At 45.4% G+C, this 121,896-nt stretch overlaps 2 protein-coding genes across 6 annotated transcripts; one reads left to right on the top strand and one right to left on the bottom strand.

The window, feature by feature from the left end:
• Positions 1-889: 889 nt before the first annotated feature.
• On the bottom strand, positions 890-15,722 carry ATAD1 (ATPase family AAA domain containing 1). Of its 4 annotated transcripts, none has more exons than XM_080347356.1 (11): positions 15,601-15,722; positions 13,631-13,806; positions 12,877-12,975; positions 12,503-12,623; positions 11,176-11,376; positions 9,921-10,027; positions 7,287-7,376; positions 4,797-4,847; positions 2,477-2,515; positions 2,247-2,383; positions 890-1,812 (listed from the first exon to the last, which is right to left on the bottom strand). In XM_080347356.1, the coding sequence occupies exons 2-11, from the start codon at positions 13,790-13,792 to the stop codon at positions 1,692-1,694; spliced, it is 1,128 nt and encodes a 375-aa protein (XP_080203482.1). In that variant the 5' UTR covers positions 13,793-13,806; positions 15,601-15,722; the 3' UTR covers positions 890-1,691. The 4 variants fall into 4 exon arrangements, with proteins under 4 accessions (XP_080203482.1, XP_080203483.1, XP_080203484.1 ...); XM_080347357.1 differs by lacking the exon at positions 15,601-15,722 and adding an exon at positions 14,567-14,877; XM_080347358.1 differs by lacking the exon at positions 2,477-2,515.
• Positions 15,723-19,858: 4,136 nt separating this feature from the next.
• PTEN (phosphatase and tensin homolog) lies at positions 19,859-67,929 on the top strand. 2 transcript variants are annotated; one of them, XM_080348289.1, is made up of 9 exons: positions 19,859-20,374; positions 36,575-36,659; positions 39,507-39,551; positions 43,720-43,763; positions 46,616-46,854; positions 52,345-52,486; positions 55,467-55,633; positions 63,297-63,521; positions 64,377-67,929. In XM_080348289.1, the coding sequence occupies exons 1-9, from the start codon at positions 20,296-20,298 to the stop codon at positions 64,560-64,562; spliced, it is 1,212 nt and encodes a 403-aa protein (XP_080204415.1). In that variant the 5' UTR covers positions 19,859-20,295; the 3' UTR covers positions 64,563-67,929. The 2 variants fall into 2 exon arrangements, with proteins under 2 accessions (XP_080204415.1, XP_080204416.1); XM_080348290.1 differs by lacking the exons at positions 63,297-63,521; positions 64,377-67,929 and adding an exon at positions 58,060-58,446 and having other exon boundaries at positions 20,163-20,374.
• Positions 67,930-121,896: the final 53,967 nt, after the last annotated feature.

Here is a 121,896-nt window from a genome sequence, read left to right as displayed (position 1 = left end):
CTCCAGGGATGGTGACTCCAGCACTGCCCTGGGCAGCCTGTTCCAATGCCCCACAGCCCTTTGGGGAAGAAATTGTTCCTAAATCCAACCTCAACCTCCCCTGGCGCAACTTGAGGCCGTTTCCTCTGCTCCTGGCGCTTGTTCCTGGGGAGCAGAGCCCGACCCCCCTGGCTCCAAGCTCCTTTCAGGCAGTTCAGAGATCAGAAGGTCTCCCCTCAGCTCCTGTTCTCCAGCTGAACCCCCCAGGTCCCTCAGCCGCTCCATCACTTTGTGCTCCAGCCCCTCACCAGCTCCGTTCCCTTCTCTGGACTTTGCAGAATTCCACAGCCCGACATTTCCTACGTCTTTGTGGTAGAACAAGACACATTTACCACATACCTTCCCCCCCACACATAAAAAAGCCAATTAATTATGAAATCATTAAAAAACCGCCACGTTTGGTACCCAAGGACATTACACCGTGATCTCACTCTCAATCTCCTGCCCTTGAGAGCGAGCGGAGCTGTGACCCAGCACGCCAGCCCCTGCTTGGAGCAGCACCCATTACAGATTTAGGTTGGATTAGTGCACAGTTCATATTAGAAGAAAAAAAATCATGCTATTGAAAACCTACCGACAAGAACTTCACCAAAACACTTTTGCCGCTTGCATTTTTAACCCCTCGCCTTTATCCCTGCCTAATGTGACGTGAGTTTACAAGACCCATGACCAGCAGAACGTCGCTAAATCACGTTCAGAAACGTAAAGCTCGTTCCCTTCTCTTGGGTTTTGCAGATCCCAGCATCACAAAACATCCCCTCTATGTGCACCTCGGAGCTTCGCCTGCAACAAGGAGACCGAACAGCAGCAAACCCTTGTTACGGCACAGAACACATCAGAAAGCCACAAATTCAGAGTTTATCAGTGGGACTTTATGAAAAGAACAGTTCAAGATTCTACTCTAACGACTCACAGCAAGGGAAAAATAAAAATAAAAGCAGCATTCATTTTAAAAGCCTCAAGAAGCAAAATTCATACAAAATAAAAATTATTCCAACGTTTTTTTACAGTAGTTCACTATCTTTACTAAATGGCACTGGATTTCAAGTGGTCACGTGAAAGAAAAATCAGTAACATTTCAAATGTTGCCTGAAAGACATCCCAGAAGCAGGAGTTTCTGCCTTCAGATTTGCTGCTCAAAGAAGGAAATGTGAACCGAGTATCGGCGAATCTTCAATCTATACATCTCCCGATTTGGTTTGGTTCAGTAAGTAGAAAAGATTTTTCCATACTCGAGTTATCTACAGATTATGTCTCTATATAAAAAAAAAAAAGAAGTGTGGATATATACATTTAATACATAGACACAGGCTGGTACGTATATACACAGACTGGTGCCGGATCGTCTCCCCTCCACCCTGCACCACCTCAGCTCCTGTTTTAAGGCGACACGCAGCAGCGATTGCGGGACACGACACAGGCGATTGCTCTTGGTCTGGGCGATAATTGTTCCACTTCACGACCTACCATTACACTTCTCGTTGCGCGAGACGAAATTTCAATAACTTAGGATTCGTCGTATAAAAACAATTCCAGAAACAGAATTCCCTTATTCAAGGAACGTCCCACCCCGTGATGTTGGGTTTTTTTTTTGCTAACTAACACAAGTCAAACTAAATCAGATCAGAAACTGCAAACACACTCTTGTTGCCTTAATCTAAGCTAACGTGCATCAAGACATTCTGCAGCGTGGCGTCCTTGGATTTCCGCATCTTCTCGATCGCCCTCTGGAGATCTTGCTGCTGCACGGGCCGAATTTCATCTTCGTCATGGCTAGAAAGGAATGAGAAATAGCGAGATGATGATTCAGGTGCTGTGTAACAGCCACACAAACAAGACATCACCCAAAACCACAGCTCTTGACACTGGAAACAAGCCCCTGTGCAGGCAGGTGCCACCCGCGAGTAGGGGAGGTCACATCACAGTAAGCAGAGTGACATGCGTGCAGGTAACACAGCGCAGTCACATCACAATTTGTCCCACCTTGGAACGAAGACTCTTATTTTCATCCCCAAAACGAGTAAAGGTGACTTACTCATTGGGTTTTTTGTATAGCGGCAATTTATCAAGCAAAACAGAACCTTGTGCTTCCTGTAAATCACAGCAAGGTTTTCCAAACCTCTACAGATTTGCAAAGCGAGTCGGGAAATACGAACAAAGAACCGCGTGGCACGGGGAGCGTCGGCAGAGAGAACAAAGACACGTACGCCTCTTCTTCGCAGGCGGAATTGACGTATTCCCTGACGCAGAGGAGCGCCGCGTCCCGGCACATTTCCTTCAGGTCGCTGCCGGAGAAGCCGTCGGTCTCTTTAGCCACTTGGAGGAGATCTACGTGTCTGTCCACCTGCCCCAGAACAAGAGGCAAGAGCCTGAAAACTCTGAAGACGTTTACTTTGTTCTACACAAACAAGAAAGAGTCACCTCTAAGTATTTTTACCTGTCTGAGATCTTTTCCAGTCTTCACCTTTTTTGAGAGCTAAAAGCAAATTGTTTTATTAACTTACAATTTGAACCCTCCGAGTAGTTAAATTCATTACATGAAACTGATGCTTCATCTCATAAAACTCTGTAGCTGATAAAAAAAAAGAACAAACAGGCAACTGAAAGCAAACTGTCATATTGGTCTGTCCTGTTACTGATAAAGCTCCTGCGCCGTTTTGGAAGCAAAAACCGGACCGCAGAAATATTGACCCATTTTCCCAGATGCCCACAGCGGTTTCCTGGAACAGTGCAGCTCTTGTTGGTCCAGGGCTCCATCGGACCCTGTTCACCATCTCAGTCGCCTGCTGACTTACCAAACAACTGTTCCTGCTCTGTTCAACCACAAAACCAGGAGCTTGGAGACAAAACAATGCGTCTAACTCAGACCGAACTCTTTCCAGCCAAGACCCTACATTTATTCAGCCCGTTTGCAGGATCTCTGGTAACAGCACATGTCCCAATGCATCACTATTTCCTTTTTGAGTAGCTAAAAGCCAAACTAGGCTAATAAAAGGCTGAAATTACGGGCTGACTTCTTCTAAGAGGGAAACTATTCCATGGTGATGAAGGCAAAGCCCCAGGCAGAACCTTTGCTGCTCCCGGATGGTGTAGCGCAGCTGGCTAAGAACACACAGAAAGACGACGTAACAGAATCCCAGAATGTCAGGGGTTGGAGGGACCTGGAAAGCTCATCCAGTGCAATCCCCCCATGGAGCAGGAACACCCAGGTGAGGTTACACAGGAAGGTGTCCAGGCGGGTTGGAATGTCTGCACAGAAGGACACTCCACAACCCCCCTGGGCAGCCTGGGCCAGGCTCTGCCACCCTCACCATGAACAAGTTTCTTCTCAAATTTAAGTGGAACCTCCTGTGTTCCAGTTTGAACCCATTACCCCTTGTCCTGTCACTGGTTGTCACCGAGAAGAGCCTGGCTCCATCCTCCTGACACTCACCCTTTATATATTTGTAAACGTGTTTTCTAACAGGCGTGAACAAGGATTCCTCTTTGAGCGAGAAAGAAGAAACACGGGGAAAACGGAGGGCATGGCTGCGCCTGTCAGTAACGGATGGCCAGAAGTTTGTCATGCTGCCCGAAAATACACTCAGCTTGAGAGATCCAACTCCTCCTCCTTCTATGGGACAACCAGCTGATTTCCCCCCCGCCCCAAAGAGTGTTATTTGTGTGGCTGTGATTTACTGCCAGACGCCCGGGACACGCCACGTTCTTTCAGGTCCATATTGAGGAGTGGATTTAGGTTCCTGCTGGAAGGCGCTGGCAAACCCCAGGCCCGGCCGCAGAGTGCAGGTGCGTGCGAGGGCTGGGTGGCGGCACATCCTCCGGGAACCGCGACAAACCTTTGGTATTTGGCAAAGCTCCCGACCAACTCTTGGAACGAAATCTGAGTCTGAAATCACCGCTTGCAAAAGACGATTTAGTTGCAGATAGATCAGCTCTTCCCCCACAATGCTTTGGCTGTTTCGTATCGGTTCCGTTTTCACATCTATGTCTGGTATCTTGCGAGAAAGCTACTCCTATGTGAACAATCCAAAATGCAAAGGAACCTCCCCAATATTCTCAGCCATTCGCATGGATGAGTTGTGAGTTTCAGGTCTCCTGAAAAATCTAAGTTGGTTTTACTAGTGAATGGTATTTATTAGGATAGACCTCGACCAAGAGACACTGAAACATTATCCCCAGAACAGTTAGTGCTGCAGAGTAAATTGGGCAGGAACCTCAGATAACACGGGTCCCATATGCCAGATGTGCTCAGGTGGTGACACAAACACCACACAACATTAGTAACAATATCTGTAGTTGTTTTCCTCTACATGAAACACGAACTATGGATCCAAGTGCAAAAAGCAGCACTGTCAAAAAACACCATTAGTATCTCTTCTCCCTGCTTCATGATGCCCTCCAAATGATTTTCAAACACGTTCAACCTTGGCATTTTTAAAGAGATAAATATATGATCTTGTTATCGAGTAAGCAAATGGAGACAGAAGTATTAAGTAATTGTCCTCAGAGATGGTGATTCACCCCAAAGCCCCAGACGGCTGCTCTGACTGAGGCTCACGCTTGGACCAGTAGGGAACTGAGCTGCTTTAATTTAGTGCCGCACCTAAAACCGCAGGAGATTCCCAAGGCGTAATGAGAAATACCCCGTCAAATAATCTGCAAGATGGTCAAGTATAAAACATGTTTTCTACACTCCAGAGTTTGTCCTCATGATAATAGTAACATGGAAAATGAACCATTAAAAGAAGTCTACTTACATTTTCATTCTTCAAAATTAGCTTCAAGATGGCTTCTCTTTGTTTCAGAGCCTTAAACAAAAGAGATTAAAGTTATCAGAGCACAAAAATAAACCCATGCAGCGTTTATCTCAACTGTGTATTGTGTGGGGTTTTGTAGTTCAGCGACACGAGCTGATCCCTCAAACAGGAGATACACACCAAGGAAACCTCTCTGACGGCAAATCACCCAGCAAAATGAGATGGAGGGCACTGTGAATCCAGGAGCAGAGCACATGGAAAATACTCAAAAAATACTTCTTCCATTTCTACTTTGGAGATCATTTTTTTACAAGTAATTTTGGCCATTTTCATCTCCAACTTAGTTATAAAATCCGCAAGGCTTTTGCTAGTCTATGGTGACGCTGAGCACACCCCCAGCACACAGCACGGCCTCAATAGAAGAGTTGTAACCAGGCTCGGCGGTGTTGCACGGAACCACAGACAAGGAGAAGAGATGAGGAGTAAGTTCACCACACAGCTGTGTAACGAAAATTAGGTGCCTGTGCCCTAAATGACGCCTCCTGTTGTAATTCTGCTCCTAAGAGATGGAGCCAGCCCCCGCGATATCCTGAGGCACCGCTACCCGCACGTAATTCATCCTTTAACGACGGTTCTCGATGAGGGATAGATGTATTCTATACCCGATATCAGCTCAGCTGGGATCTGAATTATCCTCTGAACATGTCAAAGTTACTTATTTGATAGGAACGAGCAGGCTTCCCGATCATTAGATAAGCTTACTAGTTCAGGTAGGTCAGCTAACTGGTGTTAAGGAGGAGGAACTCGCAACCCTGATTGATCTCTTACTTCCTACACTTATTCCATCTCAGTTGCTTCTTGAAATTTTCTTAACATCCCTTTTTCTTCTCCATGATACTCTGTGCTAGCTCTGTGCTTTTATTTTTCCATTCATGGTAGTTTAACCTAATGGATCATTTTTTTGTCTGCTCTAACAAACCTCATATTCTTGTGTTTGCAGCATCAAAGGCAAAAAAAGCATCACAGTCTTCTGGGAAAATAACCATTAAAGTGAAAGAGAAGGGCTACTCCAAACTTGAAATACCATATCAAGCAGAAGTGTTGAATGGGTAAGCTTACAGTAGTTGGCCATAATTCAAAACCTAAATGCTGTAAATTAGCTGATATAGCAGGGAATTCAGCCTTTTTAAGTGGAGAGGGATTATAAAGAGCTGATTAGTAAGTTTTCTGAAGCTGGAGGTTGTTGAGAACTACAATTACTTGGTTGAATTTTACCTCATCTACTAGTGTAAAAACAGAAGTCTTAGTAATGCACAAGCTGGTTTCAAGGCTTGGGTTCAAAGTGACCCTCGTGAGTAATTTTTCAGAGCAGTTGAAGGCTGCAGATGAGACATTTTAAAAATGTGGTATTGGAAATGTTTCCATTTTTGCATTTGCTGTTCTATCTCTGTATAAAGTGAGGATCGAGAAAATATTTTTGGTTTTAAGCAAAATTTGGGAAGAACTCTCAGTTCTTCCAAAGACACGATAAAGTACCAAAACACACATCGTTGCCCCTCACTAATTCAAGGAACACCTCAAGATGAGTAACGTGCAGGAAACTCTACAGAAAAGCAGCTATTAGGTTCTAAACGCTTTGTTTCGAGAAGTATCCACCCCCAAGGAGAGAACGCCGGTTCAAACACGATGGATCTGGGGACACAACTGCCCTCTTGCACAATCAATGAGTTTTACTGCTCCAGGTTTTTCTGTAAGTTTCTGCAAAAAATGAATAACCAAGGGTATTTCTGTAGCCAGAAGGAAGCACAGACAACCACAGCCGGACTCTTTATCGTATTGATACAAAAAGGTCTTGTGATGCATTCCAAGGCAACTAAAATACTTTGAAGAGGACAGCAATAGCAAAATGCTCTTGCGATGGCTGGCGTCATTGATGAAGAACTTACTGCCTGCTTGGCAGAAATTGTAAGTGGAATAAGAACAGATTTCCAGATGCTGTGCCCCATGGTGGAAAGGCCTGAGCAGAACACACACCTTGGGACGCGCATTTAATTCCCTCTTCTCTCCTTGAAAACTCAATGCTGTGTATCCAGAAGGTAGAAATGGGCGTCGAGATGTCCCTGCTTCTTGCCACTGTGTGACCTGGGTGCCGCTCTCCCCCGTAAGCACGTGTGCGCAGTCACTTTTGTGCTTTTTCTGGTTGTTTGCATGTTAAAAATAAGCCTAAGCCACTCCATTCTAATACACAATGAGTAGGGAGCTCTCAGAACACGTGGCGTTGTTTCAAATAAAAGACCCAAAGAATCGAGATTTCTGCGAGAAACTTCACCTTGCAAAGCAAATTATACGCATGCTTCTAATATACTAAGCCCAGATTAAAGTCATACAGTGTTTCCTTGAAAAAAAAACCCTAAAACCAAAGAGAGATGTGTGTTTCCTGGCTGATAAGGCCCCTGCCTGTAGCATTCAAGCAAACCTGGCACGACTTACAGGTTGGTTGATGTGAAAGCGGGTGGGCATTCTTCTCATGATGGCCGAGTCCAGATCCTGAGGTCGGTTGGTGGCTCCCATCACGATCACCTGCAGGCACCGAAAGAAAAAGCTCGTCATCCTGGACTCGGTTTTTGGAAACACCATCATATTGAAGTTTCAAACCCAAACACGCGACTCTTCATCAACAACATCGACATTTGAAGAAGTTACATGAGGTTTCTTGGTGCTGATTTCAGCACCTGGATTGAAACAAGTGTCTTAAGAGGGCGTTGGGACCACAAAGTATCGCCTGGGTGGAGATTTTTACACCAGACTGAAGCCTTCTGAGCCCAACTTGAAAGTTCGATCTCTAAGCGGTTACCCAAAACTTCCGCTTCTAAGTGCTGGTGACGTCTCTTTAGTTTCTGGTGGCCTGGGAGGAACTCAAAAGGAGGCGTTTTTATAAGGTATTATTAAAAAAAATTGGCATTTTTGTGTTATGTTGAAAAAAAGAAACACAATCGGTTCAGTGGGATGAGCAAATTGGCAGCTTTTGCATACACTAAGATGGTTTTTTGTTTTGTTTTTTTAGCATTAAAAGAAGCTGTATGCACTGGCACAGTGTAACAGCAGCCCATCAGATGTGTACGAGCCAAGCTCAATGCCAGGTGAGTATTTGACCTCGTTGCACTTTTTAGTTTAAGAACAAATTTACTTCCCATTCACATCAGCCTTTTACTTCTCATTTGTTATCGTAAGTTATGTACATTGCCAAACACCCAGTCGCGCAAAGTGAAAAATGTCAGGGAAATTAATCTCCTATCAATAGGCTTTCCTGACGTGCTTCTGGTCCTTTGTCTGGAGTCACTGTTCCGCAGCCGCTTCTGGCCCGGCTGCTTGGTGGCCCTGAGCAGAGTCACCCTGCCACCTACAGGCACAGCTACACGGTGGCACATCGCTTTGCAGAGAAAAAGCCAAAAGGTGCGTTTTTCACTAAGGCTCCGACGCTCTTCACCTTCTAAAGAGCGTTACGCACCCTTCCCTGCGCGCCAGACGCAAGCCAACAGCGAGCGGCATCGCTGCACCCGCGCTCTGCTTCAAGGCCCAACGTTGGACCCGAAGTCTTGTCCCCTCTGTGCTAGCGGAGGGACCTTCCCCAAACCAGGTTCTGTGAATGTGGGACCCCCCCATGGCACACATGTGGCTTCCAGATTGGAGCCATCATCCCTTCAAGCTCTGTTTTCCGGGCACTGCGCCCCAAGTTCCTGCTGCGCTCAAGACGACATCCTTGGTGGGTTTCACCCAAGACTGAACAAGCTTTCACGTACAATCAAATAACATTCATCACGACGCTTATTATTATTTACAATTCCCTCCTAGCATTTGGAATTTTTGTTACCGTAGCAAAAGCCAAACTCAAACCCTTAATTCAAAGGAAATTTGTTTGGCAAGAAGCAATCTGAAGCTCCCAAGTAATTAACAGCAGAGCCCAGCGTTAAAACCTGAGACAAAACAAATGTCAAAGCTCTCGCTTAAAAAACGCTTCCTGAATTGCAACGGCATCTTGGGCAGGAGCCTGAAATGTGCTATTGAAACCAAAATCTCCCCAGAAAGCCGGAGCAAGCCCCGCTGAGCGCTCCTGACACGGGGAACAGACAGCAGGGACTCATTCAGGCTCCACACACCGAGCTCCGGAGGTGGGTAAGACCATTTATTGTCTTACTGCAGGGAAGGAACAACTTGACTTGCTCCAAGAAGTTGTCACTACATCAAGAAAACAATAATACATGCGAACACTGGAAGAAACGTGTCCTCGTAAGACTGGATTAGCTTCTAGTTAAGTGTTCATCGCACTGGCCTCCTGTTGATGGCAAGCAAACACTCTGCTTTAAAGCCTCTCAGTATATATATTCACTGTCTTCTAATCAGTTTGAAAAGGCTAAAAATTGTGAAATTGGAGAAAAGGCATTAACGGCATGGAAAGGATTGCTCCAGGTGACAGTTCAGAATAATACCAAGCCGGCTTCCGCCTACGCTACATTCAAGTCATTCATTTCATAAATGGGTTTTGTTTATTCATTTTCACAGCACCAGCAGCTTTCATATTCTTTTTTTTCCTCTCCACAATACAATAAATGTGTTGAGATTGTGGGAGGGGTATGGAAGCGAATAGGAACAACAGGATGGAAGCGCAGCTCCATTTAATAGAATAACATCAACTTCTCTACCTTTACAGATTAACTACAGAGTCCAGTGCTTGTCTAATGCTTTTCTGAAAACAACTGGGATGAACACTCAGATCTTTCAACACCTTTCCTAAAATTAAAGATTCGCTTCAGCTCAAGAAAATATTGTTGACAAAATGTTTTTCAAAACACTTCAAGAATTCCCAATTTTGGCTACTCAAACTAGATTGTTGAGGTGCTTCTGAAAAGAAGATCTCTGAATTCAAACCAAAATGCCTACCAAAAATGGCTTCTCCAGAAGAAAAATGATCTATTAATAAAGCTCATTGCAGTCCCATAATATAATGGTAACCACCAAGAGGTAAAGAAGCTGTTTTGGCCGCTACTACACACAACCTGCTGTTCTCCCAAAGCACAATAACCGAGGGGGAAGAACCTGGTTACCTTTGGCATCTTTGGTACTTACCTGGCAGTTATAATCGGTGTCCAGCCCGTCCCACAGGCTCATGAACTGAGCTTTCATCATGGCAGTAGCTTCGTGGTCAGAACTCGACCGGCTTCGTAAGAAGGAATCTGCATTAAAAGTTTCGGTAAGGCAGTTTACTCTTCTCACGTGTAGACTGGTGATATTCCCTCTCTTACAAATACTGTTTTAATAAACACTGTCGATAAACGCAAAATATTTCTCATGGTGAAGAGCAGAAAGGTGGAATCTCACCACATTTTTAAGCGTATCTTTTAAATTACATGACATATGTGCCTACAACATACGACTGTCCCAAACCTTTGCTTTCCTGAATTCATGGAAAGTGTACCTTGCACCTTCATTTCTCATGTAGAGATGGGAGCATTCAGGAGGCTGGCAAGCCAGAAGAGAGCAAAGCACCGGAGATCAGGATGTATGCTGCACTCTTTGCTATGCAGAGTTCTAACTCTGATCGTGGTTGCCTAAAGAATTGCGAACAGCTAGAAAAACACCACATTACAACACCAATACCAGCGGTTAAAAAACATCTTCATGATGCTCCCTCATCAGCCCAAACCAGGGGTGTCAAACTCATTTTCCCTGGGGGCCGCATCAGCCTCACGGTTGGCTTCAAAGGGCCAAATGTTATTTTAGGGCTGTGTAAATGTGGGAGTAATGACATTTATCCAAGGTGCCCTAAACTATGGCAAGTCCACCAGGTCTCTGTGCCAGCGCTACAAGACAATGAGCAAATTTACTGGAACTGCTCAAGTCCACGATGGCTTAAACACTCGCATGACAAGTCCAAATGCACCAAGCAACTGGCAGCTTTGGTGCCTTCCTAGAACTTCCCCTCCTACTTCTTCAGCCTCATTCAACTGTTATTCCTGAGCTCTCCTAAACGGGTGTTTAATTTTCCACTATGCGCCCTCGTGACAGAAGCGTTGAGGTGTATTTGGTGGTGGGTTTCCTCAAGAAGTAGTTCCCTTGGCAGAAGAAAAGGTTTCCTCGTGAACCACCTCGACCCAACCAAAACTGAGCAGCGCTTGTTCTACTTGTAATTTCCACCACTAACACAAGGAAGAAATACAGTTTTTCCCAATTTGCCACCATTACTTTACAATACTATTTATATTACTGAACCTCGTTCCATTATTCCTCTTCTTAAGGAAAAGATGAGTATACCCATCAACTTGAACGTACAGTTGAATGTCACTCCGATACAGTTACTTAAAAAAAAGAGATAGATTTTTACCTATTTCGTCAATAAAAATGATGGATGGTTGGAGCTTTATAGCAAGGGAGAAGACAGCAGCCGCCAGCTTTTGTGACTCTCCATACCATTTGTCCGTCAGCGTTGAAGGCTGGAGATTAATGAATCGACAACCCGCTTCCTTGGCTGTAGCTTTGGCGATCAGCGTTTTACCACAGCCGGGAGGGCCGTAGAGCAGCACTCCTGAAACGTAACGGTGCACACAAAACAGGCTTTGGTCTGAAAGGTGACGGCTTTACTACCGTGACTATAAAGCTTACATAAAACTAAAACCTTATTAATATCCCATAAGCATTTGACAGGACTTGTTTATAGCCAGTTACAGCCCTGCTAATAAAACTTCGCACAGAGCAAGGAAAGGACAAAAAGAGCCCACAAACATTTTAAACAAATTACCCTCAATTAAATATGACATCTCATATTAGTTTTTAAATTGTCACAGTGAAAGAATCCGCAGCAGTGTTTTTCTAATATAGTTGTAAAGGAAATAATCTAAAGAGCAAAAATGAAGTCAAACAAGACTGAAACACAGAGAATTACTGGTGTTTCTTTTCCATTTATGTGACTGGGGACACAAACGTAATTACTCTGAAGCAACAGCTTCCTATTAACACACGGTGTAAGGCACTAATAAAACTGGGGAGCTCGCCCTATACGGAAAGTCTGCTTTAAAAAGATAAATAAAAAAATCATCTTTTCCTTCAGCTTATTAGATCATGACATTAGAGTAATTTTCCAGGCAGTTTCAATGTGTGACTTAAACAGAAAGCAGCCTGGAAAAACTAAACCAGTTACAAAAGGTCTTCATTTTCCATCACTCAGTATACAAACTGAGATGGGCACCGATACAGGCAGTAATTAATAGTTTTCAGAGAACTTGCAGCAGACAATATTCCAGGGATTGGAGCACTACAGATAAACTTTGGCATTTTGTCTGACATTTTTGGTTCAAATGCTGCTTGTTTGTGGTAACATGCAGCAAATAGAGCTGTCAGCATTCCAGCCAAGTCCAACTTCTGTTTTACTGCTGTAACCCAACAGTTTCCTTACTGCCTCAATCTGTGCAGCACAACTCCAGAGACAATCGAGGGATCTCCAGGATAAAAATGGGATCTCTGTCTCCGAATGCCTGGAGTTTCTAGGACTAGAACAGAGAGATGTCTGCAGGAGCAGCTTGCATTGAGAAGGGCAAAAACCCGAGGGTTTTCCCTAGTATCTGTCCTAATGGTTGCACTTTAGACTCGCAATCCACTTCCTTCTGGTTTTGTTTTCAATATCAACATATAAATCCGCAACATTCCCTTCGTACCTTTCGGTGGCTGTAAGAGCCTGGAATTCTCAAACAGGTATTTCTTCTTGATGGGCAAAATGACAGTGTCTTTCAAATCTGTAATAACATCGTCTAGGCCTGCAATATCACTCCAGGTTACCTAACACAGAAAAGATGTATGAGAAATGATCACCGTACTCCCCGCAAACAAAAAATAGGCACAAGCTTTAAAGTAGGGCAAGGCCTCAAAAATGGACAAGCGAGTAAACAAACTCTCCTATCAACGATGCGGTTTTAGCCTTAAATATTTTCTCTGTATGTCCATAGATACACACATACAACAATGTAATCCAAAGTCAAAATCAAGAACTTCCACGGCTTTCATCAGAGTAACACGGAGAACAGTTTCTTACGTGCATGCTAAGTGGGTCTACGAGATGCGCAGCGATACTCATTTCGTATTCACTAAGCTTGACATTTTTCACTCCAATTTGCTTCATTAGTTTTTCAGCCTGGGGGAAATAAAACACCCAGAAAATCAGGGAAAGAAATTAAATGCTTAATTCAAAAATTAGTTCTCAAATACTAGTTCAAAATACTAAATGAGGCTTTTCGCTTCTTTTTCTCCCCTTTCCAGGGCATTTTGAGTGCTACTGGATGTGGGGGGAGAATAAGAGGGACAAAGTGTAAGCTGTTCTTAAAAAGGCGTTTGGACAGCAGCGTTCCTCTTTGTCCTGAGCCCCTGCCTCTGCCATTAGGCTGCCAAAAAGCAGCAGAGAATTAAGTTACGTCTGCTCAAGGTTTTAAAAAGCAACCAAGAGACTGATGAGAGCATTATTGAACGTGACTGCTGCTTAGCAAAGTTGTCAGAAGCAGAAACGGCCCTGGGAGCGCACACTTGCAGATAATTAGAGACGATGCTGCACTACAGTTCATTGGTTTTGCCACCACTTCAAGCAAGAAAATGTAACTTCTTATAAAATGCAAACAGCCAAGATCGTGAGAGCGACTCAAAAATATTTCTAGGAGTTCTTTTATTATTCCACATGCTTCGGTCAATTGCTTCGTGGGTTATTACAAGTCCAGTTTTCAGCTGGCAGATTTCTCTGTATGAACAGTAATGAACAAGATGGCATTTCACAGAAATATTTAGGAATAAAATCCTACCTGTTTCTGAGCTTCTACCTTCTGCTTTCTGGTCGGGTCAATGGCATCGACCATCCATTTAATGGTAAAGTATGTTACAGCACCAAATATGGTTAGACGAAAAATTAACCCGACCACTTCATTCCGGCTCAGGGGACGTGAAAACGCTTCAGCATTGACCATTTTGCCTCTCAGCGCTAAACGTAAAAAAGCACAGGGAGGGACAGAAAGATTATTAAAGCTGATAAAACATCTGTCTCATATTTAAACACCATCTTACAAAAACTACTTCCCAGGCTCAAAGTGGGCGTAAAGCTTACCATGAGGTTATAATGAAACATCGCAACGATAGCGCAACCCTGACGCATAAAACTACGTCAGATTAAAACAAGCGGCGCTGAGCATAACAACAGTTTCATTTCCACTTTGAGTAAGCAGAGAAGAAATGGGAGCGGCAATCTGAGGCCTTAATTCTGCCTGCAAAAAGGTCCTGATTTCACTCGTCCCCCAAGAAATCTGCGTTGCTTCCAGCTACACAATACCCTAATAAAGTAATAAAGATCAATTTATTTCAGCGCCAAGTTTACATTCCCATTAAAATTGGCATTTTGTGACTGTTATTGACCCAAGAATGCTAAGTCATGGAGGCAAAGATAACTACAGTATTTAAACAGGGAGTTCTCTTCCCGAAGAGGAAGTTTAAAGGAAAGGCACCACGCTCAGAAATGATCGACGACTTGTACTTGAATAAAATGAGGTTAAGAGCTGGAGCAGAATATATTTTGAGTTATTAATATCCTTAAAACCTGAAAATACTAGATGTGGCACAAAGCTCTCAAGGGAAAAGGTTGGCTGCTGTACGAGCCAAACTCAGCAAGCACAGCATCTTCCAGCTAACGGATTGTGCTGCAGAGTGAAAAGCTCTTCCTAATACATTGGAAAATTACTTATAAATACCAAGGTACTCCTTCCCCAGTCTTTCTCCTTCAGAACCCGCAGCGCTGTCCTCATTCGCGGCCCCGTTTTCCCACCGCAAGGGCAAAAGCGATGCCTTTGGCGGCCTCCGAGGCTCCCTGGCCGCTCTCCAAGCCGGGGAAAAGCCAAGGTACCCTTGAACTCCCGTCGCTGGGCTGGCGGCCGCATTCGGCCGACCCCGCGTTCAGCTCAGGGCAACGCCAGCGTCTGGAATCGGGGGAAACACCTCCACACGTTTACCAGATGCACACGGGCTCGCTTCTGTGTGGGTCACTGCGGCGCTTTTTGTTCCTTTTAACTCTTCATTCTCTGCCTAGAACTTTAAAAACCAAGGGCTGTTGCTGGGCATACCTGCTTGGAAATCTAAATTTGCTTACTGAGGTAATCCAAGTATCGCAGAGATTCTGCATGTTCTCTTAAGCCTGATTTATTAAAGGGATGTATATTTAGTGAACGAGAAAAAAAGGCTTCCAAAAAGCAAGGAAAAAAGCCACTTCTTACGCGACCTTTGCGCTGAAGAGCAACTGTAAGAAAAAGCTTTCAGAGCATAGAATTTTAAGCGTCGCCTTTCTAACTGAAGTTCTGCCTGAATTTTAGCGTTTATTTTCTGGACAGGTTGCTGCAATAACGAGAAGCGAGCAGTAAACTCCGTGTCCCCAGGGCGGCCACCACGCTCCGCGCTGGCTCTGCCCGCCGGCGCGTCAGGCGCGGGACGGAAAGCACCGGGGCAGGCGGAGCGGCCGCGTCCCCGTCACGATGGCGGCCAGGCCGCGCAGAGCCCCCGCCTCAGGAGGGAAGGGGGAGGGAGGGAGGAGCAGCCCCGGGAGAGCCCCCGGCCCCGCCGGGGAGGCCGCCCGGGGCGCGGCCATGGCGGCGCGGGGAGGCCAAGGCGGCACCGGAGAGGGCCGGGCCGGGCCGGACCCGCGGCCCGTGACCTTCGCGCCGCCCGGCAGGTACCGGCACAGCGGCGGGACGCGGCGCCGGGCGGCCGCTCGCCCTCCCGCCGGGTCACTCACCCCTCGGGCCGGTCTCTCGGACGAGCCCCCGGCGGGTCGGGTCGCGGCGCGGCGGCGGCCGCACGGGCGGAGGGAGGAGGCGGCGGCGGCGGCAGCGTGAGGCCGACCGGCGGCGGCGCGTCCCGCGCTTCCCGCTCCGGCCGGCTCCGCCGCCCCGCACGAAGGTTCCGCCCGGCCGGGCCGGAGCGCCCGGCGCTGCCCGCAGCCCCCGCAGCCCCCGCTGCCCGCGCCCATCCCGCCGTCACAAGGGGCCGGGGCTGCTGCCCGGGCAGCCGCGTCCTGGTAACCGCGCTCCGTCCCCTCCGAAAAGAGCCGGCGTGTGGAAAACCCGGGCGGTTTGGTACGTTTGGATCTGCCAGAACGCGAGTTATCAACAATTCATGTGTTTCACTAAGAAGTACTGGGCGAATAGCTTTGCTTTTGAATGTTGGCGTCTTTGCCATTTTGGTGAAGCTCGTTGTCCAGCCAGCACAGGCCGATCAGGGCTCTTCCAGTGACCTGAAATGGAGCGAGAGGAGAAAGGGGTGCTATGTTATTAATAAAATCAGAAGGCCCTGGTGGTTTGAGGTAGGAAAAGGGCTTGCAAGGCAGCAGCAACAAGAAAACACCAAGACAGGGAATAATGAAATAAATAGAAGGGAAAGCGTATGGAAAGCACAACATGAGAGCTGGGGAAGAACAAGCTACGCGAAGGGGGCTGCCCGAGAACAGCTTCATAATTGGGCTAAAGCAAGTAGAGGATTTTCCCCAGAAACCTCTTCTGAGCTTCACCAACTTGCAGCTCAACAACTCATTGAGTCAGAGGATGCGTTGTATTTTATAGCTGTTTTCTTTGTCTTGAATTTGTCTACTCTCTCATTAAAAACCTTGGGCATCTGCAGCACTTTGTAGCCAAGTCCCACAATTTAACCTCCTGCTACGACATTACCTCTCATATTTTGAACCTTGGCCCGACTTGGAATCGGGAATCTAGCAAAATTAACCCATTTCCACTTCCTAGCGATGTATATGGAGTCAGATGTTAGACAGACAGGGACAGTTTCAGTATGCGGAGAACTTCCAGAAATGTTTTGAAAGATGGTCTGTACTTATCTATGGATAACGTCCGAGTCCAGGACCTGAAAGTAGCTTTCAGGGTTTTAGTTCATACATTTCAAGTCTGGGAAAGGAACAGCATGATCTCAACACATATACATGAATCGAACCCAAAGTAACTATGAGCTGCCAATGTGATCATGAAAAGGCCCTGAGAGCAACATTCCTAGCAGAATTTGGAAGGGATCGATGCCATTGTCCTTGGTGCTGGCAAGATACCCTCAGGAACACCACATGCCATTCTGGTCATCTGTATCAAAGAGAAACACATAATAACGCAACTGGTGGAGAAATATGTTGCTGAGATGAGGGAGAGTGGAAAGTTTGGGGAGCTCAGCATAGTCAGATGGTGGCCAAGAGGGACGTTTCTGCCAGTAAGAAAGGGTGAAAAGGGGAAATGTTGTGGAGCAGGAGCTATTTAAGGGCAATTCTGGCCCAAGAATAAATGCCTAGAAACCAGTCACAAATATATTTAGCATGAAAATCGGAAGAAGGTTCTGGCAACCGCTTCCCGGTGGGAATAATAGTGGCCAAAGATCTTAAGATGAAACTTGAGACATTGATGAAAGGAATTATATAATATAGCGTTTGCAAAGGCTGGATGGTGCAGCAACCCAGGAAATCCCTCCACCTTATTACGCTCCAATTTATTTTGAACCCTTAAAGGCAAAGCGTAGCATTTCACCCTCCCCTGCCTCCTGCTCCAGCCAGACTTCAGCACCCCTCTGAAAAGCTGTTTGAAGACGGAACGAGACGCTGAATTTATCTTGCAATTTTGAATTCCTTTTTGCTGTTCCTCAGAGAGGAGAAGTTTTGTAAAGTATTGCCTAATTTATGTATGCAAAAATTGCTATTTAATATCTCTTCTCAGGCACATGGAGTACTACGCTTTATCCAGTTTTTCCTACTTACCAGACTTGCTTATTAACCACTTCCCCATAGCGTCCAGCTAATATGCAAGCCCTATTTTTCTCCATGCTGCCCCACTCAAACATATTTGTTGGCCATTCCCTGGGCAATGCGATTACTAAGGAAACCATGGAGAGATTTCCCAGTCTTCGCTGGGGTCTGGCAGCTCTAAGTTTCTTTGGCAAGGTGTCTTTCCCTACCAGCCTCCGAAACATTGCAGGTGGGTGTATGAATTAAACCCAGGATCTGTTCTTTAGGGAGATACCTGCCTGGTTTTTCATGGAGAGAAGAAAAAAGGGGTGCATGAGTTCCCCTCTTCCCATCGGGCTGGTCATTTCCACGGTGTCTCTTTTCTAGTTGTATAGGAAGTGGTTTCGTTTTCCTTTCATTTCTGTTCCCTCTGGCATTTTGGAATTGTCCTTTATAAAACAAACTACTGCCTTCTTGATCCCTTCGAAGGTGCGTTATCTTTGACCTCCATGGGATGTCCTCACGTTACTCACTGTCCAACAAGAGAACGAAGACAGTATTTTTGAGGAGGGCAAATTATGAATTTGTCTAGTATCCCTGTTTCTTCAAATGTACGACCTAGCAAGCTGATCCCTTCGCAGACAGGGGAGATGGTAATTTCCAGCAGATTCCATTCGTGATGCTTTACAGAAGTCAGACATTCCAAGCCACTTTAAAATGTTGCTTTGTATTACCCCAGTAGGCTAAAATTCTACCTGTCTGCGCACAGAAGGGAAGAAACATCACACACTAAAACCCCCAAAACACGCCCTACCGAACTCTAAAAAAGAAACTGATAATAACTGAGACTACAGCCAGCGTCCGTATTCAGCAACTCAGGCTGTGACAGGCTACCTGAACCATAATTTTCCTGCGAATCGTTAGCAGCAGCAATTCTCAAAGGCTGGAGAGTTGTAAGCACTGAGGTTTTCCAGAAGGCTCATGCGGAGATGCAGAGAGAGCGCTTTTCCCTGCCAGGATAACTGTGATCCACGGGGGAAGGAGTGGGACGCAAAGCCCCACAAAATAAACTGTTTCAGAACAAATATGAGGCTTTGGTACTTATTTTAATTTTAAAAACGTTCTTTAGGCTGCAATGGTTGTTTGCTGCTACCCTTATCTACAGGCACGCCGAGTAAAGCTGCAGCTCAATGCAAAGTTGAATGTATCCACGAGGTGTTAGGTCTACATCTCCAGCCCCCGCCCGGCTCCGGGCGCCCCGGGGCCGCAGGTGCCGCCCCGCTGGCTGCCCCGCGCCGGGCCAGGCGGCTGCAGGGGGCGGTAGGTGCTCATGGACGGCGGCGGGAGGGCGGGCAGCGGCTCCCAGCCGGCCCAGGCCGCTCGGATTCACCGGGAACCCAGCGCGGCGGCGGAGAGGGGGGACGGACGAGTCGCCCCCCGGCCACGGGGTGACACCCCGCACGGGGGTCGGGGGCCGCACCGTGTCCGTTCCCCGCACCACCGCTCGCCCTGGGCGCGGCCTTTGCCGCAGCGACCCGCGCTCCGGTCCGACCCCCGGCCGCTCGCAGGCGGCGGGAGCGCCCAGCGCAGGACCCAGCGCGGCACCCGGCGCTACCGCGCCGCGCCGCGCCGCTCCCCTCAGGGCCGGGCCCGGTGGCGGCGCCGGGGGGCGGGGGGCGGGGGGCGGGGCCCGGCCCGGCCACTTCCGCCCGCGGGGGAGGGGCCGCCGCGAGCGCAGCGGGCCGCCCACGTGACCCGTCGCAGCACCGCCGCTCGCGCGGCGGCGTTTCTCCCTCCCTCCCTCTCTCTCTCTCTCTCTCTCTCTCCGTGCCTCCCGTATCCCTCCGCCCGCCGCCTCCTTCTTCCCCGCCGCGGGACGGGGGTTGGGTGCGGCGCGGCCAGGGGCGGGCGGGACGGCGTGTTGGAGCGAGGGAGGCGGCGCGGCGCGGCGGCGAGGTGGCACGGGGCGGTGGCTCGCCGGTTCGCGGGGGACTACTTTGTCTATGCGGCGGAGGTGGCGGAGGGGGCGGGGCGGCGCTGCGTCCGCTCTCGGAAGCTGCAGCCATGATGGGAGTCTAGCGCTGGCGCGGCGCTGCTGGGCGCGGAGCAGGCCGGGGGTGATGAGCCAGGCCGCGCCGCCGGCCCGCACGCCCTGAGGAGCCGCCGCCGCTGCTGCCGCTGCTGCCGCCCCGCCGCGGAGCGCCCGCCCGCCCGCCCGGCGGCGCGGCCCCACCGCGCGGCTCCGGGCCCGCCGCCGCTACCGCCGCCGCCGCCGCCCCGGGCGGGGAGCGGAGCGGGGCGGAGCGGGGCCGGGCCGGGGGGGCGCCCCGCGCTGCTGTCACCATTGCTGGGGCCCGGAGCGCCGGAGAGCTGCTCTCTCCGCCTCCGCCTCGCTCGCCTCAAAGACGGCGGCGGCGGCGGCACCCTCAGGGACTCGGCCCGGCTCCGGACCCTCCCTGCTCGGCCGCCGCCGCCGCTGCTCCCGCCCCGCTCGGCGCAGCGGCGGCAGGAGGAGGAGGAGGAGGGGGCAGCCGCCGCCGCCGGGAGCCGCCGCCGCCGCCGCCGCGGGGGGAGGCGGGCCCGCCCGGGGCTGAGCCGCCGGCGCTGCAGGCCCCGCGCCCGGGGCCGCCCGGTGGCCGCTGGCCCGCCGCCGCCTCCCGGCCCCGCGCCCCGCCGCCCGCCCCCAGCGCGCTGTCCCGGAGCGGCCCCCGGCTGCCAGACATGACCGCCATCATCAAAGAGATCGTCAGCAGGAACAAAAGGCGATACCAGGAGGATGGCTTCGACCTGGACCTGACCTGTATCCTCCCGGCGGGGACGGGGCCCGGCACCGGGCGCTGCACGTACAGCGATTGCATCAGACCTGCGCGGCGGTTACCTAACGCCGCCGCTCCGCCGGGAGCCCGCCGGGGCTCGCCCGGGCCGCCGCGCCCTCCCCCGCCGCCTCGGCCTCCTTTTGTCCGGGCGGCCGCCGAGCCGGGGCCCGGCAGCCGGGGCGGATTAACGGGAGCTCCGCGATGGCCAAGGATTAACGTTAGCGCTCCGTGGCCCGCCTGCTGCCACCCCCGTGTCGTGGAGCTGCTGTCCCCCCCCCGGCCCGGGAGCCCCCGCTTGCTCCGGAGCACCGCGGGGCTGCCACTTATCTCTGCCTGTGTTGATTTTTCGGCTCATAGCAAATATGCCTGTCCTGCCGTGACTCACGTCCAGAGCACTTTCTATTTTTTTGTTTTAATTTTTGATTTAGTAACGGCTTGAATTGCAAGTATGATCGTGGCAGGCCTATTGCTTTAGTCTGCGCGGCAGGAGAGGCGAAGCCTGTGTCCTCTGCCCTGATTTCCATCCATTCAGCACAGCAGAGCTTGTGCTCGGTTGCAGTACAGTGCAGCAAGGTTCTCGATGACAAGAAGTGGCAGTTGCTTCCACCAAATTTTTCTTTCTTAAAAAAAGACAACTCTTTTTTTCCTAACACGATGTGTGAACCACGTTTTGACATAATCTCAGATACAGTAAACACGAGGATGTGTTACAAATGAGAGCATGTTGGGTGTCGTCGAGGAGGATTGTAATTCTGGAGTGTGTAATTAGCGTGCAGTTACAATGGTAGAGGAGCATTGCTCGTGTATGGTTTTGGTCACCTTTCAGACAGATGTGCTGTAGTGGCAGTGGGCAGATGTTTAGTTTTGAATCCCTTGCAGAGTTCATGGTATGTAGCGGCTGTCCCACGGGCATGGTCTTTGTGGTGGAGAAAAATCATTGGGTTTGAGAGGTTTTGTAGCAAGAACTTTGCTTAAAAATCAGAACTGTCCTAGGAAAAATTAATATTGACAGTAGTATTCAGAGCTTGACTTATCCCTATAGAGAGAGTGCTTTCTGTTCTGCAACACGGTCAGGGTGAAATTCATTGTTCTTTGGAGCAGTCATGCTCCTGGCATAGCAAATGTTACAGATAAATCCAGGATCAAACCCGCTAACATCTGTAACTAGTGCAGAGCTCGTGCTGTTGCATTAAGCCTTGGCCTAAAACTTCGGTGGCTTTAAAGCAGCCTGAAAGGTTCTTGACTTCAGCAAGGGGCTGCTAAGCTTTTCGTTAAAAAGCAGTGGCTCTGGTATGTAATTCCTGCATTCTATTTGTGGTACTGATAAAAAATATAATATTAGGCTTGTGTACTTGCTTGTTTGCACTTAGTTGTTTGGTTGACCTACAACTAGGGCAGTTGTAACGCTGACTTAGGCCAGCGCAGCACTTAGCGCTGACCTGCCGACAGAAGCTGGACTTAAAGTTTTTGCTCCTCCGAGTGCCAGGGACTTCAGGGTTATGAAAAGAGTTAAATGGTGACAAAATGATGAGGTTTTGGAAGCTGAAGAGTCTGGTGTTTCATGGATCTTTGCCCAGATGTGCCATTGGTGGGGAGAGATTTTCCGACTCAAACAGATCTTTTTCACCAGTCATCTGCTCCCAGCAAGAAAATTGGTCAATGTTGAGTCTGGATTTCTCGCTTAAGGTTGCTAATGGTATGTCAAATGGAATTTATTGCTTATTTTTCACTTGTTTTGTCTTGCTAATTCTATTCTTAGCATTTTGCATTAAAAGTAGGCCACTGATCGCCAGGCTTAGACTAATTTTTTAAAAGAAGTGGCTAGCTGCAATTTTGTAGTGAAATTAATGGCATTGATAGAAAAGGTGGCTTTTTCATGATTGCAAAAATACCTTTGGAAGCTGTTTTTTGTAGCTGCACATTTTGAACAGATAATGACTGAAGACTGCTGCCTGTACAGTATAATGGCTTTGCTTGAAGGCTGACATTGCCGCAGAAGCAAAAGTTTAGTGTTTTATCGCTTTGCGCAGGCTTCTTGGAGACGTTCATTTTGCAGGGCTTTGATGGGATTTGGAAAATAACCTATATATTTGTTACATAGGTGGAGGACCAAACTGGGGGTTATCTGACATGGCGTGGTTGGAGAGCTAAGGAAGACCACGCTGTTAGGGAAGGCATGTGGGGCAATGCAGGAGGGCTGGGGTTTAAGTTCTCAAAGGTATTTCTTGTCGTATGCTGGAGCTTAAGACGTTGAGACTGAAACAAGCAACCATCCGCATTCCTGCCGTTGGTTGGCTTTGCTTCCCTGTGCACCTCGTGTCCTCTGTTAGAGATTACTGGTTATTTCAGGGTAGCTGCTTCTGTCAAGCTAATAGAGAAAGGTTGACAGGAGTTGCATAGCCCAGTGATTAGGGCATTTAGCTGGGATGTGGGAGCCAGAGGTGTGGATTCCCCCTGCAGGAAGTATTTCTGTACAAATAGTTCAGAGGTGGTGGCTCCAAAATAGTCGCTGGTGATGACAACCTGGGCTTTGGGAGGTGGAGAATCAAGTGAATCTGCGGTGAATCCAGGTGAGGTGCCTGATGTCCAGTTTATATTCAGTCGTGTGTCTTGTCTTCTACTGATCTTTGGGAGAGGGTTTGTGTCTCAGGTGGACAAAGACTTGTGATGTGTACATTTTGGTCACAGCTGGTTGTCCCGAGGTGTTGCAGGGAATACTGGAGTGCCAAAAGGCAGGCTGGGTTGGGGCAGGAGCGCCAAAGTCCCCTTTGAGCACCGCTCTACTGAATCCTGTTAAAGCTGGTGCGGATTTACTATTATTATTATTACTACTGTTATTATTATTGTTATATATTATTAATACGTGTGGTACAGCACATAAGGCTTGGGACTCTGGCTTCCTGACCACTTGGTTAAGAATTCTTCCTGTGTGGATAATGTAGGATTTTAGGAAGGGGAAACAGTGACTTCTCAAAACCAGTAGCTTTACATACACAATGTGGAAATAGTCCCGTGTGCTAGTTAGGAAACAAGGGTCTTTAAAAAACATACTGATGTTACTTTTCATTGAATCAAGTGTTCTTTGAACAATCTTTTTATACACCTCTCGGAAAAAAATACTTTGCAATTAGAAGCAGAAGGGGTTTTAAACTTAATCTTTTTCATACTTTCGGATGTTGTATTTATTCCTGATATATTTGGATTTCTATTTCGATAATACTGGATACCTTTTGGTGTGAAAGAGAAGGAAAGTTTGGATGAATGGCTGCGTTTCTTTATGATGCAATGACCGCTACGTTTTCCAAGGCAGTATCATCGTTGATATATCTGAAATGATGCAGCTTGCTTGTTGACCATTTTATAGCAGAGGACAGTGAAGAGACAACGTCTTGCACGTTGCGTTGGTTCCTTGTGTCTTGAGAGGCTCGTGCACAACCGAGTTTAGCAAGTGGCTTAACTATTGGAGACTAAAGGGGGAAAATTTGTGTAACCGTTCCTCGTGCCCATTATAGCTTTGGTTAAGCTTTGTCTCAGATTTCCAGGCCTTCTGTTATGCATGAAAATGGCCATTTAGGCTGAGCATAGGGCAGAGCATGCCTACCCTCATGCTTAATTGAAGCATCTGTAGCTCGTGACCTACATAGTGATATAAACTGCAGCAATATTCAGTAAAGATTAGATGCTGGGTGCAGTTTGTTTACGAGCCTTGTGTGTAGTTTTTAGCATAGAAGGCTAAAATTGCAAGCGGAAGCTTCTTAGAGTATCGTGCTGCTTTATGTTATTTGCAGTCCTAAAGCTCTTTGCATTTGTAACGAAATATTAAACTATGTGACTTCACTCAAAATGGCTCAGCTTCCAGGAAAAAAAAACGAATTAGTGACGTGAGGTACGTACCGCATTTAAAAATAGAGCCCGACTTAGAAACGCCGTTCGTTTGAAATATTTGGTTTCATTTTAAAATGGAAGTTTCTTGGATGTTTTGTGACAAGTTTTTCTTGCGCACGAGCGCACTAAGAATTCAGAAGAAACTAGAAGAAATGAACTGGCAACACAGTTTATTGGTGGCAAAGTATTTCTTTGTTCTGGAGTAAATGATGTTACTGGTCAGAGCCCGACAGACTCGTTTTGCTCCTGGAGCCTGCGATGGTCTTGGCTTTTGGATGAGGACTTAGTGCTGGTTTTGCTGTGAGTTCATCGAATGAGTCTCATTGACAGCAGCAAAATGGTACAGGCTGGGGACTTCTCCGAGTTTGATCCAGCTCCCTGCTTAGAATCATAGAATCATTTCAGTTGCTTGCTGCAGGATGTATTTGATCTTAAGAAAATTAAGTCTTTCTGCACTTAGCAAGGCTAAAAATCTTTGAATAATCCAGGTGGAGAAGCAAGGTGGGGATGGATGCAAGTGTGTTCATGCATTTTCTCTTCTGGGGTTAGAGACGTGCTGGATCGCTTTTTCTCACAACCTAAACAAACCCAAACCCCTTTGACATGTTGCCATAGGACGTGCATATTTGCGGATAGCATTGTTTGATGGTCCAAACCTACGCACAAAACTCGCGCTGTCCAAGCAAGCGCTTGGTTGTGCAACTACCGCAGCCCTTTCTGCCCCTCTTTGCCACCGCAGCTGCTCGAAAAGGGGCTTAAAGATGCTGGACAAATTACAGCTCGTCTCTTTGCGCTTCCTTAAATGTAACACAGGCTTCCCAATGAACCTCCTCGATCTTGCATCATCAGAAGTTTTTAATCAATGTGCAGCATTGCTGGAGATTGTTTGCGCAAGCTAAACATGAAGTTAAAAAATAACTGCTTGTGCGCAATTTTACATGGGCAAAAGGTGTAAACTGAGGAATACAGCTCATGGGAACACCTTAGGAAATGTTCTTAAACCGTGGCTTTTTAGAAAAAAACACAAGCTAATCTTTGCTGAAATTTGTAAGCTTAGTTAAGTGTGTGTAATTTTCAGAACATCCAAAGCTTTGCTGTTAAACCTTCCGAAAATGCTGAATGAAGTGCAAGCTTTACTAGGACTGATACTCATTTTAAACTCTCCTTTTTTTAAGGAAAAACCCAAGTTTGTTGTCATTATCTCATATATTAAGACTGAGGAGGTGTTGTTGGCATTTGAGACCCTTGAGAAATTATCTTTGAGGCTGGTCAATGACTTTGGTGAGGACAGTTAGGTCAGCGCTCAGGACTTGTGAAAATCCCACCCCTTAAGCCTGCGGTTTAGCTCTCGGTGTAACTGGTTGGATGTGCGTCCACACTGGGTCCAACTTAAGTCCTGAAGGAGGCTGGGGAATTTTCCAAGTGCATCTTTCTAGGAACTGGGAACAGTCAGAAGGGCCTTTCTGTCCTCAAGGTAATTACATGTGACTTCCATTGACTCCATGATATCCCTGTAGGATGATTTGGACACTGAAATCCCTGTGCGTTGCAGGGGGGTTGGACTAGATGGCCTTTGAAGGTCCCTTCCAACCCAAACTATTCTATGATCCTGTGATCTTTTTTTGTTGGGGAAGCATTTGATATCATTTGTTCAATAATAGTATGACTGCCGGAACATGTTTCATTAACACATTATGTTAAAAAAACCATGCTAAAGAACGTAAGGCCGTGCCAAAACTAAACTTCACAATGCAATAACTGTAAAGTTGAAATTTCTGTCTACCGAGTTGCTTTTGCCAGTTGTGAATCTCTGAATAGTTTCTTAAAGGAAACGATATTTTTAATGGATTAGTTTTGTCAGCTTATGGACTATTAATGTGGCAACAAATTACACCCCTGCTACCTTAGCCTGGAGTCTTTCCTTACAACACGTTTAAACAAGAAAATGGCTCTTGTGTGATGACTTAAGGGACAATAGTTGTGTTAGAACAAACTGGAAGAAAAGGGAGGGGATAGGCAGCTGAGCTGTCAAATCCCTTAATTACGTTACAGACCAAAGTTGCTGTCATTAGTCATAGCGAGCTCCCTTTTAAAGCCCACCTCCTTTCTAGCTTGAGCATCCAGCGAGTAATCTGGAATTGGGAGCTACACATGGTTTCTGTTCATTTACTGTGCCTAATGTAGGGTGGAGAGTGAAGGTTAATTATTGTGTGACTGTTTCAGAGGGGTGAATGGGGTGTAGGATGGAGTTGTGAGTAGTGATTGCTGCATATGCCTGATACCTCGGCTGAAATTAATATCAGGGTAGTTGTGGGCTCTTGTGATGTTTGGGAATTAAAGCTGGACACGTTTGTGCGTTCACATGAGTTACTGAGGTGGTGATTTCCAGCCTGTAAGAAGGGAATTTATTTTACAATATGGGAACATTTGTAAGTGGCCCCGTAGAGCAGGATCTTTTCTGAAACACGAATGCTTTGTGGGTGGTTGGCTCTATTTGGGGGTCAGAGATTGCTGTTCGTTTTTGAATGTATCTAAGTCCCAGATTGATATTTCAGATACAAACAAAGCCTTGTTCTGGTTTCTAATTCAAGCTTTTCTCCTATATTTCATCTCCCTCCTTTACCCTCTCGCCTATGAGGCCCTGAAAAAAGAAGTGTTGCAAGGTGGAAGTAAATCATCGTGCAATTAGGCCTCGTATCATGCCGCATAAATCCAAGTTTTCTTAATAAGGATTTTTAGGCAATGTGGCTAATGTAGTGGGCTCTGTGATTCAAATGCTAATTGACTGTGCAGCTAAAAAGATGAAACTCAACTGCTGTGTGTTTGGGATGATGACGATTGCAAACGCTGGCATTGTTCCCTTGAAAGATGAAGGCCCAACAGCCCCAACGTGCAGCAGTGCAGAAAAACTGCTTCACATCCAGTTTTTTATAGTGGAGTGCTCAAGAAACATCTTTAGGAACTTAATTCTGCCTTTGTGGAGCTGTGGTATAATAGCTTTTAATTGTATGATTAATTTTCTTCGAGGCCTCTGCTTAATTCTTTGTGTTGCTGGGGTGTATATCAGGTTGGAATTAAAGTAGTTGTGTATTTTTTTAGTCTTTAATTTTTTGCGTGGGTGAGTTAGAGAAGTAACGTCCTATACTAACATATAGAGGAAGAAAACACTAGATCTCATTAGAATGAAACTAATATTATCTACTTGGGGCTTTTTCGTTGAGAAATGGTTTGTTAGGATTGGCTTATGTCTTGTTTTGCTGCTTGCCTTTATTTTCTCCTAGATCACCATCCCCATGCCCCCTCAATTAAGGTTTGCTAAATTCATACAAATGCTAGATTTTTAGCTTGTATTTCATAAAGCTTTTCAGTGTGCCATATTTGTCCTCCAGCCCGATAGCTATTTTCAATTCCCTTGTCTCTGAAAGTTTTGGATGTCCTTTCAGACTTGCAAAAAATAGTTGAGACTGAGCCATTTTTCACTTCCTGTCAGTAAATATCAAAGTAGTGACTCTCTGTGCTGGCTTCTTTTTACTCAATAAAATTCTTGTCTTTTTCTGTGGGTGTTTGAGGTTAGGATATGCTTAAGTACACATCGGTGCTTCTTTAAAGGGGATGCTGCGAAGTGCGGTAGCGTGCTGAGAACACGTACCAGGGAGGTCCCATATCCTGCCTTAAAAAGGTTCCTGTTCGGTTTGCTTCTTTGGTTAAAATAGGTAAATTTTGCATGGTGGGCATCTCCAACTGAGGTGCGATGGCCAAGCTCCTTGGGTGGCGATGGCCAAGCTCCTTGGGTGGCGATGGCCAAGCTCCTTGTATACGTTGCCTCCTCTTGAGAAGATCTGCTTGCAGATGCGTTGCTGCAGGTAGTTGGGATGGGGGATACGTGTGATGGGATGGGATGGGATGGGATGTGGCTTCTTCCAAAGGAGGAGTGGAAACAAAAAACCTTCCTAACGCGACCTCTGCTTGTTTTCATCTCTAGAAATACGTTGAGATTGTAGGGTTTTGTTCAGTGCTGCAGATGTGGACTTGGAAGTTGAGGAAGGGCTTCGGGCCCAATATTCGATTCCTCAGTTGAAGAGTTGTTCATATCAAATTTGATATGAATAATATAGTGTACTGTTTCATTATTATTTTTTTAATGCTCCTGTTTGCTCTCGCCTTTTTCTTAATGAGAATGGTGGTTACTTTGTGTTCTGTAATATCAGCTATTAATATTTTAGAGGGATTTGCAGCTCTTCACGACAAGCTCGTGTTTCCTTTACTATCTGCATGCTTTCCTATCTTCATTTGTGATTCCAAACCATGTTGAAATGGAAGGTTAAGGCATCTTTTCCTCAGTCTTTGTTGGAGCAAGTTCTTCCATAGAGCAGACAGCATCTTCTTTCAGGCTTCTGTTACTATTTTTAGTGTTTATACTCTGAGGTTTATGAGGTTGATACCCATGTTTTGCGAAAGAAATGGTACTCGCTTATTCTGTAGGTTATTTTAGGTATCTTCTTGACACTATTAACTATTCAGCAAAGCCTCCCTATGGCTGAGAGCTCCAGGACACGTTTCATATACCTCACAGATGAAGCCTCTTGCTCTGGGAACGCTGCCCAAATGCAGTATAGTCCGCAGGTCTAAAAGCTCCGCTATGGGGTGGAGGTGGCTTGAGGATGTCGCTGGTTCCCGAGTCAACCTGGCAGTATCATCTTCCAGCATCTCCTGCTTTCCTTCTCTGCGCTGCAGGAATTCTGAGGAGTTCTCCAGACCTGTCACAGCATCTCAGAATGTCAGGGGTTGGAAGGGCCCTGGAAAGCTCACCCAGTGCAATCCCCCCATGGAGCAGGAACACCCAGATGAGGTTACACAGGAAGGTGTCCAGGCGGGTTGGAATGTCTGCACAGAAGGAGACTCCACAACCCCCTGGGCAGCCTGGGCCAGGCTCTGCCACCCTCACTGAGAAGAAGTTTCTTCTTAAACTTAAGTGGAACCTTTTGTGTTCCAGTTTGAACCCATTACCCCTTGTCCAATCACTGGTTGTCACCCAGAAGAGCCTGACCTTGTCTGGACAGCTTTGCCTCCCAGATACAGAAGAGCTACAGTTTTGTTGTGTCTTGACTAGGTTGCTGCATTTAAATTACAAGCTGAAAGATTTAAAAGAAAAAAAAAAAAAGGATTCTGGTTGAAATATTGAACATGAAGGAGTTAAATGCGTTTCTTCTAAACCGTATAATGCTTCTCTCAACCACATCTGAGTTGGTATCTTTTCTTGTTCTTTAAGGCACAGATGGTAGAGTTGGCAAGTGCAGCTGGCTGGCTACAAGGAATCCTCCTTTGCTCTGAAGAACTTTCTTCCTGTTCATTTCCTCTATACTTCCTGATTATCCAGACTCAGAGAAAAACAGTAAACTCAAAAAAAAAAAAGGTATGCATGTGTCCAAGCTAAAAAGTATATATGCTACTTGTCTAGATTGGGCTGGGTATATTTTCCTTTCTTTTTGTAGGGGTGCTGTCAAGAAAATGGCACTAATAAGAGCTTGGCCATTTGTCAGGGCTCTTAAATCTGTTTGAGGATGGAGTGTGGACACTTCTCGTAACACTCCCCTTGTAGCTTCAGGCTGTCAAGCTGTTGAACAGCAAGTATGGTTCTTTTTTGTCTCGCCGTTGCTCTATGGACTCGTTTAAGCTGGAGTTAAAGGGCTTGAGGTCAGCACGCTAACGTTTCATAGCTGGTAGGGCCAGATGCACTGCTAGACCGTGTGTGCGTGAGGACTGGAGCCAGAGTTCCTGAAAACTGCAGACAAACTGAAGACAACAAAGCGACTTTGCGGAGACTTCAAAGTCCCGTTGTTCCTCTGCCCTTCGGTGCCGCTGTCAGATGGGAGCGAGCGGTGCCGGGGCCGCTCTCCGGGGCAGCCGGGAGGGCGATGGGTGACGGGCCATGGAGCAAAACCAACAGCAGCTCCGTGGCAATGAGGAGCGGGGCTGTTCGGCCACATATTAAAGCAAGCACATGCCTCGCTCACCTCCGCTGGAAGTGCGAATTTGTAGTCCTGGCAGCCGTGAAGCTTTTTTTTGGGCCATAGATTCACCAGTTTAAATCTGCTCTTTGTTAAATAAGATTCATATGTAGAAGCTGGAATCCGAGGGCCGGGAAAAATGGGCTGTTGTCGTTACGTTTGCGTGCATCAAGTTCAGGTCTGGCAGTAAGTTATGAACTGCAGAGTGTGATGAACAGTGACCGTCATTTACAGCTTCAGGAACACTCAGCTTGTTCTAAACTTTAAAGAAAGATGAAGTCTAAAGCCTGGTAGAGCTTCCTGGAGCCTTTGATTGTAAAGGGCTAATAGTTTTAAAGTTGTTTTCTGTTCGTGATTTAAGATCTGTTGTCAGCGTTGGGCTTAAAAATTACAGCAATATGTAAATTCATGCTGTAGCGTGCTTCAAAAATAGGACAATTATGTCATTTGCGTTGTTTTTCTGTCATTTGCTTTGTGTTTTCATGAGCAGAGTGAGGGTAAGGGATTGAACACTTTGAAATGAGACTTCATAACATGACTTAGAAACTCTAATGACTCACATTCTAGATATTGAGGATGTTGATCATTGCAGGAAAGGCAATAGCTGCCTATTTTTGCCGCTTTCTTGGGGCTGTTTGAGAACTCAAGAATTGGTAAATATTTCGGTATGCTTTTTTGGACAACTGCCATTATTAGGAAAACGGCTGAACTTGTGAGTTATAGGACTAACACAAGCCATTCGCTTTTACATATATACGCATGTAAAATTCCAAGTGTGTACTGCATATTCTTTAATTTGATCTTGGCATGATGTGGATATATAGACAGCTATTTTTGAAAGTGATTATCACTGCTGATTTGCATAACGATACAGGCCTGGAAAGACTGACATCTTGAGCATGTGGGAATGATTTGGGGCTTTAAGAAGAATGTTTTGTTCAATCTACAAGCAGCATTAGAGCAAAGGCGTTTCCGAAGGGGCGTACGGATTATTTGCTTTGGTATATCTTCAGTATTGACAAACCATTGTGTTTTCCTTGTGGCATTTGATACCTTAGCTTAATCATCAGCTGCTTTCATTTTAAGGTTCCTTGGGTATAATGTAGCGTTATTGTTGTTCGTTTGAAAGCTGAAGGTTTGTAGTTAGTAAGAAGTATGAGCTCGAGTAGAAGATGGTGTTTTGCTGTTTGGTTTTGCATTTGTTGTAGAAGTTGCTCGATAAACAGCTGAGGCTTTACTGATTTTTCATTTCCCTCTATTAAAGAAAGCTTGGGATTGATAATGAACTTGGTGCATGTTTTAAATCATCAGTTCTTCCAGATTTCTAAAATTATCAGTATTATTACTGATTTCACTCTGACTCAGAACTCTTGCTTTGAATGTAAGCCCAGCTTCCAAGCTCCTTTGTAAGAAACCTCGCCTGGGTAGCAAATATCTTCATTTCAGCTTTGGAAATGAGTGTTAAATGAACTGAGGTGTGAAAAGCAGTGTCTGGGCGCTGAGCATGGCTGGTGACAGCGGGATTTGCTGAGGGTGATACTCAAAGGATGGTTGCTGGGCTCTGTACCTTCCCCACCTTGGTCGCAGCTTGGCCTTGGGCACGATCATTTCTTGTTCCCCAGCATGAGGACAAAAGGCAAATTAGTACCGATGCAGTAACAACCATCCCCTTCACTTGCTGCACAGCTCTTTGCAGGGTGGAAGAGCTTGATTTTTATGGCAGCTTTTTCAATTGAATGACGAAACTGCTATTTCTGCTCAGAGATTTAGATCATCTGTGCAAGCCGCTTCCACGCTGTTCTTCCATCTCGCTCCTTAAAGCAAAGGCCATTCTTCAGGTGCCTGAACCAAAAGGAGAGTTTCCAAGCCACGTGCTGCTTTAGCATGCTTGTCACAAGCATATATTAAAAAGACATAAGATGATCTTTGCCAGCAATACGAATGCACTTGTGATAACTGTTGCTCGCCGCGGCCGCTGTCCTTAAGGCCAGATCTGTTGCAGACAGAAGAGTGAGTCAGCAGCGGCGTGTGAATCGCATTCCAGCCTCGAGATACTTTGAGATAATAAGTAAGGTACTTCAGGACACTTATATTTAGGTGGGGGAGGAATTGACTTGCCTGTTTAAAAAACAATCACGTTTTTCTAAAACCAGCCCACCCATCCAGGCTCACTGTTGGATCCCTTTGTTTTTCAGCAACATTTCAGTTTTTGTGCTGTCGGGTTCCAAAACCACCGAGCATCCAACACTTCTATTGAATCAGCATCAGCAAATTGATTCGTACTTCCCTCCCCTCGTCCCATTTGAAGTCTTTTTTCAGTTTCTTTATTTACTTGCCATATTGTGGTACACCTTTTGCAATCCGGGTTTAAAAATGCACTTGGAGTGATGCACGATTAAGCTTAAGGATTCGGTCCTGCTGAAAAGCAGAAACCATGTGAGCTGTTCCTGCATCAGTGAAGGAGGCGGGTCACATATTTTGGAACTTATTTATCTGTCTCTTCCTGCATGTTTTGAGGCTTTGGTGTTTGGACGAGCCTTGCAAACTGGAAACGCTGCCGCTAAAATGTTCCGTTCCCTTTGCTCGGTGTCTGTCTGCTTCGTTTCCATCTCGCACCAGCTGGGAATCCTGGAAAGTGTCTTGGTTCTTAGGCTCTCGGAGAGGAAAAGCATCTGAACATAAACTGCAGGCTGAAACGCATGAAGAAAGTGTGTAGTAAAGCTCTTGACTGCAAATAGAAACGTGAGCAAGTTAGATGGTAATTTGATGAAGTTAGAGCATGTGTCTCATGGCTCTAGTTTCTTCCTTATATCTCAGCTAAATCTCTCTTCTTGCAGTTTAAAGCCATCACCCCTTGTCCCATCTGGATTATTTTGCTATGGTAATTCATCCAGCCCTGCATCCCCGAGCAGGATGCAAAGGGAGGTGCTTTGGGGTGTAAATACTGAAACTGGCAGTAGGGAGGAATCAGGTTGATATGGTGAATAATGGAGTGTCTGCAAGTTGGGTAATTCACTGTTAACAGGCATAGAGCAGGTGCACGTGGTTTAGAACCAGTTTCTTCTGCTTATGGCAAGTATTAAGTGATAAAACAGTAAATACATTGCTAATTATGTAGCAGCTTTTGTTAATTTAACAAACAGGTGTGGACTGCTTGCGGAGTAAAACGCATTCAGAGTGAAGTTCAAAGTTTCAGGTTTATGTGATGATTCAGTTGTATCTGAAGTTATCACAAGCTCTGCAAGTTAAGCAACTTCATGCTTGGTGATGCTTTTTGCCTTTTTTTTCTCCCCAGTATAAGCTTTTTTGGGGAGTTGGGCAAGTACAGAATCAGTTGGAAAGCAGATGGGAACTCCTTTCAGTATCTGTGTTTAAGGCGGCTACCCATATTTATTTGGATTACTCAAAAGCTTTCAGATTTTATTTCATTGTCTGCTTAAATCGTCTTTTGAGTAGTCCAAGCAGACCAGTGTCTTAATACTTGAATTACAACATAGTAAATGCTAATTTTTTTTTGAGAGTAGAGAATGTCATTTGTGTCTATTCAGCTCATAATGTTTTCCTTAAGTCTTCTAGTTAAACCGTAAATGTAGAGTTTGGTCTGTACTGCTTCCCTGTGAGTCCTCAGGCCTGTGGGAGTTCTGCAAGGATGGAGAATCCCAGAATGTCAGGGGCTGGAAGGAACCTGGAAAGCTCACCCAGTGCAATCCCCCCATGGAGCAGGAACACCCAGATGAGGTTACACAGGAAGTTGTCCAGGCGGGTTGGAATGTCTGCACAGAAGGAGACTCCACAACCCCCTGGGCAGCCTGGGCCAGGCTCTGCCACCCTCACCATTAAGAACTTTCTTCTCATATTTAAGTGCAACCTCCTGTGTTCCAGTTTGTACCCATTACCCCTTGTCCTACCATTGGTTGTCACTGAGAAGAGCCTGGCTCCATCCTCTTGACACTCACCCTTTCCATATTGATCCCCATGAATGAGTCCCCCCTCAGTGTCCTCTTGTCCAGCTCCAGAGCCCCAGCTCCCTCAGCCTTTCCTCACACGGGAGATGCTCCACTCCCTTCAGCATCTTGGTGGCTGCGCTGGACTCTCTGCAGCAGTTCCCTGTCCTGCTGGAACTGAGGGGCCACAACTGGACACAAGATTCCAGGTGTGGTCTCCCCAGGGCAGAGCAGAGGGGCAGGAGAACCTCTCTGACCTACTGACCACCCCCTTCTAACCCACCCCAGATCCCATTGGCTTCCTGGCCACAAGGGCCCAGTGCTGGCTCATGGTCACCCTGCTGTCCCCAGGACCCCCAGCTCCCTTTCCCTTGCGCTGCTCTCTAATAGTAAAGTGTTTTTTATCCCACTTCAGGCTTTTCTTCCTATGCAAGCAACTGCAATATTAATATCTTAGAAGCTGCTGCAGTGTCGTCCATTCTGATGTTTACTCTTTGGAGCTTTGTTACATTTTAAGCTTAAAAACGGTTCTTACAATGGTGGAATAATTGAAAGGGACCTCTGGAAATCACCTGGTTCAGCCCGTTGTTTCAAGCAGAGCTCACTTCAAACATGTCGTGCTTTGTTCTTATTCCTTCTAAAATTAGTCTGAGGAGGAGTATGTTAATGCGGCAGGGTATGGCCTGTTTTTGAGCTGCTAGTTTCATTTCTGTTTTACTTCTTAGTGAAGCTTCTTCCCTACATTATCATCTCTAATACTCTTTAAAATTTGGGGGTACTTTATTTTCTTGAGTTCAAGAAAATAATTAAAATCCATATATCATTATACCACCAGGAAAACAAATCCCAGTGTTTTTTAGCAATTTGTTTTGAATCCCTTACTGGCTCTGCATGTAAACTTAACATTTTCTTATTCGGCCTTTTTCCTTAGCACTGATTTCTTTCTGATAAGAGGTGCTTTTCCTCAGTTCTTCACCTCAGGTTACTTTTGGCAAGTGAATTAGAAGTAGCGCAGAATAAGAAACCAGAATATTTGTCCAGTAAACAAGTTGTTTTAGTAAACAAGATATATCATTATTTTCAGATCTGTGCTTTCCCATCTATTGCAATATCTTACATTTTGCATTCAGAGCTACCTTAGCAGCTGCTATAATGAGCTGTGATGTAGAAGTCATGGGAAGTGATTAAAAACCTTCATGTTTATGTAGCCTTGCGTGCCTGAAACGCACTTTTTTGCATGTTTTTGCGTGGTATAACTATTTTGGGCTCAGTGGAGACCTGAACATGGGTTTTAATTTGGAATATCTTGCGAGTTAGTCACACAAGACTATTTTAATAGTTTCCCATTGGATTTAACATGCCACTCAAACTGTGGCATCTGTGCGACTCTGGTGAGATGATGTGTGCTGGAATTGGATTACTTGGCTTTTCTGGTGCCCAATAGCATAGACTTGTGTTGAGGTTTAGATTGTGGGGTGACAATAGAACCCTGGCAGGTGTATTGTTAGCCCCCCCCACCCCCCTTCCCACTTCCCACTCAGGTGATTGGGAGGGAAAGAAGGACAGAGAGAGGAGAGTTGGAAAAAATTAACAATGTTTTACTAATGCTACTAATAAGAATAGAGAAAATAATACAAAATATACAAAACCAATCCTGAAAGTCCCAGCGACTGCAGAGCCGGCACCCGAAGTCCTGGACTGGACTCTGCAGCCAACCGGAGCTGGATTCAGTCTGTCACTGGCCTCACTTCGCAGGGACGACTCGCAAGGTCCTCTCCTAATGTTGGCCATGAGGAAAAAGGGACGAGATCCTCGTGCTCTCCCACTTTTATATGCAGTATTCACGTGAATGGGATGTTATACACAGTTGGTCAGTTCCTTGGTCACCTGTTTCTCGTTGCCCCTCTGGCGAGATGTCCATCCATGCTTATCAATAACCTCGCATTCCATTGCTGTGTTCACCAAAACATGGATCTGCTTCTCCAGGAAAATGCAGCTGATCTGAAGCTTTAGCTGACAGGCACATTCACTACAAGAGAAACTTGGTTTTTCACAAAACCAGGACAACTTGTAAGAAATGACCTGTTGAAGTTGTACGGAGGTTTCTATTATAGTGGCTGTGGTCAAAGTGCTGCGTTTGCAAAAGTTTTCCCTTTGTTCTCAGTTTTTTGGTGTTTGTTTGTTTTTAAAGATCCCTTATTACTGCGTGTATAAAACTGAATTGTTCACATATGGGAATTGGTTGGAGTTGTTGCTTTGATACAGGTCAACACTGATTAATGGCCATTTAATGCTATTGTAGAAACTTCACGTGCTTTACAAACATTTCCATAACTTGCCCATTCAGATATTTATCCAAACATAATTGCTATGGGTTTTCCTGCGGAGAGGCTTGAAGGAGTATACCGGAACAACATTGATGATGTAGTAAGGTAAGGCCTTGATTTTCTTTTCCTTCATTTATCCTTTTAAATCACAAATGTCCTTTTCCACCCTCATTTCTGTTCTGCTAAGGAAAGGTGGTATGTTCTGACTCATAGGAATATCAAGATGTTGCCTAGTTAGTTTTCCTGAAAAACGCTGGAAACAAGGAAAATGATATTTTGAAGCATTTGAGGCCAGGCTGCTGTTGTGAGTTGATCTCAAACGTGTGTGAGCTGCTTTTCCAATGTGAAAAACTGACTTCAGTAAATGGTGTTGGAGTAAAAGGAGGCTTTTTGCTTTTAGAAAGATGTCAGTCTCTGCCTCTGCTCACTGTTTGGAGTTTCTCACATAGCTGATGGCATTTCAAAATACGTTTGCCCATATCCTTTCTTCAATTGATAAATGGACCGCTCCATAAGTTAATTTTTGTTTAAAGTAGTAGGTATAGGTGACTTCAGATAAAGTTTTTTACATTTGGCTCCGTTCAGTAATTGCAGACGAGGAAAAAAAAATCAGCTAAAAATCGTTATTGCTGGTGATGCTTTACAGCACCGTTTGTAAAAAACCTACAGGTTGTAATTGTTACGTGAAGTTATTTCCTGGGAAGTGCTGGATGCGGCTGTGGAAACTGTACTTGGTGTTCCTGGAGCATCGTTGTAATTTGTTTAGTTAGAATCCTACCTGGAAAATGTCGTGTGAGAGGTTGCATTGAAAACAAAATATTATAGTAGGCAGTATCACAGGATCACAGAATGTGAGGGGTTGGAAGGGACCTGGAAAGCTCATCCAGTGCAATCCCCCCATGGAGCAGGAACACCCAGATGAGGTTACACAGGAAGGTGTCCAGGCGAGTTGGAATGTCTGCAGAGAAGGAGACTCCACAACCCCCTGGGCAGCCTGGGCCAGGCTCTGACACCCTCACCGTGAACAAGTTTCTTCTCAAATTCAAGTGGAACCTCCTGTGTTCCAGTTTGCACCCATTGCCCCTTGTCCTACCATTGGTTGTCACTGAGAAGAGCCTGGCTCCATCCTCCTGACACTCCCCCGTTCCATATTGATCCCCATGAATGAGTCCCCCCTCAGTGTCCTCTTGTCCAGCTCCAGAGCCCCAGCTCCCTCAGCCTTTCCTCACACGGGAGATGCTCCACTCCCTTCAGCATCTTGGTGGCTGCGCTGGACTCTCTGCAGCAGTTCCCTGTCCTGCTGGAACTGAGGGGCCACAACTGGACACAAGATTCCAGGTGTGGTCTCCCCAGGGCAGAGCAGAGGGGCAGGAGAACCTCTCTGACCTACTGACCACCCCCTTCTAACCCACCCCAGGTCCCATTGGCTTCCTGGCCACAAGGGCCCAGTGCTGGCTCATGGTCATCCTGCTGTCCCCAGGACCCCCAGCTCCCTTTCCCCTATGCATTGATTTCAGTTGCTTCTGTATGAAGGAAGATAGATTTTAGTGGTTAACTATGTAGATATGTGTAAATTAGACTTTTGAAAGGGAAGGACTATATGGTTATTAGTTGTGTGCAAACACCTTGATCAAAAGGAGTAATGATCACCTAAAAGTGTAATCAACCAAATTAAGATACAGAGAGATATAAATTAGGTGGCTGTAGCAAGCTGGATGCTGAAGTGATGTTTGCCCCTTATTTTTAAATGAGAATAATGTACCAAATGGGATCGTGCAGCATTCTGTACATTGCAGTCTGCAGCTCCTCATCTATTACTGTCACCTTTTTATTGTGGATTTTTTTCCCAAGACCTTTTTATGCAGAAATCCAACATGTTTGAGCTCCGGAGCAATTGGTATTGAGCTGCAATGTGCCAGTGGGCTCTTTCTGAAGAGCTGGTATCCTGAGGAATTCAATGTTAATGCTGTGTGAGAAGTACAGGGGTGACAGGGGGAGTGATGGCATATTTTTACTGGTGAAATTGGAATCTCCTCCTCCATGCTGCACAAGGAGCGTTCACATCTGTTCTTGTTTTAATGCATGGGTTTAACCACAGAGTTCTTCTAGGTTCTTCTGGAATATTATGACTGATAACCAGAGCATGTTTTCGCTTCAGCTTTCCAGGATTTTAGCAGCTAGTGTTTCTTTTCGATTCGAACAGCATGTTCTGTCATGGCTAATTAAATTCCTTCTGCCTGATGTGCAGATACACACTGTTGATGATGTTAAGTGTAAACATTTGTATGTTATTTCTTCTCGAACATTGCCAGGTGACACATCATATATAATCGCGGCAATTTTGATGAATCATGTTTGCATTTTGGCTCTCTGAGGCTCCTATGGGAAGTTTTTGTTACAAAGTGAGCTTGAAAATGAAAGGAGTGTGAAAATTATCAGTGTTCCTCCTCCTTTCTGAACCCAGAGTATCGTCAGGTGCAAATAACAGCCATTTAAAAACCTTGCTATTAAAATCAATTATTCTGTCTGGAACACAAGTTATTTTAACTGCTTTTTTTTTTCCACTGGAAATATGACCGTGGCAAAATATTCTGCATAGATAATTAAATTAGAAGTGTTTACCGATATCTTAGGTAGTCAATGCTTTGTGCTTTAAGAATAAACCAACTCTTCCTCAGCTTAATGTATTGATGCGTGGGTATCTTAGGAATCAGTGCAGATTGATCCATACAATAACTGCTTCAACTGGGGTCAGATTTGGGCTCATTTGTAGAATCAGTTGTATCCTGGATTGTTTGAACGAATCAGCTTTGCAAAGTTGGACTTTGCAGGGCCAGCTGGGATTTGGGCTGCAGAACCGCACGTGCCGGATGCTGCTTTAACGATGCTGCAAATTAAGGTCACTGGTATTGCAATATATATTAATACATGCCTTTTTTCTTTCTATTTAAGGTTTTTGGATTCAAAGCATAAAAACCATTACAAGATATACAATCTGTAAGTATGCTCTTCTATCTATATTTTTCCAAAATAATGAGTTCTAAAAATATATGAGTGAGAGTGTTGCTGTACTGAAGCAGAGCTAGAGATGTTTTGCACATTTCTTAAAACAATTAAGCCTGATTGAGAGCACTGTTACTTCATTTAGTGGAGCCGAGTGAGGTTAAATGAAATGCCGGTGTTTATTCATATTACTTGAACGCTTTTAAATGACTTGGCATCTCGCCCATCTAGAGCTTGTACCATGCGATTAAAAAGTGGAAAGTAATTCACAGCAGGCTTGCTGTTAATGTCTTAATGGCCGCAGTGAAAAAATTGCCAAATGTTTGGGTTTTTTGGTCTTCGTTTTTATTTTAATCCAACTGTATTGGTCTGCAGGTTCTATTTGCTTCCTCATTCTTAAGCCTGTCCCTGTTTTACCTTGAAAAAGCCATTGCAGCAGTTGCTAATGTGATGGTTTCTCACTTGAAGTGCGACACTTTCCTCTGAAAATTGAAGTTATGCAGAAAGCTGTTCTTGTTCCAGAAGGGAACTTTGATTCTGTTGTTCCTGTTCCTTGATCATCTTTATATGTTAGCTCAGGCTAATTTCATTTGTATAAGTGATTCGGTGCCGTCAGCTGATGTTGAAAAGTAGGTCATGGTTTTCCTACCCCTCTTTTTTTCCCAGAAATCTAATTTGAAGCTTTATTGATTCTCCAAGCTGTTAAGGCTTTATTGGTTCAAAATGAATATATTTCCAAATATCTGCGGCTAATGGAAAAATTCCTGTAGTATGGAAATCTAGGCAACGCATTACATTGTAATTACAATGCACTGTGGAGATATGTATCACGTAAATGTAACCACCGTGGTTTTAGACCCCCCTGTAGTGACAGGTGAAAGCAGTAGGTGGTTGTGTGTTAATTCCAGACTTGGTCAGAAAGTAGGAGTTGAGTATGACTTCTGTGCTTGAAAAGCTGCCGCTTTGCTGTGTGTTAGTAACCTCATTTTACTGGAGAAAACCAAAAACCAATCCCCAGCTCTACATAGGGACAGCTTTAAAGTTTTCAGGTGGGCAGAGCTGTGACAAGACACAAGCTTTTGACATTTCTGTTGCCGATAATGTGTTCTCAGCTGTGGAAAGGGCACGTGTTGTGGGCTTTTTGTCGTCTTCTTTTTCATGCCTTTTTTTACGTCCCTCCTAAAACACGGATCAGATGCAAATGGAGATTCGAGTGGTTACACAGCTTGGAAAGCGTAACTTTTAAACTGGGGATCTGGCCGGACAGGCCAGTTTGTCACTGTGTGCAGGCACAATTTGTCCACATGTTAAGTACACAAGTCCTATTAGGTGAATTGTTGCAATATTTGGTCACGAGATGGAAAGAAATTGCAGCCTTCAGGTGTTTCAGCGCACAGAATCTCTTCAGATGAAGCTGATCCTTTGTAAATAATCAACCTATTGTCTGTGTTTAAGAGGAGGAGGTGGGAGTGCAGAGGAGTTCTGTGATTATATTCGGAGTTATTTCAAACATTGTCATGGGGTTTGAGTTCCCTTAAGGTGGCTGTTCCATGAAGTCGATAGTAATGTGTGTATTGAGCAGTTTCATTTAAAAGGGCGTAGAGAGGTTTTTCTGAACTGATGCTTCAGTGTCAGTTTTGCCTTGTCCTTGCATGTTGACTTTTAACTTCACAGTGAATGTTTGAGCACTCAATTCAATTTTGTTTGAGTTGGTTTTCTCATGTGTGCCTTGAAGCTTTTTCTATTTCTTTTAGTATTCTTCTTTATTTTAACAAGTTCTTTCATTTGCATCTCCTGACTTCACATACCAAACTGTTACCTTCCCTTATTGTCCTAGTTTCCATCTTCTCCAGTGTATTTCTTTTAACTGTCCTACAGGCAGATAGTTAAAGGAGGCTGTAATGAACAATGTGGGTTTTATATGCAAACTACGTGTATCTCTGTGTACGTGGGGTTGGGCTTTGGCACAGGCTGCCGTGGTTTTGGTCGAGTCTCCAGTGGGATCATGGTGATGATCAGAAAGGTGTCTGGCTGGCTTTGAACTCACTTCAATCACCGACAGGATTACAAGAACCATGGGAACCCACACCCCTCACCCAAATTCTGAACATGTCTGGAGATCTGACTGTATTACAGGTCTAATAGTGTTTAAAAACAACAATGGACGCATCCCCCAAAGTGTGTGTTGGTGGGATCTCTGCTGCAGATACATAAGTGTTTTGTGTAGTTAACCTGGAGTATGTTTTGTGCAGCCGTGTCTGGGGCGCTGTGTTTGCCCTGTGTTGTGTACAGCTCCCATAAGAGGGCCTGGATTGACACGGCTGTGTTCCCTTTCTGTCCTCGCTATCAACACAACTATTTTTTATCCCTGATGGTATTCTACTTCACACCCTCTCAAACTTCAAAACTTGAAGGCTTTTTTGCCCATACGTGGATTTGTTTGTTTGTTTTGAAGACTTTCATCTGGTACTACCCCTTTGAACTGGGTGTTTCTTTAAAAGGAAGAAGGAAACTCTCTTGGATAAGACAGTGCGTTAACTGCTTTGCTTCCCAGCAAGCTTGGCTTCCAAAATTCAGTTTGTAACAGGCTTTGCCCAGCTGGTGGCCACTCCAGGTGAGGTGATTCCATATGGGATGTACATACTACATCTCACCTTTCTTCTTAAATGCTCAAGTGCTGATAGCGGGTCTTTTTGAGTCCCGTCTGCCAGCTTAACCTGTGCCATATCACTTTGGACACGGAGGAAGCGGGAGCAGTGTGACCAGAGCTGTATAAACCACCAGACGTGTCCCTCGCAGAGGCTGGAGGTGAGGAGGCTCTGGGATTCGGAGGAACACAAGCGCCGAGCGCACCTGCAACCGCAGCAGAGCTGCCCCATCCTTGTCGTGCGAGTCTCATGGACGGAGTTCGATCCGGTGCACGCAAGGCTCCGGTTACATGCAACAGTCTTAGAAATAGGAACCTAAAAGTTTGCGTGTCTGAAAGTGTCACGTAAGCCCCGTACGGCTCCAAAGGCTGCAGTCATGACTTATCTATTAAGAGAAACTCATGCCAGTCCTGAAAGTGGTGTGGGTGTTTGAACCCTATGAAGAGTACAAGTTAAAATAGGAACAGAAGATCTAGATGTGTTTTGCCTGCTGAAATGCCTCCCCATCATTGTGTTTCAACCCAGAACCCTGTTGATTCAGGGCAGGATTGTTCTCGTTTTCCTTCCTCAACTCCGTTTTCCCTGGCATCGTGTAGGGGCGCGTCGTTTTGCCTGTAGAGAGCAACTCCAAGGAGAATTAAACGCGGTCATCCACTCCTTGCCTTCTTTCCCCTTACTCCCAGCATCCGATGCAGCTCATTCTCCTGCAGCGTGCCATTCGTATCGGAGCCCTGCTCATCGGGGTGTCTGTATCTGGTTATTGGTGTTCATCCCTAGGCAAGTCATCCTGCAAGACTAGTTCAGTGTGGTTTGCTGCACTACTAACTAACTAACTAACTAACTAGAGTGGTGAGACAGACATTGATGCAGCTCTGGTCTTTGGAAATGTGCCATTTTCCGGAGTCTCTGAGCGGAAAACTGCTCAACCGGCCTTTTTTTGAAGAACAAATGCCAAGTTGGAGAGCACTAGCACAACTTCTGCTTGATACAAGTGATCTCTGTTATGATGCTTTCAGTGGGCTCTGGTGGTCTGTCATGCTCCTGTAATTGAAGGAAGAATGCTCGCCTGGGTTGCATCCTTGAAATGTCCTCAGAATCCCCAGCACCCATGTTGTTAACGCATCTTGAGATGCATTTGGAGTTCAGAGTCAATTGGAGGAAGGTCATAGATCTGTGTGTTTGTGTGGCTAGAGGTGTTAATACTATGGTGTTAAAAAGTAACAGTGTATTGCATTACTTGTGTGAACATCTCCATTGAGAGTCACACTGACTAAAACATACTGATGCACCGCAGTTACCGTAGGGTAAGTAATTGTTTTTCAGTAAAATAACTGATATTTTAGTGAGCATATTTATGCATCTGCAACAAACCAGTTTATCCGTACATAACCTCTGGCTTTTAAGTCATGAAGGTGCTGGCTATATATGATTTGATCTGTATATTACAAGGTGTGACAGATGTTGCGAGTGCATCGGAGTCTTGCCTTGAACTCTTGTCTACTTTTCTTTTCCAGATGTGCTGAAAGACATTACGACACCGCCAAATTTAACTGCAGAGGTATGTTTTTACTGTTCTTCTCTTTAAACTTCAGCATTTTTGAATGAACGTATAAAGCTGGTGAATAGTAATGTAGAAGGTTGGGGCAAAAGAAATAATGTCAGGTGCCTTTGAGTCATTGGACAAACTTGCTATATACTTGATGCTTTCAAAGTCTGTTGCTGCCAGTTATCTAGATCAAGATCTCTAGTAAGGCACTCAGGTCTATTGTTGGAAAAAACGTTGCAGAATAGATTATATAGGATTTTCTGTTGAATTCGGTGTACAAACTGTTTGTAAAATATAGATGTGAAGCCTCGAACTCTGGGTTTTATGCAGGAGCATCACTTAAAATAAAAATGGAGAATACTTAAGCCACTGTCACTGTTCATATAAAATGACGTTTTGAAGATCTGGAACAAACCTTCAGTGGCTTTAAAGAACAGAAATAAATTGCCATGAGATGCCTCTTTGAGATGAGTTGGTTCTTATACATTTGCAGAGCTACCAGAGCCAGTGGGGAAGGTTTAGGTGCTAATACTACATCATAGCAAGAGTTCAGCTTATGATGATGATGATGATGATTATTAACCATCCTTCTAGTTGTAAAGAGGGCATTTAGAACATGACCAAAATGTAATTGGCTGCTTTAATGGTTGAATATAGAAGGACTAAAATTGTCACGTTGAAGTCGTCTTCACTTCTGATTTGCTCTTGCGGTGGTGAATGATGGTGTCTTGAAACCTCACCCAACACAGAGAAGCCAGAAAATAGAAGTATTTTACAACTGAGCAATACTTCGGACAAGAATAGAAAAGGCTTAAATGAAAAGGACATACTTCTAATACATCCAGAGCGTATGCTTGCTTTAATTTATGCTTTTTACTACACAGGTGCTCAGATTCTTTCACTGTTAATCCCAGCCCAAAATGCTGTTTGTGTTGGCATCTTTCACAGCTCCTTGTCTGCATAAGATGACGCTGTTGTATTTTGTTCCTTTTCATCTCTAAATTAATTACATTAGATAACCCAGCTGGTGACTCAGGCCTTCCCTTAGCAGAGGAGCAACAGCTCTGCTCTAAAGTCTCTGAACTGAATTAATTTCAAAGGGAACTTCTTATTTGTAGACTTAGCATGAAACACCATAGTAGTTCATTATTCAACTTGGGTCCTCTTACATCGAATTCAAGCTGAACACTAAAAGCTCTTCATCTTTGGACACTTGCTTTGTGTCCAGGCGTTTTGCAGTTCCTGAAGTACTTCCATGTTTGTTTTCTTTGCTCCTTTATGGGATTCTTCTTGCAGTGTCTGGGAGCTTGGAGAGACTTAGCAGAACCGTTCTCCTTGATGTGTGTTCCTCTGTTAGTAACCAAAACCCACAGACCCTCTCAATGATGAGGCAGTTCAATGTTTCCTAAGGTTACTTTCTGACTCGGGATCCCTCTGAGCCATCACAGGGCACCCACTTCATCTGCTCCTCAATCCATCTTCGAAGACAATACCCTAAAGTTTGCCTTTGATCCCAAATCTTGGGAAGCACCTTCAGCATGCTGTGAACCACTTTGGATTTTTCAGACCGTACTTTCAGGACTATTTTGTCCCTCCTTGTTGGAACCTTATTGGATTTAGTTATGATAGGAGATGCTGCTGTACAACTTTGAGTCTAATAGCTTCTTAGGCATTTAGAATTCCTCCTTTCATTTACATCTGCTGCAAAAAAGCAGCATTCACTCTGAGTTCATACAAATGTATTATTTGGGGGATCTTTAGATCTTCCACGTGGAAGAAGTTATTAGTGTACATCCATTTTCACTAACCTTTGCTGCTGCTTTAATGAAGATTATTCACTTTATTTGGCTTGCCTATTTGGTCTCTTGAGAGATTAAGTGGGCGCTCAGTACTGTGAGTGAACAAACTGTCCTTGCAGATCCCTCTGAAAGACTTTGGGCTGTGCTGCGGTGATTTAGCAGCTCCACAACTTCACCCCTCGCTCTGCTCCCCGAGTCCTTGGGGATTCATCACAAAGAGCCCGGCCTGTGCGACAAGGGACTAGTACTTACAAAACGAATACAAACACTTGCCAAAGAATGAAATGTATTCCTTTTTAGACCAGAAGAGGAAATGGTATTTCTAGCTGAGAATTATTAAATGAACCAGAGTTTCTGCTTATGGCTCATTTTTCACTCTCCTGTGTTTTCTTCCATTTCCCACACGCTTGTTTCAAATTCTCTCCATCTCTAGATGGAAAAAGATGTTTGTGTGTGTATATATCCATATAAGAAAAAGGCCAACTTAGTTCAGTGGTTTGACTTTAAAACCTCCAAGTATTGCAAGTGCTTGACATGAGATTTCTTTCTCAATGACATTTCTTTTAATGTGGAAATTGCAGGGGTTTTGTCTGAAAACCCCTTTGAGCGCATTCTGAGAGTTGATTCCCAATGTAGACCCAACTGCGCTCAGGATTTTTCAGCAAAATTCCCATTGTCTGATTAGTGACTGAGCTCTGGGCCTGTTTTCTCTCAGCAGGTCGTCTCATTATTGCTGGAGCAGTGGCTTCTCACAAGGTTATTCTTTGGAATTCTAGAGAATTTGCGATTTAAGACACAGAGCCTGTTCCAGTCATTTCGGTGGGATGTGAAATAATCTCTACATGCAGCAAGATGCTTGCTTTGGAATTACTAGATAAATATCTGCAATGCATATGATATATTTCTGAATAATATTGGAATATTGGAATACAAAAATACACTTATCTCTATATTGCGCGGTTTATTTGGAAAGTTAATTTATTTGCATGCTTATCACAAAGTTGACCTGTCTGGTTGAGCTCGCTGTAATTTGAGGGTTTGATAAGTGCCTACTTCTCATTGCAGTTGCACAGTACCCTTTTGAAGACCATAACCCACCACAACTAGAGCTTATCAAACCCTTTTGTGAAGATCTTGACCAATGGCTGAGTGAAGACGACAATCACGTTGCAGCAATCCACTGTAAAGCTGGAAAGGGACGAACTGGTGTAATGATATGTGCATATTTGTTGCATCGAGGCAAGTTTTTAAAGGCTCAAGAAGCCCTAGATTTCTACGGGGAAGTAAGGACCAGAGACAAGAAGGTGAGCTATTTTCTGTTCTTGTATCTTTATGCTTTTCCCCTTGTGCTCATTGAATAGTCAAGCCCGTTAAGAAATACTTTTCATCAGTTGTTATATCTGGTTTGATTTTGCTTTGACATGAGTGCAGCTGCGAAAAAGCTTTCCTAAGGAGCAGTAGCAATTAGTCACAACACTAAACCAGTCTGTTCTTTCCATCTCCTGTTCAAGAAGATCTGGACAGTTGCTTTCAAATAGCCCTTTGAATAGCATTCTGCTGTGTGTTGCAGCAAATGGGCAGTTGATGACCTTTCTCCTTCAGCGTTTTCAGCCCAAATAAGAGGATTATTCTAGCTCGTTTTGCCTGAATGGGTGAGTGGTTCATCTCCTCAGGTTCTCTTCTGTGGTGGTGTGTGGAGTTGTTACAGTTGAATATCCCTACTGGAAGGATTTGTTGGATAGCCCTTTTCACTGAAAGGCTGGCTGCCCTGGAGCCTCCTTCATGGGATGCTGCCATTTATTGTACTTTCTTGTACTTCTCCTAAGGAGAAATGGGAGGATTTCATTTCAGAGAAATGATGCTCATGGCTGCACGAGCTTTCTGTTACCTCCTTTTCAGTGGTACAGGCAGACTTAGCACTAACAGTGCGTCATGCCTCATTAATGGGAATTTAACCTCCCTATTTGAAATCCTCTCTAGATAATAAGGTGTAATATTTGCATAAAGTATTAATTTCACAGTGCGTACACCTCTAATAAGTGGAGCTTTGTGTTTGAAGGCTCTTGAGAGCAGAAGTGTCACGTGAGGAATTTTCCAATTTGGCTGTTAATTCACTGGAAGGAGCAAATAACTTAGTTTACCCTATTTACAAGGTGAAGCTGTTATTCCCTGTACTGCTGAGAATATAGTTGTGGTGTAATACTCGAGTGGAGACAGCACGAAGCTTTCCTATCAAAACTTTGTGGCAAGAGTGTAGGATAGCAGATAGGAATGAGCTGTGTGATGAACAAACAGCGTAGATTCCTCCTGCTGATAGCGATTATCTAGAGACCTGGATAAAATATCCTGAAAATGGCAAAAATTCACAAATATATGGTGAATGTGGCGTACCCCAGTTTGCCTTTTGTAAAAAGAGGGGTGTACTTCTGCGTGTTCCCGTGTTGAGGGTAAGGTCAGTGGGGTGTTCAGCAGTGGTACCTCTGGCATGTTTGAGGTAAGGCAGCGCTTAATAAACAGGAATAGCAGAGTCTTGTTTAGCTTCACTGTAAATATTGTCTGTAACCAGCAACTTTGGTTTAGTTTTGATGTCTTTACTGGGAGACTTGATTTTTTTCCAGCTCTACTTCAGTGTGGTTATCTTGATGCGGACAGCGGGCAGCATCTGATTCATAGAATTCTTAAAACAGTGTTTATAAACAGGTATTCAGTGCAGGTCCTGGGAGCTTTCTCTTCCCTTGTGGCCTGTATGTCAGTGTTGTATGTCAAGTGCTGCGCCCTGATTTGGTGCTTCAGCACACCTTTATGTAACTGACTTCCTGAACTCAAAGTAAATGAGGCATCACAAGAGTTGTTTGCACCTAGGGGCAAAAAAACGCCTTTTGTTGTGGTTTGGTTTTTTTGTGCAACTAATATGCATGATGAAGAAAAACTGGCTTTATTAAGTACCAAATTTTCCTCATTTAAGGCAAGCACAAGGTGCGCATGTATATAGCTGCTCAGAACAGTATAGCTGAAGTCGCCATTGCCATTAAGGTACATGGCAGAGTGATTCTCTAGAGGGTTTAGTCGGCGCTGGCAGGAAGTACGAGTCTAATTGCAAGAGGAAATATGACTAATTGGTCAAGAGAACAACCGAACAACCTCGAGTACTTGTGTAGCAAGCTTTTCCCAAGTGCCTGCTGAGGGAAGAAGCTTCACAGAGGTGTTTGCGACATCAAGTGAGAGTTGCTGTAGATGAGGCTGTGACAGTTCCTCGATAGTCTGTTCATGTGGTGTTGTCCTGGGAAAGGTGGTGGAGAATAAGAAAAGAAGAAGAAAACCTGTTGTGTGTGTTGGTTGGGTTTTTTCTTCTGTATAAGCTGACTCTTTTGGCTTCTGAAACTCATTATAGTGGGGGGGGAACCTATTCAGAAGAAGGTAATGGTTAACATTAGAAAGTCAGAAGAAAAGAAGAGCTCGATGGTTGTGTCTATCAGTCACCACCACTGTAGTAGAACATGGTTGGTTTCTCTCTTCTCTTTGAATCAAGGGAGACAAACTTCTCTGAAATTGATGAAGAACTGTAATTGTCCAGCTCATTTTCAGAGCTGAGGGAGAAATCAACCCCAAAAAAAGTCTTCTAAAACAGCTGCTGCTTCTGCTGTTTGATCTAGTTAGCTTATCAGCTGTTTTTTCCTTAAGATGAACACTGAAATACTACTATGAAGGTGAAGACTGACAGCTTACAGCTCGAGAAGGTCTTTATTTATTCCCACTTTTACCCTGAAGGTTTTAGGGTGAGGATTAGTCTTGGAAGGAAGAGTAAACTCAACAGGTTGATATCAGCTGGGAGCAACATTCCAGTGCTTGAGCTCAAGACAATCCATTCAGGAGCATTATTGGAGCATCATACTGACTGCTGCATTTTTAGGAGCAGCTCCTAACAGTGGTGTAACTGGACATGGAAAGCAGTGCTTTTGTGCGAGGAAGTCTCAGGATGGCTCTTTGAGCTGGGTAGAAACCATCTGTCTGATGTGTCAGAGCTGAGCGGTTGTGATGCCTTTTTGTTCGCTGTACTCAGGCGACAGCCTCTGCTAAACCTAAACTCATGCCATAAGCCTAGTCTGAGGCTGCAGCTTTGGCTTTGCTGTTACAGCAGAGCATGCTACTGAAGTGAATGTGGGAATATTACTTCCAAAAATGCCTGTTCTTCATAATACTACCTGTGCTACATCGAGAGGAGAACCAGAAGCAGCACCTGATGTTTTTTGTGATGTCTGCACAGCTTGGCAGGGCCCTGTGAAACTATGACATAGGGACTAAAGAGGCTTCTTTAATGTCCTTTTAAAAAATGATGGTGATTGATGGGAAATGTCAGCCTCTTGAGGAGATAATCACAGGATCATGAAATGTCAGGGATTGAAGGGACCTGGAAAGCTCATCCAGTGCAATCCCCCCATGGAGCAGGAACACCCAGATGAGGTTACACAGGAAGGTGTCCAGGCGGGTTGGAATGTCTGCAGAGAAGGAGACTCCACAACCTCCCTGGGCAGCCTGGGCCAGGCTCTGACACCCTCACCAGGAACAAGTTTCTTCTCAAATTCAAGTGGAACCTTTTGTGTTCCAGTTTGTACCCATTGCCCCTTGTCCTACCATTGATTGTTACTGAGAAGAGCCTGGCTCCATCCTCCTGACACTCCCCCTTTCCATATTGATCCCCATGAATGAGTGACCCCTCAGTGTCCTCTTGTCCAGCTCCAGAGCCCCAGCTCCCTCAGCCTTTCCTCACATGGGAGATGCTCCACTCCCTTCAGCATCTTGGTGGCTGCGCTGGACTCTCTGCAGCAGTTCCCTGTCCTGCTGGAACTGAGGGGCCACAACTGGACACAAGATTCCAGGTGTGGTCTCCCCAGGGCAGAGCAGAGGGGCAGGAGAACCTCTCTGACCTACTGACCACCCCCTTCTAACCCACCCCAGGTCCCATTGGCTTCCTGGCCACAAGGGCCAGTGCTGGCTCATGGTCACCCTGCTGTCCCCAGGACCCCCAGGTCCCTTTCCCCTACGCTGCTCTCTAATAGGTCATTCCCCAACTTATACTGGAACCTGGGGTTGTTCCTGCCCAGATTCAAGACTCTACACTTGCCCTTGTTCTATTTCATTGAATTTTTCCCCACCCAGCTCTCCAGCCTGTCCAGGTCTCTGATGGCAGCACAGCTTCCAGTGTCATCAGCAAACTTGCTGACAGTCACTCTGTTCCCAGCTTCTCTGTTCTTTATTCTTCTTGAGTAAAAGTGGGGATTGATCGCACCTCTTGGAATATCAGCTCATTATAAAAGTGTTCTCCATGGGGCCAAACCTTCACAACACGGACAATCTCTGAGCGGAGGAGGTTGTGTTTTCCTTATGGCTTTCTTGTGCTTGGCAAAGTGCTGATGAGATTTTCTCGGTCATGAGGCTCAGATCCCAGGGAAGCAAATGGTAAAACACCCTCAAGAAGTGGGTCTAATAACCGCTGAGATGTCTTCTGAGGTTAAAGTGTTGTCAGTCTGTGCTACTGAAGAAGGTTGTACAAGTGCTGTAGGGAAAAGTCTTTTCTGCCATTTAGAAACAGCTGCAGTGGTAAGGAAACAATTTTGTTTTTAAATAGAGTCGGGAAGTGATAGGTGCTTACTAAATTAAAAGTACCCTAGCTGCTCATAGCTTATGGCTCTTGTAAGGTGAAGCAGGTATTAAAAGGAACAGTTTGTAGAAATACTGTGTTCTACGGTTTCTTGACCAAAATGCTCATAGACTCATATGAAAACCCGTTGTTATCTCCAGCGTATTGCAGTTTCACATTTAGTTTTAATATGAAAGTTGACTTACTGACACAGTTGCGAGTGTGTAGTATGGCTTGTTAGAAGCCATGTAATGCATTTTCTAGGGAATGAAATTATTTTCCATCTTTATCCCTTTTGCTTGAAAATATAAGAGCTTTAAAGCTATTCCTTTGGTACTGTATTCTCAAAGCAAGTGATAGCTGAATTACAACCCTGAAGTAAAGTCCTTCATTTAAGTTTGGGCTATTGAGCCTGTGTTAATGAAACTTTCCACTTTTGTGAAAACCTTTTGCAGTAGAAGGCAGCACCAGTCTGGAGCAAAGTGTTAATAGCAGACAGAGTTAGAACCTTCAGACTTCAGCTGCTGTCAAAATGTAATTCCTGTATCGGTGCTTAAAAACTTGCTTAAAAGTAGCATGAAATGATGGCCTTCAGGGTCTCTGTATGGAAAAATTGGCATTCTTTGCCTTGTTACTTGAGGTGGGTGTTTAAAGGAACTGGAACACCAGTGCCCTGCTCATTGGGTTCTGGGAACTGCTTGGTAATTAATCACTTAGTGTTAGATACTGTGTGCAAACAGCTTTCTCTGGAAAGCTGCGCAGGATGAGTCCAGGGGACATGGGTATGTGTCTCAGGAAGGGGACGTGTACAGAGGCTGCCTTTGGGAATGGTTTGGAGCTGGGTTATGTCTTTATGTCCGTAGGGTGCTCAGGGTGGTGCAGGATGAAGGAGTTGTGGAGGGTGGTGTGGAGTTCCTGCACAGAGGCGTATGGGGCTGGGTTTCTGTGCCGCGCAGAACATGGTGCAGCTCTGCTCTCGGGTGCTTTACTCGGTGTTTCCATCTCCCGCATAGCTGCTGCAGATATACATTCCGCATAAAGCGCGGTGGTTTATTCCAGGTGCTTTAGCTACCTGTTCATTGGTGCTTTATTTGCAGGAGCTCTGCGAGCGATGCTAACAAACGATAGCTTTAACCTTTCTTTTCCCTGTGTTTAGGGAGTGACAATTCCCAGTCAGAGGCGCTACGTGTATTACTATAGCTATCTGTTAAAGAACCACCTGGATTACAGACCAGTGGCACTGCTGTTTCACAAGATGATGTTTGAAACAATTCCCATGTTCAGCGGTGGAACTTGCAGTAAGTACCCGACACCCCGGTATCCTCCGTTAGTTCTCACCGGGAAACGCGGTGACCCGTGAACTCGGTTTGGTTATGTGACACATAGAGGAGATTTGACATTTCCAAACCTGCTGGGCTAGTGCAGTCTGTCTGCTATTATAATATTATATATTTAAAATATAATTAATACATTAGAATAGCATCCTCCCAGGTGTAATTAAGTTGAGGCTTGTGAAGGACTCGTACGGTTGTGTCACTACAGTTTTAAAATGGGAAGGATGTAATAGTTTGAAGGTTAGCGATGCCGTATAAATATATTTGGATATTCCTTTTGTAAAAAGTCTTTTTTAATATAGCAACTCTTAAGGAAATATGAATTGCTGAAAAACACATGCTTAATGGTGTATTGGCTTCAAATGCAGCAACATCATTCTTCCCATGATGTTTTCTTTAAAACAATAAGTTCAATGGGTTAAATACCTTATTAACACTGGAATAAACTTTTCTTTATGCAGAGCTTGTGAAGTATTAATAAACCTGTAAATGATTAATCTGGTTTGCTGTTACACAACGTGTTAGTGAGGAGCAGCAGATTGCTCGCAACTTTGGAGCATAAATACGAATTCACGTCTGTCCTTCTGGGCAGTAACTGCTTAGGGTTGCCTGTTCGTTTTCTTGTTAGTGGAAAAAGGCTTCGCAATGGCTTTGCTATGGGACTTAGTGCAATATGTTACTAATTCCAGTGCCTCCTGTGGCTTCGATTAAAATTGCACGATTAATACTGTTGTAAGGCAGCACCTGAACACGTATCGTGCGCAAGAAGCAATCGAGCAACTTGTCAGGCTCGCTGTATTTACAGGAGGACGAGCCGCTGCCAAAAAACCTTTGCCTCCAGGGTAGAGGTGCGGAGGTTGCAGATTTCTGCAATTACCACTTATTTAATGTTTTGGATAAACTGTGCTAGACTTGCGAAATCCAGCTACAAGTACAAATCGCTCGCATGAGCAGGAGGTTGTTGGACTATTTTCACAGTAGGATGTTAGGCTAAATGAAAGATTTGGGAAGCACCTGAGAAGGCAGAGTAACTATCAGCTTCAATTGTGTAGTGCAATATTTTACATTTCTGTGGAGTTTTCAGTGATATTTCTTTTTCAGGATGTGAAACCAGTGGTTATGTTATTTCTTTACTCACGTTATCTACTGTGACAGTAGCAATTTTACCAGCACATGATAACTTTAGATCTGACTTTGTTGTTGTCTTCCTTCTGTTCTAAAGTCACTGAGCAGGGTTGTGCCTCTTGGGCCCTAACCCTAACCTGACCCTGACCATAACCCTGACATATGTTTAACCATAACCCTAAACCTCACCATAACCGTAAGCTAAGCCTAACCCTAACGCTAAGTCTAACCCTAAACCAACCCTAATCCTAACCCTAACCGTAATCCTACCCCTAACCATAACCCTGACCCTGACCATAACCCTAACCTGACCCTGACCATAACCCTAACCTGACCCTGACCATAACCCTAACATATGTTTAACCATAACCCTAAACCTCACCATAACTGTAACCTAAGCCTAACCCTAACGCTAAGTCTAACCCTAAACCAAACCTAATCCTAACCCTAGCCCTAACCATAACCCTAACCCTAACCTGACCCTGACCATAATGCTGACCATAACCCTGACATATGTTTAACCGTAACCCTAAACCTCACCATAACTGTAACCTAAGCCTAACCCTAACGCTAAGTCTAACCCTAATCCTAACCCTAAGCGTAATCCTAACCCTAGCCCTAACCCTAACCATAACCCTAACCTGACCCTGATCATAATGCTAACCATAATCCTAACATATCTTTAACCATAACCCTAAACCTCACCATAACCGTAACCTAAGCCTAACCCTAACGCTAAGTCTAACCCTAAACCAACCCTAATCCTAACCCTAACCGTAATCCTAACCCTAACCTGACCCTGACCATAACGCTGACCATGACCCTAACATATGTTTAACCGTAACCCTAAACCTCACCATAACCGTAAGCTAAGCCTAACCCTAACGCTAAGTCTAACCCTAAGCGTAATCCTAACCCTAGCCCTAACCCTAACCATAACCCTAACCTGACCCTGATCATAATGCTGACCATAATCCTAACATATCTTTAACCATAACCCTAAACCTCACCATAACTGTAAGCTAAGCCTAACCCTAACGCTAAGTCTAACCCTAAACCAACCCTAATCCTAACCCTAACCGTAATCCTAACCCTAACCATAACCCTAACCTGACCCTGACCATAACGCTGACCATGACCCTAACATATGTTTAACCGTAACCCTAAACCTCACCATAACCGTAACCTAAGCCTAACCCTAACGCTAAGTCTAACCCTAAACCAACCCTAATCCTAACCCTAACCGTAATCCTAACCCTAACCCATGGCGTTCATGGCTCTGAGGGATATCAGCACCGTGTTTTTTGGTGGTGGTGATTTACAGGACAGACTCACGGTCTGTGTAGTCTGGCGGTGCTGGTCGGTTTGTGCATTAATGTTAAATTTTGTCTTTGTTTTAATGTGTATAACAGTTCTGTTTGTGTGAGAGTAGAAACCAGGAACTGACATGACCGCCCACTCTGCAATGGAAAGAGATGAGAGAATAAAACTCCCCAGTGACATCCGTATAATATAGAGATGCAATATGCAAGGAAAAGTCAAGTTGTCTCTTCGTATAGTCATTGCTGTTTCTTTTTAATATAATAAGAAATTTTCTAGGAACCTTATGGTAGCTTGAGAGTATTCCTACAAAGGACAGAAACCTGTTAGGTTGTTTCAAGTAACATCTTATAAAGTTTGCCCTATGGTGCTTAACTCTTAATAGGTGTTTATTTAACTTTCAAAATCTCGTCTCCCATAACTGATTTTAATACTAATATTGTACTTTTTGACACGCGAAGGCATTTCTTCTCAAGTGACGCTTTGTTTTGCCATGCAGATCCTCAGTTTGTGGTGTACCAGCTAAAGGTAAAGATATTCACCTCCCCTTCAGGACCCTCAAGACGTGAAGACAAGTATATGTACTTTGAATTCCCTCAACCTTTGCCGGTATGCGGTGATATCAAAGTGGAATTCTTCCACAAACAGAACAAGATGTTGAAAAAGGTTGGTTTTCTCTCACTTTTCTGCAAAATGTTGTCCTGATATAGGGCTGCGGTGTCGCTTATTCTCCAGTGATGTGTAATCACAGTGTTTAATTCTTTGATGGCTAATTTTCCCAAGGAGAGAATCGACCGCAAAATGCGAGCTGGATATTTTGAGAGTACGTGAGATGATGTACAAAGGTTGGGTAAAAATGACACTGGATACGTGTTGCAGTCGTTTGGGTAGTAGTGAGTAATCTAATTGAGGAAGAAACATTCTCATTCTAAACATAGACTTGCATACTGAGCAAGTTAACTCCAGCTGTTTTCTTCGCTAGATTTTCCTAAGCTTTGGGCAGGCACAGCAGATCCTGTCTGTGTGCTGTTGGCTGATTTTGACCCATCTGTCCAATTCGGTTGAATTTCCAAGATAATCAAGTTCCTACGCACTTTGTAGAAGTATCTCTGCAATCTCTTCGGCCATCTTTCTCTTCCATGAGCCCTTTAGAGAATACATTCAGAACTGAGAATTTAATCAGTGTCTCAGTTGTAAATAAAATTGATCTAGAACTTATTTTGATGCCAAAGTCAGCAAGTTCTTAAAAGATAAATCCCTAATCTCGCAGTTTCAGTAGTTCTGGTGCTTGTGGAGCTAGTTTGCATCTACCAAAGTGAAAGGTGAGGATGAGACCATGTTCATTAAAGGCTTCCTTTGTATTTACTACTTAAAATTCTTTATGAGGAGTTGTTCACTATTTAATGGATGTTTGAAACTCCAGAGCATTCATTGAGCGAGTCCTGTTTACAGGCAAAGCATAAAAATAAGACAATACCAGAGTGGCTTGGGAGGCAAATGTAAGTGATAAGAGTCTTGTAGCTACACGCAGGTTGTACCTATGTGTGTAAATACCCGTGCATGCTATTTTGTGGGCTTGTTCAGTTACAAGGTATTGTTAACTAGTTTAATGTTGTAATTTCACTAGCTGGAAGTGTTGTATTCTGGTTTTTGCTGTGTGCTGATGTATGCAAACATTTTCAAACGGTTTATTAATTGGGATGTTTTTCTCTTCTGCCTGTTTAATGAGGTGTTTTGAGTTGGTCAGCGCAGCTATATGCAATGCAGAGTACAACGGAGTGTTTTAGGGGTCGAAATTCTAGTTTAAGTCAACATTGCAGTTTTAAATATCAATAATTTTAATGCACAGGAACTAGTTCTGAGAATGGACTTTTAAAGGAGCACCCAGATAGGTGCTGTGGGCAGGGAGGAGATGGAACAGAACCCAGACATTTGAGACAAGGTTCTGTTTTATCCTGTCTCTAAATCTGTTGTTTCTTTACCATCTTTCATAATAGATGGGTTGTGAATGGACGTTGTAGGAAGCATTTTGCTCAAATGCTGCATCTGGACTCTATAGCACCAGGAACAAACTCCTGTTTTATCTCTCTAGAGAGCACTGAGATCCAGCACCACCATAAACTGGAGCTCCTCATCATATACCATTTATGTAGCATAAATTTGGTCTTCAGGAATGCATAGAATTGTCTGCAGAAACGCAAAGAGCGTGTTACTGTGCTCTGAAAGCCCTTCTTTCCACGCCTACAAGCTTTTTCTGAGAGATAATCAACTGTCCCTTCACCAGACGAAAGTATTTTGTGGAGAAACCACCTTGATAATCTGCCTTAAAGATCTGTTGAATCTATTGTCTAATTGCCCCAACCTTGGGTAGGAATGGAGGCCGAAATAAAAGAAGTATATGGTGTAATATGGTTCTGGTGAGACCACTTTGGTTAGCCCTAAGTGCAGACACCAACTGAGAGCGGGTCCGTGGATCCTCTCAGGTGTCAGTATGTTAATCTGTTTTATAAAACTGGTGCCAATGTCTTAATGTTGAGAATTAGTGAACTATTCCATCTGTGATACGTGCTTTGGCACCAGAGGAGACCCTTCCACATGGTCCTTTGACAACTTGCTACGTAAAGTGACTAAGATGGAGCTATTTGTGGCAGAAAACCCACCTGGGCACAGAGTTGAACACGTTTCCCTGTACAACTGTTTCACATTGTGCCTGTTCCTTTTCTGGATAAACTGGCTGTACACAGTTCTTTCTCAAAATCCCAAAGGAGAGGGCCTTCCACTGCGGAGTCTTGTCACATTTTGGAGGTGGTCACCAATCTGTGCTGATCACCTAATTAACGAGGAACAGCATAATTAGGACTAACAGGGCCTTACCTTTCAGAGGTTCTGGTTTATTCACGTGTGTTATGAAAGCTGGAATGAACGGGTCTGTTGCCTGGTTCTTGCTCTTCCAACGTTTTTTTTTTAGCAGATTTGTAGGTAGCCGCTAAAGAAGTTTTCTTGCACACACTTAAAGGCATCACCCATCTACCAATCTGCATTTTAACACGAATAACCTTAATTAAGAAGCGTAATTCTCAATCTGTTCTAAGCCTCAGGCTGGAGAATGGTTCTGTGTCATCTCCGGAGATAAAGAAACCTTCTGTGTTCTTCTGCTGGATCTGGTTTGCTGCTTGGTCCCACCAATCTCAGCTGAAGGGCTCTGTATTCACTCACCTGTGCTTGCTGTTGAGTTTCTTAATCCTCCGCAGAACATCTGTGTTATCTGCAGAGCTCCCTAGTGTGCAGGTTCTCCTCGACTTTGGTCCAGCTCTCCTCGGATAAAATCATTGTGCATGAACCAAATCAAGCTTGAATGACCAAGTGACTTTAAGCACCATCGCTGCAGCATCAATGTGAAATTTGAAGCAGTCTAGTATCATTTTTACTTATTTTTCTGGATGGTAAAGCTTAATTTAAACAAGTTCAGTGGCTAGCAAGAGCTGAGCTCAGCCAAAGGGTTAGTGGTGCTTGGGAGATGCTCTAAGAGGGTGACTGCTCTAAAAAAGTTACCCTGTTTCAGCTCTTCCATATTTTGTACAACCTGGCATCACTTATTAAGTCCCCAAGTTTTGGTCTTTTCTTGTCTAATAAAGTTTGGGTGGTTTTTTTAATTCTTGGACCATTTTTCCTTTCAAGAATGAAATTCCTGCTCATATGAGAACAAAATGGCTTGAGTGCAGTTATTATGTCCACATTTCTGATGGGTAGAAGATCGTGATTTTAGGGGGTTATTGAGCATGCTTTTTTGTTTCTCTGGTTTGTATCTGGGCTATTTCTCCATCTCAGACTGCTGCTGTGGTCTAAGTTTGTTTCCTTGTATCTGTGTGAAGCCTCTTTCTTCCAGTTATTGATGTTGACACGAGGATCTTAAAGTACTTCAGATTATCCTTATATCACTTGGTTCAATGAGAGTCTGTTCAAAAATAATACAGAAGATCTCGTAATCCTCCTGCCTGCAGAGCCTGGGGGTAAAGGAGACCTTTCTCAAGAGTCCTTCCAGTGTAGATGAGAAGGGAATGCTGGTGTGGGGGTTCTCTATAGGAATCACTGCTGTTCTATACCCAGACCGTAGCGTAGGCAGCACTGACAGCGTTGTCTGAGATCTGTATAGATGAGAAGTTCTGCTCTACGGTTCAAGAGCACTTTGGGCGATTTGCTGTTTAGCAAGCGCTGAGAAACGAACTCTGAAAATGTCAGAAAACAACAACTGTTGATCTGAAGACGGCACAAGAAGTTCCATCCACCATGGCGACGGGAAGGCTGCGAGGCCAGCGTGGAACAAGTTGAAGCACCATCTCCATCTTCTTCTGGCTGGATAGCATCTCCAAAACCCTTAGCTGGTACTGCAGTGCAATTATATCATAATAATATTATAATATTAAGTACCTAATAATAATAAGTGCCTGTAGATCTCTTTGCAAAATTAAACTCTGAGGAGGATACGCGAACTCGTGGCTGATGGGTGAAATGATTTTGGGTTTGATGGCAGTGTGCAGTTAAAGGCAGATACTGGCTCTAGAGTGAGGTATTTTCTATTGCTCAGAGACATGCGGAACTGCATGTAGTAGGATAAGTACTGTGTGTCAAGACAGTGTGATGAAATCAGCGTCTGTCTCAAGTGTCTGATACTGCACTATAGATTTTATGATACAGATTTATGGGAAGAAACACATCTGTGATTTTTTTTGTAAATTGAAGGCAGATGCCTGTGATGGAAATGAAGCAAAACACATTCAAAAAAAGCCTCTAGCTAATACTTGTTTCCAGAAGCCTGCTCATTAAACTATGTTCCTAGGAGCACTTGATCTGCTATTCTGATTTGCTCTATAAAGCCTAAGTTCACTTCATGCCTTGATTTTGAAAATTCCTATCTTTGGCCCATATTACATCAACTTTCTTAGTTTCCACTTATCTTGTAGCCTGATGCTTTAGCTGAACCTTCACTTTAAATAGTGAGTTTTGGTTTTCAGTGAAAGCAGTGACATAATTATCAGCCTTAAGAGCTAACTTTAATAAACATGACCAAGTCTACCCCCAGTTTGAGTGGCTGTGCCATGTTCCAGTACCCTTGAACTTAGTTTATTAAGCTAATCAAGTTAGTGTAGTGGGAAAGGAAGGAAAATAACTTGATGCTTTAAAAAGCTGGAGGGAGATAAAAGGAGAAATGACCAGCTCAGCCAAGTTGCTTTGTTTAGTTTGAGTCCCTGAAGACTTCTACAGATTTATCCCAAGGAAAACAGATTAAAAGATGGCTGGTAAGAAGCTTGTCATCTGTCTTCTCCAGACTGTCGGTAGAGCTGAATCCCTGCAGTTGCTTGTTCAGGCCGGCCCTTAAGTGCCAAGTAAATCCTTCCTGGTTGTGCTCCACCTGATGGAGTTGAAGGTGAGGCATGACAAGCCCATGCCTTCTGCTGGCAGTGGTTGACATCCAGTGGCCTTGTTTGCTTTGGCCCTGTGTTCCTCCAGAGCTGCCTCAGCGCTGCTGGTATAAGCCGTTTTCCATCCATCTGCTGTTAGTCAGGTTTGTCCTCTCCTCTGCTGACTGTGCTGAAGGTGTCATGGGTGGCACTGAGGACCAGCACCAAAGCACATTGCTGCTTCTGCGTTGTGGTCCTGAAGAAGAATGAAATGTAGTAGTGTCATCACACCAGCTACAAGAGGTGGTACCTCCCTTAACTGTGGTTGTGGTGTGGAGATCCGCTTTCTTCTCTAAATCCTCACTGGAAGGATGGCCTCTTCACCAGTTGGTGTACCCACCTGCTTACAGAGCCCTTGGGTGCTGGAAGGATCACTTTAGGCTTGCCTGTTCCCACTGTTTATTGCAGATGGCACCTGAACTTCATATCCCTCCTGTTCTGCAGCTGGAAAGCTGATGCCATTAATTGTTTCTGTTTTGACCTGAACCGGTCTTTTGGTTTGAACAGGAGTAGCCATCTCATCTCCTTGGAGGACTAAGTATCTTTTGACGGACTCATCATCTGGACAGAGAATGAAGCTGGAGCAGGTTACTCTGAAGACCTCTCTCTGGGGTTCTTGTTCCTGAGACAGCAGCAGGCAGGCTGATGGATCATTACAGAAGGATAAACACTCTTGCCCAGGATGTTCATCTTCTGCTTTCCAGATCCTGGGGCAGGCGTTTTTAAGGCTGTTTCTGAGGTGATGTTAGCAAAGTACAGGAGGGTGCTTAGTGTATGAGCAGTTTGGGCCTAGCAGGAGCTTGGATGAGCTCCAACAAGGCGGCTTTGCAGATGCGGTGGGTTGATGGGACTTGGTGGCAGTGGCAAACATCTGTTAGTCTCCCAAGACAACAGTAATTACAGCCTCTTAATTTGGTAGATTAACTTGATTCCCAAAGGTACTGGAGAGGCGTGTGTTGAAGTAGGTAACTTCTTAACTACCAGAGGTGTTTCTGACTGAATTACTTTTGTGTTTGCCCGTTGCACGTCCTTACAGGTTGGGAGTCTCTTAGGTGCTTGGGGAACATCTGAGGGAACTGGGGTTGTTTATCCTGGAGAACAGGAGCTGAGGGGAGACCTTCTGATCTCTGAACTGCCTGAAAGGAGCTTGGAGCCAGGGGGGTCGGGCTCTGCTCCCCAGGAACAAGCGCCAGGAGCAGAGGAAACGGCCTCAGGTTGCGCCAGGGGAGGTTGAGGTTGGATGTGGGGAACAATTTCTTCCCCAAAGGGCTGTGGGGCATTGGAACAGGCTGCCCAGGGCAGTGCTGGAGTCACCATCCCTGGAGGGTTGGACAGACGGACATGAGGTTCTCAGGGACATGGTTTGGTGCTAGAGTGAGGTTATGGTTGGACTCAATGATCTTAATAGTCTCTTCCAACCCAAGTGATTCTACAATCCCACAGAAAGGCACACAAGCTGGAAGTGGTTTTGTACACTTTACCTAAAATACTGAAAAGGGGTCTATACCGGCCTTTGGCGGAGAAGACAGGTAGAAGTTGTTTCATCAGACACTTCTGAATTCCTGGTATTTCTGTGCTTATATGTTTTTATTAATTTGGGAGGAAGAAGAATATAAGTTAAACAGTCGTGCATCTCTTCCCCGCCCCCTTCTGCATGGCCCAGGAGAATGTTGTGATGTTTTGTGGGTGCCAAATTGCCTTCAGCAGGAGAGCATCTCCCATGGCACACACCAGAACCACTTCTGTTGCCCCTCTGATTCCCCCTCCCCACTTCCCAGCAGAGGTGAATAGCCAGGAAAATGGGGCCGGACCTGGATTTTCCAATAAGAAGCTGGAATTAGATCTGTCTGATAAACCAAAATAAGCCAACTAGCTCAGAAGGAATCAGTTTGTGTTGCGGTGCTGTGTGATATCAAGAATGTTAGGTTCTGGTATTTGCTGGCTTCATCAGCCCTGCAGCTGGAGCAGAAATACTGACCGCTGTGGGAAGACTGACAGGTTGCATTTTGGAGCTTTTGCCTGAAAATTCATTTGAGAGTGAAACAGGTTTCATTTGTCAAGAGGAAGTAAGTGGAATTCAGTTTCAGAAGGAGAAGCGCTTAATGTGGTCATCAGGACCAACCTGCTAGCGGCAGCTGATCTCGGAAACATCATCTCTTGACTGACAAAGTGTGGCAAATTAATATAATGAAACTGTTGTCTCGTCAGATGACATCATCATCATCTTCATCCTCATCTTCTCATTAAAACTTCCTGTTGAGTAGAAGGACAGCAGATGCCTTTGGAGTTTGACTCTGTCTTGGTATTGGTCAGCAAACATCTGGGTGGTAGAAACCAAAGCCTTAATGAATCCACTGTCATGGGAGTCCTGCATTTGTAGGGTGGTTTTGCTCAATTACAGTGATTTCTGTATAAAATAAAGTGTTCTGCCAAGGGGGAGGGTGTTCTCTACTGATAAATATTACCGAAGCTGGTTTGCTGGTTCTGTTGGATCTGGCTACCACTTGGCAAGGTGTAAGCAAAAAAGTCACTTTATGCCTTGTGATTACAAGTTAAACACTTGTTTAATTTATTGTCATCTCTCTTTTTTTTGTAGGTATGATTGTTTTAAAATCAGCTTCCCTTAAGGAGTGAATTCTGAAAGCTTAATTGGTTAAAATTGAGTTGGATTAATGCAGGGTTTGCATATTGTCTAGGAGAACTGGTGCAAATGTCCTTGCATGCCATGTAACCAATGATGTATTGTTGTCCAAACAAGTTTTTGCTGACGTTACTGATTTGTTTTTGACCAGATGATGATAGTAGTGTAAGTTAATGTGCCGCTAGTGAATACTAAATCAAGCTTGTTCTTTGTGTTCTTCCTCCCCTAGGACAAAATGTTTCACTTTTGGGTAAATACATTCTTCATAGGACTGGATGAAAATTCAGACAAAGTAGAAAATGGAAGTCTAGTTGCAGATCAGGAACTTGATGGTATTTTCAGTACAGAGCGCTCAGATAATGATAAGGAATATTTAATCCTTACATTAACAAAAAACGATCTAGACAAAGCAAATAAAGACAAAGCCAACAGATATTTCTCTCCAAACTTCAAGGTCAGTATATATTATGTGTACGCAATGCTGAAAAGCTGCATGACGTTGTCTCATTTGTCTGTCTTGCCTTACGGAGGAACCATCTGAAATGGAAAATATGTAGAATTTGTGCATTAGTGTTGCTACCACTTAGCAAAGCTTCTAGATTTGTAGGTTTATCTGCTTTTTGGAAAGATGTTAAGAGACTGGGAGTAAAGGGTTTGGGTTGTTTACTAACGCCATTAGGGACGAGTAGTAGGAGACCACAGACCCATGGAGCATCTTTCCTGCTCCAGCTGCATTACCAAGAGCTCTGAGCTTTACACAGCAATTCCCAAGTCGATTTACCTGTGAGTTCAGCTTTGAGGAAGATAAACCATTGCCAGCATTTGTTTCTAAAAGTGAAGAAAGCTTTTTAAAGAATTGTAGCATTTTCCAACTTGCTCCTTGAATACCAGTCAGACCCCAGCAGTGCTCATTTGGTCATCGCTGCTTGTTGGGGTGTTGCTCAGATCGGACTTTTAACACCCACATCACCAGTTGTAGAGTGTTTTCGTCATTCCTGTGTACTCTTATGACAATCTTTGTGCTCATAGGGTCTAGAAGGTAGGGTTGTCACAACACTCAGCGCGGGGTGTCCTGCTGCTGTAACCCATGAGATACACACAACTCCCTCCGCTGGGCTTGAAAGACCTTTGTCGGGGTGGTAGCGAGAGGCTGGATAACCTCAGATAAGCTCTTTAACTCCTTTCCAGAGAGGAGCGCTCGCGTGATTCAGCGTAGCAAAGGCAAACGTGCTGTTAAAAGTTGAATTGTGAGCTGTGCTCTGTTGAAAGCCACGTTCTCCTGTTAAATGTTGTGTTTTTCCTTCCCCAGGTGAAGCTATTTTTCACAAAAACAGTAGAAGAGCCATCAAACCCAGAGGCTAGCAGTTCAACTTCTGTAACACCAGACGTTAGTGACAATGAACCTGATCATTATAGATACTCTGACACCACTGACTCTGATCCAGAGAATGAACCTTTTGATGAAGATCAGCATACACAGATTACAAAAGTCTGAATATTTTTTTTATCGGAGCTAAAAAAAGAAAAACCACACAAAAAAAAAAAAACAACCAACCACCATGAAGAGCGACAAACTTGAATAAACTGAAAAAAGGACCTTTTTAAATGGCAAAAGGACATAGTGTCAGCTTACCAATTATAGGAACAATTCTTTCCTGACCAATCTTACTTTGCCCTATAAATCTACAGGGTTTGACACTTGTCCAGTTGGGAAAAACAAAAGGTTACGTAGTTCTGATATGTATATACCTTTTTGTGTCAAAAGGACATTAAAACTTCAATTAGGAACTATAAACGTGGCACTTTCCCATTTTATTCCAGTTTTATAAAAGTGGAGACAGACCTAATGTGTATACGTAGGAATTTTTCCTTTTGTGTTCTGTCACCAACCGAAGTTTGGAAAATATACAGGTTCACATCCTGCCCCTTTTTTTGCACTTGTGTGGCAACAGAAAAGTCTGCAGTTGGCTAAGAGATGTTTCTAGAAGGTTTTACTACATTCTAATGCATGTATCTTGGATGGGGGATGGAAAGTAATGCTCGGAAAGGAACGTAGTCTGCTGGAGCTTGGCCTCTGTACCATATCCGGCTATTTACATGCACCTTTCTTTAGCATGCTACTGTAATTCATCCTGGACAATTGAAGAGTCGCCTCTGTCACTGCTTGTTGTTTGTGCATTTTCTTTTATTCAGTGTAATGGTGCTAGAAAAGGCAGCTAGAGGGAGTGATTCTGTTTCGGGGCGCAGGAGTGAACCTTCGCAACATCCTAAAGACCCGCAAATGAAGGGAGAAAAACATTCTTGGGGTCACAGAAAGGAAACACAGCAACAATGACTTAACCATACAAATGTGGAGGCTAGAAACTAAAATACGGGCTTAAAACAAACTGTTCCAAAAATTTGACAATGATTTTATTAGTATTTTTTTTTATTTCTCAATTGTAATGGCTGCTCCATCTCCTATGTAATCAAGGCCAGTGCTAAAAGTCATATGCTATTAGTGCATACACCAGTCAACATCTTACATTTATATCGTTAGTTTTTCAATCATATTCCTGCTGTGAATACTTCATGTGCTGCCTTGCAAGCTTTTTTTTTTCTCATTAATATAAAAATACTTTGTAATGGTGCACAGGAAATTTCAATTGGAGGTTCTCCAGGCTAGTGTTTGTTTTGAAGATTTATGATGCATTTAGGATGCATTTATTCAATCAAACCTCTGTCAGCCGTTCCACCCCCTTGACCTTACACATTCTATTACAATGAGTTTTGCAGTTTTGCACACTTCTTTTTTTAAAAAAAAAAATGTCATTAACTGTTAGGGAATTTTACTTGAATACTCAGTACCTACAACGTTTTAAAAACAGACGTTCCACGCGATATAGAGGGAACCAGTGTTGCAGTAAATCCTCAACACTCTGTGTATATGAAGACGTGTACTTTTAAAGAGCGGAGTTTGCCCCAGGTATATTGTTTGCTGTTAAAACCCAAACTGCCCAACAAATGAGATTCCCAAAGGGGCAGTTTTGTATTATTTGTTCATAGATAGAGCCGGTAGTAGGGCTTGAGATTCACCTTTGCTTTATATTAATAATGGACATGCCCAGACTGCAGGTGACTTGAGAGCACAACTACTGTTGCAGACCAAGGTCAAGTAGCTGACAAAACTGTTCTCTCTATACCATGAATTGCTGTCCCCAAATTAACACTTGTTTTTTTAGGATGTAATACACGTTTTCCCCCCTTTTAATTAACTTATTGGTGCTGACATTTAAGTTCATTAGCTGTGTTCTCACCCAGATGACAACCGTGTATGGAATCTGTAAGGGCCCTGTACAACAGCATTAATGGTAAGAATTGGAATGAGACAAGGCAGGACTTCCAGTAATTGCTATTGGTAAACGAAGGTATAAAGTACTCCTTTAATTTCTGGTATCTGTCGGTCAATTCTGCTCATCAGATTCACGATTCTAACAAAGCTGATACATAGTTTCTGACTTGTAGGTTTAATTAGACTTTAATAGCTTAATGGATCAAGATGGCTGGTTCCAGCGCTCATTAATCCCACTCTTATTGACGAGCAGGACGTGGTGACCTTGGGATGTGACGTTTAACTCTTACCCTTCAAATCATGTTTCACCTTGTCTGTTTTTTAACAGTTGAAAGTTGTGTTGGCTAATAAACAGAGTTGTTTATGCTTTAAAAGTACTCGGATATCGACGCTGCTGCGTGTCCCACTCGGATATTAGATTTGGATGGGTGCGGTTCCGGTATGGAACGCTGAGGGCCGGATCGGAGATCATGACGCGATGGGCTTTTGCACTGTTCTTTTTCCTTTGGAATGTGAAGGTTGGAATGAGGGTTTGGATTTCTTTTTGTTGAATGTTTTGATGTCTTTGAGAAGCCTTGCTTACATTTTATGGTGTAGTCATTGGAAATGAAAAAAAAATGGCATTATATATATATTATATATATAAATATATATTATACATACTCTCCTATACTTTAGTTCAGTTACCACCCCCATAGAAGTTGACAAGAATTACTATGACTGAAAGGTTTTTGAGTCCTTATTACAACTTTATTTATGACAGTATTCATAATTAGCTTGAACTGCATTCTGTAGGTAATCTCTCCTCCAGTTTCTGGACTGTATGCTTCAACCTTTTTGGATGTGCAACAGCTTACACGTCTGAAACTACTTGAAGGCATCACTTTGGTAAGAGCTTACTGTAAGGCCCTGAAGCATCCCCTCGTCATTGGTAGCCCCACTCAAAACACAGCCACAGCTATTAAAGGGCAGTTGTACACACAATCCGGATCGGTTCCTGTGGCACACATTGTAAACCCAAGTGGAGTTTACATGCGGCATCAAAACAAGCAATCGTAATTATTTTGTTTTAAAATAGGATGCTAGTGTGCAAGTTCCATGCTTTGTCACAGCCAACGTGTGCAATATGTTAACGATGCCTGTGGTTGCCACGAAGTGCCTCGTTTACCTTTTAAATACTGTTAGAAAGTGTCGTGCATGCAGATGGATGGGGTGGAACTGTGCACTAAAAGGGGCTCCAACTGCAGCGTTTGGCAGAGCTGCCTTTCTCTGCCGGTTCAAATTTCCAGTCTGTTTTCATATAGCATATATATATATAGATACTAAAAGAGAAAAATCAGTCTGTTAAGCAGCCTTACTCTGATTCAGCCTCTTCAAATACTATTGTGCTGTGCAACAGTGGCTCTGTGTGTAATGCTATGCACTGAGAATACACAAAAACCAAGTATGACATGTACAGGATAATGCCTCATACAAATCAGATGTCCGTTTGTTATTGTGTTTAACAACCCTTTATCTCTTAGTGTTAAAACTCCACTTAAAACTGATTAAAGTCTCATTCTTGTCACCGTGTGGGCGTTTTATTGAAGTCTTTTGAGCATGGCAGCGGTCAGCTGAAATATTCTGCTGGGAGCTATGAGATGTCGAGTGTGATCATTAGAGCGAAGGATGCTCCTTGTGCATCAAGGGATTCTGAGGGAGCTGCAGCTTCAATCCCTTTTATGTTCGGAAGCTTTGAACGAGTGTTGGCGTTGGGAGTGCAGATTGTGTGCGGGAGATCAGACCCCTCCCCACGGTGCTGTTACTGCTTTCCTAGGGAACTAAACCATTTGTCGTCTCCAAGTAAGAGAACTCTTTCCAAAATGCACGTTACCTTATTTTTAACACGCGCAAAATGAAATGCGACTCAAACCTGAGAAATCTTTCCCTAAAGCAGCTTTTAATGGGCAACGAGATGCATTTTTTTCCCACTCAACACGTATATTGAGTGTGTAGTTTGGGATTTTTGCTCTTCTTGGTGTTCATCTGTTTTCAAACTAGACTTTATGTAAAACACGTGGTCGTCTCTTGTTGCTCTTGAGCTTTAGGAAAGCAAGACCGATGGATGGGCTCTATGTTTCTAGCGACGGCGAGAGCCTCGGGGATGCCGAATCAGGCGCCTTTAGGTAACTGGTTACTCCTTCTTCCTTCCACCCAGTGTTAACCTCAGCCCCGTATCACATCTGTCTCAGCACCTCCAAAAATCGTGTGTACCAATAACGGTTTTGTGCCATGACCCGTTCTTCTCTTTGCCATTAAGAGAAGCGGAAGGTAGTTTTGGGGCTGGAGCTCTTGCCTGGCACCTCCAGGTGAACCACACAGGTTTGTACACCCGCTTAACAGGTGCTGCCCGCTCTGCTAACACATTTCTTCTTTGGGGTAAGTTTGGTTTTCATCCAGAAAACGGGAAGGCGGAGGAAGGAAGGATGAGAAGCTTTAGGGAAAATAACCTGAACAGTGTTTGATACGTTGAGTAGCTTCTGCGAATATATGGATCTATATATACGGAGTTACTGAAGACAGGTGAAAAGTGCCGTTGCGATGTGGATGTTCTATTTCCCTTATGCTCGTCCTGTTGACTTGAAGCTAAAAGCTGCTTCTATTAAAAAGAGGTTCATTTTTCTCCATTTCCAGCTGTGCGTATGAGCACTTAGAGCAATTGTTAATCATCAACGGCATCGGTTTTTAAATAGAAATACTGCAGCCAGGGTTGCGCTCTTTTAAGAAGGAATTACCTTGGTAGCAGAGCCAAGAACAAGCCCAAGAAGCCATCCCTGCAGGTTGAGGCTATTGATACAAAGGAAGGGCAGGTCATAGAGTGAGCCGGCTTGATTTTTGGGAGATGGCTTCTCAAAAATGGAATACGAATTGCTTGTCCATCTGTGTCTTTGGTTTTCTGTCACCCCTCCCTGCTTTCCACCTCCGTCCTTCTGGGTAGTCCTTGTCATTTTATTGATACATTTGAAAGCGTCTCGTATTAGGCAGGTTAGAAGATACATTGATTTTGAAGTTACTTACCTACTACAATAAAAACCCATACTTGGCGTTTGGGGGGTTTTTTTGGCATTTTTGGTATATTTTACCCCCTGTGCTTTGAGACTTTTCCTGGTTGGGCTTTTTTATGGTCTTTCATTATTTTTCTATGTGTTTCTTCTAATTTTCTGCCTTTCCTCTATGCCATCCGATTTTCTACCCACTGGTATCTTTGTTGCAATGTAGGACAGGTAATTATTTTCTGTCTATTTAATTTTATTATGTTTTCTTTTTAATAAAGCTTTAGTCTGAAGGCATAACAAGGAGAAATGCTTTTTAGATTGCTTTTCTTAAAAGAATAGCTCTGAAAATGTCAGGGTTGTGCGAGTCCAGCAAACGCGTTTGCCTTGGTGAGCCGCTGATCTTATTGTATTTATTGCTTTATTATTTAACCCGCATGCATTTATTCAACCCAACAGCAACGATGAGTGCATGACTATGATTTAATTACCTCCCAGGCTACGTTTTCCAGCTGCAAATGTTTATATATGGATTATACTGACTACGGCAAAGCGGATGGTGAAAATAGGTGGCCCTTTGCCTTCATGGGGCATCGTTTTCCCGCTTCAATGCCTGTTCATGTGAGAGTTTTAAGTTGATAAGAGCTATTTTGGAGGCTGAAGTTTGTACTTGAACACACCCTTTGTATAATTCAGGCTGTTTGCGGCTCTTGTTTCTTTTCTGGCCGTCAACAAGCAGGCGATAGTCTCAGGATTATGGGGGGTTTGGAAGATGAAAGGGCTGGAAACAGGTGGGAAATGCTGGATTAGGAGGTTTGGGTGGGCTGGACGGATGTGGGGGTGCCCATCCTCAGTGACGCCTTCATGGGAGAAGAAGGAAAATGGGAAAGATTCTGTAATGGAAATAGGCGCACGAATGAGCTTTTTAAATGGAAATTAATGGGTTCGGGGATAAGAAGGCAAAGTCTTTGACGTAAAGCAGGGTTGGTGATGGGGGAGAGGAAGCCCATGGGTGGAGGCACGGAACATGTGAGGCGAGGGGTGACGGCACATGTTTAGATTTGCTGAGGTTTTGCGAAGATGGTGTAAAACAGCTGACGAGAGGCGTGAGAGGCATCTGCAGGGCTGAGTTTGGGCGGGAGGTGAGTTTGGGAGGTCAGCTTGGGGACTGTTTGCTTTAATGGCATTTGAAACTATGGAAACAGGGCAGCTGGTGGCTATAGGACCACAGCCAGCTGAGGGAGACGTTGCCATTTGCGTCGGAGGATGGCGGAGAGCCCACGTAAAGGTTGTACAGCCGTGAAAGTCAACTGATAGCACCCACTCGCAAGCGAAACGGAGAGTTATCCTCTGCATACTTGGGAAAGACTTGGCTCTTTCATGACATTTCTGGATAGACCATGAAGTAGCTCTGGTCATCTTGGAGGTTGAGTATTGCTCAGATCTGACTTGCAGATGTGCTGCTGGGCCGTGTTGGAGAGGACTGAGCTCCTAGTGGCCTCCTGGATGAACTGCAGCCCCACGGAAGAGCAGAGGATGGGGAGCACTGAACTGGGAAATGCAGAAGAGGAAGGAGACGCTTCTACCAGGTTGGGATTATTTTAACCCCGGAGGGTTGTTCTGTACTCTTGGCTCTCAACTCTGCTCTGCTGTGCAGAAGGGAAGGAACCAAGTTGTACCAGAACCCAAGCTCACGGCTCGTATATTTGTATCCTGTTTTATGGACCTCGAATGCCACTTCTTGCAATGTGTCTCCAGTGATGTCCTCACTTCATGTTGAGCATAGAGGGATGACACCTGCTGCCGTACAGCCTGCTTTCCTTCGGTGGTAAATATCTTGCTACTGGATTATTTCTTCATGTGCTGCTTTCTCTTAGCATTTGGCTTCTGATGTCTTCTTCAAAGGCCTCCTATTGAACCACGTGCTTCTTGCAGGAGTTTCATCTTCTCACTGGTGACACTCCAACATCTCTTCATGCCCTGGAGCCTTCTCCACACTCCAGAAGGATGGATGGTCATTTCCCACACCTTCAACGAGAGCTTAAGCTCTGAATCTTGTTGCTTGAATGCACTGGAAATCACCCTGTGCTGCCAAGTCAACCCTGAGCATCCCTTGTGCTGATTTACCTTCTGCAAACGTTCTTTGGGAGGTGTCTGCTGTTCTTGTTTAGCCGTTGGCACATGTCCAGAGCAATGGAGGTCTTGGGCTCCTAAGGTGGCTCTGTAGTCCCCTCCTGAGCGTGACACACCCTGGAATGGCTTTGTCATGGGGATTTTGCTTCCAGCATTGCTGCTTCACTTCTGCTCCGTGTGCTGGAGGCACCAAGCTTTGGGGCTGGGAGATGAGGTGCTGTGAACCGTTCCTCTGACCCCTGATTTCTTCTTAAGTTTGGTGAAGAGTCTTCTGCTTTGAGTCCATCTGAAGTCTGTCTGTCCACCAAAGTCCGTTCACTGGTTCCAACTCCTTGACTCACCCTCCCTTGGGGCAGGTGAAGGGAGGGCACCCTGGGGTGAAGTCCGTGTGTCCTTCTCTCATTGTGTCTATGCTGTAGCACTCCAGGGGATGCCCTGGAACCCAAAGCAACGAAGGAAGATGCTGCAAGGAACGAGCTTTGCCTTCTCCATCTCTGCAGCTCCATCTGGTGAACTTACATTCCAGGAGGGTGAGATCTGAAGATCTTACTGTAGGGGAATAAGGTAAGATCTGCCAAACATTGTTCACATACAATAAAAACCTCCCTGTTTGATAAAAACCTTGGCTTTGGCAGAGCATCTCTTGACAGATACCAGGAAGGAGATTTGGTGCTGGTGGTGAAAGTATGGATTACTTCATGCGAACCTGTTAACATTGTCCTGTGGTGTCCAGCTACTGCGTTAACCAAACAGGGAGAAGCGGATCCTCACTGCTTTGCTACAAAGGACTCAAATGGGTGTAAACAACGTCAGCTGCTGTGCAGCTGATTGCCCGGCTCCTCTGCCGTCCCCAGGGATGACGGCACAAGGATTGCGGCACAGCCAGAAGTCAGGACCGGCGCGTTAATTCATTACTTTGGTGAAGGTCCCAATCCGTGATCATGAGTCTAACTAGTTTGCTTGCTGTCCTGGTTTTGTTAGAAACAAGTTTCTCTTGTAGTGAATTTGCCTGTCAGCTAAAGCTTCATATCAGCTGCATTTTCCTGGAGAACCAGAAACATGTTTTGGTGAACACAGCAATGGAATGCGAGGTTATTGATAAGCATGGATGGACATCTCGCCAGAGGGGCAACGAGAAATAGGTGACTGAGAAACTGACCAACTGTGTATAACATCCCATTCATGTGAATACTGCATATAAAAGTGGGAGATCATAAGGATAAACCTTCCCCTGCTCAGGCACCAATTATCTGTCGAGGGTTTAGATTGCGGGGTGACAATAAAACCCTGGCAGATGTATTGTTAACGCCCTCTCCCCTCTTCCCACTCAGGACAGGTGATCGAGAGGGAAAGAAGGACAGAGAGAAGAGAGTTGGGAAAATTAACAATGTTTTACTAATGCTACTAATAAGAATAGAGAAAATAATACAAAATATACAAAACCAATCCTGAAAGTCCCAGCGACTGCAGAGCCGGCACCCGAAGTCCTGGACTGGACTCTGCAGCCAACCGGAGCTGGATTCAGTCTGTCACTGGCCTCAGTTCGCAGGGACGACTGGCAAGGTCCTCTCCTAATGTCGGCCATGAGGAAAAGGGACGAGATCCTCGTGCTTTCCCACTTTTCTATGCAGTATTCATGTGAATGGGATGTTATACACAGTTGGTCAGTTCCTTGGTCACCTGTTTCTCGTTGCCCCTCTGGCGAGATGTCCATCCATGCTTATCAATAACCTCGCATTCCATTGCTGTGTTCTCCAAAACATGGATCTGCTTCTCCAGGAAAATGCAGCTGATCTGAAGCTTTAGCTGGCAGGCAAATTCACTAAAAGAGAAACTTGTTTTTAACAAGACCAGGACACTTGCCCACATCACATACTTTGCAGATATTTTCCCATCCAACTGACCTCATCCCTGTTCTTCCCTGTCCTCATAGCAAAAAGAACCCCAAAACCTTTGGAGTAGGAAATGTTGATTATTTTGGTTTGGAGCAATGAAAGGACACGACTTCAGGGCCCTCTGAGGAGGCAGGACCCATTTTTTATGAATTTGACGTGTTCCGCAACACCAGGGGTGGATGGGTGGACGCAGTCTTGTGCGTATGGACTCCCCGTGGTGGTGATTTCGTTTGGTCTTGCCGAGGAGACACGAAGATGTGGTGTGAAGAGGTGGACGTACCCTGGGACCGCTTCTGTTGGCCAAAGAGGGGCTGTGTGAAGCAACATGGCTGGGAAAGGAAGTTAGCGTGGAATCCACTAAGCATTAGACAGTTCTGAGAGGGGTTTGGGATCCCGATTTGGTCCTCGCACCTTCATCTAGATGCTGTGCTTGGGCTGGCCAAGACGTATTTCCCAAAAACGCTCAAGGTGTTGTTTTGACGTGTTAGTGGCAGCAACCTGGTGTTCTCACACAGATATTTGTCTACCTTTTGAAGAGCGTATTTTTCTAACCAAGTTAATGACCTTTTTTTGTTGTTTTTGGATGAAGCACTGTGCCCAGTTCATCTGCTGCGTGCCTATAGCTGAACTGTTAATAAACCAGCCCACTTGCAGCAGCAGTTGCGTGGGAGCTGGTTTGGTCTTGCAGAGTTTCAGCCCCAGAACGGGTAGTCAACGGGGTGGCTGTTTTCAGTTTGATGCTCCCTTCTCACTTGGTACCTGCAGCTCTTGGTGATTTCTCCCCATATCGCTGCTGGTAAAGATGACTCATGGCAGAAGTTGGCTTGCTTGTCGCTTCCTTTTGACAGAACCATTGGTGTTTGGCTCATTTGCACATCTGTTTGTTGGGCTGGAGTGATTTATTTCAAACTGTACATGTTGATGCACAGCAAAGCTTCAGTGCTGTCCCATTCCTCTCTCCACATGGAGCACTTTCTTAATGAGCAATTAAGGGACGTTAGGGACCAGATGCAACTCGATGATGGAAATAGTTGCACAATAGTGTGTTTGATTAATGCCGTGTGGCTTCTCCAAAAAGTTGAAGTCCTTCAGACAAAGCAACTTGACTTAATTGCAGGGAGGATGGGAAGGTGAGATGTCTACAGGTGGAAGGGAGATAAGGGATGCTGAATGTCCACCTAAATGCATATCTGAAGTTAAACCTGCAATACAAGAATTTAATAGCCCATTGCCAACTTGCTTTGGATGGTTGAAGGTGTGTGTTGGGTTTTTTCCTTTTAGCTCAGCATCTTGCTGTAAAGACTTAAAATATAAGAAGTAACCGTTCATGAATGTACATCTGTGTAACTGTACGACCGTTTGGGTTTCTGGCTTGCAGAAATGGGTGTCCTGCCTCTGTGGCTGGAGGTGACTGTTCAGGGATGAGTAAGAACACAGGGTATGCACATATGAGACCGGCTTGTAACCAAAACCGGTTGGTGGCCAAGGACTTCCTGAGCCTGATGTGGTTTGTCTCTTTAGCAACCTTCGATACATTGATCTGCAAAGCCCAGGTCCCGTTTCCCATCAAACTGATGTGTAAACTCTTTGCATCTTTGTACAAAGGTCCTACAACCTTTTGGGTGAAGTGAGGAAACATCTCCTGAACTTCGGTTGTTCACTTCTAGTCCCTGTCTTGGAAGAAACAGAGAAGGTCAGTCCTTCCTCCTCCTTTCTTTGCCATTTTGCCTCTGGCAAAGACGTCTCTTCTCCAGGGTGAAGACTTTGGGTCTGAACTTCACACAAGCCTCACAGAAGAGCTCTCTGAAGTTGAGTGCTATGGCAGCAGCATCGTTTTGGGAGCGATTTGCACAGCAGCTCTATTTGACTCCATCACCCACCGCGCAGCTGTGACCGCTGGACCTGTGCAGAATTTGCATTCCCCAAGAGATCACGCAGTTTTGCGTCATCCTTTTTGTGTCTTGGGGGCAGGGGGATGTAATTAGTGACGGTTTCACGGGGAGACGAGCACGGGTGGTTTTCCCTGGGGGTTTACGTGTGTGCCATTGCCATAGGTCCCCCTGTGCCCCGCTGCCTATCAATGCAGGCGATGCGGTATTATTGCCAAAGTACTTTTCCTATATGGTCTGTGTGTTGAATTTGAAATCATAAGATCAAAGTCAGCAGTTTCTGTCTCAAGCACGTGTTTCCTTTTATTACTTTTTTTTTATTGAAGCCCATTAAGTAGTTGAATTGGGAGACAGTTGCTCTTGAATAAGCATTTTGAATGAATGAGCTGTTTTAGCAGTGCTTATGCCTTAATAATGCTATTTTTATCTCATGTGAGAGTCAGTCCTCACCTGTTTTCTTCCTCTGCTGCATTTGGGAGATGATCCAGGCTTTTATTCCCAACCGCTCTTTGCTTGCCTGGGGCCATCAGGTGCTGCTTTGGCAGCGGGGAAAGGGTTAATCCCCAATGCAGGCTTAAATAAGGATGGTGGTTGTGCTCTAATCTTGGCCTTCAGGCCTCCATCAAAGCCCCAGTGGGGATTTTGCAGCCTCTCAGCTGCTCCAAGTCCATAGAGGTGCCCGGTGTGCATGAGCATCAACCAGCTACACCCTCTGGGTGCTTTGTTTTCTCCAGGGCTGCAGCTCGGGGTTTCTTTTTGTTCCATTTGCTGCTGAACGTCGCCTGTTTATCTTATCTGTGGTCTCCCACCGCCAGCTGATGTGGTCCCTGCTCTGATTTGTGCGTTGGACCTGCCGTGCTTGGCGCCGGCTGCCACAGAGCAGCTGCGATCTCTAAGTCTGCTTCTCTTTAGCTTTTCCTCCTCCTTCATTGCACGAAGACGCTCTACTTGTACTTATTTCTGCAATGTATGCAGTAGCTGCTGTTCTTGCTTTCCTTACATTGATATATATCTCTTTAGAGTTGGAAGAAACCAGCCACAATCCTGTGACCTGACCTCCGGCTCCCTCAGTTGAATCCATATCCTCAATTTGAGCTCATAGCATCTTATTAAAGATTTGTTTTCAATGCAAAATGCACTGATATTAGGCCATTTCCACCTGGAAATCTGAAATCTGACTTCCATCTAAGGAAGTCCTTGCCCGTTTGAACAATTCCTAACATCTCGTTGACACCTCTGGCTCTCTGCTATTTCCACCTCTTGCAGACTGTTTCGAGGCTTGGTTTCATTTCCACTTCAAATGGAAGTCAAACTCTTCCATCCATTGAAATCTGGCTTCCATCTAGGGGCTTTTATCACGGGAACCTATACCAAAGCTTGAGGCCGTACCCAGCACCCACGGGCCTCAACCAGCGTAAACTGCGTGCTGATCCATAGCAAGACATAGAGCTGTAGTAAATGCCAATGGCCTGGTTCTCCTCCATGGATGTGGCCGTTCAGCACGGGGTTTGTCCATGGTGCAGCAGCAGAGGCGAAATAATGAAGCAAACCACTTCCAGCTGCTGGTACTACATGTTGCGCATCTCCCGTCGCAGGGCACGTACTCCCAAGGGCTGGCTTCCTTTCAGCTTGCTCGTCTTGCTCCTCATTTTCTTATTGAGCTGGGCTCCTGGTAATGCATCATTATTATTATTATTATTATTGTTATTATTATTATTATTATTATTATTTTCTTTACGTCTCTATAATTTGCTGAAAGTGCAGTCTGAAACCCACCCGTTTCGCACTGGGCTTGCGTGTGTTTGGGCTTTGCCCGTTGTTGCCCAAGGACCTTTTGGCTGTTTGAATTAAATGTGGAATAACCTAACCCTTGTATGCCATACAGATGGAAATACCTTCCTCGCAGCTCCTTCAGGGCTCGGGTATGGGTCAAAAGAGCAGGAGACGGTTACCACCTTATCTAGGTGGTATCTTCCTCCGTCAGGGCCGTGTAGAGGGCTGAGATGCTGATGGTTTCCACTCCCATCAAAAATTAGAGGGTTAAAAATCTCCACCTTTTGTCTATATTGGGACAATCAAATAAAACATGAGGCATGTCCAGGTTTTGGCATCCTCTTGTGGATGCTGTGGATGGAGCATCCTGTGTGCAACAACGTGGGGGTGCTGGTGCCTTGGGTTCAACTCTTGCGTTGGGCGCAATCAAGACTGGAACCTGATGTTTCTCCTCCGTCGTGGTTTGGAAAGATCTCTCACCTGTTCAATTTGACAGCAACGAGCTTCCAGGCTGCACTGTAAAATTTGCACACAAGTCTATTTAATAGCATAAAAAAATCATTTCTCCCCATTATAAATGGATAAATAGGGTGTTTTCACCTCCAAAAGACCCCAGGCGGAGGGTTGTGTCCGTTTACCCACCCAGCTGTCAAGAAAGCTTTGGCTTCCTCAAAGACACATTATTCACGTTATTTTTTCATGATGCTCCATCAAAGGACCTGAGTGTTTTAGTTTTGGATGCAAATAATTGAGTATCAATGTGCTACCTGCTGCTGGCTCAGGTTTTCTGACCCTACGCTGCATTATTGAAGTCACCAGTACAATTTCTGAGCACACAAGTCTGCTTCAAGCAATCAGGTATTGAAGTGTGACTGAAGGCCGATGAAACTCGGGATTCACCCGTCCTTCCCCTCTCAGAAAAGAGCCTGAAGGCCCTGAAGTGCTCCAGATGTCTCTCCAAACAGAGCTCCCTGTTTGCCTTGGTGTGGCTAAAACCCACCTGGCTAAACAGATTCAATTAAACTGAGTCGTCTCCTGGTGAAATGCAAATGTGGTGATTTGTGATGGAATGGAATGGAACGGATAGAATGGAATGGAACGGATAGAATGGAACGGATAGAATGGAACGGGACGGATAGAATGGAACGGGACGGATAGAATGGAATGGAACGGATAGAATAGAATAGAGTAGAATGGAATGGAACGGAACAGATAGAATAGAATAGAGTAGAATGGAATGGAATGGAAGGAATAGAGTAGAATGGAACAGAACGGACAGAATAGAATAGAGTAGAATGGAATGGAATGGAAGGAATAGAGTAGAATGGAACAGAACGGACAGAATAGAATAGAGTAGAATGGAATGGAATGGAAGGAATAGAGTAGAATGGAACAGAACGGACAGAATAGAATAGAGTAGAATGGAATGGAATGGAAGGAATAGAGTAGAATGGAACAGAACGGACAGAATAGAATAGAGTAGAATGGAATGGAATGGATAGAACAGAATAGAGTAGAATGGAATGGATAGAACAGAAGAGAGTAGAATGGAACAGGTAGAGTCGAGTAGAGTAGAATAGAGTAGACTATTTCAGTTGGAAGAGACCTACCGTGATCAAATTAGCTATTAGGCTCCCTGAAAATTTTCCTGAGTTTCTCCCCTCTACAAACATTTCTTCAATTATACATGTTTTCACAATCATGTGTAATTTTATTCACTATTATATGCATGGTCACTATTATATATAACTTTTATGCATACAGTCATGTGAGATGATTTTCTTATAGGAAATTTAAAAAGTGTAGACCTTGCTAAAAATATCAGTGTTGATTATTGGGCATATAGTGATGCCAGGGTAAGGCTTGTGCTCTAAATGGGGTCACGTTTTATTCAGGAGATGTTTCTTCTTTAAAAAATATATATGTATATTAAGAAGTCACCCTGGAGAGCAGCAACACTTTCTGATTTTATTCTGCGTGGTGGGTGTAAGAGGGATGCCGAACACTTTGGGATGTCGCAGACTGTGCTGGTGTCTATTAGTATTGGTATTAGTATTAGTATTGGCAAATTTTACAGTGCAGTCTGTGTCTTCTGACCAATGCTATTATTAGGCTGGAGCCTAATACCTAATTTGATCATGGTAAGTCCCTTCCAACTGAAATATTCTATTCCTATTCCTATTCCTATTCTATTCTATTCCATTCTATCCTATCCTACTCCATTCTATCCTATCCTATCCCATTCTATCCCATCCTATCCCATTCTATCCCATCCCATGCTATCCCATCCTATCCTATCCTGTTCCGTTCCATTCCATTCCATCACAAATCACCACATTTGCATTTCACCAGGAGACGACTCAGTTTAATTGAATCTGTTTAGCCAGGTGGGTTTTAGCCACACCAAGGCAAACAGGGAGCTCTGTTTGGAGAGACATCTGGAGCACTTCAGGGCCTTCAGGCTCTTTTCTGAGAGGGGAAGGACGGGTGAATCCCGAGTTTCATCGGCCTTCAGTCACACTTCAATACCTGATTGCGTGAAGCAGACTTGTGTGCTCAGAAATTGTACTGGTGACTTCAATAACGCAGCGTAGGGTCAGAAAACCTGAGCCAGCAGCAGGTAGCACATTGATACTCAATTATTTGCATCCAAAACTAAAACACTCGGGTCCTTTGATGGAGCATCATGAAAAGATAATGCAAATAATGTGTCTTTGAGAAAGCCAAAGCTTTCTTGACAGCTGGGTGAGTAAATGGACACAACCCTCTGCCTGGGGTATTTTGGAGGTGAAAACACCCTATTTATCCATTTATAATGGGGAGAAATGATTGTTTTATGCTATTAAATAGACTTGTGGGCAAATTTTACAGTGCAGCCTATGTCTTCTGACCAACGCTATTTGTCTGAATTCCCAGGAATGCCGCTTGTTATTCAGAGCGGAAAAATGTTCTATTTTTGGCCGTGACAACTTCTTTTTTTCCCAGGGAAAAAAAGAATAAGTTTAAAACAAAGCGTGGCACGGATTCGTGTGTGTGTGTGTAGGTCCTGATAGTGTGTCATGGGGATGGAGCGAGCTTTGCAATCAAGCTTCGGACAGATGCATGAGGAAGCTGTTAATGCTCTCCTTGCAACTTAAGGCAAAGAAAATGCTTCATTAGGATGATCATGGAGACCCTGTTGTGTTGGAGGCAGACTGGGATATGTGGGAAAATGTCTCTTTGACCAGAAAATAAACCTTAAACAAACGAGTAAATAAACATAGAAGTCTCAAGACTGAAAAAAAAAACCAAAGCAAAACAAAACCAAGATATGCGGTGGATCAAAAACCAGCGTCATTCAGGAGCTTAAGGAAGCCCTGGATGAGCGAAGGGCTGACAATGGAGTTAATGGCAAAAGAAAAGCCACTTTGGGGTTGGCAGCTGAAGGCTGGAGGTGTCTCCAGCCATCACTCCAGTTCTGGTGGTGATGTTGGCTGGTGGTGGTTGTGTGTAGCTCCATGTGTGATGTTCTCTGCGCCAAGAAGTGTTTCCTCACGTCTGGCCTGAACCAGTGGATGATGATGTGGGGTTGTGGCCCCTCATATCGTCTCTGGCTTCCAGAAGGGGTTTGGCCTCTCCATCCCTTCCATCCCTGCCCATGCCACCATGAGAGCTGCTCTCAGGTGCTTCCCCATGGCCAGACCCAGCAAACCCTTTGCATTGCAAACCCCAAATTTCATGTGCGTTTACACAGCTTTGACCTTTGCGGGTGAAATGGAGTTAGACACCTACGGTAACGGTATCAGGAAGGACCAGGTTGGCTTTTAAGTGATGGCTTAGAGGAGAATTTCATTGATTTGAGTTTTTGCTGGCTCATTCTCTCATCGGTTACGCCGTGTGTTACAAGATTTTAATGGAATCATTATAGCCCTTTTACCTCACTTTGAAACACAAGCAGCAACTGGAGAATCTCAAATATATTTGGAGTTGGTGACGCACGAGCCCCAAACCGCTTTTCTTTAGAAACTGCGCTGCAAAGCCTCTGGTTTGAGATCTCTTTGAAAGACTTTGAAGTAGTCCTAAAGCAGGAAGTTAATTAGACCCGCTTTGATATCTTACAGCGTGTTTTAACAGCTGCTTCGGCGGCAGCTCGAGCAGTGAAGAGCGAACGTGGTTTAGTGGTCGTCCCAAGACTCTGCCGTTGCCCCAACCAAAATGCCTCTGCATGTCATGGCCACAGCTGGTTGTTTTCTTCCCAAAGAGCTCAAACTTGCTTGCATGGGGACTTGGGAAAATAAAATGGCCAAACCTCATTGCATTAATGTTTTTAAAGTATTAATAATAAAATCCCTTGATGCTGTGGTGTTGCAGCCACAGTCTGAAGTTTCCCTGCTTCTCACTTCTGTTTTTGGTTGTCTTTCTCCCAAGTTCTCCAGCAGGATAACATTTTCCATGCTTTGTTTGCATTTCAGTGACTTCCCTGGATATTTTAAAATGAAATCATTGCAGTGAAGAAGTTTGAGCTGTCTCTTCTTGGTAAAGAACCCTTGTATAGCCCCAAAGCAAAGGTTTGGACCCTGTTGGTCCACCCTCTTGAAGGAAAACCCTTGTGCTTGCTGGCAAACACGAATCCAAGTATTTTCCTGTGATGATTGGTTGTTGGGTTTGGTCCGTCATGGAAAAAAAATGACCATTCTGATGTTTTTCCTCGCTGAAGCTGTAACTTTTACCCTTATTTCTTGTCCTTTGACTGAACTTTAATCTTATCACTCGATTTTTGTTATAGTTTTGATTGAATGAGTGATGCTTTGGAGTTGCATACTACACAGCAAGTCCTACTCTTAGTCTTAGTCTTATTCCCATAATGGGGCCGGCTGCACCTTTTCCTAGAACAATTGCTCAGGGGGCAGCATTTTACCCCAGTGTGGGGGTTCAGCCTCACAGAGCAGCTCCAATGGGTCCCTCCGTTGGGTTCTGCCCACGTTGGGTTCATCTTAAGGAAGGTCAATGGCTAAGTACAGAATTGAATATATGTATATATATATACATATATATATAATTTTTTTTTCTTGACTGGACAGTAAAATAAATAAAATTGAGAAAAGGGGGGAGTTGTAGCTTGCAGAGCTGCAACCTATCTATTTGAACTTAATGCATGTGTAACTAAAATGGGGGGAAACATGTATACTAATCACACAATAGGGCTGAAAGCTCCCTTAATCATGGGAGGTGGGGAGATACCAGGGCTTTTTTGTTACCCACCGCCACGTGTGTAAGTAAAATTAACCCTCACAGGATTGCGAGTGTATCTACTTTCCGTGCACAATACGAGCACAAGTATAAATTAATCCTTGCAGAATCACGAGTGTATTTTCCTCCCATGCTTCCACATAAGCACGTGTAACTTTCCGTGCACATTTGCACGCGTACTTTCTGCACTCAATACGAGCATGTGTATAAATAAATCTTCGCAGAATCGCGAGTATATTTTCTTCCTGTGCTTCCACATAAGCACGTGTAGTATTCCGTGCACATTTGCACGTGTATTTCTCCTCGCTGGATTGCGAGTGTGTTATAGATTTAAGCTCGAAGAATCGCGAGTGTACACTTTCTGTAGTCAATATTGTTCCTCCTATTTTCTCTTTGCATGAGCTTTTAGGGAAACACCCCACCAGCACTGAGCTGTAAACGTCTGGCATGTCAGTGGGGGCTGTGAATCTGTGGGGCTCTGCTGAATTCAGTCCAGTTAACAGCCGTGGGAGGACCTGGCCTTGCACAGGACCAAAGCCCCGGTGAGGACGAGCAGCTTTGGTGCGTTTCTTCTGCAGGTGCATCCCAAGGCAACGCTGGAGGACAAATCCTCCCAAAGCCCTGTTGCACCTCCCGAGCATCTCTGCTTTCCCTGCTGAAATCAGCATCACTGCTGCTACCCCTTGGCCCCAGACCTGCCTGTTGTGGAGCATTGGAACAGGCTGCCCAGGGCAGTGCTGGAGTCACCATCCCTGGAGGGTTGGACAGACGGACATGAGTTTCTCAGGGACACGGGGCAGTGCCAGGGGTGGGTTAGCAGTTGGACTTGATGATCTTAATGGTCTTTTCCAAACTCAGTGATTTTATGGTTCTATGATCTTGAGAACCCTTCTGCTCACTCAGCATGCCAAAGCTGAGGTGTGAGGCTGGTGATGATCACTTGTGCTTGTGAGCCATCTACCTGGTTAGCTGCAGTAACCAAATGGATGATTAAGTGAGGTTTTGGGGAGGACTGTGATCTCTTTCTATTTTGCCTGATCCAGGGCTACACAGGTGCTTCTTTTGGGGTCAAAATCAATGCTTTTCTTGCAAAAGTCAATGGAGCTTGCTACAGGTGTCTCCAGTTGGAGGGGCTTCAACCAATGCACTACAGGGCATGGGGGCAAAAGACCAAGAAGATGAAATAGCTTGTAGCTGATCCTGGTCGGCTTGTACCTGATGACTGGTAAGAGCTACCACTGCTATTCTGCACTCATTGAGCTTGCTATTGATTATTAATTCTATTTGTTGTGCTATTTGTATTTTGCAGGAATCATCGCTGGTTTCTCCTGCCATGGAAAACTGATGTCTGTGTTATAGTTTGTAAAACTACAATAGTTGCCTACAAACATTTTTTCAATTAGCACGTTGTAGTTCCCTGACTTTGGGTGCCAACGCTACTGAGATCTTGGCACATTGTCCGTCACTACAGGATGAATGTGTAGGTGACAATACATTGTCTTGTGGGGAAGACAAAGCCCACCAAAGAAGGGAGTTGCTCCTGTGACAAGCACTAGACATGGGATAGCCTGGGTTTGTGGGACATCAGCTGCGTTCCTATTGAATGGACGTCCCATTGGTGTAATGCAGGATGCGGCTGCATTAGACCATCTCCAAAAGAAGAGATTAAGTCATGCCTCTGTGTAGCATAGCACTGTGATGTGGAGGCAAAACAAAGCACTTGGGAACACAAAGGGATAATTTGGTGGAGCGTCTAGTGGAGGAAAGAGGATGTGGCTTAGGATCAGAGGATAATTTAGGCCAGAAGAGCCTTCTGGGGGTCTCTAGTCCAATCTTTACCCAAAGTGAGGCCGGCTGTGCCAACACTACCAGCTTCTGCCTGCCCATGGTATGACTGGAATCAGGTGAGATGGCTTTCCTACGGTGTCAGGATGCTGAGTCCAAAGACTTGCCTAGGAAGGTGCTTGGCCTCTAGGATCCTTCCTCTTGCAAATGTATCTGTCACCAAGCCACTGAAAATGTGCAGAGAGAGGGGGCAAATGCTCTTGAATGCCTGAAGGTCAATGTCCTTCCAAAAAAGGGGGGCATAATGGTGTTTGGCTCGTGCTTGAGAACAAACACAAAACTGCTGTGACTGCTGCAATTGCCATCTGCAATAGAGGGAAAGGGAAGAGCGTGTTTACCATGGCAGGCTTGAGGGTGATGCAGGCTGTCAAATTATAAAGTATTATTGGATTTGCTAAATGTAATAGATGGTAATTCCACCTCGGCAAGTCTCACGGTGCAGATGAAATCTATCAAGCGTCAACTCAAGACAAAATGGATCTGTGTGTTGGTGTAGGAATTAGCTGCTGTTTGGTCTCGGTTTGTCAAGGCTTGCTTCAAGGATGTTTTACCAGGTGCTCCCAAACCTGTAACCCGGTAAGGAAGGCTGCACTGGAGAGAAAGCCACGTTGGCAGAGAGGGAAGGCAAGAGAGTTTGGCTTCCATTTGAAGTGGAAATGAAACCAAGCCTCAAAACAGTCTGCAAGAGGTGGAAATAGCAAACAGAGAGCCAGGGGTGTCAATGAGACCTTAGGAATTGTTCAAAACGGGCAAGGAAGTGGATATGAATGAGAAGAAATTAAAAGGAGAAGACAAATGCCACCGTCTCCCCTTCACGCTGCCATTGTCACCATTAGGAAACCGCAGCCTTCAGGTGGAGTTGATTCACAGTGGATGAGGTTAAAGGGTTAGGATTAGACCTTAGAAGATAAATTACATTGGGGTAGATTGACCAGGAAGGTGTTAGACCTTGGGACACTGTGTCTCCCTTGGGACCCTGGGCTGGTGGGGGAGAGGCATGGTGAGCAAATGCCCTCCCGTGTCACTATTTGAATGAAAAGCAGCCACCATAATGCCTTTGGCTTGAACAAGTAGCTCCTGACAGCATTGCAGGAGCCTGAGGAGTTCGAAGAGCTGCTGAGAGCTACCAAAACCCATAATTGAGGAATAGCATAATTAATACCACTGGGTGGGCAATCATGGAGAAACACCTAGTCCAGCCTTTTCTGCTTGTGATTGGCAAGTTTTAAATGCTGAATGTGACAGAGATGAAATACATTTGACTCTCTTTAAGGCATTGCATGTGTCCTGCAAAACAGACTGAGGAGGAGACATCTAAGCATGTACATGGAATGCATTAACGGGATTAAAACTGGCTGGTGAGTCTGGACATCCCTCTAAGTGGAAATAATCGGAGGGTGCGATTCCCATAGCGAGGGTCTGGCCTGGATTGATTCTTGGCCATGTGCTATTTTTTAATTTAAAAGAAAAAAAAAAAAAAAGGAATTGTGGTGGTATTTGCATTACACTTCTGTGCCGCTCTGTGGGGAAAAGCCTTGCCAGTGTAGTTTTCATGAGCTTTCATGCTGATGAGGTTTTTCCAGTGCTGGCCCTGGTCCCTGGACCCGTTTGGTCGTAGTGCCGGCTTGGCCAGGCTGTGTTCCAGCCCTGTGTTGCACAACGGCTGCTGCTCGGGCTCCCATACCCATGCGATGTGTTCCCGCATCCTCAGTGGGGGTGGTTATCGCTTCTTTTTCACCTCGCTCTGGCAACGGCTTCTTTTGGAATGACCAATAGTCCTGTAAATAGGAGCTCGCTTGCGAATAAAATTAAGATAACCCTCAGAAAAGCCGAGTGATGCCGAATTTGGGTAAATCCTGCTGAAGCTGCCTGGTGCCGCTGCTGAGGGTGGCTGTGGAGTTGAATAACAGCCTTGGTAGCAAGCCAACCAGATGCTATTCTTAAAGTAAAAAGATCCGATATCTGCTAGTGGCCTTGGTGTCCCAGGCTGAGGTTGCAGCACAGCGGGGACCAAAGCAGAGGATGCAGCTCTCTGCTGCCTGCAGGTACCATTGGGCTGAAAACCCCATGAGAAACCTCTTGCGTGACAAAGCCTGCTGCCCAGCCGCCTCCTGCCACCTGTGGAAGGAGGGATGGTGTAGATGGAGGAGTGTGCTGGGTCATTGCCTCTGCCACTGTAATTAAGCACTGATGATGGGGAATTAAAATAGAAAAGCCCATATGGTGGAATGGGTGGCCTCAGCTGAACTTCCAAATGGTGATTGTTAAGGCCAAAGTCCCACTTGCACATCAACTATCAAGAGATGCTGAACAAACATTTTTGGGTAGATCATGATTTTCATGATTGTTTTGAGAAGAAAAAGCAGGATCTGCAGGGTCTGCATCAGCCTGGATGAAGTTTAGTGATGGAAAACCTTGGGAAGGAAGGTATCCTTGGGGGGATCCTTAGAGCCAGTGTTGCACCTACAGCAGGTTGCTCAGGTGAGTTGGGGCAGTCCCTGAGGATGGAGAACACCCAGCCCTTGGGACACCCTATTTGCATGGGGAAGATGGTGCTCTCCCACACAGTGCTGGATGTCTCTGGTTAAGAAATCAAGAAGCACAACTATCAGCACTTACATTTGTGTTTTAAATTCCTTAAAGAGCCTAAAAGTCTTGGTTAAATCTGATCTCCCTTTGAAAAACCAAACCCTACTTGTCAGGTGACGGACTATGACCTTGTTGAACCCTGATGCCCTAAGAGCAACCAAACCACTAACAGCGGACATGTGGTTATTGTTGGATGTGGAGTTCCTATTATTTGGTTTGTTTTCAGATTTTCTTGAGCAAGCTTGGCCATGGAGATATGTGGTTTCTTTTCTGGACCAAACTGAGACACCTGAAACATCAGCTACTTCATTCAACAGACCCAAGTTTTCTCCTCAGAGGTAATTTGGGGGAAGGTAAAGGCTTCTTTTTGCTTTTTAAGGTAATAGGCACAGTATTTTGAAACGGGCGTACGGAAATCCTCCCTGCAATACCTATTTCTCTCCCACAAAACCCAGGGAACCTATATATGCTTGTTTTGGTGTGTTTTCCAGAGGTGATTGGAAGCATTAGGGCACAGCTGCAAAGACGAGATGCCGCATGCAGGCTGACTCAAGGCACGGAGCTTTGAGTGATTGATTTCATTTAGAAACTTTCAAATCCACTTACTTTCCAACTGAGCTGCTTGCGCTCATTTATTAACTTCCTTCTCCACCTAATTTACTGCGTGTCAGATGTTCACACCCAGGAAATGTGTGCTTGCATAACTGAAACTTTTGCAACTTGAATGTTCAGTGGTAAATTCAGCTTCTAGTTTTCTTCTGCAGCCTCTGCCGCGTGTGCAGATCTATAGATCTATAGTACGAGCGTGCTATTAATTCCTAGGGCTGAGTAAAACAGACCCACTCTCTTCCTGTGGCAGGTGATAAAAGGTCGGAAAAGCAGCTCTGTATAGCATGGGAACTGGCTGGTTTTTGAGCGGGGAGGGAGGCAAACAAAGCACTTTGAGCAAAAATGTGAAGCAATGACTGCACAGATAAGAGCCAGGTCTGCTCCGGTTTTCATTCTTAAATCCACTCGTTTCATTTGGGTGATCAGCGTTGTCTAAGTACCACAGATAAATACCTGTGGCAGCCAAGTTCTCATTTCAAGACCACTTATTGCATGCCGTATTGGAAAAAATAATGATTAACTCTATATTTTTAATGACACTCAGGGAATTATCTTGTCACATACCCGTAGTTTCAGTATGAGGGTTTCGTTGTTTGGAGGGCGCAAGTAGAGAAGGAATGTGCTTTGCGTGCTGTAAAAGCATTACTGGTTCTGATCTTTAATGTGTTTTCCAGGACATGCTCCTGTGTGCAGGAGAAGGGATCAGATCCCCAGCAGGATCTTGCCCCCTGTTCCCAATATTGCTCCGTGCTCTCCTCACGCTGCAGGATCTCCATCCTGGGCTCCACAACAGGGTCAGGTTCTGCGTTTGCACAAGCGATGTCCCCCACGCAGCCAGGGTGTTGGGAGATGATGCTGAACCTGCTTGGTTTTGATTCGTCGGGGTGTCACGTACCCAAGCACTAAGGGAAAACCCCTCACTCAGTATTGCGTATGCAGACATGAGGGGGTGAAGAGTCTTGTCTGAGCGTTTTGACGAGACAAACGTTGCTTTAATTGCATATCATAGAATCATAGACTAGTTTGGGTTGGAAGGGACCTTTAAAGGTCATCGAAGTGACCTGATTTTGAGCTGCAAATGTGGGGGTTTAGTGCAAGGAGGGTGAGGGGGCTTTGCTTCCACCTCTCGGTGAAGAGGGAGAACAGCTACAGAGCCACAACACCCGGTCCAGAAGATGTTCACCTGGAGACCTCATGCTGTCCACAGAGAAGGGGAAAAGGTGGGCTCAGACCACAGAGTCCTGGCACAGGTCATCCAGAAACCAAGGGGGATCTTTGTTCTCCTTTGCCTCTTAGCTGGAAAATGCCACGGCTGCTCTGGTCCTTTGGCAGGACCAAAGACTCCTATTGAGTCCACCTTGGGGCGCCCAGGCTGGAATTTGCCGCTGTCTGAGTGGGACTAGTAGGTTGTAATGGAAGGTTTCTTTTGCCTGTGGATGTAGGGAAAGAAGAAATGCCCTGTTCTCTAGGCCAGTGTGACACACTATGGGAGCTCCAGAGAGCCACCAGGCAGGACAACCTCTGCTCCAGAGTTGGCGTGGGAAGCATCAACTGTTCTTCTGATGGAGACCTCATGTTGCGTTGTCTCAGGCAGCGTATGTTGAGAGAGGCTGTTTGAATGATGCTCTCACCATCTGCTACAAGGCTGACATGTTGGTTTCCTATGGAATCCTCTCTAATCCAGGGAGCAGAGCAGATGCTCCACTGTGGACCAAACTCATTTTGAGACAGTTACAGTTCTCGCACCCTGTAAGAGCAAAATTATTTCCAGATTAAGCATACATACCTGAGGTGTTATTTAGAGCATGCAATTCATTGCTTTTCAGTCGATTGCAATCTAAAAAGAAGAGATGCATGTAAAGATATGAGGTGAGATGGGTTAAGATTGCAATCTAGCAAGGTGCTGAAACATCTGTGCAGCGATGAGAGAGTTATACGGACTCCACTGGCTTCTGTATTTAATACATGTGCAGATACAGCTGTCCTGAAAGGGAAGCACTGACTTGCAAGAATCCTCCTTTTGAGTAAGCCAAGCTGCTATAACAAAATCCTGTAATGCTACACGCAGGCTTGTACCTACCATACATCACAGACACTGTCATTGCCTCAACCATGTGACGTTCTGGAATGACCCCTGTGATGAACTGCGGTCCTAAATTAGCAGTAACACATCATAGATGGTTCAATATCAGCACTTTGCTTAGCAAACAGTGCATGTGTTGCCTGCGTATGTAGCATGCTGAAGGCCTGATCTGAAACCACAAAACAGAACAGCTCTGACATTAAATTTGTGCCCTGGCCAAAAATGTGGAAATAAGAGCTCGTCAGACCTTCCTTTAGGTTGTTTGGGGTGCAGCACTGGGTTTGCTGCATGGTGAGTAAGTGCCATATTGGGAACCAACGTAAAGGTCCAGTGGTGGAATCAGAAACACAATTGATGACCTGGGTTTGGGTGAGAATGTGTTATTGGTTGTGGGTAAAGCGTCTCCATCACTAGGGAAATAAATCCCCTGAAACAGCAGGATGACCAGTGAGAAAACAATTTGGTGTAAGTGATTTCCCAACCAGAAGGTTGAGAGCCCGGTGGGCTCAGTGGAGCTTTGCAGATGATAGCAGAGCCTAAGGGTTCACTGTCACAGGCTTGGATGGGAAACTGGAAGTCGGATCATGAGCAAAAACGGTTTGGAAACTCCTGCTCTGCGGCTGGTGGTGGTGGTCAGCGCCCTCACAACGTGAACGTCCCTCCAAGGCGATGTCTTAACCATCAGGTTGTGCTACCAAGGTCAATAACTTAGACACAACCACAAACCTCAAGAAGGGGGATCCTGGACTAGGAAGAAGAGGACAGAGTTGTGTCTCACATCAGGTACTAAACCAAAGCCGGAAAATCCAAGTTCAAGTCCATGAGCTGAATTATAGCAGAAATTTAAGTCCGTGTGTCCTCCCGGAAGGTTTCTAAGCACCAGGATGCTGTTTATTCCTACAGAATTCTATGAAAAGCTTCAGTTTTAAGAAATCTAAATTTTTCCAGAAACATTTTTTGTTATGAAAAATGTTCAAAAGAACCTGAAACCATAAGCTTGCTAAGAGGAAGTGTGTATTGTTTCCAGCATGGTGGGACTTCCTACAAGCATTCAGTGAGTTGTTTTGGTGTGTTTGTTAGCCTGTGGCCATGTTCTAACCACACCGGTCTGCTGGGCCCTTTTTCTCCTGGCTAATGTGAAGATGTATGGACTGCTCTTGTCCTCCTCACCACGAGGGTTTCATGCGCAACCCATGTGGTCTCCCAGTTCTCATACTTTCATCTTTTTTTGGAGTCGAGAAAACAACAGCTCGCTCCACAGACATCACACCTCTCGCTGATCCTATCTGGCGTTTGCACGTTGTCGTCATTTCTCAAGCTCCATGTGGTGGTCTGGCGCAAGCGTGCGTCAGGGCTTCTGGGTTTTGGTGCACCACAGACATCACCTGCTTCTGAACTGCCGCCAGCTGGAGGAAGGTGTTATAATGCAAAAGACCTAAATAGCTAGACAGGAAATCATGTTATTCAGAAATCAGGGGGAGCCACCCATTTTCCTTTTGGGTGAAGAATGGGGATTTTCGGTATTTGGTCTGGATGTGGTTGGGTGGTGTTACAAGCTGGGCTTTGCTCACAGGGGAAATCAGCTTTGTGCTAATCAGCTCTACAAAACTTCCATATTGATTTATTTTTATTTTTGTTTGATAGTGGGTTTTGGTGGTTGGTTTTTTTTTGGTGTTTTGTTTGTTGGTGGTGTGGTTTTTTTGTGTTTGGTATTGGTTGGTTGGTTGGTTGGTTGTTTTTTTCCCGACTTCCTTCAGTCTCCATGGCAGAAAGAACAGCCCTTCCAGCAGCTGCCGAGGGAGCGAGACGTGCAGCGGAGGGAACGCCACGTTCCTCCTGCGGCACAGAGCTTGGCCCCAGGGGCGCTCCCTTCAGGTGGCGACATGTGTGGTGTAGGTGCCACGGATGACTCACGGATGACTGCAATACTTCAGATTTCTTGCAAGGGGTTGATCTAAGGTGAAGAGAGAGAGAGAGGAAGGAGAGATCTTACACGACTCTGTAGACTTGTTCTTCGAGGTTGATGTAGAAGTCATTTGCCTGTGAATTTCCCCCCTCTGGCAAAGCTGAGCCTTACAGCAAAATATTCTCAGGAGTTCTAAACTGGTGAAAGCCAAGATGACCAACACATTCAGCAAACTGGACATTTCCTACAGTGTGTTTGAATGCAACTAAAGTCTTTATTTAATATTCCAAACTGCTGTGGAAACTGTTCCAAAACTAGAATTAAGCTTGTGCAGCCAGACCATCCTACAGCTGCTTCCACAGGAACTTATTTAGGTCTATGGCAGTGCTGCCTTCAAGCTTGCTCTGTCTTCTGCTGTCCGTATCTCTTTTGGAGGACCAGAAGAGCTTCAGAAGAGCTGGCTGTTGTTCCTGTAGTTGTCAGTATTATTTCCGTCTTGTTTCAGGAATATAGCTTGCCCATTCTCCTGCCCTTGTGCAATTGGAAGGAATAGATGGATTCAAGAAATGCCAAAATGATGCACATTTGCTATCAAATACAATTTTTCAACCTTACTGCTTATCACTAGCCCAGACACATAACCGTGGTTGTAATCACATGGGTGCTACAACAGATGAGACCAAGGCTTAAGACTACATCGGTGGAATTACTTTAACCTGATGTCAGCAATACAAAGCTGCGGATGGACAATCTGTGAGTCCATTTGGAAAACATGAGCAAAGAGAATGACACGGAAGATCAAGGTTCCCCTGTGTCCTGGTGCAAAAGCTTTGGAGATGCCAGAGGTTCAAGAAGCCCCGCATTTCTTAAGGTCTAAAATTCACATCTACCTTTGGTAGCTCAGACCTAACCGTAATATATGCAACTGCTTCGGTGTGTTACACTAAGGCTCTATCTGGATGGTGTTGCAACGTCCTTTGGGCTGTGGGAGAAGACAGTGCTTGAAATATGCATGTTTGAGCAAGTTCAATGCAGCTTGCCTTTGCTGGAGCCTGACTTCCTTCCTTGGACGAAGCCAGAGATTTGTGGGCTTTAATAATGTGGCAGCTAACCAACTTGGCATATAGAAACGAGAAGGGCGCGTCCCTGTTTCAGTTGCATAAAAATGTCAAGAGTGTGTGGAGAGTAGATGAAGGTAGAAGGAAGGCATAGTTTATTTTCTTTCCTGCTAAGTGCATTGTGTTTCTTGTTGCTGAGAATGATTTCATAATTGCAAGCATATGGTGAACATTTCTGGGTATCGGCAGAGAGCTGAGGTCTGGACCTGTGGCATTTAGGGGGGGTGGAACTTGTGGCAAAATATCTTGACGTTTTCACACAAAGAGCAAAGGGAATAGGCATTGATTATGGTCACTGGTGTGAATTTGAGTGAATTTTTCCCAACCTTTCCTCTGGCAGGCACTGTGGTCACTTCTGCTCTTGTGGTGGGCTGCCATGGAGCTGGTATGGGATGGGTGCTCATCCCTGGCCCACGGTGATCTCCAAGAACAAAGCATGGGCTGTTCTTTGTTTTCCAGCTTTTTGACAAGCTCAGAACCATGTTTTTGAGCTGCACGCTGTAGCTGCATGGACTAGATGTTTTCTTCTGACAGCAAGTAGAATGGAGACTGGTGTAACCACCAGTTTTCAGGAGCGGAGGCTTTAAAACAAATCAGAAGTTACAAAACTTGTTGTAAAACTGAGAGTTCATGTTTCACTGGTTACTGTTCTTCCAAATGTAAGACCAGAGAGCGCTTCCACATCATTGTGACAGTGCTCTTCCCCATGAGGAAAAAATGCCTTTGGTCTGCCGGGAATGACAAACAATGCTGGCAAATGGAAAGTCAACAAGGCTAAAATCAAAATGCTTGTATTTATAATTACTTTTACCATGGTCCCTGGAAGGCTCCCATTGCAGATGCAGGGTCTTGTAGGGTTAGGTGCCGTGCAGAAATAGAACAGAGCATAATCCCAGTCCCAAAGGGTTTGAGCTATGTGGGACTCCTCCACTGGCCAGACTGACACTGACACACTTGGAGTCCGTGTCATAGACATACTGGCTTTAATTGAAAAAAAAGAAGAAATAGACTTTTTTTCAATTGCAAATTAAATTTCTTCCGTCTTGTCAATGGCTCTTGGATGGCCACTGTGGAAAGATCCCTTTGGTGAGACAAAAAGCCTATGAAAATAATAGAAATGAACGTCTGCAGCTGAAGAGCTTGGCTGAGACTTGAAAAGTTTGCTTTGGGTGGGTGCCAGGTCCTGCTGAGGTCTGCAGGAGTTTTGCTCTTGGCCTTGGTGGGGCCAAGCTTTCAGCCCTGGAGATCATGTCCTGAGGAAGAATTTAGTTTAAAATAATCTTCAAAACTTGTATTGCTTGACTCACAGCCAAGCCTTTTTTTTTTGAGACTGAGTGGCGTTGTGTTTCTGATTGACTCAGATTGCTCCCCTCAGCATCTCCCAGGGGTGAGATCTCAACAAAGGGCCAAGCACAAGGGAGCAGCAGATGTGGACAGGCCTGCTGCTGGGTTCCTACACCAACAGCTTCTTTAATTGTATGGCCAGAAGGACTTCTGGCGTGTCTGCTTAAGCTGTATATTTTTTGGTGGGAGATATGCCTTGGAGCCTCAGAACATGCGAGAGGCATATGTGGTCATGGCCAGGATCTGGTGCATGGTATCTCTGGGAGATCCCTTCCTCCCTTCTGCAGATGTCCTGTTGGTCAAGCAACTTCTTGAAAGGGGAAAGAAATCCCTACTACGTGTGCGTGGACTTGCTGATTGTTTTCCCCTCCTTGTTCAGAACATGGTGTCAGGGAAAGCAACTTGTTCAATCAAGAACCCTGAAACTCCTGGAGATGCAAGGCCATCGGTATCAAGACCTCCTCTAGTATCACACTTAGGCTTAATTATCAAGGTTTAAGCTTTTCCTCCTGAAGTTAATTGGTTCCACAGCAGACTCTGAAAGATTTTTTATTATTATTATTTTTTTTTACTGAAGCATAGTGTGAAATTGTTTTAACAAATTGAAAAGCTCGAAAACTGTTTAAGACAGGGATTTACAGTGTATAGGCTCCATTCTGATGCCCTTGGAGTTATCCATGGAGTGCATGATTGAGACTTGAAAAAACAATTGATCTGTGCATCAGTGACTGCAATACGGGGGTTATCAACCATCAAGAGGCTCCTTCAAATCTCCGCTGAGCCACACTCTCTAAAAAGTCTGTGTTTGCGTGTGGAAGAATAAGATGAATAAAAGGAAATCTGAGCGCTTGAAAAAGAAACTATTTTATATTTAGAAAAATTATTTCTTTTAGCTAGGAGAACCTTTATTTCCTTTGCTCTAAAATAAAGCAGTGATACGGTCCTGCTGTGCCTCAGGCTGTCCGCTTAAAATAAAGGGCGGACTAAAAAGATGGACCATCTGGCAGCCTGTGCGGTGGGAGCGTGCCAGTGCAGCTTGACGTGTAAGAACATCCTTTGGACGTATTCTTGAGCACTGGTCAGTCCACTGAGGTTTGGGGTTTTTTTGTGTCTTGAGTTGATAGCAACTTCTCAGAGGCTTTTGCTTTGTGTTCTAGTCTTGGTCGCTTCCTTCCTATTTCATTACAGGCTGAAAGGGAATGCGGGACATGGCAACTTATCTTCCCCTGCTGTGTCTGGCACAAAAACCATCTCCTCAGAGGGTGAAAGAAATGCATTTTGTCTCAGGTTTGGGGGTTTGTTTTGGTGCTGTTTCCCTGGTGGGTTTCCTCCATAACCAGGACAGCACTTTGCATAGATGGTTTCGCTGTTGTGCTAAGTGCCTGTTGTGCTTCCTCTACTGTGCAGGGGTGATGGATGGTCCCTTCCCTTCCCTTCCCTTCCCTTCCCTTCCCTTCCCTTCCCTTCCCTTCCCTTCCCTTCCCTTCCCTTCCCTTCCCTTCCCTTCCCTTCCCTTCCCTTCCCTTCCCTTCCCTTCCCTTCCCTTCCCTTCCCTTCCCTTCCCTTCCCTTCCCTTCCCTTCCCTTCCCTTCCCTTCCCTTCCCTTCCCTTCCCTTTTCTCCTTCCCTTCTTCTCCTTCCCTTCTTCTCCTTCCCTTCTTCTCCTTCCCTTCTTCTCCTTCCCTTCTTCTCCTTCCCTTCTTCTCCTTCCCTTCTTCTCCTTCCCTTCTTCTTTGCAAGGGTGACCATGGGCAGTGCTGTAGCAGCCACTTTTGGGCTGAAACAGGAGATTCCTCTGGGTCAATGGTCTCCAAATTTTTTTCATCATGCACTCATATCTGCAAATATTTTTGAGCATGGACCTCCAGTGCATGTGTATATAGTTATTTATAAATTATAGACATGTGCTACTGGAATTCTAATATATTTTTCCTGCAACTCAGTGGATCATCTTACACATCCCACTTGGGTGGAAATTTTCATGGCACAAGCAAGATCAGCTCCACCTCCCAAAACAAACTCTCAGTGCTCCATGCAGCTTCCATGAGGAGATGATTCTTGTATTTTTGGAGGATGGTGGAGAAGAACATTTGAAATCTGGTGCTGTTTTTCAAAAAGAACAAGTGTCGATGTCTTTTTCTCTCCTCTCAACGTGACCCATGTAGAATGCATTCAAGGACTAAAGGACATCACAATGTCGTGGACATTTGTGCTGCTAACTGCTGTCGCTTTCATCAGCCATATGTACAGCTGCATTCTTTTTATAGTGCCACATATGGCACTATCATAATTGAATTTTTCATAATAATTGATCTGACCTGTATCATTCTGTTCGCTTTCACAGATCTAATTGAAACAGATCGAGATTAGGACTAAAAATACGGTCTGGTTAGCGTAGGAACCATAAAAAGCCTGACTTCACAGTAATGATGATTCACAATCTGCTTTGCCCAGTCCCATTTGTACTATTTATATGTAGCACATGGTCAAGGCTGATTCCAGATTAATTTCTGTGCCATAAGATGTGACACGAGGGGAGCGGGTGGCTGCCCCTGTCCATGTCAGTATCGTTGTTCCCTCCAGCAAAGCCAGCACCTCTAGAGCTGTGGCTGTCCCATCTCTGGTCTGGGGGATGCTAAATGCTTTCATATCCTGGGGTGGGTTAGAAGGGAGTGGTCAGTAGGTCAGAGAGGTTCTCCTGCCCCTCTGCTCTGCCCTGGGGAGACCACACCTGGAATATTGTGTCCAGCTGTGGCCCCTCAGTTCCAGCAGGACAGGGAACTGCTGGAGAGAGTCCAGCGCAGCCACCAAGATGCTGCAGGGAGTGGAGCATCTCCTGTGTGAGGAAAGGCTGAGGGAGCTGGGGCTCTGGAGCTGGACAAGAGGACACTGAGGGGGGCTCATTCATGGTTACAGATATATAAAGGGTGAGTGTCAGGAGGATGGAGCCAGGCTCTTCTTGGTGACAACCAATGGTAGGACAAGGGGCAATGGGTGCAAACTGGAAGACAAGAGGTTCCACTTAAATTTGAGAAGAAAGTTCTTCCTGGTGAGGGTGTCAGAGCCTGGCCCAGGCTGCCCAGGGGGGTTGTGGAGTCTCCTTCTGTGCAGACATTCCAACCCGTCTGGACACCTTCCTGTGTAACCTCAGCTGGGTGTTCCTGCTCCATGGGGGGATTGCACTGGATGAGCTTTCCAGGGCCCTTCAACCCCTGATGTTCTGGGATTCTGTGATATCATCCACTCAGCTTCACGCAGCAGACTACAGAAATATTAATGAAGAAAAAACCTGGAACTGGCGAGCTGAGCCTGGCCTTGTATTTAGAGGGAAAATAAACCCTTTGGTGGTTTCCAAATCTCCCCTCGCTGAAGCCTGAGCTTGGCCCTTTGTTTAAGACTCTCAAATGAAGAAATGGTCGTGCCAGGCTGCGGACAACCAAGAACATTAGAGACTGCCCTAAAAGATTAGGAATCTGCTAAAATGAGCTGCAGCTACTTTGTCTGCCAGTGCTCTCAGATGCAGCTGAGGATCTAGACCAGACTTTATTTTTGGCAAGGGGGAAAAAATAAATCTCCTTTGATACTGTGCAAAAAATGAACGTAAATGTTGAGCCCTGTGCCTTGAGCAAGAATCTCTTCTGCTGTATACCAGCGGTGTTTTAGAGCTGAAATCCACTTGCTTTGATCACTGATGGGGAAAACAAATTAAAAGATACATTAAAGGGATTTATTGTGAAATAATGGATTTGATCCCTAGTAATCCTTTCTTTGGGATTAAACTTGGAATATTATTTTTGTGATCTCTGGAATTAGACCATTCTGCCGTAACAAACCAAAGCATGTGAGTTTTGCTGCAGGATGAGGTTGAGCTGTGAACAGAGCCGGGTGAATTACTTGCACAGAGTAAAACAGCTGATGAATTTACAGTTCTATTTTTGATTATGCAAGATCTATAGGCAAGCATTAAAAGAAAGAACAACGAGACAAACCTCAACCCAAAGCAGAAAAGACCCCAGACCCTCTCTTCTTCATAGCTGAAAGCTTGCCTGAGCCATTGGGATCTTTGAGGATCTTTTAGAGCATCTTGGAGCATCTTTTAGAGCATCTTTTTGGAGTATTTGCTGCTTCTGGGAGTTACAGGTTGTATCTGCTCCTGTTGGTGTGACTGCATATGTGAGTTTTAAAATGCTGGTGAAAGCTTGCTTGGTGTAAATAGGTGTGTGTGGCCACAGCAGTTTCCAGAGAGGTTTGGCAAGCCCGAGTTTCCCTGCCCAAGCAGTGCCCACGTTCACGAGCCTTAGGTCTCTCAACACTTGGTTAATTTGTCCTGGTACGTGCTGGGAAGTCTTCCTGAGCAGTTTGTTTATGGGTGTGTTAAAACAAAATAGGTACAAAATGTGCTGTGAAACCTTGGTATGTAACGCCGAGGTCCCAAATCTTTCACAGAAAGCTACTCCAAGGAACGTCTCTCGACTTCCCTGCCAAATTTCAACTCTCCACGCTCGAAGTGGGGCTGTAGATGGCTTTTGAACAGGGGGAAAGTTCTTCTACGCTGTGCTTTGAAAGAGCTGATCTTTGAGAAGACAAAACAAACAAAGAAACCCAACAAAAGCTGTGGGGCAGAGGGTAAGCCATGGAAAAGGGAAAAGATTCACTGCCAGCCCCATTCTTGGTTTTCTGTCGGACTCGCAACCTCACTTCTGGTTGCAAAGGTCACTCTGCCATCAGACTTTGATCAGGGGATTCCTGTCATTGCACTGCTTGTGGCAAGACCTGCATTGCCAAGGGGGATTTTGGGTGGCCAACAGCCACCCAAGACAAATGAGAAGCATCCCAGGCGTTACCTTTTCTGAAAAAGCATTGCACCCTGGAAGTGCTGGGGGTAGGAATGCTGTGCTGAGTTCGGGAAACGCATAGAGCACTTGAATTCCCATTCAAACTTCTGCTGCTAGCATGGGGATCCCTACCAAAAAACACTTGTAAGGACTTCTTTAAACTGGGCAAAGCATGCCATGCAATCCCCTAGGAAGCAGCTAGTGAGTACAGCCCGTTTTCCAAAGGTAAAATGCTCTTGTGTTTCCTTTGAGGGATAAAAAAAATGTGTTAATCCTTTCCATTTTTGGTTCAGAGAGAGCGAGCTGCTTTTCCTAGCAGCAACGTATACTGAAGGGTTACAAGCGGTGCATGAGGAGCTTGGAATAAATCCTGCTTGGCTGATGTTCAGAAGCTTTTCTTGAGTACACTGTGTCTGATTACGGCTGCTGACAGCCTTGTACACAGCGTACAGCAGACTCACTCCAGTACAACACCGTTGCGTGCCACCTGGCAGAACCGTGGGTGTAAACTACTGAGATCCAAAGACTGGCGTGAGACTTTCTCCCCTTGGAATCCTTAGGAAACATCAGGAGGGATGATTCAGACGCACAGGCTCCTGCTCTGGTGTGTGTTGGAGCATGTGTCTTGTCTGCTGGTAGCTTTGCTTGTATATACCGCTGATGGGGGGTGTCCAGCAAGGACCCCCAAGCCCTCATGACAAGCCTTCATGGTGTTCCAGACCTTCTCTTTTATCCATTCAATTTGCAAGGCCTGATGCCGATTCCTCCCCTTTCAGCCACATTGCAGAACATTTACCCAGACTTCTCATGTTTCTACTGTAAAATTTTGCTGTTGAATATTTCCTGGCCCTTCCTTCCCTGTGCCTTTTCCCCCCACCTCCCACGCATGCCCTTGGACAGAGTGCACCCTCAGCAGCTCTACGGACAATGCAGAAGGAGGGGGAGTGGCTGACGTGCTGAAGAGCAGAACATCAGTCCAGAGGGACCTCAAGGAACTTGGGGATTCGGCCAACAGAAACTTCCTGAAGCTCAGCAGCGAGACGTGCAAAGTCCTGAGCTGAGGGCAGGAAAACCCCATTGCATAGATCCAGGCTGGAAACCAACTGGCTGAGCAGCTCTCCTGGAAAGGACCTCGGGGTTACAGCAGATGTTGTGTTGAATATGACCCAAGGTGGACTCCCACCGCAAAGAAGGCAAATCGCATCCTGGGCTACCTTAGGTGCAGCAGGAGGGCAAAGGATGTTGTTATCCCCTCTCTTCAGTCCGGGCGGGTCACGTCTGGACACTGCATCTGGTCTTGGGCATCACACACAGATGTGGTGCTTGGAGTAAACCTGCGGAGGTCCCCCCTTGGAACCCTTAGGAAACATCAGGAGGGATGATTCAGACGCACAGGCTCCTGCTCTGGTGTGTGTTGGAGCATGTGTCTTGTCTGCTGGTAGCTTTGCTTGTATATACCGCTGATGGGGGGTGTCCAGCAAGGACCCCCAAGCCCTCATGACAAGCCTTCATGGTGTTCCAGACCTTCTCTTTTATCCATTCAATTTGCAAGGCCTGAAGGTGCTGGCAGTTCCCATGGCCTCAAAAGAGGGGGCAACCACAGAAGACTGCTCTCCTGGGAACACATACGTTAAAGTCTACATGGAAAACCACTAATTATATTGATGCCACCTCTAATTTAGCAAAGAATTGAGCTCTACACTGCTGGGGCCTGGTAGAGCTTTCTGGGAAACAGAACTTTCTGGGCTTGCACTATTCCTCAGTAATCAACACTTGTTAGTGACTGCTGCTGCGGGTTTGAGCTGCAGTGCTTGTCTTGTTCTTCTGCACCTCCTTGGGAAGCTCTTCCTGGTTGAGCAGTGTGGCAGATGGATGGAATTGTGCCCAGGTTTGGAGAAAACTCAGAGGAGCTGTTGGAGGTGGAGCTCGGTAGAGGATTTTTGCCCCATGCCCAGATCTCACACTTGGAAGGGCTGGGGGAAGAGCTGCTTGGAAGAACTTCCTTCAAAATCTCTCCTCTTGGATCTCCTTGGAAGTAAAACTGTAACTTGGTGGATGTGAATGTGATTTGTTCCTTCTGGTCTCCTGGCTCAGTAAGAACAACATGTCTGGAGGCATCCTTGAGTTGGCTTCATTGCCTGTTCTCTTGTGGGCCTGTGTTGGTTAAACGTACAGTTCTGTGCTTTTCCCTCCAAGATACTGGAGCACAAAATACACAAGCAGCCTTCCTGGAATATCACCCTCTCAAAGTTAAACACGGCTTATTTATTGAGAGAATTCTTGTTTAAAGAAAAAAGAATATGAACAGCAGGAAAAAGCAAACCACAAGTACTGACTCTCAAATGTCTGTGTTATCAAATATTTGGAAGTTTGGGGCCTGAAAGTAAGGGATGGAGCCACAAGTTTCCATTAGCAGACACAGCTTGACAAACGAATGTGCATGCTAAGAGCTGAGTAACTCCATGGCAGTGCTCCTTGTACACTAGCCAGAATTGTATCCACAGAGATATTTCTTTTCCAACCTTCATTTAGTTTCTAGATTTGAACTCTTTGATCCAAAATTCCCTATCAGCAGAGCGCTGACGCTTGGGAAGTTTGCTGGAGCTGATGAATTAGCAGCATACCTGTACCAGGATTTGTGCCAATATAACTTTTACACCTGTAAGGAAGGATCGGCAGCTCATGGTTTGGCATGTCTGGACTAGACACCACATAATATCTCTTTTTTCCCCAAGGGTCTCTCTCTCTACAGGACAGCAAAGGCCACTGTTGCCTTGAACTCGAGCAGTACTCGCAGAGGAAAAACACGCTCACCTGTTGAGGATGAACATCTGGGCTTCAGATTTTGGTGGCTATCTTCCAGCTTCCCAGCCTGGCATCCCACTTTCCAGTAAGTGTTTTTCCATGGAGGTTGTGTCTGGCATTAAGACTGGTTCTAGTCTATGCTCACAGGCGATAACCTAGTGACGCAACAGATGTGACTTGACCTTTGCATGAAGGACACCCCAATTAGAGAACCTGCAGCCCTACCTGGTAGAGGGGGACAACAATGGTGGTTGCAAATCATGTCATGTTTTGCTTGTGTTGTCTAAATACCTGTGCGTGTAATTTTTGAGTAGCTGGGAAGAAATTAATCCAGGTACCGTTATGTAGAGAGACAAAACAGTGGTCCCTGAGCACACCTGTGTGCACAGTCCTTCCATATAGGTAAGACCTGGAGAGGAGGTTCTTGTTCACAGCGGGGGCTGAATATCCAACCAGTGGGAGCATGTACAGGTGGAGCTCTTCAAGTTCACTTTTAATGTCAGGTCTCTCATCGTAAGCACACTTGAGAATGAACATATGGAAGGCTTGAGTAAAACAGGGCAGAATCGTGATATGAATGATGTGGGTATAAAAGGCCATAGAAACCATGCAAAAGCTGAATTTGGGAAAATACCCTCTCCTATTGAGCAAAGCTTAGCAAAGAGGTTTCCATTTCAACAGTATTTCTTTCCTGAAACATGAGGGCATTACTCCTGCTTTGTTTCAAAGCATTGTGCTGTAAAATAAAGATCAAAATTAGGTTTAGCTTTTTAGTTTGTCACTGCACACAGAAAAGTTCATGCAGTTTGTGTTCAGTTTTGGGCCCCTCACACCAAGAAAGGCCTTGAGGTGCTGGAGCGAGTTGAGAGAAGGGAACGGAGCTGGTGAGGGGCTGGAGCACACGTGTGATGGAGCGGCTGAGGGACCTGGGGGTTCAGCTGGAGAACAGGAGCTGAGGGGAGACCTTCTGATCTCTGAACTGCCGGAAAGGAGCTTGGAGCCAGGGGGGTCGGGCTCTGCTCCCCAGGAACAAGCGCCAGGAGCAGAGGAAACGGCCTCAAGTTGCGCCAGGGGAGGTTGAGGTTGGATTTAGGAACAATTTCTTCCCCAAAGGGCTGTGGGGCATTGGAACAGGCTGCCCAGGGCAGTGCTGGAGTCACCATCCTTGGAGGGTTGGACAGATGGACATGAGGTTCTCAGGGACACAGGGCAGTGCCAGAGTTAAGTTATTGTTGGATTTGATGATCTTTCAACAAAAATGATTCTGTGATTCTGTGCAAGGGGATCCCTCCCACCTCCTTGAGGACCTGCTCCCCTTTCTAGGTGCCTCTTCTCTGTTCCTGCTCATGCCATGGTCAGGATCTATTCTCAGATGTCCCCAGACTCCCCAAGGCCATACCAAACAATCCCAGGTCCCTCTCACCAAGTTGTGGGTTGGGTGCTTCAAGCCCTAAGCAGTTTGGTAGATCATCTTCAGCAATCTTTCTGCCACTTCTGTTTCTGCTCCGCAGAATCAATACCTAATGCAAAGATACACATTTCATTATGTCACCACTTACTAGCTCCAGGCCTACCAGCAAAAAGACACCAATGAGATGCACGTGCATTTGATTACTTGATTTTTCTTGGAAGAAAAGGAGAGTTTCCACTTCCTGCGATGGAGCCTGTGCTCCCCAAGTGCTGTCTGCAGCTCGGGTGGGGAAATTACCCTGTGGGCAAGGTAGGCTCCTGGTTACAGCCACATAAAATCAACCTGTAATGTTTTAGCAATGCCCCATGCACCCCAGCTGTGACGAGCTCTCAGGCTGGCATCTCATGTGTGCACGCCTGAGCTTTGGTGCTTGCCAGCCACGCTAAATGTGGTTAGCTGCAGAGAAACTCGGTGCCGTCTCTCAAATTTACCGTTTATCACCAGTAAGATTTCAAGCACTTCCAGATAATTGTGGTTTCTGCCTGTCTAAGTGGTGTTTCAGCCAATCGTGTTGTGGAGAAAGAGACTGTGTTTTGACACCAGCAAAGTCTTGCTCATCTTCTGATTTGTGGTTCTCGGAAACCCCTTTTGATCGCTGCCTTTGCTCTGCCTGCCAGACACAACAAGAGCTGCTGTGCTTCATGAGTTGCAGTTGGTGATTGCTGCTGGACTCATCTGCTTTTCTCTTGAGTAGCTGGGAAGACGTTAATCCAGGTACCGTTATGTAGAGAGACAAAACAGTGGTCCCTGAGCACACCTGTGTGCACAGTCCTTCCATATAGGTAGGACCTAGAGAGGAGGTTCTCGTTCACAGCGGGGGCTGAATATCCAACCAGTGTATCCTGCTTAAGCATATCCTTACAGGCTCTTCCCTTGCCTCTGACCAGCCCCTGGTCCCTCTCCTTTCTTTGGGGCTCCCCGAGTGGAGAATTGGTATTCATTTGCTTTCTTTCTCAAGTTCTAAGCTGGTTTGAAGGAGTCATGTACATGTACTTGCCTGGACCCCATATACTGGCTCTTTCCTGCCCAAGAGGTTAAAAATAAAACCACAACACCCCAAACACACAAGCAACAGTTGAGTATGAGCTCTCCTAGGGCCTCGTCAACCTTGGGAGCCACAACCTGACAATGCATCCAAGACAGTGAGACTGATAGGGTTTTTCAGGCCCGCGGTTTTGTTGCCATGCCCAGCTTGTGGTTTGTAGTTTACACTGAGGTCTTAAAACATTTTTCCCTCTTTTGAATAACAGAGAAGATGTTGACCTGTGCTTCAGCTGAATGGCCATTGGCTTCTCTTTCTTTGGAAGCATGGCATGGTATGTTACCAGGTCAGACAGGCTAGTTCCTTGTGTTTGACTACAGAGAGCTCCTTGCTCAGTATTTACTGTGTATAAATAAGCCTGAGATGTTATTAAAGAGAGGAACAGACTGTAAGATTGAGGCCTGCTGTTGTAACTTGCTTTTTCCCTTTCCAGCAGATGTCCAAGCCACTTGGATGGCTGTGAGACATTTCCATGTGCTCTCGTGTTGCCGGGGCCTTCACTGTAGTGTCTTCAGGTTTCTGGGCTGCTGAGGTACAGGAAAGAGGTGGCCTTGAGTCAAAATGAACATGGGCAGGATTCCGACCCTAAATACTCTGGGCTGTGAGGAAAAGTTGCTGGTGCCATCGTGAGTACTGGGTCTTAATACTGGGTGGACGTATTTAATTGTGTTTCCTCTCCCTGGCAGAAGCGAAGCAGCTGGGGTTTGGTTCTCTGAATAGCAGAGTCTTCTTCCTCATTTACTGCTTGTTTATCCTGCTGAACATCCAGTTTGTACAAAGGTTTGGCGTCGGAGCAATGAGAAGAAGGCCCTCAACTTGATAGTGACACAAGAATATTTGTTTTGTTGGGGAGAAAGAACATCTCCAACCGTCCTTCCCCAGTAAGGATTCTTCCTCCTTCTCCTCCTTGTCATCCTGTTCTTCCTCACCCTGGGTGCGATGGCAGATTGAAGTTAGCCCTACCTTGCAGGAAAGGGCTGGATGTCTGAGTTTTGCCAGGAGAGCACAAGCTGTCTTCTAGGGCTAAACTTTGAGACCCTTTTTTTGTGTGCGTAGGGTAGACTTGCTGCTTCTTGACGACAACGGAGTCGTGCCAATGGGAACATCTATACTTGTAGAGATGTATGTGTGTGGGCTATTTGTGCCCACACTCTTGCTGAAACCAGCCTGCCACTTGTGGTTTTAGCTCTTGCAAAATGTTGAGACCTAGAGAAAGGCTTCTTTTGTTTCCAAAGAAGCCTTTATCTTTGCTTTTATTTTCCTACCTTCATTTGTTTGGCTTTTGGGGCTCTCCCACGTGAGACAACTGTTGCTTGGACCAAATGCGGAGACTACGGCGTGCTGAGAGGAGGGAGAGCAGGAAGACCTCAATGTTTTTCAAGGAAAAATGGCACTTCAGCATCATTATTGGACTTCTGTTGTTTTCAGTATCAAAGCTCAGTTTCCCTTTCACTAGATCCAGGACAAATAAAATAGTATGAGCTGTATGCAGTTGCTTTCATTCTTTCCATTCTTTTTTTTTTCATTGTGAATCAGAGTGCTGAGGTTCTTGGAGAGGCTGGAAACAGAAGAGTGCCTCATTTCCATGGGCACACCGAGTACCATCATCTGGACAGAGTCATAACAAGCAAAAATTATATGTAGTGTTTATGGGTATGAAGAAGCTCAGTTTCTTGACCATATGAGGCATTCACAGATTCTGTAAGAGAGAAAAAAGGCTCAGGTTTTCATTAGAAGTGGCTGTTTGATACATGAATAAGATCGAGCCAACAGCTGGAAATGTGTCATCAATGCTGACACCAGCTCTGCTGCCTGGGCTGTGTCTCGCTGCATCAGGCATGTGGACACATGTCCAGGTCCATATACGTCACCTCATGTTTCACCTGCTCTGGGCATCACGGGAGAACATGTGTCATTTTGGTGACAGGAGAGATGCAAAAGCACAGGGATGAAAGGCTGAGTCTTACTGGTGGATCTGGATTAACTTTTCCTTCTGGCTCAGGATGGAGGAAGATCCTGGAGGTCCATACCAAGGTCATATCTCTTGCTGGGAGCACTGAGACTTTGCCTGCAAAACTGGATTTGAGCTACAACTGGAGATGCCATTGCCATCAGCTAAAAGTAAGGGCACTTCTGTTTTCCAAAGGAAAGGTCCGGTTGCACCCAGGGTGATAGATTTAAAGCACAAACCAGGGTTGTCTTAATCCTGAGGCTTCAGGGTTTCCCACATTCACCATCTCTCAGTAAATCTACTAATGGGTCAGGTCCAAGGTATCTGTGTGACTTTGACTGGTGTGACTGCTATGGATACAGAAATTATGCCATGAGATGATCAGTCTCCTGCTTTATACCTCTCTGTTGTTGCAGAGCAAGGTGCATCAGCCCAGCTAGCAAGGGCCATGACCATTTCCCATCTTCTCTGTCATTGTTTCTTGCTGCGTGGAACAACAGTGAGATGCCACTTATGTTTTACCTATGCTACATTTCTTCTGCTGTTTGGTGTAATGGTGGATCGTCTGGTTTTATCTACAGACACAAGACCATCCTATTCCCTTCACTGCTGGAAGCAGTCCATTTGCTCATTTCAATGGTCTGTTTCAAAGTAGCTATCGCTTATCTGAGTTGGTGAACCGTTCGATATTATGCTGATTTTGGTAGAAATAGGTCTGGTTTCATCCATCTGGAAATATGCAAAAGGAATTTTTTTTAAATTAAGACTGACCTAACAGAAACCGAGTGTGGGCATTGTCCCCATCAACACAACGGTGCCTGTCCTGGTCCTTTGCATGTCTCAGAGCACAGACACCACATCTAAAGGGAACACAGCCAAAAATCCATATCAGGAAGACTACATGGCCATAAGCAGAGGGGGTTCTTCTTTTAATAAGTCAGACCCCCGTTTAGCATCAGCTGGAGAAGACCCAGGGAAAGAAAACAGGTAGTGACACAACGTATGGACTGCAGAGCAAAGAGGTGAGCGGTCCAATCTATAAGATCCATCTCAAAATGATACAGAAACTCCACTGCTGATGGTGTCGGGCTGCAAAATGGCATCAGCTTCTGCAGTGCCAAAGGGGCAGCTGGGGGGGACCTCCCCCAGTCTCCATAGGCTTCTGGGGAAACTGGACCTTGAGCTGTGTATTAGTAATCGATACTGAAAATCTTCCACGATAAGTAGCTTGTGATGGAAGGTTTTCTTCATTCTCGCAAACTGTTACCCCCGCAAGTGTATTTTATGAAGCGTAGGAACCCAAAAATCTTAAGTTTGGTTTCCATTGCTCATTGTTTTAGTTTTACATAGTAATTATTCTTGCCTAAATGGAGCATCTCCTGCTTAATGTTGTGCGATAGACCTCGTTTCTTTCTGTGACCCGCTCACCTTGGAGGCAAGGTCACACACTGCTGAGCTAGCAAGACCTGATTTTGCTTCTCCCCACCCCTGATCACATAAAGTAGTTTCTCAAGCGTACCTGCGTCATGACCTCGATTTTGATAATAAGTCTGATTAAAGAAATAGTTTTCACAGAGAGAAAGAGGCAGCTGTGGGAAGTTCTGCTCTTTTCAGCCCCGTTAGCGCAGGAACAGAACAAACCACAACCTGCAAAGCACTGCGGGCAACCCGAGGTGTGATGCAAGGCTGATGAAATGCAAGAATATAATGATGGGATACACAACAGAAGCAGAACTATTAATTTGAAAATGAGTGCCTTCTTCTGGGCTGCAGTGGAAGGAACATCTACCTGCCAGGGGAATCACTGACATTACAACAAGCCTTAAGGGACGTTTCTTTGCATGGAGGTAACGTCTGAACTCCTGCCATTGATATTCAAATGTTGGGGGTCCAATTCTGTTTTTTGTGGAAAAAAAGAAAAGAAATCTTATTGAAAGAATGAAAAACAAGAGGTTGCGCTTAGAAGGCCAAAGCACTACTCAATGTGAATCTTCAGGGCTCAATGGGTTTAAACAGTTTTATTTCAGCAGCTGAGCACCTGTGCCATAAACTTTTCTCCATTTCCCTGCCTCATTGGCATATATTGGTCATGCATTACGCCTGTCTCTGGTTTATTACACAATAAAAGCCATGCTAAATAGCATAAAGGTTGAAATGATGTTTAGGCTTTGTATCACGAAGTTCATAGCAGCCCTTGTCCATTGCATCTGGTGAAGACAGCAAAGCCATCTCCACAGCTCCAGGTCCTGTCCTCCCCTGTTGAGTCAGGATGCTCTGCCACAGGGTTCTCCACGCTAAGCAGAGTGTTTCTCTGCTGAGTTCGCTGTTCTGTCCTCTCCAAAGACTTTGTTCTGTTCTCATGGATGATGTACCAGCTTCTGACACAGTCTTGCTTACTGCCTTGTGGAGGGTTTGAGAGGTCCTGCTGCTGCCTCTCCTCTAAATTTTGGATGAAGCGTGAGACCTGAGCTTTAGCTTTTCTCACTCAAGCAGCTGCTGAAGGTGTCCTCGTACCCTGGAGCTGGGTATGACCATGTGGCTTTGGAGCTGTTCTGGAAACTTCTGGTGCAGCTGTATCTTGGAAAAGATCATCTCAAAGCTTCGCTTGGTGCATTTGAAGGGTGCTGTAAAGCCAGTATTTCCAGCACCTGCTGGAGTCTCACCACAGGCTGGTTGGTGGTTTTTTTTGGGTACAGAGAAGTCCTCTCTGGTGCTTATCTCTCTGTCCAAATCTGCAGCGAAGTCCTGGGATGTGGCACCTTCTGCACCTGCTGGCCTCGATTTTCTGCATGAGGATGGGTTGTGATGGACTTATGTCTGCCAAACTCCTCCAGCCCTGTCTCAGCACTACTGTCCTGATTTGCCCTGGTGGTTTGGAATAGGGCATCCACCTTCCCCTCTGCTTCTGGCACTCGTGAGGCTGCTGGTGGGGCACCAAAGGCTGGGAATGAAGTATGTTACTGCCTTTATGGCTTTTTTCACCTTGTTTTGGTGCCTGGCTTTAGTGGAGAGTTTTTTGCCCCCATTCCAGAGGGTTGCCCACCTTTGTCAGTCCCCATGGATGTGGTTCGATGGACTTCCCAAGGAGATGCAGATACCTGCTTACTGCAAAAGGGGCATCTTTTGTGTCTGTTTGGATCAAGGGCCGTCAAAATCCTCTGTTCTTCAATGGACATTTATCAAAGTCTGCATGAAATTGACATCGTCCATGGGAATACAAGGTACATAGTCATCATCTTCCTAGGTATAGGTTGGCACAGAAATTGCATTGTGTTATGTTACTGGCTTAATAGCTTTTGTTTTCATGTATGATTTCTATAGAAGCTTTTGGAGATGTGTTACTGACACAAGGGGAGGTTTGCTGTTGGTCTTAGGTAAGCTAATATCAGTTTAGGTCCCTTCTGTTCCTTAATCAGTTTGTTCTTCTGCAAACTTTGTTCTCTTGTTTGGCTGTGAAAGTCCCATCTTGTGTTGCACTCCCTATGAAATGTGTCAGTGTGCAGGCTGGACAATAAGACTATCCATTATTCAACCCATTTATTTAAAAGTAACTTTCACTTTATTTACACCCCTTTTCAATCTTCCTAGAAACTTTCCTCAAGATACAAATAGGACATGCAGGTTTGGGCTACAAACTATAAGGTATATTACGGTGATATATTATCTTGCTGCAGCCTCTGTCCATGGGGACCAGGTGGATACCAACCCAAGGGAAAAACATCATAGAACAGAGTTGCTTCAGACCCTGCGTCGTTCTTCCCTCACCCTTAAGCTGAACCAGCACTTGCTACACACAGCACTGCCATTTTATTATAAACCCTTTGGTGTTTGATAAGGTGATGAAATTGGTAAAACCTAAAAGCCCTTTGGATCCTGCTTAGAAAATATCTCTTCTTGCTGGCTGCAGAGACTTGGACCAGGTCAAACCACAGGGCCTCGAAATTCCGGAGGCAAACAGGAAGCTGATATTTTCTTTCTCTTTTTAAAATCTTAATTTTAAGATTAAAAAGGTATTGTACGCATTTTCTAAATCTATTTTACCTAGGATTCATCTCTGCATGAAGCTTCTATACCTTGAGCTGTGCTATGGTGCTTGAATTGTTCTGATGGGCGATGTGGATGGAGTTGCTCTGCAGAGGTTATTGTGCATCTTCCAGTAAGACTCAGTAAGAAAGCACATGTGATATTAAATTCTCATCTGCAACAAGATCAGAATTTCTGGGTAGATAAAACAGCTTCTGCAACTTAAAAAAAACAACAAAAAAAAAGTATGTATTTTTGCGGTTATTTAGGTCAATGCTTCAGAGCACTCTCTCTTCTCTCTAAATAATTTCATAGAGTGGTGTCCACTGTAGAAATCTGTGATTTGAGTTAGTGCTCATTTAGAAGCATTGGGGTAAGTGACATTATTTGGGAAAAGTCAATTAAAGTGTCCTGGTGAGAAGGCCCAATCCACAGGCTGAAGAAGAGTGAGGTCCTGCCGCAGCCATTTCCAGACACAGAAATGATCCTCCACATCGGCGCCAGCAGAAGGAGGCAGGAGAAAGAAAGGTTCATCCACTTCTTGCCAAAACATCAACACAACCCCTGTGTCCACACGTGAAAAAGAAACTGCCTTATGCAACAGGGAACGGCCTCGACGCTTTCACGTTGGTTTACGTTTTTAAAGTGGGGTGTAAGGTTGAGTAAGAAACCCCTGTAACAGCCATTTGAAGTCGGAGTAGCTGGGTTGAGTCCTTCCTATTCCTCCGGCTGTCCAAGCAGATGGGGCTGGAGCCAGGACTTCATGTCCGGGGAAAGAGAATGTCGCTAAATGGATGAGAAACCCCCCAAAAGGAAGAGAATTGCCTGAGGTGGCACCCCTTCTGCCAGAGGAGGCAGGTGAGTTTGAAATGATGCCCCTGGAGACCTCAGGAGCTCCTGGGACCTCAAAAACTTGGAGCGGAGCTCAAGGTAAACAGGTTTTACCTGTATTGTGTTTCCTTATTGGGGTTCTCAAAAAGGTTCTCTGCAAAAAAAAAAGCCTTTCCTCAAGCAAGGAGCAATGAAAAGCACTAGGATTTCAGTTTCCACTTGCTGAACTTGGGCATCCTCCCAGGCGTGCTTCCAGAAAAGCACAATCATTGAGCGCTTAAACCCATCAACGCTACCATGAACCAACACTGCACACACGGACACGTCTGCTTCTGCGCACCCGCTCTAAAACACTAGTTTCATCTCCCCAGGTTGATGCTGCCTCAGCTGTTTTAGTCCTAAAAGGCTCAGAGCTTGCCTTGCTGCCTCTGTGAAAAGGCAAACCAAATTATTTCCTCATTGTTGCAGGTTTTTGGAGCTCCAGGCTCATTCCCCAGGACTTTTAGGTGATGTTCCAAAGACAGCTGGAGGTGCCCCCATCCCCATTTCCACTCTCATAGTGGAAAGACCGCACTGTGATGGGGGACAGCAGGAACCTCTGGTGTCAGTGAGGATGTAGCTCAGTGAGGATGTAGGTGTTTCTAGAGGAATTTGGGATTTGGGGCCAGAATCGGCTGGGAGTGGCGCAGTGAGAGCCCCAGAGGCACCGGCACAAGCTGCATCCCCTATTACTGAGATCCAGGCTTTTCAATACAGTACAAAAGAGGGATTTTGCTGATGCAGCTCAGTTTTGCAGAATGGTAAAGATGAAGGACAACAGCGAGGAACCGCAGATTCAACAACTGGACACAAAGTGATGCACGAAGGGAAAAGAACCCAAATGCCACATACGAAACGACGGGCTCTGTCCGATTATGAGCACTGCAGAATGAGATCCCAACGTTGTGATGGATGGTCCCATGAAACCACCAGTCCATTGCTCAGGAGCATCAAAAAAGCCAAAAGACCACTGGGAATGACCAGGAAAGGAAAAGCGAGCATCACGGTGCTGCAGCACAAATCCACCATGCTGCTGTGTCTTGGGTGCTGGGTGAAGTTTGAGTCTTCCCATCTCTGAAAGGACACGGGAGAGCTGGGAAAGCTTCAGGGAGGATGGAAGATCCGGAATGGCAGGCAGACTACAGAAGCCAGATCTGTCTGGTTGTACGTGACCCCTCCTGCTACAACCAGAGTGTATGAGGTGGCACTAATGCCAGCTGGAGGTAGATTGAGGTTGGACAAGAGGAAGGTGCTGCTCTCAGGATCTGTTTCACCTGCAGGGTCCCTTGATGCACACTGATGGGGACGTGACAAATCTTTGTGAGTGTAAAAGGGCGATGAACCTGGTCGTGAATGAGGAGTTTGTCCAAGGGTACTGCTCACTTCCAAAATGACCTATTCCATTAAACCTCTGAGCAGCAAAGTACCAGAAGCTGTGGGAGCACCCGGCTGACATTTCCCTGCGTGTTTTCCTTTTTCTTATGCCCTTCCCCAGGTTTTTGGCCAGAGTTCTAGACAGCATTCTGAGCTCAGTGGATTTTCACCAATACAGCCACTTTCATGTTCTCCTGACACAGGAAATCAAAGAGACGTTCCCTTGTGAAGACGGATGTAATGAGCAAGGCATCATGCATGAGTGATTTCTGCTTTACGTCCTGATTCAGGCCAAACGTTTGATGATGAAGCCCAGAGCTCGGAGATTGAAGGATGGAAAAATACCCCCCCCCCAACTTGTGCAAAAGTGTAAAAACGCATTCTGTTTCAGAAAACTTGTGTTATTAGGTTTCTGAGTAAGAGAACTACAGGATATCTCACAATCCAATCATTCATGGACTAAACCGGTAAGCAATATTGACAAGATAAAAACCGCTTGCACCGAAATGCTGAATAAGCAAAGAAACGTGTGCAATTTGCAATGTGTTCGCGTCTTATTTTGCCAGCAAAAAAGGGTCTCGGTCTTCTGGATGATTCACTTGCTGCCATATGGCTCCACTTCAGGGGTGAGGGTTTCAGAATTACTCACAGCCCTGTGCTAACGAATCGGAAGTCGTGTAACGCTATTGAAGTACCTTGTAGCTTTGCCCCCTTTGAACCCAGAAGAGGTGCTGACTTCAAAATGAGACCTCACTGCTCTTTACTCTTTCCCAACTTGATGCAAGTCTGATTCCAGTGTTCTGCGGGTCCTTGTTTTAGACATACCTGGTTTGCTCATGTCTGACGCTAACTAAGACTTAACAAAACAACCTCAGTTCTCCACCGCCAAGAGACAAGAGTGCTTTAATTATTTATGATACGCTGCTCTTACTCATTAACCAAGCATCACAAAAACTTTTCCATAATACCATAGCCTCTCTTTTCTAATCCAATTCATACAAGGAAGGAAGAGGATTCAGTGAGAAGTGTTTGGAGCACGGTCTGGCAGAGATGGGACAAGGTAGAGGCTCAAACTTCTCTTTTGACTCTATAGACGCTTTTTCCTTCCCTATCTTGAGTTCTCCCCCAGGGAAGGGAGGTGTTAAATTAGAAGGACATATATTTATTAGTGGGAGATGGGAAAAAGCAGTAGTCCTGTCCTGGAGGAACTGTTGCACTGATGGTGTAAATGCTTGCAGCTGGAAACTTCTCAATGCCTTGCTGCAGAGGTCAAACCCAAGAGTATTGATTGTTGGCCAAACCCAAGAGTATTAGGAACATCTCTCTAAGAGATCTTTCAGAGGGGGCATCTGTTCAGCTCAGCAAGTCTAGGGAACCTTGAACCAGAGAAATGAGATGCAGCTCTCCACTGTGCCTGAGCAGCCCAAGCTCAGCATTGCAACCTCATTGACAAGGTACAGTTCCAGTGGGGCAAAATAGTGCAAAACCACTGAGTTTAAATTGCTCTAATTGCACAACATTCTTTTTCCTCAGTGTGTTTTTAGTTTGTCTTTGACTTATGTACTTATCTAGCTATGACTTTTATAATCTAAATAGTGCCAATTTTGTGTGATCTTCAGCATTTCCAAGATAAGCTCAATGTGCATTTGTTGTTGGAGTTGCATTTACATGCGCATTAGCACAGTGCCTTTGCTGAAACTAGAATCTGACACAAGCGAACAAAAGAAAAAACCCAAAGACTTGCTCAAACACTTGTAAAGGGCAAGTTTGGGAGCCAGACAAATTTACTTGTTGCTGTGCCAGACAGTTATTTTTACAGCCCCCAAATGTATTCCTTTTCCTTCCGTGGGTCTATCATTAAAAAGCTGCGGTGCACCCTGCATAGACATTTTTCTAAAGGTGTAAAGCCTTTGCCCACCAAATGCTCCAGCAGAAGCTGGAGGGGTCAGAGGAGATGCTGTACCGTGGATCCTGTTGCAACAGATGCCTCAGCCTTGCAGGGCTGGGAGCTGCAGCAGAAAATACGCAGGGACATCTAGTTCAGTGTAGATGGATTTACGAGGTGACTGTGACCATGAATCCACCTTGCCAAGCCAAATTCTGTTTCTGGAGGTACAGGCTGAACCCCAAAGTTTATTGCATGGATGCTTCCTGGTGCATCTCTGCTGGAATAGGGAGGTGGCAGTAAAGCAGATGCATCCTGGTTTCCTCCAAGTGACTTGTGCCTCCCCAGCTGTGAACATGAGGCTTCGAGGTGGGTGAGCAGGTCTGCTGCCCTCTGCGCCTGCCCTCTCTGGGCTACCACGGGGCAAAGCTTCCAGGTCACAGCATGGACGTTACCGTGATCTTCATGCCGTCTTCACGGGTGGTGCCTCCTGGTCAGCAGAGCTCTCCAAGGCAGTGTGAGGCTTGTCTTCGCTACAGGTTGCTCCTCTCAGCATTGGAGCCAAGTCTTGGTGGGTAGTGAGGAGGAAGAGCGGCTTTTGCAAGGAATCGTGGGTTCCTTCAAGAATCACAGAATCATTTGGGTTGGAAGAGACCCTGAGGATCATCGAGTCCAACCATAACCTAACTCTGGCACTAAACCATGTCCCTAAGAACCTCGTCTGAACACCTTTTAAACCCCTCCAGGGACAGTGACTCCAGCACTGCCCTGGGCAGCCTGTTCCAATGCCCCACAGCCCTTTGGGGAAGAAATTGTTCCCCAGATCCAACCTCAACCTGCCCTGGTGCAACTTGAGGCCATTTCTTCTTGTTCTATCACTTGTTACTTAGGAGAAGAGCTGGCTTTCTCCTATGTAGGACCACTGGTGACAGCCTCCTTAGTCTCTGTGTTTTCTGCTATGGGAGAAAGCCTCCCCCAGCTTATTTTTATCCACTTTTCAACTACATGACCACCTTTGTTTGCTCCATGGAGCCTCCTTGGCCAAACATATATTTTTATTAATACTCATCAGCAAAAATATAAACAGAACCTCAGTTATATCCACAGACTCCATTCTGATTATTTGACCTTTAGTTTCTACTGACAACAGCAAAGTAAACAATTTCTGTAGCAACTCAACGCTGACTTAAGCCAGAAATAAACAAGAACATGAGATGCACACAGTCAGATACAAGTTATTAAACCAGAGGCCTAAACCCATCAAAACTGGCGCCTGCAGTAAAAGTATTCATGCTGGTGGGGCAATGATTCTCCCTTGCAAAATGCTGCTCTGTGCTCATCTTGCAGGCAGAGGTGGGTTTGGTGAGCATGGATCTGCCCAGACTTGGGCTAAAGTGAACTCCAGACAGGGATCTTTCCTCCTGATGGTCATTCAGGTCATGTTTTCAGACGAGTCCTGGAGCCAGCAGCTCCTTTTGGGAGTGTAAATGGGCAGAGAAATTTCCAGGAAGCCTGTGAAGGTACCTACATAATTGGGTATCTTCATCTGAAGACTTGGCCAGTTCATGTGTCTGCGGCTGTTACCTACAAGCTCTTAGGGCAAGCAAACACTGGCAGATGCACTGAGGACATGTCCTAGCTGATGACCAGAGGACCTAACACTGCAAAACAGAAGGTGCTTTCTGAATAGCTTCATTCTGGAGGATGCCCGATGGGTTTTTATACCTCTTATGCCATTTCAGTCCCATGGAGGGGCTCAGCTGCGATCTAGGAGCAGGTCCTCGGCATCGCATCTGAAATGTCTGCATTGGCTGCTCATTTTTGCAACCCACCAAACCCTCCCACCAAATGCTCAGAGCGTTGTGGTTGCAGTGACAGAATGATGGTTGCCATGCAGATCTGTGCAATAAGCCAAGCCTTAGAGAAGGATGTCCTTCTGGCCAGCTCAAAGCGAGTCTATGGATGCCTTGTTAGGAGGGGCAGATTGGAGTGTGTTTGTACCTATTCAGTATTCTTCCAAACTAGAAAGCACTTGGCATGACCCAAGTGACTCTTCAGTCTTGACTACTTGAACTTGAACTCTTGACCTAATCAAGGAAATATTTTAAAATTTTATCTTAAAAATAAAAGAGAAAATCCCAAGGTGTGGATTCTTGAATGAATTACGTGTCTTCTATGCTTCAGAAACTTACCTCAACTGCACATGTATGTAAGACAACAGCCCAAGCTCCTGGTGTCTGCACGAGAGTGGCAACCATATCTGCAAGAGAAAGACGGTGCCCCCTGCAAAGCCAGCTTTCCACTTGTATGGAGATCTTACAGGGCCGAGAGCTGTCTGTAGGAGCTGCCCTGAAGAAACTCTGGCTGCAAGCTCAGATCCTTCAGCAGGTAAGTGTAAAGTGCTTGTTAAAACCCCAAACAAGCCACCATCCTCGTGCTGGCCAGTTGCGGTGGGCTACTTTATGATCTTAGGTGGCACTTCCCACATTACAGTTTGGGTTTGTGCTGTGGGACTTCTTTCATTTTCTGCCATCCCAAGTCAGCAATATTTGCAATACTTCACAGTTTTACTACGATAAACAGCTGCTTCTACTGCTGGAATGAGAAAAAAGGTTTGTGGGAGGTGAAGTTTGGAAGCCTAGGGCTTGTCTGCAAACACCACCCATGGAGGTCCCGGTCCCTATGAACCTTCATCCTCTAGACAAACTGATCCCAAAAGGAGGTATAATGGTACCAAATTGAAGTGGGACGAACAAGAAGTTAGTTGGGTCCTTGCTTAGACTGGTGTCTCCAAAAGCACCTTGTCCACGTGGCATTTCACAGATCTCCTGGCAGGGAGATCTTCAATGCGCAACAGCGCAAGCTCCTCCTGATGGGATGCACCCCTTCCTTAGTTGAAAGGAAGGATGCTCTAGCATCTGATACCCCACCTGCCTGGGCTGAGCTGCAGATATGGTCAGCGATGCCCTGTGGTCTCTGTGAGCAGTTTGAATAAAGCCCCCATTTGGGTTGAGTCAAAGCTATCCATTTCCACTCATGGCATTGGAAGAGCAAGCCTCCTCTGCTCTTTTTCATTTTGAGATGAAATCATCAATATTGGCTTTTAAAGAGTCACTGTTAAGGCTGATTAGTTGCCCAACTGCACATGCACCTCTTTCTGAGTTGAGAATAACTCCCCCTGGAGTTTATTCCAGCTTTGATTTTTTCAGCTGCCTTTTCAGGCTGCAAGAGACTATTTCTGACACGTGAAACAGCATTTTGGTCCAACACAAGCCCTGGTTGGCTCTGGCAGCGTTTGCTGCAGTGTCGTTGGTGGTGAGAAACAAAAACCCCAAACAACAAAGGAGAAGCGACATAAAGATATGGCCAAAAATTCCACCTCCAGGTCGCAGCATGGGGTGCAATTCACCGGGCAGGGGCTGGATGTCCTGGTTGCTTTTCCCCCTTCAGGTCAAGCAGAGACCACGTTAGTGCAGTTTGATTTCAGGATGTTTATTTAGGACTGATCAGAAATTTTCCAGTGGAAGATTTTTTCCATGAAATCAAAAAAAAAAAGTGCAATCTGATGAACTTTAAACAATTTTCAGAGAGGAGAAGATCTCAGCAGATCTTGTGCTGGAGCGATGAATGGCTGCCCACACAGCCTGGCAAGTGGGTTTCCAACAGACACCCCCAAATCCCCTCCACCCCCTGGGATCCCAACAGGTGAGAGGGATCCCACTGCACAGTTTTGGGGCTAAACCAAGGGAATCGGTGACCAAAGAGGCCGGGGAACAAACTAGGATGGTGGCTGGGAAATGAGGTCTTGACATCTCCAAGTTGGGCAGTCAAGGAACCCACCACCGCTGGCAACAGCCTTGAGGGATCCTGTGGTGTGTATTTCACACTGCCTCAGGCCTTCAGAAAGGAAATATTGCAGGGTTCCTACTCTTGAAATAAAATATAAAAAATTAAAGAGCTAAACAAAGCAAAGAAAATCAGCAGTTTTGTCTTTTTCTGCCTAATTTGGGCCAAATGTATGTTCAGAAAATCAGTTTTATGTAACTGGAGCTCGGCGTCTTATTTGGCTCTGCTATTAACCTCGCTCATGGGGAGAGAATTTGTTTTTTAATTGGTTTATTTTAGAGAAAGCCCATGTGTGAACTCAGAGAGATGATGTGACAACCATGTCTCTCTCAGTGGAGGGGACCTGGGTGGCTCTCTAGTCCAAAGCCCAGGCACTAGGTCTGGCATGGCTGCTCTTTCTTGGGGTATCTCTCCTCCATCCCTGCTTGCAATGTGGTCTGGGGCTGTTCTCAGACTCATGGCCAAACCCAACAAGCCCAGTTGTGTGTTTCAAGGTGCTGGTGGTGGGTATTTAATGATGCCTGAGGTGAGGCTGGGCAGAATTCATCTCACCTTGATGGTTTTGTTGGAGATGTATTTTCTTCTAGGTCCTACAATCAAATGTAGACACACTAGATGCAGAGGAGCAGCAGATGCTTCTGGTTGTTTTACATTTTGATGCCAAGGCTTCTCAGGAATAAATCTTGGGAGACCTACTTATTTGTCCTGCTTTCTTTACCATCACAGCAACCTGTCTTGTCAAGCTCTTGAGACTGTGCCTTGGTCCTTTATGCTCGACCAGTAACAAAAATCTGCTCATCCTTTCCCACATACTACTGCAAAATAGTTGCTTAAGTGAAATATCTCTAGGCCTGTGCAAAGACAATGAACCTGGTATGTGTTCCATGGAAAATTTCCCCCAGCATGTTCACTGATAGGACAATGAGAGAGAGATATTATCTTCTTATGGCTGGGTAGAGCTCTCCAGGGATCTCTAATCCCTCTAAGACTATAGAAGGAGGCTTGAAATTCAAGTTTGAGGGTGCTCCTAGATAAATAAATGCCTCCTGAGAGCAGCCACCTACCCCAAAACCCACCCGTTATCTGGTTTGGGTGAGACTGGCACGTCTCACGCATGTGCACCAGATTCATGGAGGTACATTTGAAAGAAGAGTGGGGGAAGACGGGTGGTCATGTAGAGAAATGGATGAGGAAAGCCAAGGTTTGTCGTGGTGGCTGACCATGGCTGCTCGTAGTTATTAATATCTTTCATTTTTGACACCGAAAGGGTATAACCTGTGGTGCCTGTGCCATGGGCATCTCCAAGGAGATCTGCCCAAACCAAGAGGAGCAGCTATTGCCGTGACTCAGAGCCACGAAGGACAGTGGCAAAAACCTAGTGATTTGTGTCTGAGGTTTGCCTGGCATTCCAGTACAGGTTGGGGAAGGACCTGTTGGAGAGCAGTGTAGGGGAAAGGGTCCTGGGGACAGCAGGGTGACCATGAGCCAGCACTGGGCCCTTGTGGCCAGGAAGCCAATGGGACCTGGGGTGGGTTAGAAGGGGGTGGTCAGTAGGTCAGAGAGGTTCTCCTGCCCCTCTGCTCTGCCCTGGGGAGACCACACCTGGAATCTTGTGTCCAGCTGTGGCCCCTCAGTTCCAGCAGGACAGGGAACTGCTGCAGAGAGTCCAGCGCAGCCACCAAGATGCTGAAGGGAGTGGAGCATCTCCCGTGTGAGGAAAGGCTGAGGGAGCTGGGGCTCTGGAGCTGGACAAGAGGACACTGAGGGGTGACCTCATTAATGTTTACAGATACATAAAGGGTGAGTGTCAGGAGGATGGAGCCAGGCTCTTCTCAGTGATAACCAATGGTAGGACAAGGGGCAATGGGTTCAAACTGGAACACAAGAGGTTCCACTTAAATTTGAGAAGAAACTTGTTCCTGGTGAGGGTGTCAGAGCCTGGCCCAGGCTGCCCAGGGGGTTGTGGAGTCTCCTTCTGTGCAGACATTCCAACCCGCCTGGACACCTTCCTGTGTAACCTCATCTGGGTGTTCCTGCTCCATGGGGGGATTGCACTGGATGAGCTTTCCAGGTCCCTTCCAACCCCTCACATTCTGGGATTATTCTTTGATTCTGTGAAATGGTTTGGGTGCGTTTCAGTTGTTTTTTAGCCTGCTTGGATAGCATTACCTCTTCTCTTGGGCCTTCTCCCTTTCCATGTTGGGAACATGTCTGCTCCCACTCCCACCCAACCTGTCTCTCATTAAAACACAGCTCTGTGATTTCGTGCAGAGCAGAGAAGTAAAACCCTGGATCCCACTGCTTTATAACCAGATAGGGTAATGCTAATAATTCATAAGTAGTCCAAAGAAACCTCAGACACCAAGGAACCTGCAACAAAAGTGACTGTCTTTGAAGACTGTTCAAGAAGCCCTGTTTTTTGTATACCGACTGCTATTAGCAAAGAATAACATGCATGTCTCAGTTTGTTCTTAAATCTGGACCAGGGATGACTAATTAAGCAGACAATTCGATGACCGATATAGTCGGAGGGTTACGGTAGCCACATGCACGGCGCTGACCTTTCAGTAGTTGCGAACTGGCTGGCTCTCCCATCCCTCCCCCACAGGCTGGGACAGCTGTAAACATCCCCAGTATAATGACACAATTGTAATATCCTATTTATTTCCCATTAAGAACCAGCCTGGCACAGACTTGGCTGGCCCGAGGGGCTGGGCAAGCAAAGTCCAGCCATGTTCTCCTACCATGACCCACTTGCCTTTGGCTGCGTGAGGGCACCAGGGACTGTTTTGGGCACAGAAATGCCCCTGGTGCTCTTGCTGTGCCACCCTGAGCAAAATCCAGCCCCAGCATCACCAGGACCCCTTCTGCCAGCTGAAAACAGCAATCCTGGTCCCTCTTTGCCTCTCACCAGCTCTTCCCATCCTTGGTTTTCCCCCGGGGGTGAGGAGGAGGCCAGGAAGCTGCTGACGCCCACGGCTGGGTTTCAGCTTGAACACCATCCAGAAAGGAGCACCAAATATTAGTAAACAGACCAGGAAATGTTTCTGTGTTTGGCGACAACTCCGCTTTTCCAAGGCAGCAATCTCCAGTGGTTTCTCCACTAGAGAAAAAGACCCGTTCGGTCACTTGGCTTAAGCTGGAGCAGCTTCAGATCCTGGACCCCCTTCAGACTCTGAACCCCGTTCAGATGCTGACCTTCCAGCTTAGGTCTCTCCCTGGGGACACGTGCTGCAGCTCCTGACTTTGTGGATGGATCCAGGTCCTGCAGAATGGAGGGCACAGGTTCTTCTTCACACCCAGGGGACGACCGGGCCCTGCTGCCATGCCCAGCGATGATCCAGGCTGAAGAGATCAAGATTTTGCTTCTTAAAAGAAGATTATGAAGCATTTTACTTGCCGTGCATTAAAAAGAGGGAATTATTGCCTACCAGGTCCTGATGGTTCAAGCTGCAGACAATCATGTTAGAAAAAAGACCCGGGAGTGAATCAAGCACTGAAGCAGGTAACTCAATGAAGTCCTAGTTTTACCATTTCTTGACATCCTCAGCTCAAGCTCTATGGGATGAATGTGAGCAGCTCATCTTGCAGTGACCGGGGGAAATATAACAGCCCATGATTTCTGAAGACCGAACTGATGGTTCCTTCCAGCACTGTGCAGAAAAAAACTACGTTTCTGCTCTCTTCACCGTGACTTCCACTCAACGACATCAAATTTAGGTCCTTGGATCAGAAGTACATGGTCACAGACTGTTTTTGGAAAGAAGAGCTTGTTTTGTGCACAACACCTCCCATGGCAGGTGTTGGTGGATGTTGATGCAGATGGAGGTGCCACCAGCACCAAGAAGAGTAATTGAGAGGATGAAGGTCAAGAACAAGGCTTGCAGTTCCCCCACCTATTGAGAACGCTCCCTTTCTTTTGGTTGTGAATGTTTCAGCTGGCAGTGCAGCT

Source organism: Nesoenas mayeri, assembly GCF_963082525.1.
Source record: "Nesoenas mayeri genome assembly, chromosome: 7".
Taxonomy (NCBI): Eukaryota; Metazoa; Chordata; class Aves; order Columbiformes; family Columbidae; genus Nesoenas; species Nesoenas mayeri.
This window is presented reverse-complemented; position numbering and strand designations above follow the sequence as displayed.

Bases quoted from the DNA above. Each gene is read 5' to 3' on its own strand.
- ATAD1 (XM_080347356.1), bottom strand. From the start codon at position 13,792: ATGGTCAATGCTGAAGCGTTTTCACGTCCCCTGAGCCGGAATGAAGTG. The intron at 2,516-4,796 runs GTAAGTAGACTT...ATTTGCTTTTAG, and splicing joins TAATTTTGAAGAATGAAAAT to CTCTCAAAAAAGGTGAAGAC. The intron at 1,813-2,246 runs GTACGTGTCTTT...ATTCCTTTCTAG, and splicing joins TCCGCCTGCGAAGAAGAGGC to CCATGACGAAGATGAAATTC.
- PTEN (XM_080348289.1), top strand. From the start codon at position 20,296: ATGACCGCCATCATCAAAGAGATCGTCAGCAGGAACAAAAGGCGATAC. The intron at 20,375-36,574 runs GTATCCTCCCGG...TTGCCCATTCAG, and splicing joins CTTCGACCTGGACCTGACCT to ATATTTATCCAAACATAATT. The intron at 55,634-63,296 runs GTTGGTTTTCTC...TTCCTCCCCTAG, and splicing joins AGAACAAGATGTTGAAAAAG to GACAAAATGTTTCACTTTTG.